This window comes from Neolamprologus brichardi, chromosome 23 (assembly GCF_056152115.1).
Source record: "Neolamprologus brichardi isolate AB-2024 chromosome 23, ASM5615211v1, whole genome shotgun sequence".
Classification (NCBI taxonomy): Eukaryota; Metazoa; Chordata; class Actinopteri; order Cichliformes; family Cichlidae; genus Neolamprologus; species Neolamprologus brichardi.
The window spans coordinates 41,068,640-41,210,690 of record NC_142125.1 but is presented as its reverse complement, the minus strand read 5'-3'; the positions used below and the strand labels follow the sequence as shown (position 1 = coordinate 41,210,690).

At 41.7% G+C, this 142,051-nt stretch overlaps 11 protein-coding genes across 16 annotated transcripts in view; 9 read left to right on the top strand and 2 right to left on the bottom strand.

The window, feature by feature from the left end:
* Nucleotides 1-1,810, top strand: part of LOC102784894 (thymosin beta-12) — a 2,622-nt gene extending 812 nt beyond the window's left edge. The window contains exons 2-3 of the mRNA XM_006808901.3: nucleotides 614-726; nucleotides 825-1,810. Of these exons, the coding sequence (XP_006808964.1) occupies nucleotides 627-726; nucleotides 825-856 (132 nt within the window). The 5' untranslated portion in view covers nucleotides 614-626 and the 3' untranslated portion in view covers nucleotides 857-1,810. The remainder of the gene's footprint in view (nucleotides 1-613; nucleotides 727-824) is intronic.
* Nucleotides 1,811-41,578: 39,768 nt separating this feature from the next.
* On the top strand, nucleotides 41,579-45,863 carry tceanc (transcription elongation factor A N-terminal and central domain containing). Of its 2 annotated transcripts, XM_087836289.1 has the most exons (3): nucleotides 41,579-41,650; nucleotides 41,798-42,815; nucleotides 45,828-45,863. In XM_087836289.1, the coding sequence occupies exon 2, from the start codon at nucleotides 41,803-41,805 to the stop codon at nucleotides 42,772-42,774; it is 972 nt and encodes a 323-aa protein (XP_087692415.1). In that variant the 5' UTR covers nucleotides 41,579-41,650; nucleotides 41,798-41,802; the 3' UTR covers nucleotides 42,775-42,815; nucleotides 45,828-45,863. The 2 variants fall into 2 exon arrangements, with proteins under 2 accessions (XP_087692415.1, XP_006808965.2); XM_006808902.3 differs by lacking the exon at nucleotides 45,828-45,863 and having other exon boundaries at nucleotides 41,798-45,281.
* A 34-nt stretch (nucleotides 45,864-45,897) lies between these two features.
* LOC102785673 (ras-related protein Rab-9A-like) lies at nucleotides 45,898-53,078 on the top strand. The gene is made up of 2 exons (XM_006808904.3): nucleotides 45,898-46,015; nucleotides 51,335-53,078. The coding sequence occupies exon 2, from the start codon at nucleotides 51,414-51,416 to the stop codon at nucleotides 52,023-52,025; it is 612 nt and encodes a 203-aa protein (XP_006808967.1). The 5' UTR covers nucleotides 45,898-46,015; nucleotides 51,335-51,413; the 3' UTR covers nucleotides 52,026-53,078.
* A 1,103-nt stretch (nucleotides 53,079-54,181) lies between these two features.
* Nucleotides 54,182-101,361, bottom strand: LOC102785959 (neuronal membrane glycoprotein M6-b-like). 2 transcript variants are annotated; one of them, XM_006808906.3, is made up of 7 exons: nucleotides 101,250-101,361; nucleotides 64,120-64,306; nucleotides 61,144-61,303; nucleotides 60,448-60,616; nucleotides 58,365-58,438; nucleotides 58,211-58,276; nucleotides 54,182-57,567 (listed from the first exon to the last, which is right to left on the bottom strand). In XM_006808906.3, the coding sequence occupies exons 1-7, from the start codon at nucleotides 101,251-101,253 to the stop codon at nucleotides 57,415-57,417; spliced, it is 813 nt and encodes a 270-aa protein (XP_006808969.1). In that variant the 5' UTR covers nucleotides 101,254-101,361; the 3' UTR covers nucleotides 54,182-57,414. The 2 variants fall into 2 exon arrangements, with proteins under 2 accessions (XP_006808969.1, XP_006808968.1); XM_006808905.3 differs by lacking the exon at nucleotides 101,250-101,361 and adding an exon at nucleotides 83,353-83,531.
* A 2,279-nt stretch (nucleotides 101,362-103,640) lies between these two features.
* Nucleotides 103,641-105,855, bottom strand: gemin8 (gem (nuclear organelle) associated protein 8). Of its 2 annotated transcripts, none has more exons than XM_087836039.1 (4): nucleotides 105,784-105,855; nucleotides 105,459-105,521; nucleotides 104,919-105,258; nucleotides 103,641-104,786 (listed from the first exon to the last, which is right to left on the bottom strand). In XM_087836039.1, exons 2-4 carry the CDS (start codon nucleotides 105,459-105,461, stop codon nucleotides 104,527-104,529), a joined length of 603 nt encoding a protein of 200 aa, XP_087692165.1. In that variant the 5' UTR covers nucleotides 105,462-105,521; nucleotides 105,784-105,855; the 3' UTR covers nucleotides 103,641-104,526. The 2 variants fall into 2 exon arrangements, with proteins under 2 accessions (XP_087692165.1, XP_087692164.1); XM_087836038.1 differs by having other exon boundaries at nucleotides 103,642-104,786; nucleotides 104,919-105,261.
* Nucleotides 105,856-112,412: 6,557 nt separating this feature from the next.
* On the top strand, nucleotides 112,413-115,146 carry LOC148096474 (uncharacterized). Its single transcript, XM_087836405.1, has 5 exons — nucleotides 112,413-112,476; nucleotides 112,640-112,948; nucleotides 113,037-113,154; nucleotides 113,428-113,461; nucleotides 114,940-115,146. The coding sequence occupies exons 1-5, from the start codon at nucleotides 112,413-112,415 to the stop codon at nucleotides 115,144-115,146; spliced, it is 732 nt and encodes a 243-aa protein (XP_087692531.1).
* Nucleotides 115,147-116,840: 1,694 nt separating this feature from the next.
* On the top strand, nucleotides 116,841-118,094 carry LOC148096473 (uncharacterized). The gene is made up of 5 exons (XM_087836743.1): nucleotides 116,841-116,910; nucleotides 116,997-117,305; nucleotides 117,388-117,511; nucleotides 117,664-117,718; nucleotides 117,854-118,094. Exons 1-5 carry the CDS (start codon nucleotides 116,847-116,849, stop codon nucleotides 118,046-118,048), a joined length of 747 nt encoding a protein of 248 aa, XP_087692869.1. The 5' UTR covers nucleotides 116,841-116,846; the 3' UTR covers nucleotides 118,049-118,094.
* A 1,105-nt stretch (nucleotides 118,095-119,199) lies between these two features.
* Nucleotides 119,200-121,498, top strand: LOC148096472 (uncharacterized). The gene is made up of 5 exons (XM_087836404.1): nucleotides 119,200-119,275; nucleotides 119,476-119,796; nucleotides 120,106-120,250; nucleotides 120,351-120,408; nucleotides 121,358-121,498. The coding sequence occupies exons 1-5, from the start codon at nucleotides 119,215-119,217 to the stop codon at nucleotides 121,496-121,498; spliced, it is 726 nt and encodes a 241-aa protein (XP_087692530.1). The 5' UTR covers nucleotides 119,200-119,214.
* A 4,215-nt stretch (nucleotides 121,499-125,713) lies between these two features.
* On the top strand, nucleotides 125,714-127,289 carry LOC148096471 (uncharacterized). Of its 3 annotated transcripts, none has more exons than XM_087836763.1 (5): nucleotides 125,729-125,789; nucleotides 125,995-126,315; nucleotides 126,643-126,769; nucleotides 127,071-127,119; nucleotides 127,192-127,289. In XM_087836763.1, the coding sequence occupies exons 1-5, from the start codon at nucleotides 125,729-125,731 to the stop codon at nucleotides 127,255-127,257; spliced, it is 624 nt and encodes a 207-aa protein (XP_087692889.1). In that variant the 3' UTR covers nucleotides 127,258-127,289. The 3 variants fall into 3 exon arrangements, with proteins under 3 accessions (XP_087692890.1, XP_087692889.1, XP_087692888.1); XM_087836762.1 differs by having other exon boundaries at nucleotides 126,625-126,769; XM_087836764.1 differs by having other exon boundaries at nucleotides 125,714-125,789; nucleotides 126,625-126,769; nucleotides 127,071-127,289.
* Nucleotides 127,290-132,212: 4,923 nt separating this feature from the next.
* LOC148096470 (uncharacterized) lies at nucleotides 132,213-133,657 on the top strand. The gene is made up of 5 exons (XM_087836403.1): nucleotides 132,213-132,270; nucleotides 132,455-132,775; nucleotides 133,061-133,196; nucleotides 133,430-133,475; nucleotides 133,559-133,657. Exons 1-5 carry the CDS (start codon nucleotides 132,213-132,215, stop codon nucleotides 133,655-133,657), a joined length of 660 nt encoding a protein of 219 aa, XP_087692529.1.
* A 3,059-nt stretch (nucleotides 133,658-136,716) lies between these two features.
* LOC102798029 (uncharacterized) lies at nucleotides 136,717-140,533 on the top strand. The gene is made up of 5 exons (XM_087836402.1): nucleotides 136,717-136,813; nucleotides 137,996-138,316; nucleotides 138,618-138,756; nucleotides 139,093-139,162; nucleotides 139,247-140,533. The coding sequence occupies exons 1-5, from the start codon at nucleotides 136,717-136,719 to the stop codon at nucleotides 139,337-139,339; spliced, it is 720 nt and encodes a 239-aa protein (XP_087692528.1). The 3' UTR covers nucleotides 139,340-140,533.
* Nucleotides 140,534-142,051: the final 1,518 nt, after the last annotated feature.

Below are 142,051 nucleotides of genomic sequence, written 5' to 3'. Positions count from 1 at the left end.
TAGAATATTACAGTTTTTATTCACTCAGCGTCATATTTTAAATAATGCGCACAAGTTGACTCCCCCCCCCCCCCCCCCCCCTTTTTTTTTTTTTTTCTCCCCCTCATATTTCTCCTCGCTGTGCCCAGCATGGGAACTCCTATTGTTATGTAAATGCGCGCTGAACGCCTTGGACGGGCTTTGTCTTCCCCCCTCCCTGTGTGCAACATCCCGGTGTGTGTGTGCACTTTGTGTGCGTGTGTTGGGTAACGGGATGGATGGCAGGCAGTCAAATCAGGCAGGGCTGAGCCGCAGGCGAACAAAAGAAGGCGGACTCATCGGCGGCACATTCGAGGGAAAAAGTAGTCTGCGGTTGCGCAGTCAACTTCATCTCGAGCCGTCGATTTCTGGTGGCTGAGATTTTTAGGCAACGCCCTTCGACTGATTAAAAATGTCAGCTTGGTCCACATGCTCGGTGCTTTCTGCCCTCTCCAGAAATCAAATAAAAGTCATTGACATGTCAGATTTGATGCGCCGTGTTTATTTAGTGTTTTGTTTTTTGTTGCACAGCTTTGCGTGGTGAGGCGGGAGGAATATTAATAATCATCTCCCTGGTTGTTCCATCTTTTCTCAGACTAACTGCAACAATGAGCGACAAGCCCGACCTTGCAGAGGTGGAGAAGTTCGACAAGTCCAAGCTGAAGAAGACAGAGACGCAGGAGAAGAATCCCCTGCCTACGAAAGAAAGTTGGTGTCCTCGTTTCTTCTGGATTCCTCTTTTTTTGCACGATTCTTGTCGTATCATTCCTTACCCCTCCTTCTTTCCTCTCTCCTCTCCTTCACAGCCATCGAACAGGAGAAGCAAGCGACGTCGTGAAGCCCCCGCCTCCCGTCATGCACTGTACACCCCTCACCCCTCCTCCTGCATTGCCTTGTTTTCAGTCACTTCTTTTTAGCTGTATAACTCTGTAACCGAAATTATGAAACGATAACCAAGCTGCACAGCCTGTGGATGGATGATGCCTTCGCCAGAGCGCCCACCCCGACCCCCACCCCTTTACTACTGTCACCTTTAACCACCGTCATGCTCGTCCTTCCGCCAGGGAAGAGATGAGGAAGATTTCTGAGGCAGAGAGGGAAGGGAGGGGACTGCAGAAGATGGTCGGTGAATGTGCACGTCTGTCCTTTTAACACCGCCTTGACCACCAAGATCGACGTGCAGTGTCAAGAGGGCGAGAGGCCTGAGGGATGGGGCGTGGCCTGCGTCCCAGGAAGCTCATCACCGTCTCACCAAAACCCACCAACCACCACCCAACTTTCTGTGTGGCTGCTTTTGCGCCAAAGCTGAGGCGTCAAGCTTTTTTTGGTTTTGTTTTTGTTGTTTTCTAATTTTCGGAAATGCACAACTTCGTCTGTACGCTGGCCAAAATGTACCCCCCCTCCCCACAACCTGGAAAAAGAAACTGATACTGTTGTTTCAGTGTTTTTCTTTTTTTTTTCTTTTGTATGTACACAAGGATTTAAGAAAGTGTAACGGATGCCATCTAGATTCTGGGAGATGCGGTGAAAATGTAACGTGCTTTGGCCCTTTTTCGTTTGTTTTGTGGAGTGATTCAGGACGGCTTCTGTGTCGTCTCTGAATCGTTTCAAATGAGAGAAAAGGAAAGAAATGATTCTGCCAATCGATTCCATGTGTTTGCTTTGAACCGTAGAGCGAAATTCTTTTGGAGTTTTGTATATTCCCAGCAGTCATGTTACTCTGCCACAAACCATTACCAGAAATGGAAAGAAAAAGCAGTGAAATGTTGTAATAAAAAAATTTGTTACTAAAGAGGTGTGCTGCGAGAGTCTTTATCTGCACATTTAAATGTCCCCCACCCTGCATGCTCTATCACAATCCTCACACTTGAAGGTACAGTTAGCAGGAATGTAAATTGGCTCCAGCTTACAGTTCAAGTCTTAGTCTACCCTACTTTCCACACTACCTCACTCTTACCTTCCTATAGGCTTACTTAACGGATGAGGCACCATTGAAAGGCTTAAACGTCTTCCACGGCAGGGATTTACCAGCACAGGAGATGAGGGTTTTTATTTTTTAAATGTTGTGTATGTGTCGAGGTGGCGGAAGGGAAATGAAAGTTGTTAAACCACCTGCCATGAATCTTTCCTCTAGAGGAAACTGTGAACACCAGTGTCAGCTCGAATTACACTTGAAAAGCCTGAGCTGTGGAGCAAATAATCTCAAGTTCAGGAAGTAGACTGGACCAGCTGAACTGATTGTGTAGGGCACTCTAACAGCTACAGGTCTGATTTGATGCAGCATGAACGTGCTATACTGAATGAAAGGGGAGAATATAACAAGTTAGCTATTAGCTGGGTTGGTGAGCGGTGGCTTATTGGGACAGGATGGCCGTGACCCAGCAGGAGATTTGCTCAGCCCTTCACCCTAAACTGCATTAATCCTAATTTAGCCACCGCCTACGCAGCCTTACTGTTATTACCATGACATCCGTAAGGCTTCCCGTCAGCAGCATGCATGCAGAGAACCTGCTGCATTTGTAAAGGTGGACATAATTCACGAGAGACCTTTTATTCAGGCTCTGGAGGAGCAGAGCCCTCATTGGCTTGCTTAGCACGGGCGTAGCGATGAATGCCTGAACTATCAGCTAATGAATTCTGCAAGTAAGTCAGATGAGTCTTTGCTGCAGGACTGACTCTGTGTATTTCCCCGGGGTGGGGGCTCGCAATCACTAAAGACAAATGCAAAGAGGAGACATCATCATCATCGTCAGAGTTTGCCTCTTCTCAGCCGAAGACGGGCTTGATCTCGGTCCACATAACAGTCCGAAGGTCTTACGTGCTAGTGTAAGTGGATTAGTGTTAAGTCAGAGGCTGTTAATAAGGTATTAATCTGCATTGAGGAGGAGGGGTAGTGGCTACGGCGGGGAGAGCGGGCCCGGTCTTCACTCGGATGGGATTACAGCCGCCTGCGGTTCAACAGCACGCTGTGCGCCTCCACTCGGGCCTGCATCAGGACCCCCAGAGAAAGTGACGGAGAATCGGGGTGGAGTCGCTGCTGTCTAGGAAAGAAGGGGAAAGGGGAGATTTGAGGGGAGGGGTGCGTCAGATGTGTCAGCACTGTGAGCTCGTTGGGAACCTATGGGTGTCCTGCCTGGTAACCCATGGCAACAGCTGCTGCTGAGTCACGTCCTGGGGGTTGGGCGGTTGGATGCTTGTTGTCCTCGCGGAGAGCTTTTCTCCCTGGCACGCACTCGACATCAAACCTGTCCTCCTGGCGTGTTTTCAACACTTGGGAGATTATGAGCGCGTCGGGTTCTGCTGCGCCGGTTCTGTTCAGACGTTTCAACCATCTGGCCTTGCAGCACGGTGACTCAAACTAAAGGCATGTCTTTGAAACTGGCCTAATTAACAGAGCGAAGTGATTGATTAACGGCTGCTCAGTGGACGTGCTCTATAGTTGCATCTCTATTAGCAGGCTGCTCGTCCCTCTACACTTAGCAGTAACTAATGGACACACGGTTACTGGATGTGACTTGTCTGTGGCCACAAATAGGGCGGCAGTTTTTAAACAGCTGGATGGATTGCATGTAAATTTGCACAAGACGTTAACAGTCCTCAGTTAAGGCGGGAGAGCCTTAATGGACCAACCATTGCAATAGCATGCAGGAAGAGATAACGGTCTATAAGTCACAGGTCTGTCGGCCAGAAATCTGTGCTTCATATCCTGTTCAGAGCATTTTGTTTTGCACTTTGTTTTTACTTTCACTTTAACTTGCTGGTTAAATGAAGACCCCACAAATTTCACTAAAGGTCATTATACACAGCGTGCTGCCAAAGAGCAATGCAAGACTCACAATTTTTCCGATCTGAACTTGTCGTGTGACGTGTACGCACACAAAACGTGTTGTGCTTTATGGAAAATTCATCCTTAAAAAAACACACTGAAAAAATATACAGTTGACATCAAGCAGTGACGAGCTGGTCCAAGAGACGTTCTGGATTCATGCAATTCTCAGCAGCAGACAGCACACAGGGAGAACTTCATACATGATCCAGGAGCTGGCTTTCCTACATATTTCAGGATGTCATTGGAAACAATGGGGAGTGACACCAATCACAGACAAGATGCGAGAGGCAAGGCTCTGATGGTACGGCCATGTTGTCCGTAGCGATAAAAATTCCATCGCAAAGACAGCCCAGCAATTAGATCTGGATGGAAACAGGCCACAAGGAAGACCAAAAAAGCGCTGGATGGACCGAATCAAGGATGATATGAAGGCTGTGAATGTTAAACCAGAAGACGCCCTTGATAGGAAGAAGTGGAGGAAGGCATGCAAGATAGCGGACCCTGCGTCGCAGGATATAAACCGCTAGGAAGAAGAAGAAGTGGGGCAGTTTGAACCACATCGGAGGAGGCAGAGAAATGATTTCAGAGAGCTGATTGACCCAGAGCAGCATTTAGTTGTGTGTCTGGAGTAAAATAGGATTATTTTGGTATACACTCAGTACTGGTACCCATTTTACGCTACAGCACCTGTTGCCTGATGCAGTGGTCTGATTGGTCGGGTCTATTTATTTGCACATAAAAATACAGCTTGATCCAAAAAACCCACAAATACTCAAATTCGTCCAGTGAAATCACACGGTCAGTACGAGTGGCTGCATTAAGACTAGTTGAGTCAGAAAACTAATTTTAATATAATATTGGTGCCCCCCCCCCCCCCCCCCCCAAAAACATAAAAATTGTGCATCGTGTGGTTTAAAAGATTTTCCCTTCACAACATTGCACGTTGAAAACTGATGCCGTTCTAAGCGAGATGGCGCGAGGTCATTTACAAGCATCTGCATGTGGCAAATTGAGTAAAAGCTGTCTCAACACGCTGTACAGTGGCACCAACTCTCATCAGCGAGACACCAACAGCTTTGACAAAACATCGATATTTGGCATCCTGGAAATGAGTTTACGTTCCCTGTTATGACACCAGCATCTGCTGCACAGCAAGATGAGCTCTTATTCCCCCAAAATCCAGATCCAATGTCCCCCATAGCAGGTAACAAAGAAACAAAGAGCCACGTATTACTGCAGCACCTTCACCGAGATCTGCAGGTACAGGTCGGTTTTCCACTGAGCCGACTGAGTCAAACACTGGGTCTGCTGTGGATTTCCATGGCAACTACCCACCCAGGAGCTACATATTCTGTTGCTAGTGGGGCGAGTTGTGCCTGCAGTGGCTCTCACGTTAACACCTGATTGTTATCATTAATAATATCTGCTGTCTTCAGCTGTTACTGCTGCGGAGGGGGCTGAACAGGAAAAACACACATGTGAGCGTCATGATTATGGTTTCCTGTCCAAAGCGTATCTCTGTCATTGTTGTGTGCTGGCTTTACCTCCAGAAGTAAAAACACATACATGAAGACAATGGCTAATATAGAGCATGTGTTCCTTCTCTGCTTCTGCGACTTAAAGCTCACTGAATGCAATCACTCCCCACAGCATGTGGTGGTGTTGAGGCTACCAGGCTAGCTCATAGTATGTGACTCCAGAGAGTAATCTAATACAGCTAGCAAAGTGCCCGGGGACTCCCACATGGTCATATGGATGAAACTAAAGCCGATGGAATCCTGAAAACAAATGAGAAGAATATGAAAACTTTATTGATTTATTTGATTTTCTGGCCGTGCTCGTAACAGTAAACCAAACGACACAGCATTCACACATGAAATCAAATGAGACTTTATTTTCTTAGCTGGTTATAATGTGGAGAAAATGTCCTTAAATTAGCGATCTGCAGGGAGGCGACAGAATTACTCTTGTGATGATGTTTTTATGAGACAATGAGTGCTGGATTTTGTTACCCAGTAAAACAAATCACCAAATGGGATGATGATACGTGGCTTTGTCTGGACGATGCACTAATGGTCAACTTAATATTTTATTAATAAAGATTAGACTAGGAAAATGGTTTCTTTTTTTAAAAGGGCTTCTTGCATTTTTCATAGCGGGGTGGGCGTGGTCTACTGTGGGATGTTTTGTCATCAAGGGCTGCACATTTACAACCCAACATGGCTCAACCACAGAAATTAAGAAGAAATCAAAGAAAAAAGAAGTGTTATTGATAGGAACAAAGAGATGTACATGACACCGTCCTGCACTGCTATGCTGCAATTTTGAATGCACGGTAACAATCGATGTAAAATCAAAAACACTGCATGCTCGTTGGCTAACAAATTATGAATGAAACGTTGTTCGCCAGTGAGGACCATGATAATCCTGGAACTAGAGATGAGGCCCATAATATCATCAGGAAGCTTTTTACTGAGCACACAGAGTAAGAGAGCCGAGGGCTGTATCCCAATTCAGGGTCTGCAGCCTTAAAGGCCGCATTTTAAGGCCGATTACGTCACAGCGACGCGACGAAGGCTGTCCCAATTCAAAGGCTGCTCGAAATGCAGTGGTTTTAAAGCCTTTACTTGAAAATATACGCCGTTCAATAGCTGAGCTTAATCTTACAGAGAATGATCAAAGCTCATGTAGAAACAAACAAACAAATGAACAAAAGATTTTCTCCTTCATTTCTGTCAAACAAAGCTGTATGAAACGTTTCCAGCTGTTAGTATCATGGTTACTAGGCAACCTGGGCAGCGCAACGGAGGCTAGACCGTCCCATTTCACAAGCCTCGCACTTCCGGCCTTAGTGGTCTTTAAGTACACGGCCCTTGAGGATCGTTGAGGCTGCGTACTTTAAGGCTGCAGACCCTGAATTGGGATACAGCCAAGGACCTTTTCCTCATAGGCTTTCTTTACAACCAGAAGTAACCAGAGGAGTCGCCCTCTGTTGGCCAATAAAAAGAATGCAGGTGTGAGGTACGTCTGTGGTGGCTTCGTCAGTCTTTAAGCTCTCTCTATGCAATGGTAATATTTCTGTTTGGGCCTTGGTAGATAAAACAGGCTTTTCTCTGTTAGGCCCCAGTGACACAGGCTTAGAAACTAGCTTGGCAACCATTTGGCAACCGGTGGTTGTTTATTCTCTGACTGGTTGGTGAGTGGTCACTAACAGTGGTTGTGAAAGCATTGCTAGGGACTGGTCAGTGACTCCCCCAGTAACCACCAGTTGTTAGAGAAAAGTCTGTATTCCATGACCAGTTGGCAAGTGTTTGCTGGAGGTTGTTAGATTAGTCATAAAGAGGTGTATAGTGCTGCACCTCCTTGTGATTTCTTTTGATGCCTGCAGATTGGACGCCAGTAGTTTGCATGCATTCTGGAAACACTCGCAAACTAGCCAAGCAGAAGCAAAACTGTGAAAAGTGCCACGCAAACTGGAAGACGGGGAGCATTTGCCTTCAGCCGGGCACCATTTAAAATGCGTCAGTTGCGATGATAATGCATGTTTACTTTGATGGTAAATGCCCCGTGTTTCTGGTTTCACTATGGCTTGGCAAGAAGTGGCGAGTGATTTGCAGAAAAGTTGACAAACTACAGCAGAACAAAGGAATCACAAGGAGGTTTTTGGTACTGCACCATCTTTGTGACTGATTGTACCTACTGACAGCCAGGCACAACTGTCAAAATGGTCACTGAATACACATTTTTCCTCTAGCCCTTAGCTGTCCAAGATATCAGCTTAGAACATAACAACATACGTAGCTCCTCACTAGGAAAACCGTGCTACTGGAAATGTAATCAGGTTTTGTTTTTGTCCGTATGAGGAGGCTGTGTTGGGGTATCGTGCTGGAAGGTGCTTTTTCGTCGACACTGCAGTGATTAGTGGACTCCATTTTTAAGGTAGTGATAGTTGGCACAGTTTACTGTTTCAGTAAACTGTGCAGCTCAGCGGAAGAGAGAAACTAAGGCAGGGCACACCCTTCAGATTTTCCTGGAAAATTAACCCCGAGTCTGTGACTAGAAATCAGTTTACAGACATTTTTAAGGAACAGAGTGCTCAGATGGTCTGTTCTGTCTGTGCTACTCCCGAAAGTTACTCCTATACAAGGACGCCTACATAAAATGTTCTTTTGAAATATTTCAAGCAGGCGTCAAAACCTTTTTTTTTTTTTTTTTTTTTTTACCAGTCATGTCCTCTTTGTGCAATGTGTTTACAGATAAGTGATGTTCTGCATCCGGGTTTATAGGAAAGCAGGAACTAACTTTTTTATAGCATTTTTCTGAACAAAGACACAGAGTGTTGTAAAAAAAAAGTCTAGTAAAACACACATGACACTGTAAAAAGAGCACACATGTTCTCTTCCCCATAAAGCCAGAGTTAGCGCTTTTGTTGCACAAAATCATAATTACATCAGAGCCCATGGATTGGTAACAGACCGTTAAACAGTTGTACTTCACCCTAATTACACCATCACACTGATGCATAAAAGCACAGCCACACTGAGTGGGCGTGGGCCCATATTACAGAGTGCAGCAGGCAGCTCTGCCTGTCTATAGCTTGGGTTGATTATTCCAGACATGCTCTATTAGCCTGGCCCCAGGTGGGGCCTCGATCAATGGTGTCTAAATGATGTTGACGCTCTCCATTGCTTGTGAATGCATTAGCCCTAGCATTGTAGAGAATCAATGTGGCTGCACAGGCAGTGGAGCTCAGTGCAGCACATCAGAGTGTCAAACTGACTCACTGTGACTTTATGAGGCCCTCCTGTAAATATCATTTCTCATGTGACAACCACAAGTGAGTGTGAATAAAAGCTGGTCCTGCAGGTTACATATAGCCGTGCATGCATGTGTGAGTGCATGCATGTGTGAGTGCATGCATGTGTGAGTGCATGCATGCGACGAACACATGATCGCATGATGAGATGTGTTGGTGAGTCACCTTGGTGCACTTGTGAAGTGTAAACAGGGAGAAGCTCTCAGCGACTGCTCTCCTGAGGGCTTACACAGTGCGACAGCCGTGACATTTCCTCAGAGCGCAGAGGCTGCGCCTGCCACGCTGCAGACGCAACACTTCCTCCCTCGCCACGGGCACAGATCTGGGGCACTCTCTGCATCTCCTCTTCCTCCTCCCTGAAGCAGACACCTGACACTTTTGGTTTCTCTTTTGCAAAAGAGCACAGAGAAATGTTCTGCATTTGATAACTGTGACTCGGTCACAAAATTTTCAATTTACATAAAAATGTTGCAATTTTTACTGTCTCTAACTTTTTAAACCTAAGGAATGCATTTGCAGCAAAAGGGCACATCTGAAATAATCCCTGAACCCTGATGAAATTTGAAACGACACCGACCGTGGCACCCTGAGACTCTCCGAGGCCAAGCTCATCGCTAGGAGAATGTTGATCATCAGCGTTAATTACCCTCTTAATCCCAGAAGAGATCTGCTTAATTACTGGCCCTTTGCAACTAACAAGCTTTACATGTCATGCCCTTATTTGGGTTTTATTAATCAGCAAGAGACCAACATGAAGCAGCACAGCACAGGAGGCTCAGGAAACCACCTTTCGAAGAAAGAAAGCATCTGCCTGGCTTCACATGCAGACTGTACACAAGCTTTGGAGCTTGATGGCTGTTGCTGAAATCAAATATTCCTTAAGGGTGAAAAAGAACAAGTTTGTGCAACCATGTTTGAAGACAAACATGTTTTATACATGAGCGAACAGCTATTCCTGCCAGTATGATGAGTCACAGAAAAAAGGGGAAATGATGGGAACGACAGCAATCATTTTTACCCAACATTATTACTGGTATTTGTGCAGGACTCCCTGCTGACCACCACATATGTGATCCATCTGTGTACAAGGGTTGATTGCAAAATTGTGTCACTTTTAGTGCAACTATTTTTAGAGCTTTTCTAGAAGTACTATCCTGACCACTTGTGTCCTCTACGATACTTGTTGGATGCATAGGATGTATAAACCAGTGTGATATGACTCAGTGCTTAGTCAAGCCTCAAGATGAGCATTTTATACTTTGCCAGCTGGTGTTTTGAAATCAGATGTGTTGCGGGAAAGGCGGATAAGGTTCCTAAAAGATTGACAGTACACACATTCACAAAGTTTACACAAAATAACCCAACAGTAACCAGACTTTAAATCATATTTGTAGAAATCAGAAGTTTTCAAAAGCTTGGCAAAAAAGGTTCGTCTTCAGCTTAAGATAAGATCACTAAATCTTCTTGGATCTGGAAACCATCTTTCATACTTTCTACGGTTGGATCTCTCCTCTGTGAAATTAGCAACCCTCCACCTTTAGTCAGCCTCAGTCTTAGGGGTTTGCACCAGAAACCACCTTTTAATTACTTGGTCACCCATAATTAGCATAAAATGATGGCGGCTTGTCTGCAAACATTCAACATTTAGTCTCTGAGTGGTAGTGAAACTGGAAAAAGTGCAAAGCAAACCAGAAACAGAGAAGTAAATGTAAATGTGCCTTTGCACTCCAGCTAACATGTTAAAAAAAGTGCAGGTTTCACTACAACTTGGAGAGTAGTTGGCAAGTGTTTGCAGACAAGTTGCCATCTTCCATGCAAACTACAGGTGACTGTGGCAGCCTGTTAGCAACCAAAACAAGTAGGTTTTCAGTACTAATTTCAACTTGCCACCACTGTGAACCACTTGCCAACTAGCTGGAGAATGCACATTTGTCTCTTGTGACCAGTAGTTGCCCAGTGTAACTGGGCCCTTGTTCACGTTACTCTACAACACCACACGTCCACAATAATGGCCAAGTTAATGTCATGTGATTAACGGTGTGTGATTCCAAAACCTAAACACACCCAGACGCCTTTTGCAACCAAAGAAATGCCCCCTGCTGGCCATTAAGAAGAATGCAGCCTTAAGGCACTAACGCACAGGTGTCGAACTCCAGGCCTCGAGGGCCGGTGTCCTGCAGGTTTTATGTGTGTCCTTGATCCAACACAGCTGATTCAAATGGGTAAATGACCTCCTCAACATGTCCTGAAGTTCTCCAGAGGCCTGATAATGAACTCATCATGTGATTCAGGTGTGTTGACCCAAGGTGAGATCTGAAACCTGCACGACACCGGCCCTCGAGGCCTGGAGTTCAACACCCCTGCACTAACGCATTGGCTCCATTTTAAAGACAAGTGTGCACTTTATCCATCTTTTATGTGGTCTCTGGTTCGATCTCTTCTGTGAGTGTTACAAGGACTAAAATCTAGCAAGTGCGACTAACGCCAAGTAAAGTGTTGGTGTAGCCAACAAACCCATGTGCCAGCACACCTGAAACCAGCTAGGGCTTTTGATTTTTATCTGTAGATGTTTGACTTGGAAGTCTTTTGTTGCCTTGAGCCATTATCTTAAGACCCAGATAAGCCTTGGAAAAAAAAGAGAGAGCGATTAGATAAGTTTCCTCAAGCACTGCCACCTGTGTACGCCTCCACCTAAAACATCTGGAGATCAAACCTATTTATTGTTAAATTCTTCTCTCGCTCCAGCTGAGCATGATGCTGAAATGCCCGAGGACTCCGTTTTCAGCCCACAGTGTTTGTGTGGCACAAATGCTGATTGGTGATTCAGTTTTAGAAAGGCACGCTGCAGCTTTTCACACTGTCCTGACTCAAACTGTGGGCGACTGAATAAAGCTACTCTTCTCCTGCTGTAATTAAGAGAAGTTCCTGGGCTTTTGCCTCATGCTGCCACTTACACATTAAACCTGGCATGAATGGTATCTCTCAGTAGAGGTGCCAGTGTTGGTCAATGTGTGCCCGTGTTATCAGGGTGGGGCTGCACTGATAATTTAATCTGTCTGGGCCTGTGTGTGTGTCTCGTTCAATCTTGCAACAGTACATCTCAGTTGTTCTTGCCTGAAGGAACGTTTATTATTGTGCACATGAGTACAGGAGAGGGATGAATAATATGCCGTTCATTAACTTTGTTTTGACGCTTCAAGGTTTATGGCATGCTCATATTGCTCTCCTCGACATAGCATTCAAGACGGCCTAACCCACTTCAAGGCGTCTCTCAGGCCTCCTCCGGGTGTTACATCATATGGAGCGTGTGACATGAGACTTGCAGAGTTGCTCAAACAATGTTGCTCAAAGGCTGTATTGTGCAACACCCAGCCAGGGTCTGAAATTCACACAAACGATCGATCTCAATATGTTTTAATCGAGGGCTCTCTCACGCAGACTCTGATTGAATCTCAGGGTGATAGCACCAGCTCCACACCTCTAATCCACTTAACGTATCTTGCAGTTGCTTGTCACAGTGTTTCGTTTTTATTTCCCTTTCTGAGGTCATTTAAGTGGTGATAACAGCTGCTGGTATTGCAGTGAGTCACTCTGGGCCAAGGTCGCCATTAAGCCGTGTCAACAACAGCAAGGCCCAGCATACTTGACGTACAAGGTAAGACAACAAGGAAGCTGGAGCCCTGCCATCATCCAAGAGAGTGCAAATCCAAAGATTAGCCCAGGTGTAAAAACTAATATTTATGGCTTGATGGTTGAAAGATATGTTCTCGTGACGTTCATAATCTTTTAATGCAAGTGTCAGATTACATTATGATTTAAATTGCCATTTATTTTGTTTTGAAATATCTAACTAAAACCCCGGCTGTGTATCAATCTCCACTGAAAATAGCTCCTAAAAGATTCTTTGTTTACTGCTGTTTGACTGACGGCCAGTGTTTCAGAGGCGGTTTCAGCTTTTTTCGTTTTTGTTTTGTCAATGCCAAACGATATATCTGTATTCATAAACAGCCACCAGCTAACATAGGAACATAAATATGACATAGGACATATTAAAAGAGTGAGATGAGAAAAGAAAACAATTATTTGTTTGAAAAAATAACCGCAGAGAGTAAAACTTGTTCCATGTTTTGTGAATCTGAGGTCAGCTTCTTTTCCCGTCAACCACTGTCAAGGACGCCGACACAGACGCAGGCTACACAAAACCTACCAGCTTCTGCGGCATCTAAGGAATTTTGATGCCGCAGCACACCACATGTTGTTTTGTCTAAACGAGGTCAACGCTCATGCTGGCAAAACACAATTGTTATTGCTAACAAATAGGTTAGTGAACATAGCCCATTGTCGCCTCCCCTGTGAGGATAATGTTAACATCTGAAACCTCAAGAACTAAATAAATAGTTTGTGCCTTGAGGGAGAAAACAGTGTGGTTTCCTAAGACATTAGAAACAAATCTCCAGGATTGGTGCCTGACCTTTGACCCCTGCTTTGGTTCCCAACATGGATCAACTGAGTATGAGATTCATTATCATTTCAGCAGTTTACAAAACTGGATTTTGTACGTCAACCAAACCCGCAGGCCGGCTTGCAGCCAAGATGTGCACAACTTCCTTGGCCTCCTGAATGTCCCAGCATGCCTTTCAGCGTGTGGTTGAATAAGGTCTTTTGTGTGTCTGAAAAGAGAAGTTTGGCTACACTTCCTTTCAGTAATGACTTGTGCTCACTGCTTTTAGTTGGAAAGTTTCAGAGTAAGTTAATGTGATATATGAAACTGTACAAAAAAAAGTTTCACCAATTTAAAATGTCAAAATTTATTTAAAGCAGAAGTTTATACCATTTTCACATGTTGTAGTCATGCCATATGAACTAAAAAAACAACCCTTCCCTACTCATGTCATGTTTAAATACGTTCAGCAGACAGACAGCTGATCATTTCTACATTTCTATGAACTCTTTCAGGCATCCATGTTTAAACTATTGTGCTAATTCAGCTATTTATCCAATGTTTAGCTGCTAACATCAATTTAGCAACCAATTCCACTGACTTATGTTGAGCTAACAGTTTTATTTTTACTGTTTGCTAACAATGTCAGCTGTTAAATCCTATTTTAAGATGTTAACACAAACTATTACCTGACAGTTTATCACTTTTCATTAATCATTTTCACTATCCATTGTAGTTCAACTCTTTGTTATGTTTAGCAAATAGTTCTGTTCATACTGTTAGTAATAACTTCATGTATTAGCCATAAATTAGCAAGTTATGGTCAGGTTAACAACAGAAGATGACACGTGGCACTGTTTCATTTCATTAACAAAAATTAAACCAAAATGCAAATGCAGTCATATGAAAAGCTAAGTGCACCCTTAATGCTACCATAAGAGTTAAGATGGGAAGTTGCAACCAGATATTGCCAATGAAGTGAAATTGATCAACTCATCAGCAGGTGTGAAGACCTTTACAGTTTTGGTAGTTCATGGTAACACAATGCCAAAGAGGCAAGACTTGAGGATCAGCGTTATGGAAGCATCTGTTTGAAGGGTTATAAGGGCATTTTCAAATAATTTGAAGTAAACCATTCTACAGTCAGCAAGATTATTCACAAGTAGAAAGGATTCAAGACAGTTACCATTCTTTCCTTGAGTGGACCCCAAGGTCAGACCATGCAGTGCTCAGAGAAACTGCAAAACCCCAAAGAACATCTCTGACTCTACACGACTCATTTAGCATGTTATATGTCAAATTTCATGACAGTAAAGTTGGAAAAAGACTGAGCAAATATGGACTGTTTGGCAGAGTTTCCAGGAGAAAGCCTCTTCTGACTAAAAAGAACATGGCAGCATGGCATATGTCTGCAAAGCTCCATCTGAACAAAACCTCTGGAACAACGTCCTTTGGACAGATGAGACCAAAGTGGAGATGTTTGGCTGTAAAACATAGCACCACATTTGCACCACCACAAACACATATAACTGTGAGCACAGTGGTGGAGGCATGATGACTTGGGGTTGTTTTGCAGCCACAGGCCCTTGGCGCCTTGCAGTTATTGAGCAGACCATGAGCTACTCTGTATACCAGAGTATTCAAGAGTCAAATGTAAGGCCAGCTGACAGCTAAAGGTTGGTCCAAACTGGGTGATGCAACAGGACAATGATCCTAAGCACAGCAACAAACCTGCAAAAAAACTGCTGAAAAAGAAAAAAACCAATGTGCTGCAATGGGCTAGTCAAATTCCAGACCTCAGTCCAGTTAAAATATTGTGGTAGGACCAAAGAAAGATGGGCCAAAGGTCCACAATGATGTGAGAGACTTCATGTTTTTGCTGCTAAAGGAGCATCTAGAACAGACTTGGCCAACTCCAGGCCTCGAGGGCCGGTGTCCTTCAGGTTTTAGATCTTACCCTGGATCTATACACCTGAATCAAATGATTAGCTCATTACCAGGCTTCTGAAGAACTTCAAGACATGTTGAGGAGGTAATTTTGGCCATTTAAATCAGCTGCGATGGATCAAGGACACATCTAAAACCTGCAGGACACGGGCCCTCGAGGCCTGGGTTTATACACCACTGATCTAGAAGCTACAGAATAATGGGACGACTTAGTTATGAAGAATTATTGACACACTAATAGATTTTCAAAACATTTTATATCAGTGGATATGCCAGTCTACCATTGTGTCCCAATCCCATGTGGTTTGAGTCACACTGTCAAAATCTTGCAGCCTGTCTGTTTAATCTTCACTGCAAACTATTAAATATATCTCACCTAATGGGTTTAACTAGAGAGCTTTAGTGCTCCTCTCATTAGAGCCTGTTGTGAAAATGAAATCAATCTAAACAAAGGGGTAACTAATATGGAAACTGATGGTTGGGGAAATGACTGTATTCTCTCTTTCACTTCTGATACAAAATGCTGCTTGTAAACTCTAGGAACCAGGGAGGAAACAATGGACATTTAAGGTCATCTATTTTTTGCTGTTTTATCACAATAAAAACTGCAGACTACAGTCAAACCTCTTTTATTGTCAGATAAAGTAGCTCCAGTCACAGACTTAGCAGACTGAGTCACTGATATCGTGCAAGCAATGTAGGTCAACATCCAATCAATAAAGATAATGACACTTATTTACTTACAGTGTGTACGTCATAATCTCAATCATAAAAATACAGCCAGTTACTGTTGTTGAGGCCTGGGAGATTATATCTCTGTTTGTGTGCACAAACCAACACGTCAGTGTTGTCCTCATGCTTACAACAAAAGTTCAAAGTATGAGAGCTGTTCGTGTGGAGCGGTGAAGTGTTCTGTTATGTTGAGTTTTGCAGGTTCCCTCTCGACCCACTGGAGTACCTGTGCTGGTGCTTCTGCACAAGGAAGTCAAGGAGCTGATTGCTCTTCCTGTTTTTGGGTTCAAGGCTTGGACCAGGCAGCACTCTTTTCTGCCAAGTTTCCACCAAAGGTGAGGCCACATTGTTCTGAGGTCTGAATTAGTGAATTATAAAGGTTTATGGCCAGAACACTTGTTTATAGTAGCAGATATTTCCAATGAAAACAAGTCATTAGGCACAACTTGAAAACAAACAATGAGCCATGAAGGGGCTCGTAAGGATCTCTGATTTTTGGGGTACTGCTTCGAAATCTAAATCGCCCAAAATGCTTGCTTTAAAGATTTTAGCTGTTGTTGGGTGAATAGAATCCCAGATGCTTGAGTGCCCCTTGGTTTTAGCAGGGATAAACAGCTGGCCCCCGTGTCTTTGTTGTCCGTTCAAGCCCCCTCCTTGCATTCAGACGTGTGCCTGCACCCCCCTCCGTCCACTCCACCTCCAACGTCGTAAGTTCGACTGGACCCCTGCCCAGACGAGCACCGACTCACCCTCTTTGTCTGCAGATCTGGCGCATGAGCGGCTCTGGCAACTGGCACGGTGGGCCGAGTTCCAAACGCCACCCACGCCCCTATTGTTCCCCGTGCCCTTTTTTTTACCCCCTAAAAAAGTCCCTGCTCTCAAGCGTAGGCATGCCGCCAAGACGGGTACAACAACAATCATGGCGTCAGTGCTCATGTGTAATGCGTGCGCTGCGACTGCCTCATTTGGCACAGCAGCATTGTTGTTACAACAAATTATTCGAACATCTTGAAACCAATGAGATCCCCGTTTGCAACATTATTGAACAAATGAAACATGACATCTTTTTTTTTAAGTGTTCAAAGGCTAAAAGCCTGTTTACACTATGTTTAAACTCACTATATGACACAAAATAGTGCACACATATAACCAAAACCACAACCACATGATGCAAAAAAAAGCATAAAAAAATCCCTGGGGAAAGCCACATTTCACCACAAACAACAAGATCTAATGAGGCCTCAAATGTCAACCAAATGTCTGCAATTGTGCAACCCCACAACAACATTCCTCTCCAGAAACATTATGATAAGAGCTGAAATTTGTTCTTTTTTTCCCTTTTAACTGTAGCATGGATGAATACAGGCAATAAAAAGTGGTACACCACTTGTGCGAAGAGGTGAGAAAACACAGATATCGCCTCGTCTTCGGCAATTGCTCTCATCAGAATGTAAATGTTTAGATTGGCAGGAGAAAGCTGAGGTTTCACCCCCCCCCCCCCCATCAGATTAGCATTCCGATGGAGTTCGGACCTCGCTGGATGAAGGCGGGGAGAAAACTGATGTGGGCTGGGAGGGAATGTCAGCTGTGAGCTCGAGCGCCCCCGCCATGCCAGGCTAATGAATTCATGAGCAAGACAAATGGTGGTCTGATAACATTTACCCCAGAGGCTCGCTTTTCTTGGATATTTAATTTAACCAAAGCACCCGATTGAAGCTTGAGTATATCCCTAACTCAGGGATGTATATGTAAAATCGAACGGACCATTGCAGCCAAAACAATCACTAGTGGGAGCCAGTGCAGTGAATCCCCACTCAATCCACACTTTGTTTTTATTTGATTAAGACGGAGCATTTCTCCACCCCGTGGCATTGTTATGAACATTGCTTGGCCCTCGGCTCCAATGAGAAATTTGAGACAAAGCACAAGTGGATCAACGTGAGAGATGGAGAGAAAGCTCGGTGGGGGCGTGTTGAAAGAGGTCTGCCACAATCCCCAAAGAATCCTCTTCTCCTTGTACATCCACCCTCCCCCAGCTTCTCCTCCTCAGAGGTCAGCACGGGGTTGCTTCCCAGAAACAAGCCCACCCTCAATCTCTCTGTCTTTCCCTTACAAATCCACCCAAACACAAGAGCGCTCGTAGCCACGAGGGCAGCAAAAACTGTGCGCCTGATGTAGCTGGATGGTTTACACACAGCTAAGGAATGTTTCAACTGTGTGTGAGGAGTGATACGTGTCATCTGCAGTGTGTACGGTTGAGGTTCTGTGCGAATTTGTGTGAGGTCCTGTCATCCTTTTTGTTACGGTACACAAAACAAAGCTCACTGTCAGATTGCTTACCTGTGTTGGGAAGTTGGTTGTTGGTGTGACTCAAACAACCGCATTTCTGAATAGTTTTCATTGTCAGAGTTGGTGCTCTTGTAAGCTGTTACAAACAAGCAGACGATGCTTGTTGTGGTGTTGAAAGCTTTGTGATAGCTTACAGGATTACTGCAGCTGGTAAACTAACTGCTAACTGAGCAGACTGGAGTAACACCATTTCGCTAGTCACAATAGCTCTCCGGGTCTTTTTGTATTTTGTCTGTAGAAATGTTTTGTTCTTACTCAATATTGTTTCACTGAAGAGGAAACAAAAGCTAGTTAGCTAGCTAGTGCTAGCTAATTAGCTTAATTGTGACCGCAATTCTGATCATTCATTTTCTTTTGTTTTACCTCATTTTGACTTCAGTAAATTCATCTGTTTTAAGCCAAAATAGGACACTGGTAGTTCTTTAATATAGTATTCAAATATTGCTTTAGCTCTCATATTTTCTGGGTGCCTGCTACTATGTGCTATTTCTAGCTAGTTTCTAGCTAGGTAGCACCTTTGACCAGCAATAAACGGTTACAACCTCATAACAATTTAAAGTTTTAGAAAAAAATTTATATGGCAGGTGTAAATATGGAGAATTAGTCAAAAGCTTCTTTGTATACATCATTGACTTTCCTCCACAGTGTTGTTACTACCATAAAGCCAAAAGAGCGGTAGGGGTTAGGGTTCATGTGAATTTGTAGCCACTTTTTTCAGATTACTCTAACATCATTTATATGAGCAGCAAATTCAGTGTTAATTGCACATTTTTCCATTTACATTCAAATGTTTGCAAAAGTTCCTAGACTGCAATTGGTGCTGAAGCGATCCCAGAAGCTTCAATTTTCTGGATCATGTGCCAAGTGAATTATTTCCATTCACTCGCCATATTTGTGGTCAATTTTGGTTCTCCTTCCATGATGACTGCGTGATTGGTTCTCTGAAAAGTCAACATTGTGTGATGGGTAGCTAGTAGACAACAGGGTTCATTTACTTCTCCAAACTCACAAAAGTGAACCTTGATATTTAAAAAAGTGCCAATATATAACTGATTATAACAATTACACTGAAGCAAGCTGATGATCCTATCGAATTCTGATGTTTAAAACACTGAAATAACTGGACCTTTCAGCTATGTGCAGGTAGATATTAACACTCCTTTTAAAAAAGATTTAATTAAAAAAAAAGCCAGTGCAGAGAAACCTTTAGTGAAATGTTGAGCATGGACAGTTTTTCACTGATTACAGTTTGGTATTGCTTCCAGTTGCTTTGTAACATTAATATGGTTTAAATCCTGTGCCTATTACAAAAAGCTCTGCACTGTTTTAGCTTCTGTTTGTGTGGTAAAGTTACAAATTGTATTTGGATCATTTTTGATTGTTCTTGAAACAACACTCTGATCTTGGGATGTTGAAATGCACCTCTGTTTTTGGATGTAAATGACCTGGGGGCAGATTTCAGTTGCATTCTGGCAGATGAAAAACAAATGTGAGCCAGCTATGGTTCAGATGGGCTTTCGGATAAAATATGAGTTTCTAGCCATGGGAGGATTGAGCTTAAACAGGATCATCTCCAATGATCTTAGGTCAACTCTTCATTGTGGCTGATGGTAAACTGAGCATGAAAGCACAGTGACTCTCTGCAGACCCTACGTGAACATCTGTATCGGATCTACCTGTGTAATCTATTGTAGGACAGTATTGTACTGCTAATACTTACCGATGCAGCCTGTAGGCAAAGCTAGGCTCTTGAAGTAATTACCTTCCATTTTCAGTTTTCAAGTACCTAAAATGAATAGACTTAATGCAAACATAGTGGTGTTATCAGTGTAACTATGCAGAACAAGGACTTTGCTAACTTTTGAGTCATGAAAAGGAAACAGTGATAGCTTGATAGGTTTGGTGACATTGTGGGACTCAGTGCAAGAGTAGTTTTAAAGTTCCGCACTAAAAGCGCAATGAGATTAGACCGTGTTGAAATCAAACATCAAGTTTCCCTGACATTGCAAGGTCTGTCAACTCTCCAGCTACTGATATGGAAACAATAGGGGAACTGGCAGCCTCTTGCATTCCTGCATCCACCAGACAAGTGGCCTAATAGACAGCTCATAGCCATGCGAAACAAATCTATTTTCACATTGATGGGAACAGCTCTGCTAAATGGACTCCTGCTTTTTGTACTTCTGTGTCATATCAGGGCTTGCCCGGGCTCGGCAGCGGGAGCACCCAGTTGCCAGAGGGTTGAAATGCTTTAGCTGGATTGCGAGGCCGGGCTTGGTGCCGATAAATAGGACAACTAGTGCTCCTAGCTACAGTAATGCTGCACATTGGGAGGCTCTCTGCACAGCTATGGCTTAACTTTTTTTCCCTGTTTCCCCTGAATAGAAAAACATGCTGATACATGTTCCTAACAGCATACAGAGCTTAGGATGCTTTTACGGCTAAGAAGATTTTTCATGTTGGCTTAAGCATAGTGTTTTCATACAAATTGAGTCACTGGAAGCTAGCCTTGGCCTTTAAAGCCAAACAATGCAGAATTTGTTGTATTGCATCATTTTGATGATATGATATAATTGTGTTTTGGCTGCGAAGTATAGGAAAGTAAATCTAGCCACATATTTATTGCTAAATGAGCAAAATCAAGAAGAAGAGTGCGTCTTAACTGGCACTACTCCACCGGCACCCACCAGCCTGTCAAAGAAAACACACTGAAACTCAGACACACTAATCCTCTCTGACAAGATGCTGATCAGATAGAGCAGACTGCAGCCAGATACTTCAGACGAGACATGCAGGCCCTGTCAGGCTCATGCAGTGCATGTATGTGTGTGTGTGTTTGACTTCAGGCTGGATGTTATGTAACTCATGACTGACAGACAGAAAGAAACACAGTCACACAGATTGGGTTTGAGGTACCCCAGGGCAATAGAGTCCAGGTTTTCTGCTTCCTGCAGAGCTGACATGGCTTTCCTACATTTTAAGCATTTATTTGACACCCTCACAGATTGAAATGTTGGCGGAATAACGGGCACGGGTCCCGGCAAGGACACTGAAAAAAGAGATGAAAAAACATTCGTTTTTATTGAAGTAGCAATAAAATGACTGAAGTTAAAACTGAACTTGCAGTTAAAGTCTTAGAAAATACACTTCTCTATTTTATTTTTGAGAAGTACAGCCTGCAATTAGCCAGTCTGCTTCTGGTAAGCTAAAGTAATACATTTACAAGCATCTAAAGCTTACATTTTCTATCCAGTTAATCAGTACAGATGCTAAATATATGCAGGAATTCAGGCTAACTGTTTCCTGTGTGTGTGAATGGGTGGATGACTGGTTGTGTAAAGCGCTTTGGGGTGCTTAGGGACCAGTAAAAGCGTGTTGGAAGATGTATATCTGTGTGGGTTCTTTCCAAGCTTCTCAGACAGAAAGGAAAGGCCTTCAAAATAAAAGCTGTTCCTTACTGCTGAAACTAACATGTTTTAAAAATGTCGGCTTTTACTTTGAAGTCAGGTGTTCTTAGTTTCAGGGTTGGTCGGTCACAGTTTCACTTAGCAAGTGCCGTATTTTTCGGACCATAAGGCGCACTGTCGATGAACGGGTCTGTTTTCATACATAAGGTGCACCAGACTATAGGGCGCATTAAGTGAAACAAAACAGTCAGATAAGTCAAACTTTACTCAACTCATTCTTCTAGCTTCCTCCACTTCTGCACTATCCCTATGTTGTTGCAGTATATTAATGACTAACCTCATATTATGGATGGATTAGCTCAGTTGTTCTCCTGATTGAAGTTTGGTCCGTTTACAAAAAAATGCTAAAAAGTTAGCATTTATCCTCCAGCTTCACTGTGTTTATGTTATGCTAACATAGCTGTGTCGCTAGCGATCAGGTAACACATCATTATCAGTGTTGCCAACTTAGCGACTTTGTCGCTATATTTAGCGAGTTTTCAGACCCCCTAGCGACTTTTTTTCTAAAAAAAGTCGCTAAAAAAAGACGTGAAAGCGCATATCGCTTTTACTCTCAACAAGCAGCGGGTGCTGTAACGCAGTCAGTTCTTCTTTTACTCTTATGCTGTTTTGTGGATCACAATGTTTAAAACTACTTATAAACACACACACACAGAGTAACTCCACCAGAGTGCCTATTTCGGGTCACTTTTGCCGGTCCAAGCCCGGGTAAAGGAGCAGGGTTGGAATTGTGACATTAAAAAACAATAATTGCTAAAATAAATTAGTAGTTCTAAATAAATTCTAAATGCATTTAGGACGTTTTTTGCTCACTTTATGTCTCTTCCACGATGTTATTTCTCTCTCCAACAACATAGGTTACAATTACATTAGCATGACCAATTATGCAAATTAGGTGATGACGTCATTTAGCGACTTCTAGCGACTTTTAGGACAGCCAATAGCGATTTTCCTTACTAAGGAGTTGGCAACACTGATCATTATATACCAGCTAGCCCAACTTCAGTAATGTTACAAAAGTCACTGCTGTTTAGTTAAGTGATAGCAGAGCTGTACGTTTGAATTTTCTCAGAAATCTCTCAGTCAGAACACTCTATATCATGTTTAGGTGGAAACCAGCGAGCTAACTTCCTGCTAACTTCTAACTCTGTTAAATTGAATAAATTCTGTTTTCATGGATGCCTGGATGCTAAACTTAATTGTTACACCTGGTAAAGCAGCAACACTGCTGTGTTCGTTTGACTTTGGGACCTGAAGCAGACGCAGTTTAAGACCCGGATCACTCCACGAGGCTCCTGACTACGGTAGCTGTAATGCTCTGACAATCCATCAAGCGGTGCGGCTACGTAGCTTACCAAAGTCGTACTAAAGCATTTTTTGACAGATTTGTGAGCGCCGTGTACCACAAAAAATTGGTTCGAGGTCAGTAAGAACAACCAGAATTCATACATAAGGCACAAATTATAAGGTGCACTGTTTTGAGAAAATTAAAGGATTTTAAGTGCACCTTATAGTCTGAAAAATACGGTACCTGGCAAGTGTTTGCTGCCAAGTTGGTGTCCGCTGTACAAACTACAGGTGACCACAGCAAACTGCTAGCAGTCAAAGTAATTGCAGGTTGTTGGTTTTTAGTGCAGCATTTATCTTTTTATCTTTTATTTATCTTTAGTGCAGCTCATATCTCTGTTTGAGATTAATTTTAATGACAGCAAGCAAGAACCTACCAACCAGTCAGGGAATATTAATTTTTTACCAGCAGTTGTTGCAAACCAGTCTCTAGGCCTGTGTTACTGAGACCTAAAGTAACCCACTAAGGTACTGGAACTAAGGACTGGAAATAAATAACCTGGTTCTTCTAAAAGATAATTATGGAGGCTCTGTATTTCAGTTTGCATGAGCTTTGCATTTGATTGATTCAGAGTAAAAAAATGCTTTATATTTATACACATGCTCTTTAGCTGCGCTTCACTTAAACCTATGTTTAAGTCCACCACTTCAGGTCTTGTCTTGTTAAGTCAGTACTCTCCAAAAGCCCCATTTCTTTTAATGTGTCAACTTTTGGAAGCCTCCTGAAGGTCTGTGCTGTCTGTACTTTATGTACGTGTTTTCCCTGTAGCAGAAAGAAATAGAGAAAAAGCTGATGTCAGCTACAAAACAATTTAAAATCTGCAAGTGAAACAGGCAAAATCTGTGGTACCTTCTGAACTGTAATAACACATTTTTTTTTACTTTGAAGTGCAATAGTCTTTGAAGTAGAGTGCTGTCTCGACAATCAGTAAGGAAGTTTATATATGGTTAATATGAAGAGCTGCAGTATTTTTATCTACTTCCTGTTTTTAAATATGCAGTCTGTAATTAACAGCAAATTAAAGCGGTAAAACCCATTATTAGGTCTGTTTGTTCCTGAAAGAAGAGACAAACCTCACCCTGTAATTCATTGTCTGCGTGTCCTAAACACGAGTTTTCCATTGAAACAACTTGTCTGGTCACTTTTGAAGTCATGCTACAGTATGTGCAGCATTTATAGCCTTCATTCTGCATTCATTCAGCAGGTTATAGCACTGTACTATCAAGTCTGACAAACGGTTGAAATCTGTAATAAAACATGAGTGCCACGAGTGGGAGTGGACAAACCTATGAGGAATTGAAAACTTGTGGTTATAGCACAAATGTAAAGGTCACGGGAAAGCGGATCTCCTCGCAGACAAAAGGCGAACAACTTGTTTTCATGGGAACTGGAGTAGCAGTGGGTACGCTGTGTTTTGTTTGCTGGGTCTAGAGTACAGTTACAAAACCACTATGTAAACTTCCTCTAAATCACATTGATATTGTGATGTGGTTTGGGTTTGTGCTAAATGGGCGAGAACCATTTTAGGATGTTTCTCGAGATCCTATTTTGGTGACTTTTCAGCTTAAGATATAAAAAAAACCCCCACTTATTCATATTATGGATGCAAAGTTATTTCTCATTCCTGCTGTTGATAATGTTTAAAAATCTGTGTTTGTGTTCCCATCCTCAGCAACTTCCCCTCAGTTATGAGAGTTTTGATCCAAGGATTACAGCTCATCTCTGTCAGGCAACTGCATCAGCCAGCGACAGCCTTTTTAATAAACATACAAAGGAAGAAGAGCAGGACTGACTTCACAACATTAGCAGATTGCAGACTTAAATAACACTCCCCTCCATTTATCAACACCACGTTGTCATGGAGATATTCACCAGGGCCAAAAGCGAGCAGATGGCTCGAGAAATCGATGGCTGAGACTCAAACGAGCTGATCCGCTGATTTGCTTCAGACCCAGGGGGAGAGTGTTTGGGCTCGCTCTCAGCTTGTGTTTGTGCCGCCCGTGTGTGGGTGTGTGTCTTTGCAGTGCGAGCTGGGGTCAAACGTGTACAGGCCTGCCACAATCACCCAGAGCATGAGATTATTGTCTTTTACCTCTACTTTTGGCTGACATTTCAGATATTTCCACTAAGGGTGCTTGGAATGAGACGTTCCCAACATGAAATCAGCACTATACACATTTAATGGTTGTTTAAACCTGAAGAAATATATATATATTTGCTTTTAAAAGTTATTTTTAATGACAAATGTGAATACTTGGCTCTTTATGTTGCGTCTGGCAGTTAGCTGGGGAGACCTATCCATGCTTTCAGCCATGCCTGTAGGGCAGGGTCACATGATGGCTGGGCTTTACAGCCTAGTCTTATTCAATCACCACAACATGAGCCATGAGAGATAGAAAGCTAACCCCAGCTAAATGTTTATATAATACCTCATTGTGGAAGAGCTGCCAGCGACTGAGCAAAACATTAGCAGGCCTTTCTAGCATCTTTGTTTTGTCTGCAAGCTAGCTGGCTTATCAGCTCCCTCTTAACAAGTAATATACAAAGTGAAGCACAATGGTCTCTCAAATATTGTAAACACGGGGCTAAAATTAATTCAAATGGAGGAAATCACTGTTTTTCACCTGCCTGCCAGAGGCCCAAATGATAAATTACTCAGTTTGACTAAATTCAAGCGTCCAGTTGGAGACAACCAAGTAAACAAGCAATCATCTTCACCTGAAATGGCTTTTTAATGTCTTTAGTCATGTCCTTATGCAATATGTAATCCTGTCCCAAGTGTTCATTAGTAACTTTGTTCCGTTTATGCTCTTACCTGCAAACACTATTTTTAAAGCTTTTATTTTGAAAAATACAGTGCCTTTTGCAGCACAAATACAAGTATTATTATCAATGGAGTTCAGAGAGAGGGCGAAAACAGTCGGTCAGACAGACAGTCTGCCCTTAATGCAACTTTCCAATATTACCCATAATCCACCGGGATGTATCTGTGCAGGCCAGTCCAGTTATCGTGCTCAGAAGCAGCCAATCAGACCTCATCTTATGTAATCCTTGCATTCATCTAGCAGCACAGCGAAGGCTGACAAATTGTGGAGGAGAGGTGTGCATGTGGGTGCGTGCGCGTGCACACACACACACACACACACACACACACACACGCACACACACACATGCACGCACACACGCACACACACACATGCACGCACACACTCAGTCCAGACCAGAGTAATTTGAACATTCCTCCTCCGCGAGCCAGCGTCTCCTGCTGCACATTCCTCAGACATTAGACTGAGCCGCTGCAGCAGATGGGAATTACTGTAACCGCTTCTGTTCCACTTATGTCATCACACACATCGTACGTGAATTAAGAGTGAAGTATAAATTACCGCATGTTTGGGATGTTTTGAATGACGATGGCGTTTTGTTGATGCTGTGAGGCAGTAATGTGCGCTGCATGGCGAGGAATGTGGAAAGTAAAACTGCTCTTTATTATATAGCCGGGGGGATTATGGCAGTAAAATTGTTTAATGGATTATTCTGGCCGCAGCAAAACTGAAGCCCATTTTCCAGCATGCACTCACTCCCTGCTCTAAATCTTTGAATGTTTACATGCTAACAGCAGAGGCACAGCTATCCTGTGGCTTATTTTCCTACATGTTCATTAAAGTTGTGCACGGCCACATGTACAAATAAAAAACATGAAAAAGATAAGATAAGTTGCACAGTTTCACCTGCAGCTCTCTTCACCAATAGGAGGTTGGGTTTAGGTGCAATTAAGTCAAACCTTGTGCTAGTTAAACTCTTAAAGCCTAACTTGTTGTATCTCAGCCTATAATTTACAAAGACGGAGGCAGCTTTTAAATGTGGGGCTTTTATCTTAGACACTGTTATGCCTGCTCCTGTGGTATTCAGCTGATGACTCTCCCCCAAGATTCTGTCTCTTCTTTCCTTTTCTTTTAGCACTGGACGGAAATGTTGGAAAGCCAGCTTGTGCTAGCTGAAGTGACTCAACCCCGTGCCCTCTGAACCATCACCCGCCTCCTCTCCTGTCTTCCCTCTGCTCCTTCACTGCCAGTTATTCTTGTTTCCCGTCTGTACAGTGTTAACACACCCGTGGCGGGAAAAGCCATTGTCTTATTGGGGGAGGAAGGGGCACTGTTGGCCAGCCAGCCAACAAGAAGACCCCCCGCTGCGACAGCTGCCGTGCTGTTCCACTGATCTGTGGGCATTCCTGCTCATTAGCAGTCTTTGTTGTTCATTTTGTGCGTGTCTGTGTGAGTGTGTGTGTGTGAGTGCGCACAAAGCTGGGTGATGAATTGACTGTGGCAGGTAAAGTAAGAGGCGCAGGATGAATATGCATTAGACTTCCCAGAAAGCCAGAAAATATCCCATCGCTGGGACTGAAAACAAACTTCACAGCAGGTGTGCCGAGCACAGAGCTCTGATTAAGTCCTAACAGTCTGAACTCTCGCTCTTTGTGACCACACCTGAGCTCAGGAGGTCACTTCTCATGTTTTTGTGACGTGGGCGTTGAAAAACGAGCTCTCTCCTTTTGTGCGTTGTGCACAGATTTGTCGTTCTTACCTCATGTTTTCACTTTTGTGCCAAGTGCCAGCGTGCAGCCTTATTTGGACACGAACGAACACGCTCCCATTTTCAGGAATTTTCTTAATGCGTCCCTTCTTCTGTGGTAATCGATGCCATGATAAGACGTACTTCTGGCTCAGAATCTCAGGGGACAAAGAAAGAGGAAGAAACAAAGCTCACCGAAAACCAAGCAATGCTAAATATACGCTTATCTTCCTCACTGTTTGCAGAAAGGAGGAACCTCCATTAAGACTCTCTGCGTGTTTTTAGTGAAACGCTTTCATCCTTCACACATTTTTAATGTGAAAACCGCAGGTGAGGGTATGACTGCAATATTTACAGCACCCTGGTGCTGGGTGGCAGGAATGAATTAAAGGTAAAAGGAAAACAGGTACGCGCGCTGCAGCAAATTATCCTCCTCAGTCTCAGCTGGTTGTTGGATTTTAAAGCAAGCATTGAGGGTTTTCAAGCATGAGCTCACCTCTAAAGAATGTGGGCTGCCCCTTCCTCTGTTACACTGAGACCAGCCAGATAACCTGCCCGTTACAAGGACAATATGCTACCACATCAAGAGGGACTTTTTCTCTCTCTACCACACATCCCTGAGCTGAGGAACCTTTGTATTTGGTACAGAGAGCAGCCATTGTTTGAGGAATGTGGGAGGGATGATGTGTTTATTAAGGCGAGGATATGAGCCCTGAAGAGTCCTCCAACAGCGTGCAACTTTCTGTGGTCGTCAAAATGGAAATGCCAACAACAGGAAACTCGTTTCCCAGTCTGTTTGTTATGATAAGGTTATCTGTTATCAGACTGCATATGGTGCTTAATGTCTGCAGTTTCTCTCTAATATGTCGGCCTGTTTTTTTGTCACTGTTTTTTGGTGGAGGTGGTTTCAGTACTGTATAAACACGCCTGACATGGAGCTGACTCAGCTGGTCATAGATCATACTTAGTGACCTTTGGGACAAACATTATTAACAGTTTATAGCTACAGTAAGAGCACCGAGCCAGGTGAAATATATACTTAGGAAGTCGCCAACATTTATCTAAATACACTGGAAAGAAGCTCCCCTGTTAAATTACACTAAAGTATTAGCAGCTGGCTTTGCAAGCTAACAAGGGCCCAACTATGGACAAGCACTGCAAACTAGCTGAGGTTATAAAAGGTGGAGCATGGCTGGTTCATGTAACAAACGTGTGCCTTTAAAAAGAAACCATGAATAAAAAACAAACATCTGATACTTTAGTGCGCCTACCGTCATCTGATAACGTCTCTTTCTATAAAAACATGTATTTTACTTTGCTTCACACAACATATGTTTGCAGTATAATGCTTATATGTTATGTTCCCATAGAAACACTGTATTATACTGTCTACAGCAACAACATTTACAGCATTTTCTCACAGTGCGTCTAAATAATTTTACCACAGGTGTTATTTCAGGCATAGAAGGAAGCGTCCCACAACAATAACACCTCATCGCTAATGACGAATAAAGGTTGCCTTATGGTCAAGCTAGCTAGTTCATGCAAGGCATTATTTCAATTCAATTTTATTTATATAGCGCCAAATCACAACAAAAGTCGCCTCAAGGCGCTTCATAGATACAGAGAAAAACCCAACAATCATATGACCCCCTATGAGCAGCACTTTGGTGACAGTGGGAAAGAAAAACTCCCTTTTAACAGGAAGAAACCTCCAGCAGAACCAGGCTCAGGGAGGGGCGGCCATCTGCTGCGACCGGTTGGGGTGAGAGAAGGAAGACAGGAGCTGTCATTATCTGACAGCATGTGAAAGCACAAATATTTAAAGGTGTTGTGAACGTGGAGTAAGATGCACCTGCAGCTGAACAGAAATCCCACTTTGGCAGGTGTTTCTTTTCTGTGCTGACTTTTTGTGAACTTAGTTTCGGTTTATTTGAACATGCATCATCGTCTTCTTCTCGTCTCTCCTTAAGTTTAAACTTGTTTGTCTTATTTGTGTTGTGACTGATATCTTAGCGTTTTGGCAGATATGAGCTCCATGCGTCTTAAGTTATTTATATGTTTTTAATTCGCAAAAGAAGAACAAACTTTAACACTTGTCACTTTTTTGTTTTGCAGGTTGAGACTCTGATGAAACTGATGCATAACCATGTGGAACGTCCCTGTCTTTGTGAATTCTGATAACAGGGAGGAAGAGGACGGTGAAGAGTTTCTGAATGAGAACTGAGAGCGACCTTTCTCCTTCTCGAAACCTTCTGCACTTCTGCATTTGCCCTCGCCAAGGAGGAAGTGGGAGCGCTGACTTCCTGCTGCTAACACAGGTGGGCGGGGATAAGGGGGGGGGGGGGGGGGGGCAGACCCTACTTCATCATGGGTCCCTTTACCCAGAATCCACCGCGTGGATTCAAGCAGCAGAAAGGCAGGAAGTGTGACCCGGGCTTGATAACAGCGGGGGCAGCTATTTCTGAAAACGGCGAGCACAGAGCAGACAAGGAGGTGTCTGTTCTGCTTCCTGTTGGTTGTTTTGTCAGATGTGAGCGGCTGAATGTGTCTTTATGTGTCAAAATGAACTGTTTGTGCTCCGAGGTCACCGCACTCAGTGACAGACAGAGAAACCTCTACATGGGCACCGACATGAGTTTGCATGGCAGATTTTGCACTTCTCTTTTTTCTTCACATTAACACATTTTAGCCGCAACGCTGAAGCAGAGGAAGAGCAGCTACGGTAGCGATGAGTCCTGCCTTTGTTGCAAAGACTTCAGGCTTCAAAATGGCGGCCTTGATAACCTCCAGATATTGTTATTCTGCGTTCACGCTGTGCTTTAAAGGCTGCTGCTGACTCCAGATCAGTCTTTGATAAAAACCTGATGTGGAATTTTGGCCTTCGCCGCCCTCTTTCCTTCCTCCGCCCCCCCCCCCCCCCCCCCCCCTTTCCTGGGATGCCAAATAAGGCCGGGTTGCCACATCTGCTGAAACTCGAGGGCTGCTTTGTAGCTGCCTTTCAGAGTCTCCACATGAGACCGAAAGAATGAGACAAAGGGGAAAAAAAGTTTGGTGTTTGTGCGTTTGCCCTGCTGACTTGATCGCGTTCTTTTACAATGAGAGCCATGACATCATCTGGTTTCTCCCTCTCCTCTATCGTTCCCTCGTTTAAATTCTCCTGCACTTTTTTATGCTTTCATATGTTCACTGTTATGTAAGCCTGTCGAGGCAGCCAGGGTGAAATTGCGAACCTTTTTTTTGCCTTGTGCAGACAACATTTCCCCTTTCCACCCTGGCCACAGCTGCTGTGTTTCACGGACTGTCAGTGCGCACAATTAACCCAACAGTCTCCACATGTCTTTTCTTGAGCTTATGCGACGAAATAAGATGGCCTAAAATGGTCATTTAGCAAGTCTCCAGAGCTGATAAGTGCCTGGATTTAAAGAGGTTATAAGATAGTTTGATCTGTAGAAGGAAGTTGAGGCTGGCGTGAAGATTGAAGGACTGCATCTTGCTGCTTTGATAGACTTTTGTGCGGAGACACGCCTGTGAGACAACACTGAGACAAAATGTACATTTTCTGTCACGATGCAACAGTGGTGGTGTCAGCAAAAATGAATAAGCTGTGTTATTCCTCCCTGCTTGCAACTATTTCCACCTGATTTTAGTAAAACAAGCCCGGGCTGGATATCTATACACCATCTTCCTGTCAAGCGTTACTTCCTCAAAGCTGTGTGTGACTGTGTGTGCGTGTTTTTTTACTCTAAAGTTCCCCTTTTGGAATGAGAGAAGCGCCGCGTGTTGCCTCAATGCGAGGAAGTGAGACGCAATGTTGTGGTTTACCTCAGCTCAACCAAGTAGCTCAGCACTCAGTTCAAAGCCAAGGAGATTAAAAGGAGCGTGACCTGCACTCTGTCTTCAGATGTCCCCTCCTCCCCCTGCTCGGTGTGTTATTGTACCAGTCTCATTTCATCCCCTGATTTTTATCTGCAGACAAGAGTCGCCTCCTCCGTTTGACACGTCTTCATATCACACTACACATTCCACACCTTCAGCAGTGCAGAGGTTAACTATTCGTAGAACTGGAGACACGACTTTCAGACAGGCAGTCGTCAAATGCGTGAGTCGGAGGAGTCCAGATTTAAGGGTGTGTGCTCACACTGCTCATGTTTGGAGAGGTTTGTTTGACCTGTGCACAGCAAGCCTTTACGCCTTTATCTTCAATTTGGTGAAACGCACTCTGGGCTCTTGACTAGAATTAAAGTGGCTGAACCTGAAATTTGAGGTTAAAAAATGCCATTATCTGTCTGAACTAAAAGTACAGTCCTGACTGGATTTGCTTGGTGCTTTCAAATATACAGGCATGAACACAGCAAAATTGTGCTGATGTCATTAGGTATCTTCAAGCTCACATGAATTTCCCATAAAGTTTCCAGTTTCATCACGTGTGGATGAATGTTCATTACCTCTGGAAGTTGCGTGTGAATGCCTTTGGTGACTTTTTTAACATTATGAACACGTATCATGACGGTTTTCTGCTAAACCAAAACAAGGAGTTTTAGGCTACGTCCACACGTACACGGGTATTTTTGAAAACGGAGATTTTCTGTTTTCGTTTAAAAAAATAATCCCGTCCACACGTAAAGGCAGAAATGAAGGAAAACGCTGCTAGGAACATGCCAAAGCAGCAGGTGGCGCTATATTCCTAACCGTGTAGAAATGTTGGCCAATCAGAAGTCTAGAAGCCTCGGTGGGAAAAAGTAAACAAAGCTGGGGCATAGAAGCAGAACTGAGTCGTATGTGTGGAGGGACAGTAACTGTGTGTATATGTAAGCGTTTAAACACTGCAGAGAGAACAATTAACAGTAACAGTATTGTAGAAATTCATTTCACCGAAACAATAACGTGGCGCACAGTGTGACGTCAAAAAAGGCGCTCACCTTTGACGCTGCGTTTTCTGCGTTTTCTCCGTTTTTCTCATCCACACGTAAATGCAAAAACGGAGTTTTCAAAAATATCCACCCTGGCCAGAATTTTTAAAAATCTCTGTTTTCAGTGACTGAAAACGCCGTTTACGTGTGGACGAAAGGTGCAAACGCATAGAAAAATCTGCGTCCCGGGTACGTGTGGACGTGGCCTTAGTTCCTGAAAGTAACCAAGCAGCAGGTGACTAAGAGTCCACATGGTACATGAGTCAAGGTTCAACGAGTCAGAACAGGTATCATCACGGTTTTCTGCTAAACCAAAACAAGGAGTTTTAGTTCCTGAATCTAACCAAGCAGCGGGTGACTACGAGTCAAGGTTCAACGAGTCGGTCTTACTCTTTGGTAAGACTGGTTTTGCATATCTGGTGTTACCTGATCCAGTCTTATCACAAAAAACATCTAAGAAGTTGTCCATTTAGATACCTAGCAGATGATTGGCTGAACCATGCGTCTGTCACCATCTAAGCCTTAAATGTTAGATTATTCCTTATCTTTGTAATAAGAGCTCACCTTCAAAAAAAAAAAAAAAATCCTAGCAACATAAAACATGAACTGCAGCCTTATTGGCCAGTAGTTCCTTGTAGACTGCTGATTGGTCCAAACTCACTGTGGTTTGGCAAATGTGTAGGTTGGCGTCTAGCAACATGGATTTCCTTGCAACCGTGATCTTATAAATACTGTGTTAATTCCACAATGTTTAACCCCCCCCGTTTGTTTTCAGCGTCCGTTATTGCTGCAGTCGGTACATCAAAGATATCCAAACTTTGCTAACATTACAGTCATGTGACTCTTAGCAGCCTTGGCCCTAATTAGGTCACACAAAAGGACGATGATCCCAAGCAGAGCTGCAAAGATACAACAGAATGTCTGAAAAAGAAAAGAATCAAGGAATTGCAACAACCCAAACTTCAGACCTCAAGTAGAATGAAATGCTGTGGGACCTGAAAAGAGCTGTGCAGAAACAAATGCCTGCAAACCTCAATCAACTGAAGCAACGCTGTAAAGAACCATAACCCTGAGCCTCCACAGCGATGCGAGAGGCCGATAAAGTCATACAGAAAAAGAGTTACTGCGGCTAAAATTGGCCGTGCGGCCTTTTGAATTTAGAGATGCGTTTCATGTTCGGTGACCACAGTCACGTCTGCAGCTAACACGAGCTACTAGTCCTTAGTACTTAGTTAGTCTGTTTGACTAAATATTAAAAGTAATGAAATGAGTAAAGGTGCGTTTACTGCTTTCATGTTAACCGTTTTTTTCTCTACGTAGACTGACGGCGTTGTGTTAACAGCTGCTTACTTATATTGTGTTGTTGTATGATAATGAAAGCGAAGTCCAACAACACAATGATTTTTCAATGTTTTTATTTTTGTTCAATCAGAACTGTAGGTGTGATTCCACTGCTTATAACACCTTTTCTATTCACAGCTTTCTCTCATCTCGAATAAAACAGTTTGTGTTTGTTGTGTGTCTGTGTGCATACATACATGTGTGTGTGTGTGTGTCTGTACATCCCCTTACTGATTAGCGGCGATGACTCCTGCACTCCGTTGGCTGCTGTTGTATATAACACATGACCAATCAGCAATCTGTAAGAGCATGCATGCGTGTTTGTGTGTGTGAACACAAATGCATGAACTCAAAATGTGTGTGCTTGTGCCCAGGCACAGTCTCACAAGCACACCTCATCCCACTCTTTTCTACCTTCAGCTTTCCATACTCTGTCACACTGCAGCTCCCGATCGTGCCTCCATCAGACAGCTGGAGTGGAGGACAGGCGCCGCGAGGAGGATGTAAGAGGGGAGGGGAGGAATGTATTTGGTAAATCTGCAAGGGGGTTTTTGGGGGGTGGTGGTGGTGGTGGGGGCAGCAAGGTGAAGGAGAAAGAAAAGCAAAAAGAGAGGAAAAGGGAAAGGTAAAAGAAAGTTAAGGGGTTAAGAAGTGTCCTGTCCACACACACCGCAGGGCTATGAATCTTAACTGTGGGATATCAGGAATTCAGGCTCAATCACCCAACGGAAATCACCAGAGAAGGGAGGGGGAGGGGAGGGGAGGGGGAGGGGGAGGGGGAGGCAGGCTAAAAATGTAAAAAAAGAAGGACTGAACGTGCACTCTCTGTCCTTTCCTTTTTGAAAAACAATAAATCAGTTTGACTGTTACGTGTATCCCCTACCTTGTGTTAACCTTTCCCCCCTAAAAGCTAAAAGTGCGGAATGGATGAATCATTAATCTCTTGCGGGAACTTTGTCATGTTAAAAAGTAACAGAGCTATCTCGGGACATTTATATTCCGAGGAGTTTCTACCAAAGCTGGTCCCTGAAACAGCTCGATATGTCCGGCCTCTGCTTCATGTCAGGGTGAAAGAAGATATTATGGCTCACACCAGACAAAGGCCTTCTGTTGTTCCACTCACACACAAGGCAGCGCCCTTCCAGATAAAGGCACTTTCAGCTGTTATCGTTCATGTACTTTGTCACACCTTTTTAAATGTTGTTTACAAAGAGATGTTTAACTGTGTGTGGGGGGGCGGTTATGTGCGGCTTTACATTTTATGAGAAAGTGAAAAATCTTTGTGAGAGATTCCCGAGCACTCTGATGTGTGTGCGTGATGATTTGCAAAATTGCTGCAGAAGTCAACGAATCAGAGCAGAAATAATTAGCACTGTCAACCTTTTCCAGCATTATTTAATGTTATTTTTCATAGGAAACGTTTATACACACAGTGGGCCGGAGCCAACCTCGTGTGATATTTATATCTAATGACACATTTATATAAATCAAATTAAATTAATGGGAAATTCAAAGCAGAATAAGGAACCCTCCCGTTGTCGCAGCAGGAGGCTGGCCCTCCCCGAGTCCTACTGTTCAAAGAGAGTTCTTCCTTCCCACTGTTGCCATCTGCTCGCTCATAGGGGGTTGTCTGATTGTTGTTTTTTTCTGTATTACTGTAGGGTCTATACCTTAAAATATGAAGTGGTTTGAGGGGACTGCTGTTAAAATTGAATTGAAAAAATATTTCAAACAAAAAAACACTGAAATGTAGACACGAAGGGCTTGTAAATGGCAGCAAATATTATGTAAAGTCGCCTGATTTCAGTGCCAGTGCCCGTCAGCTGATGGTTTTGCGTTACACTTGGCCATCCTATTACTTAATCATATATAGGGCGTGTGGTTTAAGCAAGTATTAGCAGGTTTCTGCTACACTGCAAACCACTTTGCAACCCACTTCCACCCCATTTCCTTACTGTCTGCTGCCACTAATGGCTGCCCTTTTCTTTGGGCTCTTGCTCCGTCTCTTGTTGCCCTAAGATGTCCAAATATGAGCACAGAACAACAAATGCTAAAAATAAACCACCAGCAGCACAAGTGAAATTTATTTTAAAATGCTATATAAAGTAAACTATTCTGCCAGCTGTGTGAGAACAAGGTTAAGGGCGATGTTAGCAACACTAGATGCTTATTTGTGATTGTTGGTGGGCTTCAGAAGTGACACAGGCGAGCTTAGTTGAGACCTTTATGAGCATTTTTTCACGAGTCACCAAAATTGTATTTGTTGGGCAGAGAAGTTTGGTTTCTTTTCTCTGCTCAGTTGCAGTTGGACGTCATGTGGTTACCGTGAGTAACATGTGTCATCATCTATCAGACATACTTGCTCTGAATCCCTCAGACTCGTCTTTTGGTGTGTGTCTTAAATTTGAGTGTAATTGATGTCACACGCAGCTGAACCAAAGCAAAGAGCAGGACCTCACACCTGTGCACACTTTGAGCCTCAGACCTCCGCTGTGATCACGTTACAAACGTCCAGTGGATGCTGCACAACTGTGAGCAACGTGGGGAGGATGTGGTTATTCGTAACCCGGGCCCACCGGCTGGTGGATTTCCCATAAGGCAGAGCATGCGTCCAGTTGGTGTGTGTGTGTGGGAGAGAGAGGAAGGGGGCGTTCATGGGAAAACAAATGTGATGAATCAATGTGGATAATTATTTGTACAGGGGAGGAAACATATGGTTGAACCCTCAGAGGATCAGAAAAGCAAAATCAATGCTAAAATGTTCTCTTTGGTACAAAGGGTTCACAGAGGCAGTTATACAAAAGGAAACAATTTAATGAAACTATTTCAGAGTGCACAGTTTGAGCCCCCAAGTTTGCTTTGAACTGCTATCAAGTGCAGCGTCACATCCCAAGAGACGCTATGAAACTGAGTTGCTTAAAAAAGTACGTTGCACAGCTTCAGTTTCACCATAATCAAGAAAAGGGTTCGAGTGAGTCTCGTGATTCTGCTTTGACTCTGCTGTTGAGCAAAGCACAAACAAGTCTCAATCGTCTGCACTTCCTCATCGCTTCTGATAAAACAGAGGGTTTTTTTCTTAATCAAATGGGAAAAATATTACGATCAGCAAGAGAAGACACAGCAACTGTGCTCTTAGCGGTTTCATGTTTGGGGAGGCTCATTTCCTGCCTCGGGGTTTGCAGGACTCCAAATAAGCACAAGCTAAAAAAAACAACACTTTGTCTATACTTTGCCTCTTTATAACATTTATTAACCCCCCCCCCCCCCCCTTACTCCTGCCCCTCCCACACACACACACACAAACAGAAGAACAAAAAAAAATCTTTGCAGCGCTTCAGACAAAACAGAATGAACCCTGAAGGCAAAGAGAAAACAAACAGAATCCAGTCCAGTCATCAGTGATTACCCTCAAGGTAATGATGGATGGGAAGGGTATGATGGGTAGGGTACTGCCAGACACACACACACACACACACACACACACGACCTGTCAAGAGCATTAAGCATGGATACAAAATGAGAGTTGACTTTGCTCTCACAGCATAAACCCCACAGTCTCTGTCGCTGTGCTTTCACAGAGAGATCACATAAATAAATAAAACACATCATTTTCATCATATTTAATAACATCTGAAAGGCAAAGCACTCTAATTATAGAGCATTACATGATAAGACTCGTTTCACTTTAAACAAATAGGTAACAATAAATATGCTGCTGTTTTTTTTCCCTTTGGAATGTCAAAAATGGGAAGAAAACACAAAAACATTTCCTCTTCCTCCACCGAAAAGTCCGATCAGACTTCTGCCAAGACAAAGCAAATATGCGTAGCTCTTCCTGTTTTCTCTCACCCTGTTAAGAACAAGGTTTATCATTGACACTAGCTCAGCAGCATGTGACTGACGATTTCTTATAGCACCTTTTCACTTTGCTGTGTGTCACACATGCACTTGGCAGCGTTGGGAGTATTTGCAGGTCGTGGTTGCGGGTGCAGGGACTTACCATGTGTCATGAATGTCTGACCATGAAAAAGCTGATCACTCTAACAAGAAGGCCTCGCTCCTCCTCAGAGTTTCTCAAGCTCAGGGCGGGGTGGTGTGTGCACGTATGTGTGTGTGCTCATGCGTACGCGCCATCTAGAAGGCGGGGACAACAAGAGCAGGATGTGATACAGCAGGACTCCACTTCCTCATAGGGCTCAAACCAGCGCAGTGCAGAGAGCGCCACCTCTCGGCGCTCGGCTGTCACGGCAGCTGCGTGCTGGTAAAATTCCATTCCCACTGATAAGAAAGTGCACAAGTGCAAGCAGGCCGCACTGAAATGACTCGATAAGATGCAAGGTGTCTTGTGACTCTTGTGATGGAAATCAGTCGCATGTGTTTGAGGGTTCAACATTTAGCAGGTTTAATGTATTTAACCACAGAAAGAGGAGTTTTACACGTGTTCACTGATGGCTCAGCCGGACCCCACCCATATCAATCCACACCTCGGAGGGGGTCAACACTCAGGATCCTTCTGCTTGCGTAAAAGGTTTTAGTTCACAAAATGCACTTAACAAAAGAAAGCTCGCTCACAGAACCTCGAATATCCCGCACAGCACATTTCCTCACACGCTCAAAGAAAACTCCTCAAGCCAGAGAAGAAAAGTTCAACATCAACGCTGCTAAAAGCCTCCTGGAAGCTTTAGCTTCCATTTGGGGTTTTAAAAGCAGCTCTTTGAACTTGAGAACCAGAAGCTTTTATGCGAAGAGACGCCAAATCAATTTTCCCTTGAGGCCTGCACCGCTATCGGCACCAGCTGCGTGCATCTTGAAAGCACATTTTAATGTAAGATCAGGAGGGTGATGTCACACCAGCAGTTGCATAATGGCGCCCTGCTCGTCTAATTACATTTCATCTGGGCTTTTGTGTGTGAATCATAACATATACGATTTGGCAGGACTATTAAAAGTGCTTCAGTGAATAAAAAGCTCATTTTGATATAAAGGCAGCTCGTGGTTTCTGTTTATCTCTAATTTATGAATGCAATTCACAGTCAAAGCAGTCTTTACAACTTCTGCCACTGCAGCTATCGCCACATCTGTTGAAACCAGCACCTCAGATGTGAAAATAATACTTCCTACATGGGCAGAAAATACATATATTCTCAAGTAACTTATAAACGGACTGTACAAAAATATTTGTCCTTATAAGTAAGATTTTGAAAATGTAGAGGGTTTTATGATTTGTTTCTTGTGTAAAGGAAGTCCTCTTGACATTGTTTATTTTTATGCTTACCTTTAGCCTTATGTTGCAAGATAAGTCGCTATAATCTACTCTACAATATCCCCCACACCATTACACCATTACACCACCAACTGGTTATACAAGCCTGCATGACCCATGCAGGCTTGTATAACCAGTTGGAGTTATTTACTCCAAATGTGTACTACTATCTGAATGTTGCGTTAGAAATTGAGACAAACCAATCAACGTTTTTTCAATCTTCTAATGTCCAATTTTGGTGAGCGTTTGTAAATCGTAGCCTCGGCGACCCTGGGTTGGTCTTCTGTTACTTCAAGGTTTGATGTGTTGTGCATTCAGATCCTTGCTGATGGCTGAGGTCAGAATGACCAGACTGCTTTGACCTGATCGAAAGGTAACAGTAACTAAAATAATAATAATAATGGATTGGATTTATATAGCGCTTTACAACGCCACTATTCACTCTCACATACTGGTGGAGGCTACAGTTGTAGGCACAGCTGCCCTGGGGCAGACTGACAGAGGCGAGGCTGCCATATTGCGCCATCGGCCCCTCTGGCCACCACCAGTAGGCAGTAGGTGAAGTGTCTTGCCCAAGGTGTCTGTGAAGGTTCTCAGTCATCCAGGTCATCGTAGTCAAAGGAGCTTGTCTTGCCAAGGACACAACGACCAGGACAGAGAGCCCGGGAATCGAACCGGTTACAGATGCGCTTCCCAACCCCCTGAGCCACGGTCGCCCTCGACCACTCATTACAACCATCTCAGCATGTCTGAATGTAAAGGTAAAAGAAAAGGCTACAGCAGCAGCAGACCACACCCGGCGCCACTCCTGCCAGCTAAGAACAGAAAACTGAGTCTAAGATTTTCACAAGTTCACCAAACGTTTCTGCTCCAGCGTTTAGAATTTAGCATAAACAACATCCAGCCTCAGTTCAGGCTGCTGGTGTGACGGTGTCGGGGATATTTTCTTGGCATGCCTTTCGACCCTTGAGTACCAACTGACCCTTATTGAAACACCACAGTCTACTTGAGTGTTGCTGCTGACCATGTTCATGCTGTCATGACCACAGTGTACCATCGTCTGCTGGCTGCTTCCAGGATTAAACACTGTGTCACAAATATCCTTCACAGTCATGGGATCCCAGCGCAATGCAGCACCAATGAGATGTGGTTAAACAGAAGATTCACATCATGGAGCCATGTGTAGCCAACAAATGGATGATGCTATCATGTCGATATGGATCAAAAACTCTAAGGAATGTTTCCAGCAGCTTGTTGAATCTGTGCAACACAGAACTGAAGCCAAAAGAGGGTCCAAACCAGCACTAGCAATGAGTTTACATTTGGTCTTCTTTGCTCACCATAGAAATGAAAAGCACTAACTCCTTTTCGTTATATTATTTTAGTAGTTAGTATGAGTGTGTTCGGGTGAGTCAGTGCTGCATGTTTGGAAACAAAAACTGATGATGAATGTGCCGTGCTGTTGGGAAAAAGGGAATAAAGCAGCAAAATAGGCAAACTGTCTAAAAAACAAACACAGACTAAATCAGCCTCCCTCATCACTCCATGAATCCCTAAAGGTATCATTGAATTGTTTTGTCAATATTCAGATATGCTCCCATTCAGACAACATCCAATTAATACATAATCAACCTTTCAGCCATGCAATTAAGCTGCATTTTTCTCTCATTCACGTCACCGTCGATGGTGTGATTACATCAAACTATGTTCCAGGTTTCCACGAAATACTAACAACTACCTGCGAACTGATACGTCCGCTGGAACCTTTCTAGTCTTAGCTCCACAACCATGAATTATCCTAAACACTAAATCATCTTCTTCCATCACAACATGTAATTGCAGCACAGCTGAAAGACTTGCCTCATCTTGTCCACTGAATTCCTGTCTGCAGGTCATTTGGCTGCTTGGATTTGAGGATTACACGTTTCTGCACGCCGAACCAAATATCTTTCATCTCGATCTCAGGAGCTGAAAAGAAGGAACACAAGGCTATAATAATAGCCATTAATGCAACGCACGTTTGAAATCGAACACTTTGTCTGGACAACACCCTCAGCTCCTCGTGTGGTTTAGCGCACGTTCATCCACTTTTGTTATTGTGGGAAAAACAGGAAAGAGGCGTTAAAATAGACAGAAGTTTGGCCATGGGAGTAACCTGCAAAATCCAAAAGCACACACCTAAATCCTCACATAAAGCACTAATCCCACAGTACAGTTTAGATAAATCACAGACTGACAGCACAGCTGGAAGGCTCTGCTGGGATACTTTCAGATTAAACAGGCTCAGTGTACTCAAAGGATGATTCGGGGATTCAGGGTCACTTTCACTGCAAAGAGGTTTCATTTGTAATATTGCATTAATCCCTGTTTTTAGGGAAAAAAGATTGCATAGATACATATATATATATACATATAGTTCCATTTTAAGAAACTGATGGGAAACTACCTGCACTACCCTCATGAACACATTGACTTTGTGAGGCTACAGCTCCATCTAGAGGTGAATGCTGGCATTTTTCTCCCGTGAAGACACATTCAACATGGCTGCTCCCATGTAGACGTTTGCTAGGTTCACTGTTAGCAGGAAGAAACTGCAAACCATGAAGGAGCTCAGGTAAACACGTGCAAAAGTCTATTTTAATGTGTTTCTAACTGCTGTGCTTTCAGGAGAGCACTGCTTCGTTCTGCAGTGAGGGGCAAACATCCCCACATTAAGAAAAAAAACATTCATTGTTTCATCTTTGCTTTTGTGTCTTTGCAGCCACAATGGATCCAAAGGAGATGCTCCGCTGTGCTCTTCAGATAGAGAAATTCAGTGCAGACAGAAGCTATGGGAACATCATGACCCTCCTTGGTGACCTCCAGAAGTCTCACGTCACAGCGGAACAGCTGGAAACAACGGACATCGTCAAAGTGCTCTACAGGCTCCTGAAAACCTGCGCTGATGACAGCGTGAAGAAGACAGTCAAGAGCTTGCTGTCCAAGTGGAAGAGACAGTACACGAAGGACAGGCAAGGGGTGAAGTGCACAGAGGAGCGTGAGGATCCTGAGCTCCCTGCTGGTGTTTCTTTACCAAAAGAGGCCGTGGGTGGTGCGGTTGTTGCCCAAACATGTGATGGTGGAGAGGGGAATGCTGCAGGAGAACAGTCGTCTATGCAGGCTAAACCTGGACCCAAAGCTCATACTTCTGCTTCATCTCCAGATAACGTGAGGACCAAATGCGTGCAGCTCCTCCTTGCTGCCCTCTGCCCCTCTGCCCCCGATCAGCACAAGGCTGCTGAGTTGGCACGAGACATCGAGCGGCACGTCCACGAACTTCATAAACACAACCAGGTCAAATATAAAGCCTGTGTGAGGAGCAAGGTGGCCAACTTGAGGAATCCCAAAAGCGGCCACCTGCATCGGGGCCTCCTGAGCGGCTCCCTGTCCCCCGAGGCCTTCGCCCGCATGTCTGCGGAGGATATGGCCAGCGCAGAGCTGCGGCAGCTGAGGGAGGAGTACTCCTCCCAGGGCGTGAGTGAGAGGCAGCTTCCTCAAGGGATAGAGGGGACGCGGACGGAGAAGATTCGCTGCAAAAGATGCGGGGGGTCGGACTGTAGGGTGACGCAGGTGTCCAGAGGGGTTCTGTTCTTGCCTGCGTGGGTGAGGCAGGGCGGCCCAGACGAGGATGCAATGACCTTTGTGACCTGCAGCCGGTGTGGCCAGCAGTGGTACCACAGCAGCTGGGTCTGCCTCTGAATCCACATGGATAACATACATGACTCAGCAGCTAAGAGCAGGTTAACTGATAATGAAGATAACAGATTTTTAACAGTCGTGCTGTGTAGAACTTTCATTAATGATTTACTTTCTTATTTTCGACATCTATGGAGTTAAAAATGTTCATAAATCTGGAACATGACCTTCTTAGAGTCTTAGCTCAGATACTCAGTGTTGCTAGTTTTGAAATAATACATTTTCTTTACACATTTACATAATACATTGACTTAAACTGCCATTGTTGCAGATGAATCACCAGCCATTTAGTTGATTGGTTGTTTCAGCTGTTCCGCCCACTGTAAATTTGCACTTGTTTGAGTTGGTTTTCCAAGTTTCACCCCTAGTACATCATTTGGTATTATAAAGGCTTTCCTGTGACCAGTTACATGATTTGAGTGTTATAAACTCAGCTCTGAAACAGGAGGATTGGTCACATGGGATGCAGAGTGAAAACTTTCCTGATGAAGTGCATACTTGTGGTTTAAACCAGATTTTTCCCACAGGATTTGTGCTTTGTCTTTCATGAAGTGACCACTAAAACCCACAGCTGAAAGCCTAAACTGTATCTTTACTGGCTGAAATGCCAAGTCATTGCAGTCTCCGACTGAAACCATGGGTTTTCAAGAAGTAGCTGTCGTCATCTTCTTCCCGCTGAATCGTTTCCTGTGTCTCCACTCTCTGTAATAGCCCTTCATTTTATTTCTACTTACAGTAGCTCATTGAACTGCTTTTACCGGCCGCTCTCTCTTACGTTACTGATCTAAAGATCCATTAATGCCTCGACCACTGGCGGGGAATTCTTTAAAACATGCCTCTGCTCTACAATATCCCATTCATTTGTGGCAAACTGAATCCAGCAGATGAGACATGTGACCCCTGAAGTACTCTGAGCATGTGAGCCATTAATCTGCCCTTCCCAGCAGCCGGAGGGGCGGATATCCCATGGTGCTCCAGCCAGCGTGGCACAATGACTCACATACACGTCACTGTGATGTCACACGAAGCAGTCTTTATGTGTGTGTGAAGATATTACAGAGAAAATCACTTATTTTTATCCTCAGCTGTTCTTCCTGCGTCATTATCTATGTCACGTCCTGGCCCACTGCAGCTTTTCTGATCTTTGCAGCAGACTCATTCCAGGATGGCCGAAGGTAAAATGGCCAAATATGAAAAAACAAACAAACCATATCTTTCCAGTAAGTGTTTGGTGTCTCAACACTGGTGCATTTGTCTGTAATCCATCTCCTCTGACGTGCTCCTTATCTTTTTAGTTGATAAGCAGCATTTTAGTGACGTGGTCTGTCACATTGATGCTCTGCAGCCACATACAGCTGTGGTGAGAAGCTTACATCTGCTCATCAAGGGCATGACTGTGATGCTAGTTTTGGGCTTTTAATGGTTTTTTTGAGCTGTTTTGTTTTAAGGGTGGAACGATTGTACAGAATCCATTTTTAATTACTCTAAAGAACAGTCATTTTAATATTTGAATAGGTGGTGCTGCAGGTTCTACAATGCCCATTAGCTCCTCATTAGGGATTATGATTGGGTACAGCAGGGACTTTATCTTTGCAGCATAAAAAGGGTTTGTTTGACAGCTCTCATTGGACTGACTCAGATTACTCAGAACAATTGGAAAATTCAAGGAACTCACTGAAGAGACCTGTAGATTTACATAAGTTGGAGTGGCAGCTGTTGGCGAGATAGTTAGGACTGCTGTCTTGTAGCAAGAAGGACTTGGGTTTGAATCAACCATTTTTCTGTGTAGAGTTTGCATGTTCTCCCCAAGTCTGCTTGGATTCTCTCTGGTTACTCCGGCTTCCTCCCACAGTCCAGTTAGTGGGGTTAGGTTAACTGATGAGTCTAAATTGCACGTGAGTGTGAATGTGAGTGTGAATGGTTGTCTGTCTCTCTGTGTTAGCCCTGCGACAGACTGGCAGCCTGTCCAGGGTGTACCCCGCCTCTATCCTATGGTAACTGGGATAGGTTTCAGCCCTCCTGGTTCTCTGAATTGGTTAAAAGGAAGGAAGGAAGAGAATAGATGGAAGTTGGGAAGGTCTCTTGGAGCCATTTCTAAGCAACTGCAGATTCCATAATTGTCAGTTCAAACAATTGTACAGATGTGTGACCATTGGAAGAAGAACCAGAATGTCAGATGAAATTGGTTAGGATATTCCAGAACAGCCCAGGAACCACCAAGGCTTAAGCCTGAAATGGACTGGAAAGTCCTGGAACACCAGTGTCACTGTCCAAGGTAAAGTGAGTTCTCTCCCCTGGTCCAAAGTTGACACTTTTAAGGTCAAATGAAATTTAACAGGTGCTCACATGGACAAGCCCAATGCCGATGATGTATGTTTTGGTGGTGGTAGCATCATGTTCTAGGGCTGATTGGCTGCCAGTGGTTCTGTATACAGCACAAGGTGGATGCAATAATGAAGAAGGAGGATTACCTCCAAATTCTTCACGTTAACCTCAAATTGGAACTTGGACACTGTTTCAGCAGGACAATAATCCCAAACACACATCAAGTTTATCAACTTTCGCTTTGAAATCGATCTTAGGTCTTCTCAAAGTCCTGACCTCAGTCCTAAAAATGTGTGGACTATGACCTTGCTGTGCAAGGAAACCAACCAATTTAAATGGACTCCACTCCTCTGGGAAGAATTATTAATGAAAAGCATGTGGTTGAAGTACAACTTGCAAAGCAACAACCAAATATGAGTGTGTGTGTTTATACATTTGAGCCTGTGTGGATTAGAGAAAATCCAAAATAAATTTGAATCTTAATATAATTCAATAAAACTGTGAAATCTTTGATCTTGTTATACTTTCTGTCATTTTCTGGCTTATTCTGGAACACTTTGGAGGATCGCAGTGTCTATTTCAAACCTACACACACACACACACACACACACACACACACACACACACACACACACACGAACAGCAGGTTATATTGCCAACTGTATATTTCACTTTCATTTCTTCACAGTGAGAAACTCACATTATTCTGTGGATGCGTCGGTTTGATCCAGGAACGCGCCTGGTGACGGGAGGCGTGACAGCCCCTGCCGGGTCATATGAGCGTCATCCGCAGCTGCGGGGCCAGAGAGCAGCGGCAGGGACACCGCAGCGCCATGTCACCGGCTATCAGCAGCGGCCCATCGGGAAAAACGGGAGGAATTTAACCGCTAGAATCCAGCACCGATTGGCACATCGACAGGTACGCTTACCGAAAGGCGAAAATACCAACTTTCTGTGGGTTTAATTGGATTAGGAAAGTCGCGAATGTGCAACTACCAGCGCGCCCATTATCGGACAGCAACAGTTTTAAGAGAAGCTTCCATTATCGGACAAGCTCAGACTTCTCTTTAAAAGGATTTGTCTCCAGATTTTGACGTCGACTAAATACGCGTAACAATAATAACATTGTCATACGTCATGTGCGCTGATTCTGCAGTGATGAACACCTAATTTGAAAGCAAACTTAGAGTTTATGGCTATGTTTCATCGAGGTGTTTCCTTTAACTGTTTTAATGCTGTTTTGTCAGCAAGTGGTACAAATGACCATTATTCATAATAATAATAATAATAATAATAATAATAATAATAATAATAATAATAATAATAGTAAAAAGAAACTATGAAAAACATAAGCGTTACTCGAGGTTTCCTGCGTGTCCGAAAATGGATCTAGTGCGTGTTTGCCAGCTGGAAACCCCCCAAATGCTGACTCTGTGCTGTCATTATAATGTAGTAACTTATAGTGCAAACCTTCCTGTGCCTCTCACGGCGACGTTTACAGCCTCCACACAGCCAGCTTTCTGAGAGGGCTTAACTGGTATCACATGTGGCTGCAGCTGTTTCAGCTCTTCGTGTTGTTTACGGATAAGAAATACTGTCAATCATTAGCTCTCCCTCAGCTGAGGTGTGTCACCTGAACGGCCTGTGCTGCCGTGACTCACGGCTGATGATTACCCTGCTGACTGAGCATAATGGCTGCTGCTTTGATTTGAAGATGCAGGATACAAGGTTGTTTTATTTTGAAGGCTCAGAAGTGCAACATTTGGAGGAAACGCACATTTTATGGAGGAAAAATAAAGACAGACACACACAGACACACACAGACGCATAGCAGCCCTCTCTTCAAATTGTATCTTGCTGAATGAAGCACATGACTCTTGAGTGAGTGACTGTGTGTGTGTGTGTGTGTGTGTGTGGGTGGGTTCTTTCCCGTTTCTTTTTTCTGCTGCATTGCTGCTTTTAGATCTGTCACAGGTTCTTTGAGCAGCTCTGTGCTTAAAGTTTAATTAATTAAGACATTATTTGCCCCACTTTGGTCCTTCAGCGTGTTTTTCACCGCTGTTGACTCTGTAACTCAAACTTTCCTATGGAGCGGTGGGTTTAGTCCGATCTTCCCCTAAACTGTTGCAGGCAGCACGTGATTTTTACATGTAGGACATATTATATAACAGTGCTCAGAAACGTGTCTGAGCAATAACTTAAAGTCACAGTCGTGGTTATTTAGAGCCGTTAGCAAGCACCGTCACCTGGAAGCAGCATCACGGACATGTGGAACAGCCATGTGGGCTGTTTTGGTTCCTTTACTCCCCCCCCCTGCGTGGAGAAGGCAGAAGTCATGATAGACTTTGTAGTGAAGTGAAACTGAGCGTTAAACCAGTGAAAACCACCCACTTTTTCCACTTTATGTGTCTCACGTGTGCTTTATGAAATCTTAAATGTTTCTCTTTGCTCCTTCCTCCTCTGCTGTTGTTCCCTGTTGTGTTCATGCCGCCTTTTCTGTGTCTCTGTAGTCTCTGCAGTGGTTGAACGACCACATTTGTTCTCTTGACAGTCAAAGGATCAAAATCCTGCAAAAAACTACAAATGATAATTAGTGTACAATGGTAGCATTGTAAAAAGGTTTTGAGGGCAGAGACTGTGTTACGCTGAAGGAGTGGTTCAGCCACTGAAACCCACTGCATGCATGACATCAAACATAGAACATAAGGATTGGTACCTGTGTGTAATGCGGCGGTGCAGTCTCACCGTGGCTGTGATAGATGAGGTGATCGTGTTCGTGTAACAAAGCCGTTAGAGTGCCCACGTTTGCCTCAGAGATGATCCTGAAGACTGTCATCCTGAAGGTGCATGAAAAGTATGCCAGTGTGTGGGACAGGATTACATTTGCACTTAAATCCTCATTAGGCTGTTTTTGTTCTTTGCCGCTGAGCCTTCGTGGGTTAAACTTGGCCACTTCACAATCTGCGACTCTCTGTCTGTCTCACAGGCAGCTGAAGTGATCGGTGTGCAGACGTAACGGCGAGGAAAACTCTCTTGTGAATGACTCAGCAGTCCTGTGATCATGTCCATGTGATGTTTAGCAGGGGTCATTTCATGCACAACATATTGCACATGGTATAGTAGCAAGTGTGTTTGTTGCATAGAGTAATGAGGGGGCTGTGGCGCTTTAATAGGATTAGCTAGTCTACTGACTTGAATCAGATGTTCACGTGGTCCAAGTTGGAAATCATGCAAATAATACTTGAAGGCCACAAAAGAACTTGGAGAAGTTTTATTGATCCATTTTCTTCCACTTCTCCAATTAAGGGTTGTGGTTGAGTCTGCTCCAGCTGTGAGACGCAGCAGGTTGTCAGTCTGTCACAGATCTAACCACTGTCATGATCATATCCACACCTACAGCCAGTTTAGAGTCACCAGTTAGTCTAACGTGATTGTTTTTGGACTGTGGGAGGAAGCCACAGTACTGAGAGTGAACCCACACAGAAAGGCCACAGATGATGGATATGAACCCAGGACCTTCCTTTGTTGTGACCGTGCAACCCCACAGTTCATCTGATCTCAAAGCATTTGTAAAGCAACGTGTCAATGTGTGGAAAATTCTCATACAAAAAAAAAAGAAAGTAAATTTGACAAATTTTCCTTCTCCTTTGGTTCAGCTGCTGTTTCCAGCTCACATGTGCATCGATTTATCGACGATATTCCCTTATTTGCGGGATTGATAGTGTTGAATCCAACAGCAATGCACACCCCAGGGTTCGGCTTTCTCTTTAGTAATTTATGAGTAACCCAAGTTTTTTTTTAGTGTTTAATATATTTATTATTTTCACAATGAAATACAAAAATACAAAGCCTCAAATAAAAGTAAAAGAGGGGAAAAAAATTATAATAAAAAAAAAAAAAAAAAAAAAAAACCCACCCTAACAAACAACACCCCTGTTCACTGTCAAGTAATCAAAAGTTTAAAAGGAAAAACTTACAATCAGTGCAAAATAACACCAGCCAAGGTATACAGAATAAGAAGAAAGAAAAAAAACATAAGCAAACAAATATAATTACAAGTAGATAAATAAATAAAGGTCATTCCTGAACCTGTGTAGATGGTTGTTTTTTTGTGTGAGATTCACCTTTTGTTCTTAAATAATTGAACTGCAAGTTTATTTCCTTGATTATTTAAAGAACTCTTGATTAGAAAGCTGTAAAAGGTCAGTGCCTGTTAGCATTTTTCACATATGACTTCTTTTACATCTAAATTTCACAAAACCCGAATCTATGGTGGGCAGCCAATCAGAACAAGAGAACACAGAAGATGAACTGAGAGGCTGCTCCAAGCCCCTACATCAGATAAATGAGGATTATTCTGAACGCTGAAATCATGCAAAGCTACTTTAGTAGAATCCAAGAATAAAAATATGAAATAATTTCAATAGTTCCTGTTTAAACATAAATTGTGCAGCTTAAAATGGGAATTAATGTCACTGGGAGTACACTAACTGGAAGTGTTATTGTTGTGGAGCAGACAACCACACCCTGCAGGTAGCCTAATCCTTCCTCATTCTCATGCTTCCTCATAATTCTTACCTTTATTTACTTTTTAGCTGAATGGCTACTTGAACACAATGTTTCTGAAGCACATTCAATAACATACTTTTGTACCTATGACCTTAAATGAAGGTATTTTGCCTCCGCCTGCTGTTGGAGCTACATTGTGTACCCCACATTTGCACATATATACTGGTAGAGTACTAATACTGCAGTGCAGAGCAGAACTAATTAGTCTGTTTGTCTCATTTTTATATCATTGTGCAGTGCTGTGAAAGTTTCTCTAGGCAGCGTTTTACTGAATTGATGCAAACATGCATGTGATTACCAGGGTTTTAATAGTTTTGCAATTTTCATTAGTTTTTATTTTATTTAGTTTTGACTTCAGATTTTCAATTTTATATCAGTTTTAATTAGTTTTTACCAATTGTTTGCTAGTTTAGTTTAGTTTTTTTTTTTTTTGAAAATCCTTAGTTTCAGTTTAGTTTTGATTAGTTTCAGTTATAGTTTTAGTTGTGTTTGCAATAATTAAGTGTAACAAAATCCCAGTTTCATCATATCAGTCATTCTGCTCATCCTTGGGTATGTTGCTATTCCAGCTACCATACTGCACGCTGGACAGGTCGCCTGTCTGTCGCAGGGCTAACACGCAGAGACAGACAACTCACATTCCCACCTATGGGTTCTTTAAATAGATAAATAAATAAAGGCAGATGAACAACCATTGATACCAGGCAACTATAAAATGTATATCTTGGCCCCAATGAGACTATTAACTCTCGCAGCACCGGGTGTTCGTAATTTTGGTTCAAGTGAATTGATAAACTTTTTGAAGGTAATTGACTCACACAGTTGTGTAGATATCCCCGTCCTGTTGTCTCGGGATGCATCACGCTGCCTTGCCTGGGGTTAGCTTCTGTTTTCTGGGGATGAGGGTTGAGTGTGCTCCCTTACCTTCTCAAGCTAAGCTAGGTTAGCCTTCTTGTGTGAGCTTTTCAAGTGCACTTTAAGGTTTGTGGGATTTTTTCCCTTTAGAAATGTCCCTCATAATTTGTCTGTTTCTACTACAAGACACTTGCTTTATCCAAAACACAGTCATATTCAAAGTAATCCCAAATTGGACTCTGGCTCCCGACTTTTCCTGACATGATTCTGCGCGTGGACGGAGCAGCAACACAGACGACTCGACTAACGTACTGCCACCTGCTGGCATAATGAGACACAGCAAGAAAAAAATCTGGAAACTAAACTTCATTTTCACCCTTGACTCTTGTATGACACGCACACATCAATGAAAACTAAACACATTTTTGCTATAAATTCAGTTAATTTTAGTTAGTTTTGTGAACACTCATTCCAGTTTTAGTTAGTTTTCCTTTTTTTGTTTTTATTTTTATTTCCGTTAACGAAAATGTTTTTTCACTTCTAGTTTTCGTTATTTCGTTAGTTTTCGTTAACGATAATAACCTTGGTGATTACAGTAGATGAGGCACAAACTGAGCATGTGCAATTCCAACCAGCTTGAGGGTGAATATTTGGTATGACCACCTTCATTCATCATGTTACCATGAACATTTGGAACTTAAGTAAAATAAATAAGTAAATAAGTAAAATAAAATCTGTTTTTATTTTCTTTTGTTTGAACATTTCCATATTTAAAACTATTCTTTGAGTTGATTGTGACTTTTTTCCTCTGCAGGTCAAACTGCTTCCTTCATCGTTCAGCCGTCCCGCGCGGTCTCCCTGCTCAGAGTAGCCAGTCCAAAGCACCAGGCTTCATGATGTCCAAATCCGCTCTCGTAAAGGTGATCCTTCTGGGTGACGGTGGCGTGGGCAAATCGTCACTCATGAACCGATACGTCACCAACAAGTTCGACTCGCACCTCTTCCACACCATAGGCGTGGAGTTCCTGAACAAAGAGCTGGAGGTGGACGGGCGCCGCGTCACCCTGCAGATCTGGGACACGGCGGGTCAGGAGCGTTTCCGCAGCCTCCGCACGCCGTTCTTCCGCGGCTCCGACTGCTGCCTGCTCACCTTCAGCCTGGACGACGGACAGAGTTTCCAAAACCTGGCGAACTGGAAGAAGGAGTTTACTTACTATGCTGACATAAAGGACCCCGACAGCTTCCCCTTTGTGGTGCTGGGAAACAAACTGGATATTCCTGAGCGTCAGGTGTCTGGGGAGGACGCTCGAAAGTGGTGTCGCGAAAACGGCGGACACCCGTACTTTGAGACAAGCGCCAAGGATGCTACGAATGTAGCGTCGGCCTTTGAGGAGGCAGTGCGTCGCATTCAGATGACAGATGACAGAGATGGTCACCTCATCAGCACTGACACCAACACGGTGGACTTGCAGAGGAAGAGTCGGGCTCAGAACAGCTGCTGCTGAGCTCAGCCGTCAGTGTGTGACAGGAAGTGAGCGAGCAGGAGATCATGTGACACTCCTGCAGAGGGCACACAGGGAGTGTGTTTTCTGCAGAAAATGGGAACTGGTGGTGGCTCAGCAGCTCCTCCACAACACAGCCTGTGACGTCCACGGCTGGAGTCTTGATGCAAATCAGCAGTTTTGTGCAGTTATTCATGATTTTTACAGGTTATGATCTCGGTTACATTCAGTCCCTCACAGAAACAAATTGAATCATTAACATTTTTCATTTGGATGTTTCGATTTATAAATTGTGAATAACTCAAATGGGTTTTCAAGCTAAATCATGTCACCTCTATACCACTAAACACAGGATTTCCACCAGTTGGTGTTTCAGACTCGCTGATGGTTTTCATGTCACTGATGGAGCTGCGTCTGGAAGCCACAGAAAGTCCTTTAAGATTGTTTTTGCACACTGAAGCAGATGCTGCGCTCGATATGAAGGAGTAAAACTTAAGCTACAAAATGGCTTTTACAGCAGTTTAATACTAAATATCCTTAAACAGACCTGCGAGTCAGATGCATACCTCTCAGAAAACAACCTAAATTTAAAGCTAGTAATGTTTTTGCCTTAGAAACACACGACACACCTTCTTTTCCATCTATATAAACACATAAATGGATGTAAACTAAATTATATTATTTTCTATTTTGGCAGCATAATAATGCCAATAATGCCTAGCTGGAGTTAATGTTTTGTGTTTATTAGTATTTATTCATCAACTGTTGTAATGCTTAAATTACTGTAATTATGGTTAAAGGAGTGTTTTTTAAACTGATAATAAAACAGAACCCAAAACTGGAGAAACACCTGTTATCTGTGCGGTTCACTTGTGTTGCAGTACCATTGTAATCCACAAGGTGGTGCCCCCGTGTCAGAAAATGGTGAGATCGTTCCAGCGTCACACTATTCTTTTTGAAGAGGAGGAGGTCCTGTATGTTTGCATTAGACCTCAGATGTGTTAGAAATTAGGCTGAATGTTAGGAGAGCTCTTCTTGGACTCTAAATAATATTCATTAAATAATAAAAAATGTTTTGCAGCAATTTTGTTAGAACAGGAGTGAAAACACCCGTGTGGGCAGACTGAGTTTGTGTGGCGTCTTTCGGTTTCTTTATAGTCTGAAACTGTAGGTGTTCAGTAGTTTCACAGCTCAAATATTTAGAACCACATGCTTGCCTGAAAAAAAATTATCATATCTGCTAATTTCCTTTGGCATCCTGAGAAAGAAACATCTACTTTTCTCTCCCCGTGACACAGAAGGTGGCAGCAGCATACAATTATCTCAGCTGGAATTACCTGTGATTTCAGAAATGACTTGTTCTTTTTGTCCTGCAAAGCTGCCAAGCTCATGAGTCATGTAGGATTTTTATACTCTTGATACAACTTCAAAGATTCAACTAATCTAACGTTTTAATTTGATGTATGCATTTGCTAGAATAATAGACAAACAGGTGTTACTAATGCTATTTGGCACAGAGTCTTAATTAATGTAATTATTAACGCTTGTGTTTATCTACTATTTTAGATCAAAAAGGCTACTATGCAAATGATTGTTTTAATTAGAGCTAAAATGTTTAGTTAGATCACTATTGAAGCTTCTTCATGCCACTTGAAAAATAAATAAATAGATAAAATGTATTTATTTACCAGGCAGCCAAGTCAAAATTTCAGGATACTGACTTAAAATTTTGAGATGATCTGATTATTTATCCATTGGAACAGCCAGTGAACAGAAGATTAATTTCTATGCCAAGGCACGATCCGAAGAGGAAGTATTAAGTGTTCAATGCCATTTGTTTGCCATCACGATAACACAAAAAATACCAAGATGAACTTGGAGAGTTTAAATGATCAGTAAAAATGATTAAATCCCAAATGAATCCAGATTACTCTTTAAAAATAACAAAATAGCGTAACGACGTTAAGAGAATATGCTCATGTGTGCCCTTTTTCCTTCAACAAGCTTTTTATTTAGAGAAATGTTTGATATTTAAGCTGAAGTCTTGCATTTTGTTCCCATTACTGTACAAAAATGCACTCCAAGTGCTATTCTGCTGTGTTTTTTTGTTCTTTTTACACATTTTTGATTCAAATCACCAGTTGGAGCCTTAAGAGAAGTCTCTTATCTATACTTTCACTTTAATTTTTTAAATAAGTGTCCATAAAAATCACAAGGAAGAGGCGGGAGGCAACGATGTCACGATAATAAAAAATATCGGTTTTACTAGAGAAGGTTACAAAAATCATCACTATATAGGAGTCATAGAACTATTTCCAACTTAAAAAATAAAACCATAATGAAACACCTACAGGGACTACAATGCCATCAAAGTACAATGGAGTTTTCTTTAGAAAAGAGTGGGTGGAAGGGGAGGAAGGAAGGGGGCAAACACCGCCTACCATAGTTGTCATTACAATTGACTACACATCACCTGAAAAACTGCAAAGACACAGTCATGTCTCCTTCATGCAAATAACAAGGAAACAACAACACCCTGACACGCATCGTCTTATAGGAAATTGAAGTTTGCCTTTACATCGACCTGGCGGCAAAGCACGTATATTTATCAAACATAACACACATGGCAATATAGTCCTTTTTTATACAGAATAGACAGCTGCACACATGGACGATACTGACATGCTTCATCTCATCAAAGTTCAAAAAATTGTTTTTTTCAGTGTTTTTTGAGGGTGAACTAACCAGTAATGACTGATATAGAATATAGTTCATGATTATTAAACAATATCTGGTTATAAAATTAATGTCTGAAAATTCCTGACTTGTTTTATTCAGTGTAAACATCCAAAAACAGTCTCTGTGGCTCATTTGAGAGGCATGACGTATAAAAAAAGGAAATAAAATAGGAGAAATGAAGAAAAGAGTGACTCCCCCTCATGTCTCGAGTCACTCACTTGGTCGGCCGTCGAACAAAAATAAGCACAGACATGTTCCATAAAATAATTAGTACTAATTTACAAGAAGAACTCAGCTGCCTAAAACTGATAAAACATTAAAAATCAATTTCCACTATATTTTTTTTGTCACATTTTAAAATGTATACGTCACAAGCACCTCAATCCATCATATCATGTGACTGCACTTTATCCCTCTCACGACATATCATTTAAGATGTTACATTACAATTATTATATCAAATGCAGAACTAGTATCTGAGTGCTAAACACATATCTCAAAGGGTACATTTACATATATTTGTGGAAAACAAATTGCATGGCAAATCACTGATTGTGTTCTCATTGGTTTGGGAATGGAGCTATTTCATGTTTTTAGGGTCATTCGGCTATTTACAGGTGAACTTTCTCAAAAGAAGAAAAGAAAAGTTTTTACTGTATAATTCACACAGGACTGCAGTCTGGAGAAGAGTTTAACTGGTGATGTTTTAGGAAAAGTACACAACTGGTGGAAAATCAGACTTGGTTTAATACCTGAGGTGTGTGTCTGTTTTTTAAGACCCGGACAGATTTATCTTTGATTTCTGCTGCGGCTGGTGGTGAGTGTAGCAAAACCCCATTTTGGTCTTCAAAAGAGCAGTTTCATATTCAGAAGTATGCTAATATGTTTTCTTGCCAAGAGCTAGATGAGTAGATCCATACCACCTTTGTCAGTAAATAAACATCAAGCACTAAAATGCGTAAGAAAGTACTAAAATGATGTACTTCTTTACTTGCACTTGCTGTTTTGAATGCATAACTGCATTAATACTAAAAAGTATGGCTACAGGAAGTGTGTAAGGCTGAACTTCTCACTTTTAATAATGGCCACCATCTTGTAGCGGAAAAATAACAGAAAAAGAGGAACCAGCAAACATTAGCCAAGAACTGGAAAAAGAAGGCCCTTCAATTAATTATTAGCCCAAAAGTGGTAACGGAGCACCCATCAAACAATTTTTAGCTATGAACTGGAAAAGGAGGGCTTTACAAACAATGTTTCAGCCAGCAGGCCCTACCAGTGCTAGTTAGCTAGCTAGCTAGCTAGCTAACAGCAGCAGATATCTTTCTTCAGCTGCTTGCATTAGTGTTTTTGTGTTTGTTTTTGGATTGATTTTTGCATTTTATATTACTTAATCATCTTCATTGTAGAGTGAATTAGGTTAATATTTGGTCGGCGTCTCAACAAAAAGGAATGTTCACAAAATATGTTAGCTAGCGCAACAATCGATCCAACGCTACAACTGTTGTTTCTGTAGGTGCATGACTTGCTGAAACAAATCAAAATTCATACACTACATGATTATGTACACTGTGTACTACACTGAAGTGAAACATCTTAAATCAGACTCAATACCAGTCTTTGTGTTTCCAGTCTTTATGCTAACTGTAGCGCTATGATGAAGCTTTTTACAAATCATACAGACAACTTTTAATCATTTCCTCTAATCCTTGACCTGAAAGCAAATGAGCGTATTCCTCGAAGCTTTTCCTTGCTTCAAAGGTTGCTACCTCTCCGGTCTTAAATAAACTGTGAGTGCCTTGATGAGTAAATAAACTCTTATCATGTAAATGCATAATAATCCTTGAGATACCACATGACTTGACATAATTTTAGGTATTTCCATGAGAGAAGGGATTGGAGTGGTTCATGTTTTTTAAGGGATTTTCATTGTCCCTTTTTTTTCTTTATTTAATAGTGCAACAACGAGCATTAGCAAAAGAAGTTAAAGATGGAAAGAAAAGTAAAGGAGAAAAACCTATGAGCGCAAAAACATAAAGAAGAAAAAAGATCATAATAGTATCTGGCATACTTTTCAGAGAGTATTAAAAAAAACAACAACATTCGTACACATTCGCACAATATATTCATATTCATATATATATGCATATAAAACACCAAAAAAACAGAGGAAGTTGATCACTGCCTGGCTTTTTATGGTCGATGCAGGCAGTGAACAATGTTTATCTTTTTTAGGCTGTTAGGAGCTGTGTGTCGAGAGGCTGTGTTGGCTCAGGGCGCGAGGCCATCACAGCCGGGCCACGTTCACGAGTCGCCGCCCAAAAGCACGAGGGAAGAGACGCTTCTGAACTGATGTACTGTACCTGAGCTCGACCCCGCGGGCGAGCTCTCCCATTCTGAAAGCATCCGCCTCCATCTGGGCCTGCCACTTCTCCTGACTTTCTATTCTCTTCCCCTCAGAGGTGAGGACGTACCCACAACCCTTAATGAACACTGCAGAAGGGAAGAGGATGGAGAATCAGGAGGTTTTGGGACTATCAAACATGACCGAGGTGGTTTGTTTTAACGGAGGGAAAGGGTGGGTGTTAGTTGTTGCAAGGGGATGGGGGTTGTGGTGTGGAGAGAAGACGGATGGTGGTGTTGGGCTCTCTTGTCCTTATGAGTAGGAGGACGAGTTCTGGCCCTCCTTGGAGCGTGCCTCAGCCTCCAGATCCTGGTCATCCTTGGTCTTGATGTCCTGGTAATCGTGCGTGGAGGCGGCGCTCTTCAGATAGGCCCAGTTGGCCCCCAAAATCATCAGGTAGTGGATCTGAAGAGATACAAGATTTTTTCTTCATGTTCAAGCACAGGAACTAACTCCATACTACTACTACTTCTATTATTACATGCATTCAAAATGTGCTCAAAAACCTCTGCGTGCATGTTTTCGGTATGTCCTGTTACATCCTGTTTTACATCTGTGTGCCAAATCCCCAAGTGTCTGATCCCACACTACTGATATTTGCCCACTGAAGTTTAGCGATGTCTAAATGTAGAAAACATCCAAATATATTAATAGAAACCAACCTGAGAACAATGAAAATGTTCCAGAGCAACATTACTGTACAAGCCAGTTTTCCTCTGTGACTTTTTTCTAGCATGTCTTTCCACCTTTTGTAACACATCAAAGTATACAGAGCTTCCAGCTGACCCTGTGCCAACATCTGGAGTACTGCTTAATGCTTTTTTTGAGCATCTCCATCTCCCTGGACTCAAAACAAAAAAGCCCGCCTCCGCAGCAGAGTAAAACACTGACCCTTGGTGAGCCCATGCACAGAGGCGGGCTGCAGAAACCCATAGAAGGACATATGTGAGAGGCGGAGAGGTTGCCGTGGAAACAGATAATCATGCCATAGCAACATGCATATTTTGAGCGGCACACTACCGCATCGGTGGGATCATGAGGAGCTTACCAGTGCGATGACGGTGGCTCCGGCGCCGGCTAACGCAACGATGTAGAGGTGGTAGGACAAGTAGAACTGCGGGGAGAAAGAGAAGCTAGGTTAGTGAAGGGAGGAAAGGCGAGCGAGGGAATAAGGAAAAAAACAGAGGTCAGCATCCTCTCACCTCACTGGTGTTACAAATCTCTCCCAGCGTGGCTCCGCAAGCTTTTCCTGGCGTGGCATTATAGGGAATAACACCTGCGGGATCAGAGAGATGAAACGTCACAGGACTGAGACAAGAAGCTTTTTCCTCCCCAGAGACTGTGTGATATGATTGAAGGCATTATGCATTAGGCGCAGATAAAGATTAAAGGAAACAGGGCTGCTGCTGGAAAAATGTGGGTCATTGTGAATCCCTTTTTCCTTTCTTTCTTTTTACTGTAGAATCACTTTAGGGGATTGCTGCTATAGGCTGCTATTTGTAAAAAACAAACTGTGCGCAGTTGCTTGTTTTAGCTTCTAAAACCTTTCCTCAATCACTCATCAGCTGGAGCTCCAAAACTGCTGACAATAATTTGAGTAATTGGGGTTAATATTTCACACGCCGTGCTAGTGCAGCACCGCAGCCAATGAAGCATATGTGATCCTCATCCTACTTTGTAAGCGAGCCAGCTGTTTTTCAAATGTGGGTCACGTACTGTACGTTGGGCCATCAGACTGATGACCACATACGCAATCACAGGGGAGTGTTGCTGTGCTGTAACACTGCTTTGAGGTGGATTTTCATAGAGATCCAGTCACGCTCTCAATAATCTAAATGTATTCGTTTGACCTCTTCGTGCATAGACAATGACATTTAAAGTGGTTGGAGATGAATAGGTGGCGTTTATAAGGAGGGGAAAGCCTGAAAAAATGTTCCAGAGTTTTCCGCCTGCAGGTAACGCCTGTGTGGAAATGAGAGCGGCACCGGGATGTTTTTCCTATTTTGTTGCAGACTTTTTAAAGTTAGCCAGAATATTTCTTGATCAGGGGAATTTCTCCTGAACTTTAAAGACAAGTACCATGACAGATTTTATATTTTTTAAGACATCTTTTGAAGATGGTTTTAAAGTGAACTGAATAGCATGAAAGCAGGTTTCGTCATCTAAATCTTTGGTCTGGTCTGCACTGTGCAGCAATGCCACTATTCTATTACATTTTATACAGCACTTTAAAATATTTTGTACAGATTTTCACAACCTATGATTTTCAAGCGTTGCACATCTTCTTGGATGTTTCCATACATACTATACTGTACATAGTAAACAGATACAGTGTATACATGTATATTTTTCATTGTGAGGTTGGCCATTTGTCTCAGGAAGAACCACTGTGTATACATTGTCAATATGTGGTTTTACATTTGATTCGAAAAAAGAATAAAATAAGCCTAATAGGTTTAGCAGGAGGCAGTTTAGCTTTGTTATTCCTAATTTACATATAGCACATTTGAATAAACAAGCTCTCCTTCAGGCTGCATGTAGCCCTGCATACGAGCTAACATGAGCTAACATGAGCTAACATGAGCTAACATGAGTTTGGAGCAACAAGAAATCGTTGTTGAGTTACAAACGACACGTCATCTGCACATATTTTTTGCAAACTGTTTATAACCAAGTAATGGAGGGCCACCTGTCTGGCAGGTACTACTCCTGCACAAACTGTGATGAAAATGTGTCAGCTGTGATAACATAAGGTGGGCAGAACTAGGAGCTACAGGAAAAATATAAAGGGCAGACTGGCCTTGTTGGCTGGAGAAGGAGGCAAGAAACAATGCTAGGGAACTGCAAAGCCTTACAGCAATGACTATTAGAATAAAAACCAGGCTTTCAAAGATTTACTGGTGCTAAGTGATGGATTTATTTTGACAGGCTGCATCGTTTCAAAAACAACTATTAAATTGACAGATTTCCCATCGTCAGTATCTGAACATTTATTATTGTTCCAGTGCTAATTTATGTAAGATATTTTAGCCTCTCAATACTAATGTTTATCCTTTATAGGGAAAAACTATGATATTAGTACGGAAAGATACAAAATATCTCATAAAAGAGAATCATGAGCTAGCCTATACCTAGCTAGCCAACCTAGCTCAAATTGGCTAATGTCAGCCAATTTCACTTATAAAATCTACGTATGCCACACATGTACGGTTCATTCAATCACCGAAAGAATGCATCAGACATAAACTTAACTAATACAGTTCACGTCATTTCTAAGTTACTGACCGTACTGCCTGACATCCACACAGATGGAGTCAGGAGAGGTGATGTTAGCATAGGGAGATTTCATGGTAGCACAGGTATTCCACATGTTAAAGAAGAGGAAAACCGGGATCGCCGTGAAGCCGAAGATGGCAAGGAAGGCCAGGAAGAGGATGTAGGTCAGGAACATGAACTGAGGAGAGGAGACAAGTGGAAATAAAGAGAAAAAAATTGTGATTTTATAAAAAAGAATATTTTTTAAAGGCTGAGATTGTTTATACGGACACAAATCAGAGGCAAATCAGGGTTTACGCTAATGTTAGCCGACATCTGCAGCAATTAGAGTAATCAGGGTAGAAAGGACAAACAGTGCCAGAGTTACCCTGAAGGCTCAAGTGGGATTTTAAGCATTTGTGTATGTGCAAGTATTTGTTTATATCTGTCTTCGTCATGCGCATGTGCTCATAAACGTGTAAATGCGTGTGACTGGGTCTCTGAAATACTTTTAAGATGACCCTTATTCAGGCATGTAAAGCATACTGAAGGACCGTTTTCCATTTGTTGTTTTAAGCCACTAAACTACTTTAAGCAGGAACGTTTTAAAATACACATCAAAGTCATTAAGTCTCATTTGGAGGCTTTAATTTGAAGTGTAACTGGGTCAGTGGGTGTGATGATTTGCAGCTGCTTATGTGTGCGTGTATTTGTGTGTTCACATACGAAGGCGGTGATGCAGCGTCCACAGACGGTGGTCTTGAAGTCACTCTGCAGCTCCTTCTTGATGGCGCTGGTGGTGTAAAAGCCCTCAGCCAACAGGACGATGGCGTAGACAAAGAAGAAGGAGCCAATGCCATAGATGATGTACTGAAAAATCTGAATCCTGAACAAAAACAGAGGCAAAGCAAGGAATTAGCTTTAAACATCAAGGTTATATGAACCTGCACCAATTAAACCCTAAGCTAATGTTTTATGCTGGTTAATGTTAGCTCGTGTAAGCTAAAACCCTTTTTATTTTATGTTTCATTTAACTACTTTTACCTTTTTTTAAAGAGATAAAGATCAAGATTATATTGTATTATATTGACTATCGTTGGGTAACCTTAGATAATGGTACCATTAGCTCATGGTGGTTAATCTTAGCTAATGTTAGATGCAGTTTTTGTGGCTAAAGTTGGTTAACGTTAGACGTTCGTGATAAGTAATTTAAATTTTACTTAAAATGTAGCATTTTAGGACAAAGGGATGTGATACAGAGCTGGATTAACTGGTCAGGAAGCTTTGTCGTGCTTAAAATTTTCTATCAGTCTGTCTTTTTCCTGACTAAATCATTGTAATAACTCAGGTTATGTTCTGAGTTTCAGTTTAAAATAGATTCAGATCACACAGTTTCACTGATTCTACTATCCACAACATGTTTTAAGTATAATATAAATTCTCTACTGTAGGATATGTGCAGCTTCAGAATAAAGCTGAAGTGTAATGTTACAGCATTACAGCAACGGCATTTGAATGCAGCTGGTGATGCAGACAATATATATATGTTTTAATACTTGGTTCTAATCTCTTGCTAAGTCTTTTCTCCACTGCTGGAACTGAAGCTAGAATATTAGATTAAAAAACGGATTAGGGTATTTATTTTCAAAAACACCTATTCAGGCAACTTAGAGAGATTTCTTTTGTTAGACTACGGGACAGTTTAATGTTTATATTTAAAGTTTCACAGCTCTAACGTGCAGCCATCACGTAAGAAGGAAACAGCAGCGTTAAAATACATGAACTTAAGTTAAAATGTTTATTTTAACACTCTGCACTAAATCCCAAGATTACGATAGATAAAGATCGAAATATGAATTTGTCTTTCTTTCTTTTTTATGTTCCTTATAAATGTTAATCACCACTTTATCATCTCTGAGTGGACTAGACAGAACTCATAGGGATGACTTTGTCAGCATGAAGAGTCAGATGACACATGAAACACCCCTCTTATGTGTACAAGTAGAGAACATGAAGCAGAAACGATGGCTTAACAGATGTTGATAACCATCGTACTGGAATCTGTTTTCTCTGACTAGGGTTTTGAACTTTATGATGATATGTAGACTATAGTGAAAGCTAATCAAAGACAGTTTTATCCACTAACTTATGGTTTATGAGAGCTTTTGTTATATATCGGATTATTTTTTTAACATGTTTAAACCAAAATACTAGGGGGATTTGTTAGAGGTTTCTTTTGTGGGGCACATTGATGAGAGTTGTTCGCCATATTGGACAAAATACAACTGCTGGTTGCTGGGGAAAGGTTTGCATTCTCTGACTAGCTGCTGTTTGATTATCGGAGGCTGTAATTGGGAGAAATCCATCACAAAGAGTGTGCTGCACCAAAAAACCTCCTTGTTGCTACAGATTACTGCAACTGCATGTAGTTTGCATGAAAGACGGTGGCTGTTATGGCCCTCTGCAACCCCTACTCAACTCAACTTGTGGCAGTGCAAGATTCTCTGGGTGTTTCCAAGGCATAAATGTCTATTATCTACACCTGACAAGGTGTGAATAAAAACTTGCCTGAGGTTGGCTTAGGGTAGATGCCACTTTTTGTCTTCATGCTATTTGGGCTGTTAATTTTACTGAGATGAGTCAATATTTAAAAACAAAAAACAAAATATAGTCTCCTCTTTAAGTTGCTGCTTTTGAGCTGGGTCACTTGTCTGCAAACAATTGCCAACTAGTAGTCGAGTGGTAGTGAAGCGAGACTTCGCACTCCAGGCTGAAGCCAACACATTACAAAAGGCCCAACTTTTACTTTGAAAAGAATGGTCTGCCTTTTTGCTTTGTGTCATAGGCTTTACAGTTTCATGATCACTCAGTGAATTAGTTGGCAAGTGTTTGCAGACGGGTCATTTTCAACATAAACTCTGGGTGATCACAGCTAAAGGTAATCACGAGGAGGTTTTTGGTTTTTGCACCTCTTTGTGACCAATTTCACCTCGTGGCTGCGAGCAACCTGTAGCAAATATTTATGGAATTAACTTTTTCTTCCTCTTTCTTAGTTTATGTCATGTGGTTAGCAGTCATATAACTGCAAAACCTGAATAAATGAAAACAGAACTATACGGTCCATCGACTCATTTTCTTTGCTGATTATCCAGATCAGCATTGTGGGCCTAACTTAAATTATTATTATTATTCTGAATACCTGACATTACAGAGTGTATAAACACCCCATGATCTTAGTTTTCATTTATATTTATGTCAGGATCCATTTTAAAAATAATCACCGAAAAATATATTTCAGTCCTGTGGGAGAAGATTAGGGCCAAAAAAGGGGGTTGGGGCTGGATTTTTGTTTTCCAGATTTTAATCTCAGATCCCTTTTTTCCCTTTCAGTGGCCCTAATCCTCTTCCATACATTTCTAACCTTGACCTTTTAAGTAATAATTTTCTGACTGTTTCTAATATTCCCAGTTTACCAGTTTATGGCACACAATGTGGCGGGTTCAGCAGATGCAATCATTGCAAGCATAATATCAGTAAATTCTGGTCATACCAGTTTTTAAGTAAAAGAAGGGGAGTGAGTGAAATACAGTGACAGGACTTATCCGTGTCTAATCTTTTCCATAAGTGACATGTGATAAAATCATAAGTAAGAGAACGCCTTAGTGATGAACTACACTTGGATTAGAAACTCAGTGGACTTACACCACAGTGAGGGTGGCGTGGTCGCTAGATACCCTGGAGAAGTGATTCTCCAGCATGGTCAGAGTCCCAGTCAGCGCTACGTGGCCACATCCGCAGAACAGAGCCACACCTATGAAGCAGAGGATGGTGGCCACCAGCGAGGCATAGGGCACCCCGCCCAGACACTTGATGCAGCACTCGAAGCATCCTATAGGGGGAGACAAAGAGAGCCTGATCCATAGGTGTTCTTTTGCATTTAGCTGCTAGAAAGCTTCAAAGACAGAAAGCTTTAAGGAAGGATGCAAGAGCAAACAGGTCAGATTTGAAAGCACACACATGGCAAAATTGCAATTCAAATGTATGATTTTAACGATAGCAACGAGAGCTGACTGTGGCAACGTGACATCTCACATAGAGACTTGTTCGCCTCTGCTGATGACACTCAGCGCAACACTCGACGGGCCTTTTTGTCCACCGCTCTTTGATTTTTACTCAGGCAGAAACCTGCATGGATGTTTGCACTGCTGGGGCTGAATCAAGCGTGCACGCTTCAAGGGCTTTATGCTCATCTTTCAGAGCAGAACACCTCTTCATGTCGGGCATGTCGAGCGGCTGATCATGGCATCTTTCGCAGTAAGAGTGTGTTCACTTTAAGCTCAGTCGGGTGTGCTGAATATTACATGTAAGCTGTGCTACTGTACATGCTGTACATGCTCAAACTACTCAGTTTTTTTCTTTGTTATGACCAACTTGCAAGATTAACTCATGACCTAATCTACATGAGTTTAAAATAAATTCCTATGAGCTACGTTATTTTTGTAGACCACAATGATTACAACACATTTGGAGTTCTTACGCTTTAAGTATTTGGGATTTCTATGCAACAAAAAACTGACAAATCGGACGTTTTCTTAGGGGAGGCGGAAAACGACTGAGATTTTTCTGTGCCCGTGTGCATATTTTCCAGCTTTCTGCAGCTGATTTTGCCTTTTTCAGAAGTCAAAAGAGAGTGGTGAATAATTTAAAATTATCCCTTGTGCACGAGCAGTTTCCACACAGTGATGATGATGAATTAGTAAATTTGTTTTCCATTAACCGCAGCAGTGTATGAGGCTTCCTGCATGAGTTATGGGCTTGGGAGATACAGGTGCTGCAAACACTGTGCATCCTGCTGCCTCTGCTCCCTCTCACAATCAAGAGGATAAGGACTGATGATGAAGAGGGCAAATAAAACTCTGTGTTGAGCTCGAGAGTTCGAATCTTAATAACTCCTCGAATAAACCATGAAGTTACTCAGGAAAAAAGACAAAATGAAATGTCTTGTGCGTGCCACTTTGCTGTTTCCATGACAACCCGCTCCAACCGGAAGCTTTGAAGCATCATAATTTTATTTTCAGAAGTTTGTTCAATTCAGACAATTCTGTATGTGAAACCTTGGAAATGTGATTTATCACATTATGCGTGTTTCAGATCCTGCACATGAAGGTCTGCAGAGATCGGACGATCTATAGCTGACAGCCTCTGCTACTAAAGTTGATAGCGAGCATTAGAGAATAACAGCCTTCATGCTAGTCACAGCTCTTTAATGCATCTGACAGTTGATTCTATCAGAACATGAAATTCACTTCAACATCCACACAAGCCGGCGCTAAGACTCTCTGACAGCTTCTATCAACGTCAAGCTCAATCAATAGACTCTGACAGGTGATGACACGAGGTGATATTCTCCCACACAAAGCAATTAAACCGCACACTTGAATGCGTGCATACGCAGAAACACACAAGGCCATCTCAAGGTTGGCTGGAAGGGAAGAAAATTTCACCAAAATGCAACAAGAGTGTCATTTTATAGTGAAAAAACCTTCTCTGCCACTACACGGTTGAGAGCATGGTAGGGTTGTAAGCTTGTGGACTCGTTATTGATGAGCTTAAAGGAGCAGATTGGATTTCAGCCTCCCCGGGGGAAAGAATCATCAATAAAATTACTGCTGGGAGAAAATATACTCCACCATGCTGAAGCTAAATGTGGCGATTATTACCTTTTAAATGTAGTTATCACATTATATGCTCCCATTTAATTAAGCCACTTATATAATAAGCTAATTAACTTATAAATAACTTGACAAAGTAAAAACAACAATAGCACTTTGCTTCCTGAAATAGACCAGGGATTAGCCTTGACTTCCACGACCTGAATACTATAAATTGTGTTTTATTCATCCATGCTAGTGGTGCAGCCAGATGGTAATGCTTATCTTTTGGATTTTAATTTGTTCCAGACTTAAATTATTTAAGAACAGAGTGGATGATGCTAACCGATGTGACATATTCTGATGACTACTGGTGATCCCTTATATGCTTTCTTCACACCAAATCTTACTTGATTAATGCTTTAGTTGATAACCAAATGCCTTCAAAGCTAACATTTTAGCTTCCTCAGATTTCTTCAGAGTTTAGTTCTAAACCAAAACCAAAAGTTGACCTGCTTACACACTACACTGTGACTACTGTAAATGTTATAATTTCAACCAGCCAGGCTTCAGTATGTTAGCGTAGTTTGCTGTTGTTAGTATTGATTATTAGCAAAGATTAGCGTGTTAGCATGCTAATCTTTGCTAAACACGCTAAACCGCTAGGGAAAAAGTATTCCTGCTGAACACGGGATTGTCACTATAGCACATTGACATGAGGATTTGTGTTTTCAGCTGATAAAGCAAACTTTCACTACCAGAAACATGATTTGTTCTATGCACAAGTATAAAAATGTGCACTTCCTGTCACTGTTACAGTTTAAAAGGAATTTTTCTTCTTGCGGAATTTAGAGTAAAATCTTAACTGTAGAAATTAATAAAGGAAAGGCTTGCAAGCATCATTTTTAATGTTAACTGTTACATATCTCTCTGTTATTGAAGGGTTATTGAAGCACCTTTAGGCAACTGTTTTTATGATATAAATAAAATTAAATTGAATTTAATTACATATCCTTACATATACGTAATGACAAAAGATGTTTAGTGTGACTTTTATTCCACCCCTTGAATAATTATAAAAAAGATTATATACATACATATATTTTCACAATTTCATAAACAGCATTACTTTACAAAGCTTACACACATTTTTAAACAACTTCTGAAATAGATTTTATGCACAGCAGTCACACAGTTTTTTGTTTTTCACTGATCTAAAAAGAAATGTTCACTCTGGCCGATGCCCATGTCCCTCTTTAAAAGCTGAGACTCTACATCTGCGTGAACATAACTGAACCATAAGTCTAAGATGCAACTGCTCCCCTCCAAAGAGTGTTGCTGTTGATGAAGACTCTACGTTGCATAACGCAGCGGAGCCTCGTTGCGTAATAGATCCAAATCCTATTAATGTTAATGAAGAAAATGGGCTGATGGAGAAGTGCAGCTGATAAGGCTGGATGGCTCTAAACTCCTGAGCCCAGAAGCAGGCCAGGCCTCAGGGGGCCTGCAATGGAGTCAGTGGTCGATACAATGACAACCAGGAGGTTTAAAAGCTGCTCTCGACTGACACTTCATCCTGCTATAAAATGTCTGTGTCAACAGCCAATTTAGTGTGCAAGTCTTCTGACCTTTCTTTCTTTTTCTTTAATTTGGAAAAGAGAATAAAACCAAAAGAGATGTGATAACCCTGCTTTTCAAATGCAAATCAAGAACTTCCGGGAGATATTATCGTCCAGGTCTATTCATGGATGTGACCGAGGAGACTTTGTTCATTTAAGGCAAATCCTGAGATTGCGTGATTGGATTTTAAGGCTTATATTCTGCTGTTAACTCTGTATTTTCCTTGGCTCCATGCAGCTTCATGGATGAATTCATAGGTTTCTTTAAACACTGGTCAGGCCGCTTCTTCCGGTCTGCCTCTGGCTATGACTGTTTGTCAGCCTCAGTTTAAAACTGCGCTAATGGGAAACAGACAGGCCAGAGTGGTCAGCTCTAGCCAGCCCTAATGGAAATCAATGGGCTATTCATTAGAGTAGAATTTAGGTGAAACACCGAGGCTGGCCCATCTCTCTTGTTTTATAGCTCGCTGCATCTATCTCTGCTCTTCGACTGAAATATGACTGCACGCCCATGCAGCACTTACAGTGAGCCAGCTGGAGTTAATCGCTGAGACAATATGTTACGCTCCCGCTATGATGCTGCATCATATATCACCTCAACAATCTCACACCAAGGACGACGCATCAGGTTGTGGGGACATTTCACGGGCTGTCTGTGAAGGTGCCCCACCAATAAGAACAAAAGACTTTCTGCTAATATTGTCAAACAACAGAGCAGCAAATAATATGACAGTCAAAGCTGCAACTGAGGATTAACATCCCCCTACTGTTAAAAAGCTTGTTTTCCTTCCAAATGAGCTGCTTCGGCCTACAGTGCAAAACTATACATTTGTGGCTGCTGGTAAGAGTTAAGAGAAAGGATGATAACAGACGCCTGCTCTTTTTGCTTTCTGCACAGAGCGAAGGCTAAAGACACGGGGATAGAATAAAAGAGTTGAAGGCAGCATAAAGTCAGGAGTTTCAGGAAAAAAAAGGAAAAGGGTGAATGGAGATGAAGTGCGGGGACAAGATGGATAAAAGCAAGCAGAGGAACAAAGGGATGAGAGAAGGAGGTGAAGAAAGGGAACGCGAGTGAGAAACAACAGAGAGAAGAATGAGAAAGAGTAAGTGAAAAGCAGTTCTTGGCCCCAGGGCCGCAAATGGCAGTTGCCATAGCAACGTGTTACCCGCGACCCAGTTCAGCGGCAGCGTAGTCCTTAGCAGCCGCTGCGCTCTTCTCACACGTACACTCAGAGTGATGTAGCCTGAATCAAAACCCAGAGATCGGTGCTTTAATGGAAGTCAAAACAAAAATAGCAACCAGCTGCAGGACGTTAAAGCAACTGAAGCTATAACACAGGAAATACGGAGGGAGGGCAATCTGGTTTACTCTAAAGTCACTTTTTGGGAACTGGGTCAAACAGAAATTGCAGTATTGGGCAAGTAAGAATAGTATACTGTTAGTACATGCCACAAAAAGTCACACAGACTGCTGATGTGGAAGTATTGTGCCCCACTCACACATGTTATAACTTATAACTATTATAACTACTGACCATGATAAGCTTTCATGGTCTGAAGTTACACCTTTCATTAAGTGATGCAGGAAATTCAGCTAACAGATGCTTCACCAGGAACTAGTTAAAGCTTAGTTTTCTGAAGTGGACGTACATGAGATGCTCGTCTATATTCATGTGTATTAATGACAGTGAGTGACTGCTGGCAAGCCCCCAGTTTAGAAAAGCATGAGCTGCAGCAGTAGATGTGCAGCCTTATAGAGTATTTTACGATTTTGAATATTTTCACAGTTTTGCAGTCTCTTATGAAGGGAAACTGAAGCCATTATGTTCTCCAAAGATGTCTCTGACCAAAACAGCGCCTTTTCTCCAACAAATCATGGGAGTTGACAGTCAGCTGCTACATCTGTTTGTGTTACAGCGGGACATTAATGTGGATTCATTCCAACTATTTCACTATTTCATCCTTAAATTGGATACTTGTGAGGTAAAAGTGCCTCTATCATCACAAAAAGCTTGAAAACTGGTGATGTAAAAACTTCCACTACCCACCATTTGCCTACTGTCAGTGTAAAGCAATGCAAATATTTTAAAAGTGGCATACAGTCCAAAGTGGGGCACACCCACCACCATCAACTGCAGCTAACACAGCAATCAACAGGAGGTTTCTGGTGCAGCACCAACAATAACCAGCAAAGAGTTGCCAACTGGTAATACACCAAGAGTGCACATTTTCCCCAAGGAACCGCAGGTTATGAGGGTTTCACCAGCTGGTCTCTAGGCCTGTGTGGCTGAGGCCTTAAATATTTAACAACAGTAGCATTTCTTCATCCTCATTTCATCCTTTCTGAACAGTTAGCCTTGTTTTAGAACCAAAGCCTTATTTTTTTCATCAAATTCAAACCCAAGTCTGATTGGACAAGAGAGCCTTTGAGGCTCTTTGACTGGATAAATGAGGCCTGGCACGCAGTAGATGTGGTTGGAGACAGAAGCTGTCACAGATTGCTGACATCTTTTGTGATTACGCTCCGCTTCCTGTCAATCACCTGACACCCACGACACAAAATGAAGAGAAATAATCCCTCAAATACACTTCGCATTATAAACTTTGTCACATTTTGTAGCATTTGGTTTTAATAACAGACATCTAAGTAGATATGAAGGGAAAAATAACTGAGGTCGATATATCATTGTTTTCTAGTTAATATTGCCTTGATTTATGCACTATATTTCTCTGGCTACATCGATTTCTGTGCTTCTATAAATCAGATTTAAATATAAACTGAGAGTAAAGGCGTCCTGATAGTTAATGATTTGCCATAAACCTAGTGGCACAGCATGATTATCGCCAACTGTGAGTGCGCACAGTGCATCTGCCAGGAATAACAGCGTTATTAAAGCTTTGTGAATATTTCAGCGGCCGATCTGGCCACTGCCTGAGGCTCCATTCAAATTTAGAAGTGTTGTATTCATTATGGGGCAATTTCCTCACAGTGCATTATGGGTAGATTCCCACAAGAGAGAAGAGAGTGGGAAAGGTGTGGGAAAGTGAAGGAAGAAAAAAGAGATGGGAGGGGGGGATGGATGACTGCGCCTCCTCTGGTGGAGATGAAAAAAAAAGCCCCATCTGCTCAATGGCTGCAGACTCGCGGCACAGCAACGCACAAACCCGTAACTACAGCTTGGGAGATTTCCATTGTTCCACTTTGTGGAGAGGGATAAAATGTTCTTCAGAGCTTCTTCAAAACTGCAAAAGAGAACATCAAAAGCGCAGCATTACGAAGCCAAGAAAACGAGATTGTTCAATTTGCTTTTTCTCTGTATTTTCTTTAACCAGTTTTTTCCACCAACATTATTCACTAAATCTGGGAACACGGCTACATCACCGCAACAAAAAAGAAACAGTTGGATAATCAGCCTGGTTGTAAGGAAGCCAACAGCTAGGCCAGATTATGCACATTGGCACAAAGTTGCAAACGCTGATTGGTTGCAACCATTGTGATGTGCCAGTAATGTTCTGGGTAAACATTTTAATAATTCTGACTATAAAATGTTAGAAAAAAATTACCGTGAGAAATTCCTGGAGCCCAGACAGTTTTCTACAAAGGTCAAAGGTCTACACAACAGCAGCAATGTCTACCTGTGATTGAATCGAGCACAGTGCTGGGTGTAGGCCATTTTGTCTGAAGCCATTTAAGTGGTTATGCAGATAAAAATGTTAAAAAGCAGAATTTAGGGTATATTTCTTGCACTTTTAGCAACTGGACTGATCAAAAAGACAGCAGATGATAATCTGTCATGGTCCTGAATCTAAAGATAATCAGTATACTGTGGTGTAGATGCAAATAGAAGCCAAAACAATTACTCACTGCAATTAATTTTAATCAAATTTGACTAATATACTATAAACAGGACTATCTGCATTCTCTCATCTCTGTAATAAAAAAATAATTATCTCACGGATTATCTGGCAGGTTATTAGCACATGCACAGATTCGTCAGATCCGTCTTCTGCAGACCGTTCTGTGCAGCAAACAACATGAGAATACTCTTTTTGTTTTCTTTTCTTTCAATTTTCTCCTCATTTTGCCTCCATCTGTCACTGATCTTACAACGACACTTTGAAGTTGTTTTCGGTCGCTTTTCAGAACTATAAGAAACAAAACAGCACATAATAGTTTACCCGCAAAAAGCTTGTAATTTGGTCAAAACGTTTCACTTATTGCTCAAAAGAAAACATTTGTTTCCGTGAACAGATCAGTGTCAAAACCTTGACAAATGTACCATCCTGTCAGTGCAACAGAGTTTAAGTAGTGTGGTGGTTAGAGCCACTGCCAAAGCAAAGAGGTCCTGGTTTCAACCCCAGGCTGGCCTGGGCTCTCCGTGTTGAGGTTGCATGTTCTCTCTGTGCTTTTGTGGGCACAAATCCTCTGGCTTCCTCCCACAGTCCAAAAACATGTGTGGGTAACGTGGTGTTTCTAAATTGGGTGAGCATAAATGTCTGTCAGACTGGCAACCCGTCTTTCCACCCCTTGACAGCTGGGGTGGACTCCAGCTCCCCTGCAGCTCTGAACTGGAAAATCGATGGATAGGGCTTTTCTGATGAGGGGTTTCGTCTTAAACTCTAACAGCAAGAAGTTACACATTACCTGTGTGTGGCAGAGCAACTATTAGACATCTTTCATTTTTGTTTTTTTTTCCTTTCAGCATCCCAATGACTCACATCAGGTCATGTTTGCAGAAAAACAAAATATGCAACTGGCTTAATCATTGTGCGTTAATGGACTTACCCAGAAGACGTCTGAGTATGTTCAACTGAGAAGGACATGAACTTTCATGTGTGGAAAGTGTGGACTGCTCAAAAGCATTTGCATTTAGTTCAAAGGAATGATAAGTTCCTGATGTTGGAGATAGTTTCTGATCTTTTGATTTCTGTTCTGAGGGATGTACCAGCTTGAAGCTGATTAAAAGGACGTGCTGTTTTTTCTTTTGCTGTTTTATTTCCCACGGTACATAACTGACCCAAATCTTCTGTTTGTGAGAAACCCTTGGCTGATTTTGCAGAATTACGAAGGGCCACAGGGTCAGCATCTGTCCTGGCGTAACTGAGCTTGATGGAGCGTGCGACGCTCAAATCCCGTTCTCGGCACTCCGCTGTGTGATCAATACTTTTTTATCCCGCTGATCTGTGCCGTGTTCATTCCCCTGCAAAGCTCCCTCGTTCAGCAGTCAATCTGAGCTAAACGCTGCCAGCTGGGAGAGAGAGAGAGAAGCAAGTCCCAAGACACACATAGCAAACACACTTACCCATGTTAAAATAAATTCTACAGAAAAGCCTACACAGATGGGGCGCACATGAGAGCGGATGCTCACACAGATGTAGAGCAAAACACACAAACTGTCGAAATCAGCTTGTTGCCAGTTTGCATCCAAAACACCACCGTTGACACTGACGCTTCCAAAAAGATGACACGCCAAGAACAAAAATAATGAGCAACATGAAGTTTAGGACCCCTGATTCATCTTCAGGCAGTCACGTCATTTGGAGCGTTTCATCGCACAATATGATGAAAGAACACTGTATTCCTCTGGGGCTATTTGGCATAATGAGGCGAGTGCAATTAACATGCACAGCACTAAAGGAGTTCATTTAAAAGCACCTGCCTTAAGCGTGCAGTGACACGATTTAAAGCCTGATGGCAGATAGTTCACTGACCTCATACCCAGTGTGAAAACTACTTAAACCGCCCTCCATTGTCTCCTATCGTCTCGTATTCAGAGGCGGGGTCACCTGTCCTGAGCCACCGTCTGCTGGCTCGGTGGAGCGCAGTCAACGCTAATACTTTGAGTCTTGTTCCACCAAAATGTAAAATGGCCCCTCTGGCCAGAAGTGCGGTGCCATTGGAGTGAATGGCTCAGCGGTTACGCAACCAACTTGGCTAATGTCACTTTCCCTGAGACGTCAAAGAAGTCAGTGGCCCTCCCCTGGCCCGTTCGCCTCTCCTCCAACTCGCCCTCCTCCCCCTCGATGTGATCATGAAGATTCACTTTTCAGCCGCCTCAGGGACTCTCTGCACGTTAAGTCTGTGTGTGTGGCACAAAGGCACCACTGAGCATGAACTTTAAAATATGAGCTACGAGTCTCATTTACTATAACACAAAAGCACGTTCTGCGGTGGCTGACTTCACACAGTTACATCTCTTATACATATAAAAAGATCTTAAAAGGCTACGAGATGAATCGTGCATAAAAAAGCAGGACTGAGACTCTTGCCTGAAATCGAGCCACAGAATGACCTACACGTAACTCCGGCGAGTCACTTGTTGATGTCAGCTGTGGCTAATGATCACAAGCGCTAATCGGCGTCAGGATTTTTATTAGGTATGGATGAGAGAAGCAGATTGGACATCAGTGGGTGATGGACGGGGGCCAGAGGAGGTTGGCATCACTCAGGAACAAGACATGCTGCGCCAACCTGCCACTTGCTGCTATTCATATACTCACTGCAGTCTGGGATTCAAACATAGATGCCGTGTTGGAGGGTGATGTGTTCAGATTACAGTTTTTTTGCACTAGCAGGGGTATTAGTTTCCAAATTCTAGCAATCTGTTGCTTCTTGCTAGGGCAACACAGTTATAGACATCAGCGGTTTGGGTGTAATTTTGTTTTTAATTTAGTCCTCAGTCAGAATGTTAGAATTAGTGGATAATGTTGGTTAATGTTGGCATGATTGTGAGGCTAATGCGAGCTAAGAAGTCCGTCTTCCACAGTACGAAGTAGCTAGCTGTCTTAGAAAGGCCTGCACCTGCGCTAATATTTACACACCACTTTGCATTCATTCATTCATTATAATTAATCTGTGGTTCTCTTTCACAGTGTGTCGTTTGACCCCTCATCTCAAACCAATTGTACCAGATGGCTGCCACTCACTGATTCAAGTGTTTGCTCATAGAGGGTCGTCTGATTGTTGGGGTTTTCTATCTATTATTGTAGGATCTTTACTTTAAAATATAAAGCGCCTTGAAGCAACTGTTGTTCTGATTTGGTGCTGTATAACTAAAATTGAACTGAATTGGTGTTTGTGGAAGAACTGGCCCTAGTAGGACCTCATCCAGGGAAGTTCTGGGGGATAACAAGGTATTTAATGCGAGGTAGGTAGCGTACTTTAGAGTGAGAAGAAAAGCTAAGAATGGTAGGGTGTATACTGTTAAACATCACCATGAAAAACATAATATTCATGATGCAGTCGGAACAACAAAAACCAGTGCAACCATGATGATGATAGTAATGAATTTTAGGGGTTTCCGTACAGGTTTTTGGGGCAACGAATTTAACTGTGACTCCCAAGCCTAACAGATCTCCTGCCTTTTGCCCCCATATCAGGGGGCGTTGGGGCTTAAGAGGTTAACTGTGACTCCCAAGATCCATTTTAGGAAGCAAACATGGCATTTACTTAAACGACCAGTTTACAGAACAGTTGCAGACAAACTGTCTGATGACCAATTTTATATGACACCCAAGGGAGGACGGCTCCATGCTTGTTTATGCCAAATTCTGATCCTACCATCTGAATGCTGCAGCAAAATCTGAAAGTCATCAGACCAGCCAACATTTTTCCAAACATCTGTTTTTAGGAGTGACACCCAGTGTGGTCTTCTGCTGCTGTAGACCAAAATTGTGCATTTAAAAATGAAATGCTCTTCTGCATGCCTTGGTTGTAACAAGTGGCTATTTGAGTTACCTAATGCCTTCCAATCAGCTTGAAGCAGTCTGGCCATTGCCCTCTGACCTCTGGCATCAACAAGACATTTTCATCCAGAAACCTGCTGTTCACTGGATATTTTCTCTTTTTCTGGCCATAAAACCCAGAGAGGTTTTGTGGGAAAATCTCACCAGATCAGCAGTTTCTGAAATACTCAGACCAGCCTGTCTGGCACCAACCACGTTCAAAGACACATAAATCACCTTCCCCCAAGTGCTAACTTCATAGTCATGTTAACTGTTTCTGAATGCATTAACTTGCTTTCATATGATTAGCTGAATGAAATTATGGCACATTCTGAAGTTTAGTTTAGTCATTTTGGGCAAATTTACACGCTGATGTAGAAAAATCTCCTAAATCATCTACCTGATGTCCATATTTTAATAATTAAAAAGACTGGACCTGCCACTGTAAGTCACACAATAAAAACTAAGCTGAAATGAGTTAACCCACTCCAGAAACCAAGTGAAATTAAACTAACAATATTAAAACTCTGTTGACATGTTGTACAACACCATGCTTTCTTTTTAAAACTCCTTTGTGACGCAGCAAATACAAAGATTCCTTTTAAGGTGAGAAACAAAAGGCTCTTTTAAAGGGAGTTTCCTCGGTGCAGCTTTCATGCAGACAATAAATAGCAAGGCACTCTAACACGACATAGTCCTTGTTTTGTGTGTACACACAGAGATCAGAGCCAAATAAAAAAATGCGACCACAGTGCAGGGACCGAGAGTAAGAGCACAATGGTGCACCACACGGTCTCGCCCACATGTGTGTACAAAAATAGAGCTTTTCCTTTAGTGCAAGCGAAGCACTGACACAGACATTCCCCTCAACCACTCCTGGTCATTGACACGTAAACAAATACAAGCGCACACACGGACACACACACACATATCCAGATGGAGGCTGACAGCATGCTTTGGGCAAATGGCTTCAAATGAGGAACACATGAGCCTCTCTCTGTGTGACGGCTTTCACATGCTCCCACAACCTCACACACCTCCGGGGCGGGAGGAGGATAGGCGAAGGGTGTGTGCGCATTAGTGTGAATGTGGGAATGAGAGAGAGGGAAAAGGACAAGACAAAGAGGAGAAAAGAGAAGAAGCAGAGGAGAGAAGCAGAAAAAAAAGAAAAACGTGGCACTTAATGACAAATTAATCGGTGGGAACAGTGAAGATGCCAGAGCACATGGGGTCAGATTTGTCAGAGGGATTTTGAAAGCATGTAAAGACAGAACCACAAGTGTAGTTTGTGTTTTGCACAGAAAAAAAAAAAGATTTTCCTTTAGTTTTGCTGATTCCTTGCATGCAACATTGACCTGATAGCATAGCAAATCACCGGCTACATAAAAAATGCATGTAAAATCATCCATTTATGGACATTTTGAAGCCTCAACTTTGGCATCTTTGACTATCTTAGGAGGATCTGACTGAGAAACCAAGCACACAGGACGCTTCTGTGACAGAATCACACGGTAGCCAGATCTGAAAGCAAATGCTGCGATATTGTCTATTTGACTAAAATGGGACCATATTTTCATGTGTCGCCAAATACAGAGTTTAAACTGGTGATAGAGATCATAACCCCATAAGGAACATTCCTGCTGTGACATTAAATCAAGTGAGAAAACGAGTCATTTTCCCATGCACTTCTATTCTTTTTTTGCAACCAGAGGAGTCGCCCCCTGCTGGCCATTAGAAAGAATTAAGGTTTAAGGCACTAGCAAATAAGATTTCACTTTTTAAAAGACAAACTATACTTCTTAAGTTTTTCCTATTTGTCTTTGATGCTTATCTATATAAATAAATATAGTCTTGAATCACTATTAATGTAACTTGTTCTTGTTTTAACCCTGTAAAGCCTGAACTATAAAATAAACTTGCGCGTTTACTGAACTTTCTGACAAATTTAAAGTCATACTGATGATGTAGGGGTCTCAAAAATTCATATTAAATATGATGCAGTTGGTGTTACAGGTTCATATAATATTTTTGGCATTGATGAACAAACAGATTAAAAGTTCACAAGGACATAACTACATATAGTTGATGTGTGGGAGCTTTTTTCTTTTTGGTTTGCCATAAAAAGAAAGCGAAGGGAGTAAAAGCTTTAGTGAGAGGAGGCTGTTTGTAACAAAGTCAAGTAGGAGACCGATTCCAGCACAGGCGAGTCTGTGCATTCGAGTAGACGTGGGTGTGTGAGAGAAAGAGCGAGGTTTGCATTTGGCCGGACTGTTAGGTGTCAGCTCCCAGTTTAACGGTGACTGAATCACTGTGTCAAAGCACTGATAAAGGAAGCAGCACCTGGAAGCATGGCTTACACCAACACATGTCTCAAAAAATATTCATATCAATGTAACTTTGGTATATCGTGACCTGAACTTTATCTAATTTCTACTTTGCAAGAGAGAAAAATATTGGGAAGCTCCACAAAGCCGCTGAAGATAAATGCGTGTAGGCCGAGTGATGAATTTACCAGTTTCCTGCCCTGAAGACAAATATAAGAGCTGAATAATGAGTGGCTTTCTGCTAAATCTTACTCCTTCACAAGTGTGGAGAGGAAGCTTCTTAAGATTTATGTGTATGTGTGGGTGTGTGTGTGTGTGTGTGTGTGGCAGCAGAGCTTTGATTTGGTCTGTAAAGTGGATTACAAGGCAGAAAAAGACTGAACACAGGCGGCATGCTCCTTCAAAAAAGGAGCAAAAATCTCCATTGGACGTATATTTACTTGGCAAATAAATCCTCTGTTAGTGCTTTATAGCTACACATAAAAAAAAGAGAGGTCAAGAGAGGAGCCCGAACTTTTTAATATGACATTAAAGATTAGCTTGATTGAGATGTAGTAAAGAAAGCTGGGGAGAGAAACTACACCGATATTCACGAGAAGCACAAACCAAATGTCAGCAGGGAGAACAGCCCCGCCCCGCTCCTCACCGCCGCCTCACCTGATTGAGGATCATCAAACAGAGGTTGGCCTTTAAATTCAAGGTGTCAGCCTGGGCTCAGCTGGACTGTAGCACTGAAGCTTTTTTTCTCCAGTGACCCCTGTCTGCCCCCCTCCAAAGAAAATATACACGTATAAGGCCAGGATGTCATCACACCTCACAGTGGTTATTTTCCTCTTTGTGCAACCTTGCTGTCACTTTATGAATAAAACTGAAGCATATTTTCAGATTGTTATTTTTGTGATGTAAAAATGTGTTAAAAATGAGCAAATTGGCATTACTGGCACTGCCTTTACTTGGTGCCGGATCCATACAAAAGATTTGCAGTATCACACAGCAGCACTAACGGCTACTAAGTCTCTGATTGGATGCCCGGTCGATGGTCTTAGAAACCAGTTCTTACTGCATCCTGGATGCAACTCTCTACCTGCAGCAGGGCTCGCTTAGAGTGACTTTTCAGCTCAAAGACGACTCCTAGAGCAGAAAGAAAAGTAGTTATGGTGGCTCTGGAGTCTGTGGACCATGGGGCGAGAGATTCTCTAGGAAACATGTGACAGGAAGGGCCAGGACTGGTTGTTTAGCGGAAACAGAACTTTCAAAATAAGAGTGAAAGGATTGAAGTGAATTGATTTGATTTAAAATAAAAAATATATATTTTTTTCTAAAATGAGCTGTCAAATCTGGATAGATTCTCGCTGGCCTGGATTCTAGACAAGAAAAGGAGCTTTTTGAAATTCACAAAGACATGCCGACCCTTCAGTCTGCTTTAGCGCGAGAGTCTTGTAAGATTCAGAATTTTTAAATGCAGATGCGGGTAAGACAGCAGAAAGCAAAAAAAAATCAAAAACAAACAGCCTGATTAAGAGGAGCTCGCTTTGTGCTTCAGAAGCTGCAGCAGCAGCTCTGCCCTTCCATGCAGAAAATTCGACTAAACCTGTATCCTTCCAGACAATGATGTAATCTCTTACGGTTCTGATCTGAACATCATAACCAAAGACGGCGAGCCGGCACTGGGTTATGTAAGAGCAGGCCTGCGCGCACACACAAGCAGGGGAGGGAAGGACGGTGTGTGTGTGTGTGTGTGTGTGTGTGTGTGTGTGTGTGTGTGTGTGTGTGTGTGTGTGTGTGTGTGTGAACAGGCCAAGCATTTACAACAAAGGGCAGGACAGAAGCAGCAAGTTGAAATGCGCTCAGGGGCACTTTCAAGCGCTTAAAGCCGCTTCAGGGAGTCACATTAAAGGTAAAAAAAAAATGTTTTTAAAAAAGAGATGCTTGCTTTCGCTAATCAAACTGTCTCAGCCTAATGAAATCTGATATAATTGCACCTCAGAGAGCATAGATGATGTCTTGTTATCTGAGCTCAGAGCACCTCATCGCACAAACGCACAGATTAGAGATTATAGGAAGCAATCAAGCAAAAGGATCAATCCGAACCCACCAAAACACCACCCGCCACCCACCCCCTGATTATAAACCACGTCTGTGTTCTGTGTTCATTTTCCAGTTTGTAATTACTCTCAGCGAAATGTCACACAGAGACCCTGCAGACAGACACAATGAAGGTTCAATTAAGAACATAGGGAAAATGTAGCTAATGGAAGCAAGTAATGTGAAGAGAAATAATCCAAAGTATGTGCTAAAATATCAAACTTATGACTCAGTTCACTTATAATATTCTAAGAATAACCAAAACTAGACACACCATGAAAGCCAGCTGCTTCACTGTTTCCTGTCTTCATGCTAAACGCTAACTGACAGACTTGACTTTGGCAAGATAGTTAAAAAAAATCTAACTACACATCCTCTAAAGTACAGAAGTTTTGAGCAGGAAACTCAAAATATTTACATTATGGACAGATTTTTCAATTGTAATGTTTTCACTTTGTCTCTCTTTGTCGCAAAAAGGATCCTAAAGACATGCATACTGTATATAAAAGATGGACTTTGGTTAGCATAGTTTTGGAACGGATGAGAAATGGGTGGGTTTAACTCAGGCTCAGAAGGATGCTGTGTGCTCATTCAATAGTAACTTGTCAGTCACAATGTAGAACCCACTCAAACATATCCTTCTTGGTCATCTCTTTGGACAGAAATAAGGGGCTAATTTAAAAAATTAGCATTATGCTGTATTCAATAAAACTTTAAATTAGTGCTTGAGCCCATAAACTCATGAGAAAAAAATTTCCTGAGGTCACAGATCAAGGCAACAAACGGCAGTTTCTCTTTTGGCTTTTATACAATTGGAATTCCATCGGAGCCGCCCTCTGCTGGCCGTTAGAGAGAATGCAGGTTTAAGACACTTCGTAAATCCGTCTTTTATGTACAGGTGGAAACGCCTGCTATAATAAGAACTATCACAAAGATGCTGTTCGAGCTATTTGGCGGGAGCTGGCTGTCTCCATTGGGGTGGAGGCCCCCATTGCTTTTGCAGTGTATTCTATTAGGTAGCACTTAGCATTCATTTAGATTTTCACGAAATGTGTCCATGACATTGATGTTACAATGAAAAAAGTGTAAGCCTCTACAAAGAGAAAGAACTCTATTTTTTATTGCTCTTGCTACAATTTCCTGTTACCCACGGTGCCACAATGGATGTAACCGCAATCAGCTGACATAAGCAGTTCTTTAATCAGTCGTTTAAAACTAAACACGAAGAATCCGCTGCAGAAATAGGAACTCAAGCATCACAATTTAAGCACAAATCCTGCCTTGAGCCTCCGACTGTGACACCAAGCATCTGGGATTGTTTAAGTGTTTACTCCAAACTTCGTACATGTGCTTCCTGATTCAGAAATGCTGGCACACACGGACACAAGCGCCTTACACGACAGCGCTCGCCTTGTTGCCCCAACTTTAAGTCTTCAGCTTCTTAAGGGATGCTACAAGCTTATGGTCACATTCCAGATGTCAAAGGCACACACAAATGATTACACCAACAAATAGGCCATCCTCCAATCTGGTCTATTTTGGGCCACTGGTGTAGGTGGACTTGGTTGCGCAACATCACACCTGGAGCACAGCAGCCGAGGCTGCAGAACTGGGAGAAAGCAGCTGTGTTATAATTTTGCTAATTCAGAAAATAGTCATTAATGAATTCAAGGGCTCAATCGATAGCTATAAATATGGCTCTCTATCTTTAGAGGCCTTTAAGGAGGCTTCGCCCACTCTCTCAGCTGAAGTCACACAAAAGGCTCTCATTGGACATGGACGTGCGCGTGACAGGATGCCTTGGGAGAAGATGATGTAATATCTTTTTGAAACATCACTGTTGAGGGACACCCCACTCTTTTGAACTTTACATCACAGACAAACGGTGACCCAGCAATATCACCGAGACAGGACCAAGGAATAAAATAGAGTTCCAGCAAAACCACATAAACTTACTGACAGAGGATGTGCTTCTAGTTTAATTTCTAACTAGGAATAAAGATTTCCTTCCAAACTTACCGAATCCAATCTAATACTAAAAGTACAAATGTCAATATTTGCTTCCAATCTAGTCATTTATAGCCTGTTTTATACATGCTGCAGAAATACATTTATGTTTTCAAGCATAAACACTTAATTTTAAGATGGGTTCACACACAACTGTGAATGCAATCTGCAGAAGACGCTGCATGGCGCTGTGAGGTGAGTGTCTGTGCAAAGCCCTCCGGGCGTATGCACTCTGACTTGGTGTCACCTATCCTCCTCTCTAAGGAGGCCTAAGGGCAGGATGTCTGATCAGCTGAAACACAACCCTTCCCCAGGTGTAAACATAAAGAAAGGTGTTTATCTTTAAAACACCCATCACTGACTAAATTACGACTTACACCTCAGACTGTTTGTGCTGCACATTCACATTTTAGTAAGTCTATAATCACCACGGCCTGTTTTCAGCTGCCCCCAAACTGCAGGATGTGATTTTTACTACCAGGCCACAACGAAAACAAATCAGTCACATCCACTCTGTATGGACGTCGAGTCCTCCGACGCACAAAGAAACGCCTACACAGAGTCAGTATGAGCAACAGTTTGAGCACGATTTTGAGGGAAAAATATAAATTGCTTGCTTGTGTTTGACAGGTGACAGGCTGTTTGCACATTTGCGCCTGTAAATTAATTCCATGTGTATGTAAAGGTCTAAATGTATTTTAACCACTGATGGTGTGACATACATTGTTGCATTTTCATTGTATTATATAAAAACGAGCATGGCGCAGGGGTCCAAATCGGCATGCGTGCATCACACAGAGGCTCTGTTTCGAGTGCGCCTGGGTTCTAAATGATGGACGCGACCATCTTTTTGCGCCAACAGGATCATTGATTGTTTCGTAGCCTCCAGTTCGTCTAATAAAAGCTGATTTTTTAAATTATTTTTTTAAACAACAACAAATAAGAATCTCTTCTTTATTCGATTAATCGCGCTCCTGACAGTTCAGCCCTTATGGAGACCGCCGATAACAATCAAAGCGGCTGCGGCGGGAGGATCCACCTGGCGGAAAACAATAATGCAGCCGTGCACGGCGCGCGGCCCCGTTATCAGCCGCTCATTAGGCAGGAATGAGCTCACGATCGTGCAGCAACGCAAAAGCAAATTGGCATTAATGCATGCTCCATAAAACCAGAACGAGCAACCTTCCCGAGCGCATCAAGCCGCCCACCCCCTCATTGTCTCCCCCCTGCATCCGTCTCCCCCCCCACGCACACACATTCTTTGAAATCGCAAACCAAGACGTTAAATTGCGCTCGAAACCGCGCGAAATAATCTCGATCACCATATTCCCACGTCGCCAAATCGCCCTCAAATAGGTGTGAGGCCACAGAACAAAAAAAGCCACGCTATTGTGTCGCGCGCAAGCGAGAAAGCCATTGCAAGTAGGTTAAACCCGCTCGCGCTGGCGCAGACGCAAATGTCTCCAAAGACAGGGGGGAAAAAATGCCAAAAACGCGCAAATGCCAGCTGCGGATTGAGCGTACCTTTGCTCTCCTGCCCCTCGTCCTGAGTCTCCTCTGCGTTGGACTCCATGGCAGGCTTTGTCCCGTCCATTATTTTAGGGGAATATAGTCTCCTTGCAGGCTACTTGCACTTGTACCTTACAGTGTGTGGATGATGGAGCCTATCCTGGTGACTGGATGCTCTCTCTCTCTCTCTCTCTCTCCGTCTCTCTCTCTCTCTCTCGTACACACCCTCCCTCTCTCTCTCCCGCTATCTCTCCTTCTCTCTGTTTAAGCTCGCCACCGTCTCTCTGTCTAAATCAACAATTCAGTTTCGAAATGCAAATGCACACGCATCGGTGTTACAGAATAATGCCCCCAAAATAATGGCTGCCGACTCCCTTTTTGGCGCCCAAAATCATCCTGATGATGCAAATTACTCTCTAAATATATTTTGGTGATATATCATTGCAAAAAAAATTAATAATAATAATAAAATCCTGTCAGACTGTTTCATCGGTGGATTCCTGTGATTTTGATTTGTTTTATTGTTTGCTTGGATAAGGACAAAATGTGCAGGTGATTTCAATATGCAAACTCACGAGTAACCATGCAACCACAACCACACACACACACACACACACACCGCCCCCTCTCCATCTGGTGAGCTAAGAGAGAAACAGAGAATGAGGGAGGGAAGGATGGAAAGAGGCAGAAAGAGGAAGGGAGGGAGGGAAGAGGGGAAAAGAGGGAGATGCTGTAACAGAGTGTAACTGTGTGAAATAAAAGCGAGCAAGAACCTGAGCAGGAAGGCTGGGAAAGGGGGTAGTGGCTGATTTTCAGCTTTCTCTCACATTGAACATCAGTTATTTTAACACTTCTGAGCAACCAGTCAGCTCTCATTAACTGCCAGCACGCTCGGTTGTGTGTTGCATAATGGTTATGTTTCATTCAAAATCAATCTCTTGCTTTCCTCTTGTGTTTAAGTAGCTTCAATTAAACCCATTTGAGCTCTGACCGAACCATCTTTGACCAATTAGAGCTTCCGAACTGGTACAGCGACACGTTCACCTCTGCATTTCACTGCTGATTAGTTGTTCCCACAATCTAATGGAAAACCGACCAAGGTGGGTCCTTGAATCCCAGAGAAATGCCTACAAAGTGGGGGTGTTTATGCAAAGTGGGGGTTGAGGGAGTGTGTTGTGCAGTTTTCATCATTCACCCCATTTTCTAATAATAAACACGTCCCCAAACAATGGGACACCATCTGTCCCGAATCCTCTTAAATAAGATTTTAATTTGAGCCCACGCGTCCCTGTTTTAGACAAAGCTCAGCTCACAAAAACAGTTTAGGAAATCCCTCCTCACCCCACCCACCCCACCCCAACAGCCCCTGATGTTTTCATCTAACAAAACATCAGACGCCAGAATGGCTGACGTGACATATATGACATTTAGTGGGTCCATTCACCCTGAGGGTTGAAATTAACACCCTGCCCTGCACCATATGCTGGTGAATCCAAGAGGGTCTCCAATCACACCGACTTTTTGACATTTGAATGGCTCTAAGCACCACGAGGAAACCTGAGCCTGCTGCATAAATGAATGACCACCCAACGAGACACCACGAAAACATGTAGGAGTCAAGGGAGTTTGCTAAGAAGTATTATTCCCTTTAATGACAGCACACTTCAGCACCGGGGCCAGATGATTAGTTGAGCTTCTACCATACGAAAACATGTAGTTATCATAGAGCATAATTATTTCTTTGTGTGGTCCACAAAAAAAAAAAAAAAATCCACAGTGATACAAAGGCTGTGAATAGCTCCCATGATGATTCATCTGGGTTTTTAATTAACAAGTTAATCATTATAATTTCATGAAGGAAACTGTTCTGCTCGAGAACCTGAAACAGCAAATGTTTACATTGTTGCTTAAAAAGTGAGAGAAAATGAATGGATGCAGCTTTAAAAGGGAATTTAGACACAGAAATACAAAATAAAAAAAAAAATCAGCAAAAAACTTTTTAAATGAAAGGAAATTCCATTTTAGTAAATATTTTTTTAAACTATGAGCTGAATTACAATTTTTGCATTTACGCAAACATCCATAAAAAAAACGGATCAAGTATTGGCTGAAAATTATTACAATGTAGCAAAAAAAAAATCCACCTTAATGACCATCAAGTGATTATTTATAAATACATTTTTGCATTTATTGTCCACTAAGCACTGATAGTTTGAGGCTAAAGTCATCATGTTGTTAAAACAAAGCTTTTCCCACTGAAGTAAGTAGAAACAGGATCAGCAACAACCTTGGGAAATGTATCCAAATACCTCAACATGAAGCTTTTTTCTAAACAAATTTCCCTCTGGACACATAATGTGAAATTACTGGGCTGCTATGCTTAAGTTGGCCATTTATATCCACTGTCAAATTAACCAAATGACTTCAGTTTAAGTTTGGGGATTATTCCTTTTCACGTAGCTGTACTAGTTGCCGAGCACTACGGTCTATGCAGTTGTGTAGTCCATATAGAACAATGAGAGCTCATACAATGTGGATATTGAGTAATCAGTAAATGGTATAATTCTGTTTTGTAGTTAATTTGATCTGTAGCAAAACACAGTCATGCATTGGGACAAAAAAAGAAAAAAAATGGAAGAAAAATGGAAGAAATGAAAAGGACAGAGTCACACAAACTCAAACTGTCAGTTAGCAGGCTGGAAGGGTGAGCTTCAAGTCCCATTTTTCTCTCAGAACCCCCATAATCCCTTGCTGGGTCACACAGATTAAGGACTTGTCCACAAGATGAGATACAGTGCTTCCTGGCACTCTTCACGATCACCCTGCCACACACATGCACATGTGCACGATGTTAAAAACACACACACATACACACACAACATGCAGTTTGGCGTTCCAGAGACGGCAAAAAGTCAGAGTCCTCATAATTCCTACCAAGTAAGGCGCAACAAAACTGTTTTCTTTATGGTGGAATTCCAAGCAGGATTTCTTAAGACAGAGTTCTTCCAAACTTCTCTTACTTCATCTCACAGATTATTGTGTAACATTATTAAGTGTGTGAGTCACAGAATGAGCCAAAACCTTCACAAATGCAGCTAAAATCTGTTGGTGGTTCTACAGCATGAATTCATTGTTCAGACATTTCACTAAAACAACAAATTGGGGAGATTAGCAAAGTCAGCAGGATCTGAAGAATGAATATTTGTACCAAATTACATGGTAATTCACTTAAAATGAAAGGAAAAGGGTGCACCAACTGTGCCATGTTGCCATCCTTAGAGTCGTGCTCCTTTGTACTGAACTGACACATCAAAGGGATGCATGCTGTGTTTGTGTGTTTGGGGTGGCATTCAGGTATAGAACTGTGCCTCTGTGTGTTATTGTGAAACGATTAACAACAGAGTGAGACCAGGACTGTAGTTTGGACCCTAAACAGTGTGCTTGTTTGTGTGGGCATGCAGGGAAATGTCAGTGACGCCAGTAAATATTTAAAATGTAAACTTTTGAAGCCCGTGCTCAGAAGTGACCCATGCAACAGCTGATTTTGGAAAATATCTAACATCTAGGTCATTTTAAAGTAGTTGTTAAGCTTGAAAAAAAAAAGCCTCTGTGCTTCTGCAGCACTGCAGAAACTTTCTTATCTGCCTCCACAACTCTCTTAGTCCATTAAAGGCAAAGGCATGAGTGCCTGTCGACTGCCTGTCTTCCCTCATTAGAACGACACAGAAGTGGCGCTCAAATTGGGTCGTACTACAGTAACGAGCGCACTGCAGCTCCTTCGTGGGAGCAGATGTGGAGCTAATGTTGAATAAAAGAAGGAAGAAAAGGAGAACGCCGGGGCCTATGAGCGCCTCAGCAACGATAGCCGTGAGTAGCTTCAAACGGACTTCAATCTAAATATTTCTACACCATCGTGATACTCTGGAGGTGGTCACATCCTCTTTATCAGCGCAGTCTCGTCTCAGAGTGATACAGGCTCTGCTGTTTCCATGGAGATGGGAAACACTGCCGGCAGGCTGCAGTGATTGAGATCTTTTAGTGATCCTATCAGTTCCTAGAAAACTTCTCATGTGGCTGTGGCTCGATGTCCCATCAGCCAAAACTTAAAATCTAATCAAGGAGATAACCATGACATGAAACTTCTCAGTGTGCTATCAGTGAAACCGTTTCTGCTCCCACGACCAGCTCAGCCGAAGCTGTTGTTGACATGCAGCCAGTGTATTGAACGCTTCCTGTTGTTGTGAGGAAGAATCATCTTGTGCACTGTTAGAGTGCGTGTAAATAAATAAGCAAGTCGTCTAGCGTGAATGGAAGCAATCACCCACAAGACGCTTCGCATCTTCTGAGTGCACATCTGTAAGTGCAGCAGGAAGCACACTTAACCACATTTATGGAGATGACTGAAATCTTTTTACAACTACATGATGGATTTGAACTTTCCCAAAGATGTTCATGATCCCCAGAGGATAACTCCTATTGACTTCAGCAAGCTTTGTTTTTTCATCAGTAAAGGTTAAAATATCAATACAGTCTAAATATCAGGGGAGCAATTTGATGATTGTGAGTGAAATTTCTCAACAACTGCTGGATTCACTCTAAATTTCCCCGTTAGGAGAAATGTTAATAACTTTCATTCAGCGTCATTGACAGGTCAGTGTTTTTTAATTTACACTGTACTTTAGTTACACTAAATATCAGCTATATCTTGTGTTTATTCATCATCTTGCTTTCCATTAGCATGTTAATTCGGAATTAGCATTTGGCGCACACCACTTCTGTGTTGTGAGCTAACAGAGACATTAGCATAGCTGCACAACAGTTTAAATGCAAGTTGTTAAGATTTAAGCTGTATCCACGCAGGAAGTGATCAATCATCACTCGTCACATTGAAACTCAGGGCTGCCAACCTTTTATCAAATAAGGGACACTCTGGTGTGCCAGGAGTACGATGCACAGCTAGCTGGGCATAGTGTAAATATGCACAGTATGTTCATATTCTTATAATAAAAATGCAGTAAAATGTTGGTATTCAGTTCAACCTCATCTAAAACAATAAAGACAGTAAATAATCACAGGGGCATTTCCTTTGAAAATTAAGCAAAAAAGAAAAAAGTATAATACTGTAAATGGGTGCTTCAATTAGTAAACGAGTTTATCATGCTATGCAGACCAAAGAGCAACTTACTGGTATGAATCATGTATTACTCCTCACATCTGGTGCGCTTGACTGTCACTGACGGTCGTAGATGGACGCCGGCAATCGTCTGACACAATTACATCTGTTAGACAGGAAGTGGCACTGCAGGTAATGGTCAATATACGAGACATTTAAGGTAGAATAAGGGACGGACCAATTTTGCTCATTATACGGGATGGCCCGGCTAAAACAGGACAGTTGGCAACCCTAAGATTGGTCGCTATTGATAAGTTGCCTAGATAATCTTTTCACTCGCTGTGCCCACGTCCTCATTTTAGGTTTGACAGCGCTTTGGTAGATAGAGGTGAAAGGCTTAAACATGAATTGCAGTTTAAAGAAGGCCTGTCTTATCTTAGAAGCCCCAGGGCAGCTGTGGCTACAACTGTAGCTTGCCTCCACCAGTGTGTGAATGTGAGAGTGAATGGGTGGATGACTGGACGTGTAAAGCGCTTTGGGGTCCCTAGGCGGGACTAGTAAAAGCGCTGTACAAATACAGGCCATTTACCATTTACCATTTATCTTATTTTACATGTACAGCACTTTGGTCAACAGTTGTTGTTTTAAATGTGCTATATAAATAAATATAACTATTTTTTTTTTGTCTGAGTCACCGATTGTGACTGACCTTCTGGAACAAAATGACTGTGTGTGCATCAGAAGTTGTTGTCTGCCCATGACCTTTTCAAAACCCAGAAACTATACTAAGGGTCATTAAACCACACCTTTACTGATATATACTGAGGTCACAACTGTCATTGAGGGTACAGGGAGTTTGTCTTCATGTAGAAAAGACTTAAAAGGGTCTTGACCTTACTATGTCAAGTGCCTTGAGATGATTTATGCTATGATTTGCTGCAAAATAAATACATGTGAACTGTTGCATCACTTTGTCAAAAGACCAATGCAAACTAATTGCAGGATGAATGTACAGTGACAGAGAGCACTAAAGTTCAAATGCCTGTTATTGTTTCCATAATCTGCTCCTTTGTCTTGTGTGTCGCTCAGTCTCACTACAGGCATCGCGTTGACCTTTTAACAGTCTTCCTGACACGCTGTTCAACACCATTAAGCATCTGTTTTGTTGAGCTATGAAGCCATGAGCTCCGATCCCAGAGGATGACCTCACGATGACCTGCAGTATCTGTTGGTCCGTGCCTAGAGAAATCAGTTGTGCGCCACTCAGAGCTATTTGTGCCTGTCTTTGTCTAATGCAACTTCTATGTCAGTGAGAATGATCCTTCAGGAGAAACAGTATACGGAGAATTAAAGGTGGGCCGTTTCTTCTGCTTTGCAGTTGTGTCGACTTTTTTGGTTGCACGGATAGTTTCAGTTTGACACATACCTATTTTATAATAACTGTTGTTACAAAATTGAGTGATGGCAAAAAGTTTAGCTGAAATGATGACACAGTTATTAGTAGCCTGTAGCTACAGCTAAGTGATGTACGTAGCTACCATGCCAACCAAGTAAGCTTATAGGAACAAACTTCTGGGCATGACAGGGTGGAGTATAAAATACCAGAATTGAACAGTTTCAGTTCAGCTTGAATTATGCAACAAAAACAAACCAACCATATTTGTCCAGAGAGACAGCCCCACCAGTTCAGTGACAGATGGCCCCGCCTCCCTGAGTCTGGCTCTGCTGGAGGTTTCTTCCTGTTAATAGGGAGTTTTTCCTCCCCACTGTTACCAAGTGCTTGCTCATGGGTTAGGGTTTTTTCTCTCTGTTATTGTAAGGTTTTAATCTTACAATACAAACTGCTTTGACATGAGTTGAACTGAACTGAAGTAAGTGGCTGCCAATCAAAGAAACCATGCCACTAACTTTTAGAATATGAAGAAGGATTTAATTATTCAGACCAAAGCTATTTTTGTACCAAGCTGCAAACATGGTTATGTCTCTTGAATAGTTGTGCATTTTAATATCAGAGTTGATGGGAAATTGAATCACTCAAGTAGCCATTAGAGGAACTACAGTTTATGGCACTTCTGTCTTCATTTTCAGCCCTGGCAGCATGGTGGCACGGTGGTTAGCACTGTTACAGCAACAATGTTCTGGGTTTCTGACTGCGTCTTTCTGTGTGGAGTTCGTATGTTCTCCCTGTGTTTGTCAAGGTTCTCTCCGGGTACTCTGGCTTCCTCCAACAGTCCAAAGACATGCAATTAGTGGGGTCAGGTTAACTGGTGATTCTGAAGTGCCCATAGGTGTAAATATAAGTCTGAATGGTTGTCTGTTTCTGGCAACCCCGCCTCTCGCTCTATGATAGCTTGGATAGGCTGCAGCCTTCTGCGATGCTGAATTGGATAAAGGAAAGAGAATGGATGGATGTATATTACTGTTGCAACCAAAGCAATCACCTTAAAGTTTTCAAAATCTAACTTCCAAGGTAAATAGAAAGCATCGATGAAGTTACTTTTTGTAAACTTTACTTATTGGGCTCATGAATCAAATTGTATTGTGTACTCGTTCTTCTTTCCACAGCTTGCTTGTTTCACCCCACAATAACCAGTCTCACACACACACTGGAGCACTGATTTTTCTTTACATTACTCACCCAGACTGGTTGAATCCAATGTGGCCATATAAGGACAGAGCGGGTGACTGTCGGCCAAATTCAGAGCCAGTGATTGGGTGTGACTTGTCCTGCCTCCTGCATGCGCTAATGTGTCTGAATCTCCTGCTGCTAAATGCGAGAAAGGGCAACCGCAGAGTCTGACTCTGCAGACACTGTCCAGAGCTCATGTGTGACAGCAGCTGATGTTTGGGTGTTTGCCTCCATTAGTCAAATATAAGAGCTGTATCACTAATGCTGAAAACAGGCCATCACTTAAGCGAGCAAAAACATGCAAAGACTGGTACAAACACTAACGCGCGCACACACAAACATTGTCTCAGCGACGGCTTTATGAGCCTCCCGCTGTCGCTTTAGTCTAATCCTTGCTTTTTTAATGGGCTTTTGGCTTCCCCTAAAAGGAAAACCTTTGCCAGAGAGTGAGGCTGAAGTTCTGCACCTTGCTCATCTCTAACCTGAGACAATCCTTTTAATTTATCAGTAGAAACAATGTGCCTTTGTGACTTATCGGGCTTTATTCATCTGCGTGTGTGTGTCTGCTGGTGTGTGCATGTACGTCCAGATCTGGTCTCTTAATCTGTGGTGGTTATGATGACCCAGTTTCGCCTCCGCCCTCTGCCGTCGGTCGCCAAGGAGACACTTCCCTCTCATTCCTGAACCAAAACGTCGGATGCTGACAAAGGTTAATCTACCTTGAATGCACACACACACATGCACACACACTCAACTCTAAAGATGTCAACACAAATACAAACATTTCATTCAGGCCAGTGTTTTTGTGGATTTTTAAAGGAATGTTCCAAACAAATGGGATTTCTTTCCATGTTCCTGTCCGCTCCATCTCTAGCTCCGCTCCACACTTGAAACAGGCACACGGGCAACTTTAATGCAAATTCATGCAAACTAATCCCATCATGCTTCGTCATCGTCCATGCTGCCTGAAACGCCTGCACTTCTGTGTGCTCTGATTTCTCCCTGCGATTGTGATTTCTTAGTCTGAATTGCAACACAACAGAGCGCTGAAGCTTCTGTTTCAGCCTGTCATCTCATCCTCATCCTCACACTCACTCACACGATCACAATGCTTGACCGAACGCCCACCCTCTCCTGCACAGAAATAAAATCTAACTGGGGGAGCATCTCCCATACATTTCATCTTATTTACAATATCTGACTCCTGTCACTACGCATGGGTTAACCTACACACACCTAGAGACACACATACACTCACACACACGCGTCTACACGCCCATCCCCCCAGGGCACCCTCCGCTCAGCAATTTATCAGACGAGCCACTAATCCTGCTGGCCCAGATTTGGTCCACAGTCTGCTCCACATGATGTTACGTTGTCATCCAAACAACTGCGCGCACACCCAGCGTCGACCTCAACCACGCACAAACAAACATACATATATATATATACACACCCCCACCCCACTTCAGACTGCCTGCCTGCATCATATGACCCCCCTCCCCCCCTCCTTCAAGAGTCATGTGACTCCGGGGCTGCTGCACCTGTGACCTACTGTACAGAACTGCAGCACACACTGGCAGCAATGTGGGATAAGAGATGCTTCCCATCCACAGTGTGCAGGCGCGCCATGAGTCACTGTGTGGAGGAAATGCAAAGCAGGGTGGGATCATCATCTTCTTCACCATCATCATCACTGCAGAGGTGGGGGAACAGCAGGGGAGGGAGGCGAGGTGAAGCAGAATGGCATCCCCTGCTGTCTGTGGGTCACGTGTATGTATTTTTATGTACTGTCTATTTCTTGCCCGAGTGGGCTCATGAGATCTGACGTGTGACTGTTTGCATGTGCCGGGATTTGAAACGACGCCCGCCTCGCAGCTTTGTGCATCAGTGCGTTGTCAAGGCAACAGGTCCTCTCAACGCCGACTGATTCCGACACATAAAAAGTGGCTGTTGAGCTGAGTTTAAGGAGCCTGAATATGAAAGCAAGTGTGAGGGCTGTGTTTACATGTTGGCCTCAGTCAAGGCCGAATCAGCGGGGCGGGTACTAAGCAACAGCTTTCAAAACATTAAAACACACTGTACAAAGAGTAAGATGCCTTCAAACAATAGCAAAATCAATAAAAAGCGTAGTAAGAGCGAAAAACAAATACTACTAGTTCATTTCTTACATTGTTATGGGCAAAATAATGATCGTTTTTAAGACCGTTACTGATATTTGGTGATTCAAAAATCTCCAAAGGCTTATATTTTTTCCTTTTAGACGATTTATTATTATATAATTTAATTATTTATTATTATTTATTATATTTATTTATTTAAACATGAACAGATTTCCCAAACATTTGTTATCTGTAACTATTTAGGAGTTTTTAAAGTTACAGTGTGTAAAATCTCATCACTAGATGCCAGTAGATTGAAGACTGTCAAGACAACTGAATTCAGTTTTCTTACCTATTTCAGTTCTATCCCAGCTATGGAGGCTGCAGTAGGACACGTTTTAATCAGCCAAGTGAAGACCGTTCACAATAAGGGCTGCAGCTGATCCATCCATTTATTTTCACTTATCCAGGGACGGGTCACGGGTGCAGCAGCCTAAGTAGAGAAGCCCAGGCCTCCCTCTCCCCGGCCACGTCCTCCAGCTCGTCTGAGGGAACACCAAGGCATTCCCAGACCTCTCCGGTGTGTCCTGGGTCTGCCCTCTCAGTGGGTCATGCCTGGAACACCTCACCCAGAACGCACCCAAACCACCTCAACTGGCTCCTTTCGATGTGGAGGAGTAGCTGCTCTATTCTGAGACCCTCCCTGATGGCTAAACTCCTCACCCCATCTCTAAGGGAGAGGCCAGCCACCCTTCGGAGAAAGCTCATTTCTGCTGCTTGTATGCACAATTTCATTCTTTTGGTCACTACCCAGAGCTCATTACCATAGGTGAGGGCAGAGACATAGACCGGTGAATCAAGAGCTTTGCTTTTACACTCAGCTCTCTCTCTCCTTCAGAAAAAGGCACACACTATATTTGAACATAAAGACAAGACAAAATGAGAGCTCTATAGTGAAAATGAATACAAACAAGTAATTCTAGATTATCTTCTTTTCACAACCACTGGAAGTCAGAATCTCTTGTAAAATGAAAAAGATTCAAGTCGTGTGTTCATAGGGGTAGAGTTAAATTCTTTCTTCTTGGTAATGAGCAGTCTGGAGTTAGAACAAGGTAATAATGGCCTCTCATGTGCTTTCCTCTCTTTTGAGATGTTAAAGGTTGTCAGATAAACACAAACCACTGTACAGCTAGTTTACTAAACGCACTTCAAAGTGAGAGTGGGCCACTTAATCTGTTGGAATCAGGCTCAACACGTTAAACAGTGAAACTGATCGAATCTTAAAAGGAATAGAAAACACTTAAAAGTCATTACAAAGCAGAGACCATCTCTCTCATACTCAGCAGGGAAACTCGGAGGCCATGAATCATGAGGAGTATAAACCATTCAGCTGTTTGTGAGCTCAGTGAGTGTGATTGCACAGCTGGAGCTCCGATCAAGCACTGCACGATTCAATGAGCAAATCTTTTTGAGGAACTAATTCTCGTCATTCAGGAGACTGTAAAGAAGCGCTTTGTGCATAGTTGCCATGGAGGCTTACAAACAGGTATTTATTAACTCTCAGCAAACCACGTCAACTGTTGTTGTCTTTCTCGAGCTCCACGTGTGATCATCAACAGTCCACCATGCTCTCGGCACCAATCCTCTCACCAGCCCCACCGTACCTCGTCAAAGTTCAGCTTTAAAAACTGAGGTCTGCGTTGCTCCAGTCAGTTTAAATCGAACCTCCTCCGAGAGTTTCAAGAGGGAGCGATGTTGTTTTAGGTAGTTGCAGGAGTTAAAAGCATACGAGCTTTTCACCTAACTGTTACAAGCGTCTTCCTTGACTCTCTTGACTGAACAAAAACGACACAATCCTGAGAACAACATGCCACAGGGAATAACGGCACAATAGAAAGGTGCTCGGAGAGGTGTGACTGGCACTACAATGTTAGGACTTTCCTCACAGTATGACAGAAACGCATTGCTACAATAGGTTGCAATAAAATCTGTGACCACACTTACGGCTGTCTTATCCACAGAGTAATTTTGTTGAACAAACACAATGTAAAATGAACTTTACTTGTTTCAGTTCATTCAGAAATTAACATTCAATTTTTTTTTGCCAAGCACATTTTCTTTAATGATTAACTATCGGAATGAATAAAGCTTTCCTTTTTTAAATATATTTCAGTTGCAGTTTACTCAAAATTATTGCTTCATGAATCATTTTTCAACACTGCAAAAAAAACAAAGAAGTAATAAAAACATAATATTTTTTCCCCCCAACTTTGGTTTATTATTTCACAAATTTTGACTTGCTATCTTAAACGTCTTAAGAAATCAGTCAAAATTAACAAAAAAAAAAAAAAAAAGAGTTATTAAGTTGAAACTTTGAGTTAATAACTCAAAATTGTGACTCACAGATCACAAATTTTCTTGTTCCAGTGGTGGAAACCAGCTTCCATAGTTCGAGGAAGCTGGACTACAAGGAGCAAACCTATGCAGACACAGGAAGCATTCTGCTGTTTCTGAACAGGCACTGCAGCCCTGAAGTTTTCTAGACATCATCCAACACAGGTGCAAATGAGAATGCAAATATCCAGCATCGGTAGATCAGATCAGTCGCTTTGACCTGCTAGCTTCCAAGTGCAAATGTGATGTTGGATTGTGCTGATGTGCAAACAACACTGGGCACCATATGCAAGTGGGAACCATGTGAGCAGCTTCCTGTGCGCTTAACTAAGGCATTTCCAGCTGAGGCGTTTCCAGTAGCGCGACTACATCTGAAGTGGACTATTTCTTGAGTACACATGCACAGCTGAAAATCTGGGAACCCATCAGCTACTCTGCTGACTTAGCCTTTGGGCGTCACGGACAATTTTACGGGACTTCTTGTGCATTCAGCAAACTACAGTCTTTGGAGATTCCCATATCTGTGCACCAGCCATTGTTTACAAGAGTATATTAAAAAAAGGAAAGCTAAATGACTATCAGGTGGTCACCCTGCTTTTCTCCATGCAAAAGATTGTTTACCTGCACGCAACTAAAGCCTGCTGAAATGATTGGTGCAGATTTGATGCATTTACATATAGTAACTGTTTATAGAGATTACATAGTTGGTTACTTTATACAGTTTTCTACACAAGCATACCATGCAGTGACTTCATATTTGCAAAGTTAATAAACAGAGATTAAAAAACAAGTATTTGTGGTCTGTTTTGGGGCACAGTCAAGCTGTCATAATGACAGCAGTGCTTTAGTCTAAGTGTCAGTACTCTGCTGTTCTAATCAGCTCAGTGGATCGGTCCACTTTTCTCCCTTTTTGCCAGCTCAGTGATCATTTATTCCTTCAGAATAAAACAGTCCTTAAAAATCTGAAGCCTTTGAAGTCTGTCTGCTCGACGGCTGTGGTGCTCAGTATCCATTCTGCAGATCAGCGCCGAGCAAAATCCACAGGAGAGGATGGAAGAGGACACGAGTTTCCACGCGCAGTCGAGCAGAGACGAACTGCAGCGAAAAAAAAAAAAAGAGCACAAAGAGCAGATTCACGAAGGGGGACGCGGAGGGGAGGAGGGGTGGTGGTGGAAAGAATAATGATGAAGACAATGAGCAGGGGGATGATGAGAGGAGCAGATGCAGATGAAAGATGGGATGATGATGCTGACGATGATGGGACTAAAGTAGCAGTTTGGGGGGAAATAACAGGCAAAACTGGAGAGCTGAAAGTAGAGAAGTTTACAACGGCTGCCTGTAGAAAAATGGCTCCTGTTCTCCATTGCAGTAAATCATGTCATTTGGCTACATCCTGTCTGTTCTCAACTTCTCACCAGCCTAAAGGAGATAAACAGGCCTGCTGGCTTATTGGAAACAGATGTTATGAATGGGAGAGAGAAAAGCAAAGAAAGAGAGAGGGGGAGATCCAGACGTGGAGGGAATAGGCAGAGAAGTAAGAGGTAGAAACACTTTGAATAAGTGGCCTAATGAGATCAACTTGAACGCTGCTGGTTTCAGGTCAGCCAAACAGACGAAACTGCTAGTTTAACAAAAACATGAAACATGCGTCTCTTCACTTTTTCTGAAATCTGTTTCTCCTCTGTGCACGACAGTGAAAAAAAATGACACGTGAGCGTGAGCACTAGTCCAGACTGCGCCTTGTCCTCGGTTTGTTTTTTCTTTTCATGCCATGAAGAAGAAGTGTTAGCATGTCAACAGCTATCCCTCTGCACCCATGAATTAATACTGTATACTATAAATACACTGCTTGGTATATAACCTCTGTTCAATATCACAGAGCTCAGTTTGTCTTCTTCCTAAAGCAAAGGACCCTAGACTTCAAATATACCAACCTTAGCATGAGGTACATGGGGCTTGGAGCTAAATGTGGAAAAATGTTGCCGTTAATTTCAGCATATTTCACTTGACAAACGGCGCCCCATAGAGGTAAGCTGCATTAGATTAGAGAAAATGTTCATTTTGATTTTAGATAATTCTAAATGTCTACAGCAACTATAAGTTGGGACTAACCAGTATTGGTGCCATAGTTTTTTGGTGTCAATTTCTAGCAAAAAAATTACAATATGTATATCTTGGCATACATTATGTAGATGTTTCACTTTAGAAACATAAATCTTTGCACACATTATATATAATGTAAATATGCAAATCTGTTGATTGTTTAAATGCTTGTCCACTTTGAAGCCTCTTGATTCTGTGTCTCACAAAAAAGCAGGTTGTCCTCCCAAGCAAATATAATAGAGCAGCATCGTTTATTTACAAGGTTTTTGCCTTAAGCCCCACGCCCCCGGTACTGGGGGAAAAAGGAGGAGATCACGTTAATCACGGGGGGAGAAAGACATGTGTGGTATCCACAGAAACCTCTGAATCTCAGCTAAAATGTCATAAAAACAATTTACACACCGAAAACAAGCCACGATTAAACGAGCAGTCACATAAATGTGCAGAAGGCCGCTAAACAAACAAAACCGAACACGAAATTTGCTGCGCCAAAAATTGGTCCACCCCAAGGATTGGGTCCCCCGACACAAACAGAGTAACATAGTGTACGCTGTTAAGTGCCAGGATTTATACATTGGGGAAACCAAACAACCTCTGGTGAAGCGGATGGCACAACACAGAAGAGCCACCTCATCAGGCCAGGACTCTGCAGTCTATTTACACCTACAGGCCAGTGGACACTCGTTCAATGATGAGGATGTAACATCCTGGACAGGGAGGAGCGCTGGTTTGAGGGCGGAGTCAAAGAGGCGATTTATGTGAAAAGGGAAAGACCATCTCTGAATCGAGGAGGGGGCCTAAGGGTCCATCTTTCACCATCTTACAATGCTGTGATTGCAGCCATTCCCCAACTGTCTGTGAATGGTACTCATGGTCTTTGATCAGTGGGTTTTGGTCAGCAGTTGTTGATCAATGGTCATGAGAATTTGCATATTAATGATCAAGGAATTGACCTCCCAGCCCATTGTCCCTTCAGTGGGCTGGTTTCAGTCATTATGCAAATGTACTGTTCATAAGATTTGGGGAAACCTGCAGTCAGCTGAGACTGAAGAAGTCACTTGGATGAGTAACGAAACGTTTCTCCCACAAAACGCTACGTCCAGATGAACAGAATCAACTTTTGGAGACGAACAAGAAATTCTTCAGACTTCATGTAACCGGCTAGCCGGTAGCCACGTGATTATCAGCAGTTACCACGCCTACCTACCCGCATGGGAGCCGTTTTCCGTCAACAACCTCCATTGTAGACCCACCCATAGACACGTGACTGGACAGACGTCACATGCAGTAAACTTGGGCCTACGTGGGTTTTGGCAATGCAACGTCTGATTGGTTGAAGTGACGTGAACGTGGCAATGTTACTGTGATCCTATTGGCTCAAACGATTAAAAAGAGGTGTCAATCATGCAAATTGACCAAAAGAAACCAAAGTTACAGCCCCTCAGAGAATTAAAGGCTCCATGCGCACGGCAGAAGAGGGCCAATACCATGTAAATGTGTGGTTAATTCTTCAAAGATGTATATATATATATATATATATATATATATATATATATATATATTTTTTTTTTTTTTAAAAACGCTTTTTTAGGCCTGTTAATAAAATTCATTAATTTTTGCTCTTTAAGACCTAAAAATTCAACTGGCTTGGTGTCAAATTGTGTGCCAAAATTGGACATTTGTGTACAACGTCTGGATATTCATGTATTGAGAGTGCTGTACAGAAACATAAATCTTTGCACAGATGATGTTTATATCTTGGTTACTGAATTTCTGGAATGAAATGTGAACTGAGGCATATTTTTAAAGGGGTTATATGCTAAAAATTAAAAAAAAATAGGTGAGGATAAAATCGACTTACTTTTTCTGTGTTCCAGTCTCAGTAACTTTGACACAGTAATATCTGCTTCAATATTTACACCTCTGATAAAATTTTATAAGTGTTAGCTTTGTTTTGATACCAAGATTGTAACCACAGAGTTTGTAATTGCAGAGAAATAATCAATTGCATTTTCGAGCAGGAAGCTCAGAAACACCTTTGGGGCTGAAGAGGTTAAATCTGCATTTTTAAAAATTGTAAGTGAAATCTAAATGCAGTATTTACAACGTCAGGCAACAGGACATTGTAAATTTAGCTAAGCCTCTTATTCATTCTGACCTTGGAAAAGTTGGATTTAAACTCTTTGCTGCTCACACATGGAACACGGTACAACACATATGACACTGCGTTGTCTGATTTATTCAATTGTATGTTTTTGCACACAGGTCTGTATTAAAAACGAGGTCTCAATGAGAAAATCAGTTTAAATACAAGAATTATTAATAATAACAATAATAATAATAATAATTCAATTTTCCAAACCAATAAGGTAAGGACCCATAATTTGGTCAACGGTGATGCCTCTCTGCTGCATGTGCTGCGAGAAGTAAAGTTGGTGCCCCTGCTGGACCAAGTATGCAACAACATCATTTCTAAATTATTTTTCTTCATTGTTTTCAGCTAGAAAACAAAACTAAATAGTGTACATGGCATTAGTAATACAACTATGGTGGCCATTTATATCAGTTCTTCCAATTTATGAGTCAAGAGGAGAACATCAAACTGTCTTTGCACAACTACTTACAAAGATATTTCCCTTCCCACTGTTTAAATAAAACCCCTTAATTCTGAATAATTCTTGTATTTCTTTATTTCTCTTCTCATTTCCTGTGCCATACTTTCCGTTTCCTGTTGAAAACTAAGCAAATCTTAATCTCAATGAGATTGCCAATCTGATTTGAGCTAATAAAAGAACGACGAGTGTGCAAAAACCCTGGAACAAGCATCCACCTCTACGCAACAACTGTCTTCCGTGTCCAGCCCGTTTAATCCACAGCGGGGAGCGGATCACTCCCTCTTAATCCAATCAACATCAACTCTCACATGAGTAGATAAGGTGGGGAGAGGTAACCGCTGTGTGCTAGCCGAGAGCCAAGGAATGCCACATTTTTACCTTGCAACAGGAGAAATGCATCACGTGATTCGGCGAGGATGGGATTTTTGTACATTTTGAACTTTTATAAAACATCTTAAAAAAGATCTGGAACATGTATCCGGATTATTGGAAGGAAAATTAGTCTAAATCTAAAATGAAATCTACATCCACCGTCTCTCTAAAGGTGTAAAAGCTTTAATTCATGCCCTTTCCACTTACACGCGTGCACCACTGCCAAGACGCCAACAGCGTCTTCTGATGGCACAGTGTGACATCAATCAGCAGATACACGACCGCGCAGGAGAGCGCGGGCACGTTGATTTGAAACCATAACTGCCTAATGAGCGTCAGAAGAGTGATCGTGTGACAAAAGGCTGCAAAGATATTCAGAGTGAAACGGTGAAAGTTAACAGACCGAGGCTTCAAAGTGATAATCAGACATGCAAATAAGAATCCATCACACCGACAACACGCAGCTCAACACGGCCAGGACAGATCTCTGCAGCATCCTTACGAAATGAACCCGCTCCTCTGTGCAAGAGTTGAAATGCAAAATAAGCAAAAACAGCAAAAATGTAGAAACACAGTTCGCCTACCCATGTTTTCAGCTGTTGTGGAAGCTGGTCCGGACACTGTAAGTGACTGTAAGGTGATGTCCACAGGTTGTCTGGAGAGGTCGGGAAGGAGAGGGGAGGGGGGAGGCAGAATGAAAACAACTGCACGTCCCGTTCTGGAATCAGAGGGAGGAGGGGGTGGGTGGGGGTGGCGTGTGACGTCACCCCCGGGGTTAGAAACGGATGAGGCTTCATTAATCCAAACGCACAAGATCTGGTCAGTTCTTCGTGCCTATTTATAAGACAGACGTCCACTTTAACAAAGCACAGCCCAGCTTTAACTCATTTAAATCTGTTTTACATTTGTTTGTTCGCTCATTGAATATTTATGTATTCATTTTTTCTTTTTAAATAGCTTATTATTTATTTATTTATTCACTGGCAATAAATAAATAAATAATTCATGAAAAATTTCTTTGTTTTTTGCTCATAAAATGATCATATCATCACATCATCATGTCATTTACTTTTCCTGTGACGCCCATAATCACTGACTCATGAGTCATAATAACAATTTTGAATATACAACTTATATGAAAAATATTTCTGAAAAATATTTACATTTTCCATCCATCCATTCGCTTCCGCTTATCCTTTTCAGGGTCGCGGGGGGCGCTGGAGCCTATCCCAGCTGTCATAGGGCGAGAGGCGGGGTACACCCTGGACAGGTCGCCAGTCTGTCGCAGGGCCAACACACAGGGACAGACAACCATTCACACTCACATTCACTCACACATTCACACCTAGTGACAATTTGGATTATCCAATTAACCTATCCCCACAAGCTGCATGTCTTTGGACGGTGGGAGGAAGCCGGAGTACCCGGAGGGAACCCACGCAAACACGGGGAGAACATGCAAACTCCACACAGAAAGACCTGATGGTGGAATTGAACTCAGGACCTTCTTGCTGTGCAGCAAAAAAATATTTGCATTTTTCAATATTTATTTGTCAATAAAAATAGTATATTTTAACATAAGCTTGTTTTTATTTATAGTTTTCATTTTTAATTGAATAATGTTTTTTTTTAACTGAATAGATTTAATCACCCGATGTTCTCTAATGTGTTCCTGTGACTTTCATAATCATAATGAATTGCAGACAACAAACATGTTACATTGTCTTATAACATGTTTTTTAAATCATGTATCTATTTATTGATAAATGTGAATTTTAAAAGTAATTTGCATTTATTGACTCTATTTACTGGCTAATTAGTTAATTAGTTGGTTAAAACAACAAGTGCAAGTCATTCCAATGTGTCACCACTTTACAAAGACCTGGACGAAGAACCAAACCTTCATCTTTAGGAAATTGGCTACGAGGTTTAGAAGCAACCCAACCCCAACCAAGATACAAGCAACTGCTCCAAAACCAGCATCTTTATGCTCAAATAAAATTTGCAGTTGCCCACGTAGACGAGCCAAACACCATCTGGAGAAAAGTTTTATAGTTGAGGTGTTTGGCCACAGTTTGGAGCAGTAAAGATGAAGCTTTCCAACCTCAGAACAGTGTATCAGCTGTCATCATGCTCTGGGGCTGTATTGCTGCTACTGGTACTTCTTTAGCACAAAGTCTACCCCCATATTCTCCAACTTCACCTTAAATCAACAGTTAGATGGTTTCAAATGTGGACACAGTTTGGTGTTCCAACAGGACAATGATCCCAAATATACATCAAAACTGGTTTTGGAACGGAAAAGCAGGCTAACATTGAACTCCGAAAAGACCTGAAAGCCTCAACCTCAAGCATTCTGAAAATTTGAGGACTATGTTTAAAGGTTGGGTCCATGCTGGGAAACTAAACAAATTAAATGAAGTCTACCAATTCAACGAAGAAGACTGGTCAAATATTTAGTTTTTCTATATTTAAATTTAAATTTTATTTATATAGCACTAAATCACAACATTAGTCGCTCAAGGTGCTTAAAAGCTCTTTAGAAGCTCACTGAGGGGAAAAAAGTATCCAGTATTTCACAAAAAGATTAGAGAAAAGCCCAACAAGTAAGAACTTTAGTTTCTCTCGTCTCCGCTCCCGTTAATCTCGCGACCCATCCGATTTATCTCATGACCCCGCAGAGGGGAATCAGAGGACTGAAATACCAAACATCCCTTCTGAGCAGCTGAATACAGAGTGCTGAAAGTGCTAGCATCAGAGTTTCATTTCCTTTTTTTTTTTTGAAGTAAGAAAAACACAAAATGCCTGCATTTTTTTTAGTGTCAACACTTAATAATTAAATCATTACATTTAATGAAAAATAAAACTGCATTTGCATCCACTACCCCAAAAATTCAGAAATAAATCTTCCAAGTCTGACGCTAAAAGCTTTAATTTATGTTGAGTAAATAAAAATTCAAATTAAACAAAAGTCCTACCAACTTGAATTACACAGTTTTATTTCTGAGTACAGAAATGTGCTGAAGAGCAGTTATATAATCGGATTTCCATCTCACAGCGATGCCACTAAAAATTACTACAGGCAAAGGAAGTTTCATGTGGACAGAAAACACTTTATTACAAACAGAAATCATATAAAATACACATCCTCCCGTTTAAAAAAAAAACCAGAGCAGCTTGGTGCAAACACAAACAAGATAAAACAGAATAGTCAGCACCCCCCTCCCCCAGAGAACTCACACGAGTGGCTTTGAAGCCAGTGAAATGTCAGAATCGGAGAACCGCACTTTAGAAGTAACAACAAATCACTCTTGTTGTGTAGGCAGAGGCAGCCATGCAGGAACACAGGGAGGGGAGGGAGGGGGGAGGACGTGGGGCTGACAATGTTTTTCGTGGTTAAACTAAGTTGACAGGCATAAGAGGAGCTACTGCAGCATGAAACGTCACCGAGCCAGAGGGTAAACAAAAAGAGATTAGGAGGAAACACAGGCGCAGCTGTTTGAATACATTTGCATCACCTGTGGTGCAAATTTACTGTAACTCTGACCCTCAGCTCACGCTGCTTCTCACTTTTTAGCGCCGAACCAACAGGATGTTTTGGGGGACTAAGTGCTGGTGTTTCATGCCATAAATTAAAAACGCAGTATGCAGTAGGGTAAACCTCGTGTTTCGCGTACTGCCACAGCCAGAGGTTTTTAATTTGGAGCAGCAGCCGACAGGTCAGGGATGTTCGTGTTTGGCCGAGCAGAAGTTTTGTTTTCTTCCTTGAAATAACTTCAAACTTCCTAAACTTAGTTCTACATCAGCAGCTCGCAGAGGGATCAGAGCACGGATCTTCTCCAGATCAAACTGTTTACGGCGTCATAGCTTCAGCGGGATCACGGGCCAGTACTTGGGCTGCTTCAGGTCACAGTTTCTTTCGAAATTGAGTTGCATCGCCGCCTCCATGGCCATGATCTTGGCCGCATCCCCGCCGTACAGCTTCTTCATCTCGGCCGTGCGTCTTTCGCCGGGTCGCTCCAAGGGAGGGGCGGCGCTGCTCCGCAACGAGAAGCTGTGTAGGTCCTGATCGGCCGGCACGTAGCTGCCCTGCTGCTCCGCCTCCATCTGCTGCTGCTTCTCTGCAAGAACGACAACACAGACCATTTTTGGACACATACCAGACAGGCTCCTCACCTTAGACTAAACATCTGGAGAGGCTGCGCTTTTAAAAATTGACCTTTTAAAGCACCTGCTCCCCTCTGTTTACTTACTGAGCTCCTCCCTGTGTCGCTCAGTCTGGGCGAAGTACTGCCGGAGCTCCTCGCTGATCTCCATGTTGCTCACATCGCACTCAATCTCGCTTTCCGAGCTACTTTCCTCTGCTTCGTCCTCCTCGTCTTCGCTGTTGCTCTCTGCAGAGCTCCAGTCAGCATAGCGAGGCCGGTCACCGGGCACCTCCTCCTGGTAGCAACAGGGGCCGTAGGCAGCCTCCAAGGCCTTTCTGTAGGCGCGCCTGTGCCTCTGATGCCACGCCATGGCCTGCTGATAGTGCTGCCAGTATCGGCTGTACACCGGGCTGGAAAACCGGGACATCACAGTGCTTATGTCCTCCTGCTGATGAGAAAGATGAGCAAAGGTCTTCTCAGCTTGATCATTTCCCCAAGAAAATGCCCTCTCTGAGTGATCGCAGTGATTAGCATGCAAGAACATGAGCTAAAGAGTGCTCCTGAAAAAGCCTCGTTTGTCAGTTGAGGGTACAATAAGGGGCGTGATCCTACAAAATAAAAGCATTTCTATCTCAGTTTACTCACCATGACTGCAGACAGCTGCAACCTCTGAGATGTTCCTTTGTTAATGTTTCGTTATCGGTAAACCTGCAATTTATGAACAAAGTGGTTTACGAAGGCAAACCAGCCAACAGAGAGTAAAGTAAACACCGCAGGTGTTTGAGAAACTCTCAAAAACACATTGCGGGTTAGCGAGGCGCGTGCTGACATTTGGCAAACAAAAATGGACGCTACGTACGTCACTTTTCACCCAGCCACACGCCAACAACACACTCCGACTTTTCACATCATTAATGTGTCAGTGTAAGCGTTTTGACCCGATAAATGCCTCACATTATCAAACTCTTACCTCTGTGGAGCCAGCTAGTTTAGCATCTCGTCTTACTTCCTCGGAGAAAATTTCCCAGCAGCCTTTGAGTCCCTGCACAATAACTGCTGGCTATTTGGCGCCACCCAGTGGATCCTGTGCGAACATGCACCCACGTTCAACAGTTGGACGTCGCACGTGACAATAAAAACGCCGCTGCACGTTACATTTATTGGTGAATTTATTCATTCTTTCCTTTTTATACTAGTAAAACGGTACGTTTAGTTTATTTCGCTGGCTTTGAGTTATTAGCTTAAATGAGAGACACTCGCTTTGCTGTTTTTTTTTTAATTACACATTTATTCATCTAATACAATTGCAAAATCTCACTACAACATAGTGAAACTCTAAGGTGTTTTGTCATGAAGTAAATAAGGCAAGTAAAAGAGGTTTTTATTTGTTTTTGTTGATGTCATTTGTGCACTTGCCTAAAGTATGGTATTGCCCTTATTCTCGTCCCTCATCTAAAAGCTGTTTGCAGACCATGCCAGGCCTTAGGGACCGCCCCACATTTAACGCTTCTTTTATGCTTCAGCAGGTGCAGTGTGAAGGCCAAATCTACTTGAAGACAGTGCTTGTTGTCAGATGGAGGAAGTGTTGCTTGTGCTATTGTTGGTCTACCAGCCAGAGTTCTAACATGCAAAGTTATGAAATGAAACTGAGTGTTAACAACAATGCCCGCTACAGCCACTGTACTTTCAGGTTTCTCCATCCCTCATAAACTCCACTTATACTTCTTTCCCTATTCTGGCCAACTTGTCAACCAATCAGCATCTGACTTGCAGATCATCCATGTACAGCGACATGCAATTGGGAGACAGGTGGGTGAAAACACCTTTGAACAGAAATGCAAATGCCGATGAACAATGTTGACTATATAGTGTCTGTTCTTGCTCATAATACATCTGGCACAAACATTATTGTGACGTACTGTGCTGGACTGAAATAAAATGACCCAGCAGATGGTGCAGTTTTAAAACGGTTCACTGAAACTTATTCTGCTGCTTTTTTCCTTTTTCCTTTTTTTGTTTTCAGCCACAAAGACACACATCTTGTGTGACACATATCTTGTGTGTCTTTGTGCATGCATGTGACCCATTAAACTAGTAGCATTAAATTGTCAGTCTCTTAAAATCCTTCCATTCTCTTCTGCTTATCCTTATCAGGGTCTCAGGGTCTCAGCCTATCCCAGCTGCCACAGGTCGAGAAGCAGGGTACACTCTGCACTGACTGCCAGCCTGATGCAAAAAGATGGACAACCATTCGCACCTATGGGTTATTTAGAATCAACAATTCAACTAACCCCACTAAGTGCATGTCTGTGGACTGACAGAAACCCACTCAAACATGGAGAGAACATGCACTCCACACAGAAAGGCCCCCATATTTTACGTTCTACTATAAATATAACACATACACAATAAATACACATTTATAGATCTTTTCTGTGCTCTTGGGGGGCTCCGACCTGCTTATCAGTTTTCTTATGCGTCGGGGCCAGCTATGTTCACTAGGGACACACTTGAAATTCATCCAGTTAAAGTACACTGTTGTCGCGGCCATATTGAGACAGAGGTCTTGCATGAAAGCGTGGCGTTATAAGCTGTCAGCCTGCAGATGCAACTCATGTATTCAGCAAGCGAGCAAAATCCAAGGTGTTGCACATGATTTTTGATGGTGGTTAGTGGGGCTATTTAACATGTGAGTCCATCAGGATTGACTTTGGGGCTGCCGCTAGATAGACCAGTGTCTGCACTGGTACTGAATTATATGTAAGGACGTTTTGTGTGATTGTGCGGTTACAAAAGGACAAAATAGGCATTTATTATTTTTTCAAAGCGATAATAAATATTTTTCATTCTTCTGTAAATTGCTTTTATTTTGAAAAGCAGTATTACGCACACTGAATTTATTTATGTGACTAGATGCTGCCTTTTAATTCACATTATGCACAAGGACATGCTGTTGCATGCACGCAGGCAGAGCAGCAATGCACCAAGTTAATTTTTTCATGAATTCATGAACTTTGCAATCAATAATGACTCAAGCAGTAACATACAGTGTCTTGCAAAAGTATTCGGCCCCCTTGAACTTTTCCACATTTTGTCACATTACAGCCACAAACATGGATCAATGTTATTGGAATTCCAGGTGAAAGACCAACACAAAGTGGTGAACACGTGAGAAATGGAACAAAAATCATACATGATTCCAAACATTTTTTACAAATAAATAACTGCAAAGTGGGGTGTGCGTAATTATTCAGCCCCTGAGTCAATACTTTGTAGAACCAGCTTTTGCTGCAGTTCCAGCTGCCAGTCTTTTAGGGTATGTCTCTACCAGCTTTGCACATCTACAGACTGAAATCTTGGCCCATTTTTCTTTGCAGAACAGCTCCAGCTCAGTCAGATTAGATGGACAGCGTTTGTGAACAGCAGTTTTCAGATCTTGGCACTCCACTTCTCACGTGTGCACCAATTTGTGTTGGTCTTTCACGTGGAATTCCAATAAAATTGATTCATGTTTTTGGCTGTAATGTGACAAAATGTGGAACAGTTCATACACATATCTATTTATTTATTAGAAAGAGTTTAATTTTCTATTTTTGTCAATAGTTAGATTTGCTTTCCTCACATTTCTTTTCACTGAATGAATCAGGATATAATTTCGTTGTGCTTTTGGCTTAATGACAATAAAAGATTCTGATTCTGATTTAAAATGTAATAACCGGTTTGGAGTAATTTGAATGAACTTAAATATGATTTGCAAATGAAGATTTTATCGCAGAGTTGTAGAAATGCCACACGTGACCTTATACAAGCGAGGACGCTGTCATATTTGAGTAAGGGGGTGTAAAAGCCGAAGAGAGTGTTTGAGTGCTGCTGAGATGTCTGACTGTATAACTGGGTCATGCATTGGCTTCAGGCTTCAAAGCTTTCAGAGGAAATGCAAAAAGACAGATGTGTCTTTTCAGTGTTGTTCACATGGACGTGTTAACAGAACAAGCAAAAAGAATAATAAGTACTTCATTTTCTATTTCGGTGGTTCTGGATATCATCAAATATGTTGTCAACGCCTCCTTAAATATCACCCCATGCTGCTGACTGAGTGATAATACCTCGTGAATCGCACAGAAGAGGATTAGTAGTTTGGATTATTATTTTATCATTCAGCAACTGGATTAATTTCATTGCCTCATCCCCAAAGTGTGAAAAGTGGACACAATTAATGAGAACTTAATTGTGTCCACTGATGCATGATTTATGTTCCGATATCTGTAGTGTTTGTAATCTCAACGGAACAATTTGGGGGTCATATCTGCGGCAGGTCTCAGAGATAATTGTTTATGTGTCACCCACAACAATATATAGAACAAGGGTGAAGCTGGTCAGGCAGCATCTGTTATACTTGATTTTGAGCTTTGCTTTCTCCCCTTTTTTCTTTTTTGGTTGCATAGCTCAGATGAAAAAGAAAAGCCATTATCAGACAGCGATCTAACCAGCATCACTAACAAACAAGAGCAAACGCACAAAGACGAGGCCACAAAAACCCACGACTGAAACTATGAGAGGCTCCTGAAGCTGTGGTTTTTTTCTTTTTTTGCTTTCTTCCTATGAAGTTCTTGTAAGCTTCGTATGTTTTGGAGTATTACCGCCCCCTCCTTATGTGCACATAGCCTTGCCTCTGCTAAAGCATCTTGCATCTTGGAACAATGGACTATCACTGTCACTGTCTGTGTAGGAGGGGGTCTGTTGCATCCTGTTAAAAAGGCTCACGACTTGTTTGCTTTCAGCTGATGGTGCAGCTGTTATGATGCAAACACCTCCATCAAAACATCTGTTGTAACCTGACCATTATTCACTGCGAGCCTTATAGTCCATGCTGCTCTGTTTTTATTAGGTACATGTGTTCAACTGCTCATTTATGCAAGCACCTAATCAGCAAATAACATTACAGCAGCTTGACGCATTTAGGCATGTAGACATGATCAAGATGACCTGCTGAAGCTCACACTGAGCATCAAAATTGGCATGATTGTTGGTGTCAGATTGGTTGGTCTGAGGATTTTAAAAAACTGTTGATTTACTGAGATTTTCCCACACAGTGATCTCTACAGAGAATAGTGCAAGCGAGGAAATATCCAACACGTTCTCACTCCCAAAGCGTAACATTTTACGCTAGGTGACAAATCGTCAACATATTATGTTTTCGGCTACCCACCACGTTCCTGAATGATGACCGCGGAAAAATGAGGAAAAATGAGAACCCTATGGACTCAATCGCTCTTTTTCTTCAAATCGCTTAGAAACACGCTATTTAACATCATTAAAGCCATGGTTAAGGTCAGAAAAAAGGTTATGGTTAGGGCTAGGGATAAGGTTAGGTTTAGGGCTGGAATACAGGGCTGGAACGTCTATTACCGCGGGAGCGTCATTGCACTGGATTTCAGCCATAACCCGCCGCATACCATAAGAACGCTGAAGGTCTCCTTTCGCGTCCCTCAGGAAAACGTGACAAAAAGTCGGCATGTTACGCCTCGGGAGTGAGAACGGGCTGAAATATCAGGTGAGAGGGAGTTCTCTGGGTGGAAAAAGGCCTTTCTGATACCACAGGTCAGGGGAGCATGACTGCTATAAGCTGAAGGCTGGAGTCACTCAAATAACCAATCATTACAATCAAAGTAGGCAGAAGAGCATCTCTGAATGCACAGCACATTGGGCCACAGCAGCAGAAGAGCACACTGGGTAGCACTCCTGTTAGCTAAGCGCAGAAAACTAAGGTTACAACACACCAAAGTCAGACAGTAGAAAACAGGTAAAACTTAAAATAAACAACATGAAACAACATTCAAAGATTTATTACCGCCCATACTGTAAGAGCACTGGACAGTCACATGTCTGTATGATTATGGAGGGAGTTTTCTAATGTTTGACCCTAAACACTGCTTCTGTCTCCGAAGCCTGCATGCTTCGCTCAGGAGCAACATCTGTCCCCACACAGCCACTTTGACTTTAATGTCCTTCTTTCTGTAATACATGTAGCGTTGCATTAACACAATCATGTATATGATTCTGTTTATTAATAGTAGCTGAAAACAGAAAGCTAACATGCATTACTGTGATGTTTTGACCTAGTTTCATTTGACCATATCATTCAGCTATATCACCACATGCACATTTACCGCAGTGACAACCTTTCTGATCTATACTGAAGACAACAGCCGCTCTGTGTCTTTGCTTGTTCGGTCTGGTGTCTAATTTTACATTTCTGTCTGTTTACCTGTCTCTCTGTCGCAGTTTCAGTTTTCAACTGTCTGCTTGTAGCTGAGGATGTTTTAATGCAACTTTCATACAAGATTAGAGGTCTGGATTTGGACCGGGTCATTGCGACACCTCATTCTTTACTTTCTGTTGTAGTTGTGCTTGGGATCATTGTCCTGTTAGATGACTCAGTTTGAGCGAGGCTTTAGCTGTCAGACTGGTGGCCTCACATTCGACTCTAGTATACTTTGGTGCACAGCAGAGTTCAAGGTCAACCCAAGGTAATGTTCCCAGGTCGTGTGCCTGCAACAAGCCCAAGTCATCACCCCCCCATCACCGTGCTGACAGTTGATATGAGGTGTTTGTGGTGATATGCTTGTTTAATTTTAGCCGAACGTGGTGCTGTGCATTATGACCAAACATCTCCACTTTGATCTTTGTTCCAGATGTCTTGTGGTTTGCTGAGATGCAAGTTTGCAAAGCTAACCCATGCTGCTCTGCTCTTTGTAAAGAGGGGCTTGTTTTAAGGAAACACTTCCAATCAAGCCGTACTCGCTGTCTTTTTCTTTCACGAACTTTAACGTTTAACGTGATAATTGAGGCCTGTAGCGTCTGAGATGTAACACTTTTTGTCACAGACCTCATGAGAACATAATGTATTAAAACACACCTGAATGCTCCAGACCAGCAAAGTCCCCTTTTATAGAGGCTCTCACACGTGCTGATGATCAATTGATGATTAGCAGCATCTCGCTGCCATCTCTGACAATCATATAGAAGCAGTAAGGGTGCGTTGAGTGTTTGTTAAAGAGATCATGACACGGTGTAACAGGTCACGTGTGGGTTACACATTTGGTTGACTCAGCTAAGTTCCAGGAGGAAGCACAGATCCCTCTGGGACTACATCAACAATCCCATGTAAAAGGCTGGCAAAACAAACCCGCAGAGCTTTCCGCTGTGACTAAACGTGGCTGTTAGTGTTCATCTGAGACTTAAAAAATATTTTTTAAAGGTGTAAAGTGTTATTATGATACATTATTATATCCTTATATCTAAAACCTTTGATGTGAAAGCCTCTGTAGAGCATAAACACTGTGACCAATGTGCTTTAGCACTAATGTTGTGATTAAAATGAGGACCCTCCAGTTTAGTCATTGGCTGAATGTTACTTGACAATTAGAAGCAGTTGCTTGTTGCGCTTCCCTGTCTCGGCACTTCTACCTTGACTCCACTTCTACTTGATACTTTTTCTCTTGTGGTTTGATCATTAGTGTGTCAAAGGATTGCATTCTGCATGTTTCGTATTCTTCTGGGTATAACGTCTTGATTTGTTTGGACATTGCTGCAGTTATGGACCAGAGGGCTTTGTGGTTTGCTCTGTTTCTGCCTCTGTCTTTGAGCTTTGACACTGAAGGTACTGTATGATTACACACATCCAATCAGTTTTAAAGTCTTGTAGAATAACAGCAGAATATAGCACTGACCTATTGTTCTTAAAGTAGTCTTTAACCCCTTTTTTCGAGACAGTTGGCGCAATTAGGCCAAACAGATCTTCATTACATCTTCTTTAATTGCAGAGACGATCATGAGAACCATTGGGGAACAAAACGATGTCACTCCACTTTGCCCCAAGTCTAGAGTGGATTACATTTGGATAGTGTGCACGATAAAGACAAAAGGGAACAGGGCAAAAGGCTGTCGTCTGCAGTATCGACGTGGACGGGGCTTTGAGAACGAGTGCGACTCCAGGTTCAGGCTGGTAAAAGAAAACCGAGTCATGTTTCTCCAGATGATTAATTTAACAGCAGAGGATAGTGGGAAGTCCACCTGTGAGTGTTCCCGTAGCGATGGGACAGATATTATCCATCTCCTTATCTCGGCTGAAGGTGCGTGTTGTCTAAAGTCTGGTTTTACAGTGGTTTCTACTCTATTTTTCTACATTTTCTAACTTTTTCTTTTGTGATTCTTTTCTAGAAGCTCACACTTCTCCAGTGAGGCAGCTGATGTCTACCACTGTGATTTGTATTTGTACTGGAATTGTCATTGTAGTCGGAGTTGTCCTCGGATTTATCCTGAGGCAAAATCACTGCAGGTGAAAATTTGTTTCTTGTACTTTAAATTTAAGCAGTTTGTGTTTACAACACGCAGAGTAACTGTAACTTAAACAAGTGGACAATCAGTAATCAAACAATTTTAGTTAGTAAAGATGATTTAATTGTGCATGTCAACATTTAGAGATTAGAGATTAGAGAGAACATTAGACACTAATTTCAATCAAACTGTATGTAACTGAACCTGTAATAGATTTAGGATTGCCTCATCTGTTTCACTTAAGCATGGCTCTAACTGTCACTTTTGTTCACAGATACCCTACAAGGAAAGAGCCACCTGTATCAATAGTAAGTGAATCCTCTTGTTCTTTATTCTGTTGTTCTGCGTTCAAAAAAAAAATCCAATTTATTGTGTTCATTCCTACAAACTATACATTTAGAAATCTAGCTAGCCCTCTTATCCAATGCAACATAAAAAACTTGGAGAGATGCATAAATTCTGTATAAGTTAGAAAGGTTGAGAAATGAAACCACTTGAAAATCCTCTCATGTAGTTGGCAGCTGGCACGTCACCATGTGCACATGTCACTGCAGCAGTGCACTTGTTATTCAGAGAGAAGGTGTAACAAACCGATAAAACCTCACGATTGTTGCTTAGAGGATCAACTAAAAATGTTCGACACTCTCAAAAACCTTGCCTGTGACAGTTATGCTGCCAGTGTTTAGAGCATAATGCTTTGGAGGAGCCCACTTAAGACAAACAAGGATGTCTTTTAAAGGATGCACATCTTAGAGACAGAGAACTGAGAGTCAAAGGGATTTTTCTTTCCTTTCAGGGTCAGTAGTGAGAGAGAAAGACCAGGGGGACTTTGGTAAAGCGAACAGCTCAGACTTTCAGTATGATTCAGGTTTCACAACAACACTTGTAGCAGGCCATGAAACTTTTTTAATTATGTGGAAACCTTTATTTACCTTTAAAATGCTCGAAATGTCACGATTTGGCTTAAAGTCAGACACAAACCCGAGTACGGAGCAGAACAAAAGCTTCACTGTGAGGCTGATGGTAATGTCCCTATAAATGCTACGAAAGGAAGAATCACCAAGAAGTACAAAACTCCAGAAACTAACAGGGCGTGAAGAGGCCGAGGAAAACTCATAAGAGACACAGCGAGGAAACGGACAGTCAAGTGCAAAATGAACAGAGACCGAGCACTCGGTGATTACAATAGAATAACAAGGGAATAAAAACTGTCAGTTTTCCATTCAAGTCACTGACCCTGAACACTTGTTTGAATCTAAATCAAGCTTAACTTTTAGACCAAAATGATGTGGAGATGTTAAATCTGATAGTCACCTTAATACATAATAAATATAAAGCAAGCTCTTATTGGTTGAGCTGCAGTCTGTGTTCCCTGCAGCTCAGGCCACCGAGATACTCGCTCAGCAAACACAAATGGGGTCACGCCTGCATGCAGGTCAAAGGTGACAGTCTTCAATTTGGATTTAAGCTGATGATACTCTTTGCAATCACTTCCCAAATCCCACCTTTATGCTAGCTTTAATCTGGCAGAAGCAGAAGAAAGTTGGGAAGCAGCCATTATTGCTCATGTAACATCTGCTTGCAATGAAGCTGGCCAAAGCCCACAGAGAGAGGGTAAACCTCAGCAGCAGCATCACAGGTCTCCTGATCACAGCCCGAGTGCATAAGCTCACAGTGTAAACTATTATGTGACCTTGTGTTTTTAAAGTGAGTCACTGGCTGCCAAATATATATGGAAAGTTTGTTTATGAGCACAAAAACCTTACACATTTGGATGTTTTTACAGGGTAAAATCGATTATGATGCTACATACACGAGCCTTTACCGGGAGTCAGATGAGTTCTACCAGACTGTGCGACGTCAGGCTTACAACAGCGAGGAGGCGACAGATAGAGATACCGCCATCGCTACGGTGACCGCCCAGCTGAAACAGGAAATAGACAAACGAAAGAGAGATCAAAGTTTTGACATATATCAGAATATATCTTTGTAAGAAACAACGATTTCTTTTCTGTTTTTTTCTTTTTGTTACAGATGTGTTCATATCTTCAGCTAGTTTTTCGTTAAACTAAACAATGGAAGAAAACCACAGAGCAAGCTTTATATCATTAAATCATTATTTCTTGTGCTATGTGCCTCTAGGCCCTCATTCTCAATGCAATAAGATATGAGATCTGCTTTTAGGGTTTTATATTCATTCAAATTAAAAGCAGCTGTTTTTAACTTTTTACACTGCTGCGTGTGAGTTGTGTTGTTGTGGCCAGTGTCAGATGTTTCTCCCACACATATGCACGTGTTTACAAAAAAACAAAATCACCAAACGTCGACCACAAACTAAATTGACCACAGACGTCTTATACGAAACTTAAATAAGAGCCGACATGACACGTTTTTGCATTCATGCATCTGAAAGTGAGAACTGGGAAGTTGAAGTTTACCCATCAGCCTTTGTGAAAAAGAGAGTTTCACAGGACTCCTCTGCACTCCTACGCACCACCATCAAATAGTTTGTAGAAACACTTCTAGCTGAAATAACTAAGTAATCATTTTCTGTATCGGTTGTATTTTTACAGTGTTGCTTAAGTTCATTGATGTGTGGGGACTTTCTTTTAGGCCTTAAGGTCCCACCGCTGCATTTAAGTTGAGCTTAGGTCTAGATTTGTGGTGTGCTTGGGATTATTTTCCTGTTGCATGACCCAGTTTGGGCCAAGCTTTAACTGTTGTACAGACAGCCTCACATTTGACTGTAGAATACTTTGGTACAGAAGGGTCGATTCAGAGTGCCACGGTCCTGTGGCTGCAAAACAAGTGCAAAACATCACTCCTCCCACACCGTGCTTGACAGTTGGTGTGAGGTGTTTGTGCTGGTTAGCTTTGCAACTTTGCTACCAAAGTTGCAGGTGCACTGCCATCTTCTTTTCTCCTGGCAAGCTTTCCAAACAAGCCATACTTGTTCAGTCTTTTTCTAACTGTGCTGTCATGAACTTTAATATTTAACATGTTAACCGGGTTTTTACATTTTTCGCACGATCTGAACTTGAGGTGAATTTCTTGAGAGGATTGTGGCAGAGTATCAGCACAAACCTGAATGATCCCGACCTGAAAACTGTCAAAGCATCTAAGATAAGAGATAAGATAAGATAAAACTTTATTAATCCCTCAGGTGGGTTCCTCTGGGAAATTTGGTTTCCAAAAAAGCACAGCACCGACAGAAGTTACAGAGTTACAGAATATTATATATATATATATATATATACATATATAAATACAAAGACATATATAGATAAAATATACAAAGGGGATAAATAGAATAAATAGGAATAAAAATAAAAATAAAAATACAAGTGAATTGCACATTTCAAGTAAGTATCTGTTTTTATATAAGTGCTCACACTTTATTTATTAGAGTGCATTTGATCAGCAGTACGTGACTGCTAACCTGTCCCATGGAGAAAGCAACAGTGTGTTCAGTTTTTTCACAGGTCTGTGTAGGGTGCTGTGAAAGCCTTTTAATTCACATCACTGTGTATGAGACTTATAGGAACTGATGATGTATTTTAACAGGAAAGTAGAAGCAGTCAGGTTCACTTCTGTTTCAATCCACGTCACATCAGGTCACGTACAGGTTACCGTACCTTAACACAGAGTATTAACAGAACAGCAGGTAGACTTGAGTTGAATCTCTTAGGCTCTATGGACGGATGGAGGCGTGGATGGCTCATTCTTCTGCCGCTGTGTGTGTGCGCTGACAGCAGAGGTACGGCACTAAACCTGTTTTACGATAGAAAACTCTACTCTTTGTACTGATGTTGGTAAAATGTTAATTTTGTCCTTTTCACTCAGTGACTGTTGTGAAAACCACTGGAAAAGGGCCAGACATCACTCCAGTGTGCACCAGTCAGAACTTGACTTTGGTTTTAGTGAAATGTTGGCTCAGCACAGAGAGACACACAGGGGAAACCTGCTGCCAGCTATACAGACTACAGCAGCCATTAAAGTGCGGCTGTGACTCCAGGTTCACGCTGATAGACGTGAATCACACTGTGTTTCTCCACCTGACCAGTTTAACAGCAGCAGACAGTGGCAACTACACCTGCGAATGCTCATATGAAAGAGAAACTCAGGTTTTAAGTGTTAATATCACAGTGGAACGTAAGCTTGTTTGGTCTTTTTTTTATATTTTTCCAGATAATGTTGATCGTCTCTGATTTATTTTTTTTGCGTCAATGTTCAGTAGAGGACGACACGTTTTCTGGCATGAAGTTCATGGCAACAGTCATCATCATCTCTGCTGTTGCTACGCTCATCATTGTGGTTGGGATAACGTGTTGTGTCACCCTGAGGAGAAATCCTGCCAGGTGAAAACTGTTTAACTTGTAAAACACTTCATGATTTGAAAATGTCAGATTTTTTTTAGCTTCTTTGAAAGCAGCATGAAGAGATGCCCACATTAGCAGGTTTGAGGTATTTAATGCTCACCCTGTAAACTCTGATGTTTTTATTCTAACAGAGAAAACCAACCAGGACCATCTAACTTAACCAGATCTGAAACTCTGCAGACTTTGGTGAGTTTGACGTAGTTCTGTTTCACACTTCTCAAAATGCTTAGGGTCATGTGACAGCATGTCTATTTTCAAACAGCACTGTAATTAAATATTATAATAAATATTAAATATGTTTAAATCTGAAATGTTGTTTAGGATGAAGTGGACCCCTACATGAGCCTTCAACACCCGACCACTGATGTCTACCAAACTATCTCGTCAGGTCGCCCTCAGCATGATGCTAACTCCAGTCCAGCTACCTGTGATGTCACAGTGATGTACATTAATACTCAGGGAATAGAAGGAAAAGAGTTACATGTTGATTATGCAATCTATGAAACTATCAAGTAAGATGGAAGTTTTCAATATCTACTTAGTATAAAGGTGCAGATAATATCTGTTTATAATGTCTGTAAAGTAAAGACAGATATAGGTTGTACAGAAAATGGGTCCGATAGACTAACATGTCAATCAGAGGGTAGAAAATGTGCTTAGAGGCCTTTTTTGCACCTAAGCTGTGGGACTCTCTGCCGTTGTCTTTACTGTCTAGACTCTACTGACTCCTTTAAAAAGCAGCTGAAGACATTTTTATACAAACGGGCTTTTAATTAATTTTAACTTGTATGTCCGATCTTATTGTGAAGCACTTTGTGTTTTTTATCTGTGAAATGTGCTATATAAATAAATTTTACTTACTTACTTATTTTTTTTGCATTTTATGTAATTCTGTGTGAAACCATCAACTCCACAACTGTGAATCTCAGACAAATCTATATTATTATATTGCTTCATGTCTGTTTGTTTGATTAAAATCACAATTAATAAATACAGAATTTCTAATAAAGTATTTTTAATCCCAAATCAATCACCTCATCCACACAGCTGCATCTCACAGACCAGAGGATTGTAAAGCACCACAAACTACCAGAGGCTGTACATGTGTCGGGTTTGACATGCGTGTGCATTAATCCTCTGTTGTTGCTTTGAAATGTTTTACAAAGATCAAGATGTGCCCCGCTGGGGTGGGTTTTAAAGTGACCTGAAAGACACTTGAAAATAGGTAGATCTTCAAATTGAATTTAAAAAAAAGGAAGAGGAAAACTTTATAAAAGAGGGAAGACTGTTCCAGAGATGGAGAAAGGTGTCTCACTTTTAGATGTTACGTGGGAGTGTGGAACCATTAGAGGACTGCAGGGTTTGAGTGGATTTGGCTGACAGATGTAATGTGAGTGTTATTTGGTAACACATCAGTTACATGTAATATTTACATTTCTTGGCGTTTGGTTTTCCTTCAACTTTTTTGCTTCATGAATTATAATTTTAACTTAACAATAATGGGTGAGGCTACATTAGAATCTATAAAAGTACTTCCTGCTTTGACAGCCGCTCAGTCCTCTGAACTTGGGTAGCTGCAGATAAATGCAAAGGGGTGTATCTGAGTTCCACCCTGCAGTACAGTAGAGTACAGTGTACACAACCAGCAGCAGTTAAAGAGTTGTTTAGATGTATTGACCAGTATGGGTAGATGGAAACTGTGGTTTGCTCTGCTTCTGCTGCCGTTCTGTACAGGCACAAAAGGTATTGTGCACGAGTTACTTTTATTTCTAAAGGATTGCTTATGTAGAGCGTTTTGATGTTGAACGGTTAATATATGTTGGTTTTGAGAGGGAGAATATTTACCAATAAATGTTTTATTTATTTATTTATTTTAATACAGGAAGTGCTAACTTAGCAGCTTCATTTCATACTGAACTGACTTTTATTTGTTTGTACTGCAGCTGTCCAGGAGCACCGTGTGAAAACCATTAGTAAAGAACCAGATGTCACTCCACTGTGCACCAATGAAACAACACAAGTTATCCTGCTGATCGTGTGTAAGATTCAAACAGAGAGGAGCAGAGGAGAAAACTGTAGTCTGATGTATCGACATGGACACGACTTTGAGCATGAATGTGACTCCAGGTTCACACTGATGACAGAAAATCAGACTGTGTTTCTCCACCTGACACATTTAACAGCAGAGGACGGCGGGAACTACACCTGTGAGTGTGTACAGACTGGAGGATCAAAGAAGCTTCATCTCAGTGTAACTGTGGAAGGTAAACTGTGGATTTATTTAATAACTTTTATGATTTACACTTTATGTATTTCTCTGTGAATTTTCTGCAGTGGTAACATTGTAATAATAATGATCACTGACATGTCTGCTGTAATTGTCAAAGAAATGAAACGGCTTTATTTAACGAAAAATGTGAAGCAGTTAATCTGACCAAACCAATTATAAAACAATGTTCAGAATTTAAATATATGACAACACACTTAATACAAATTAATATTACATGACAGGCAAGAATGCGTCGCATCCTAATGTTCCCTTATAATTGATTAGAACCTGTTTTACTTTTCAGAGTTTTTAAATAATGTAGACGGAGTCAATACCACCACAAACAGTTCTGCAGAAGTAACTTTCTTCTACGCTGCAGCTGGATCAGCTGTATTCATCATCACATCTGGAGTTATTCTTGGACTGGTCTACAGCAAGAAATACAACACGTAAGAGATTTTTATAGCTCAAATAGTTAAAGGCTGTATAAATAGTATGAAATAGCAAATTTATAACCACCTTTTCTTTTTTAATTGTGTTGTTTCTCAGCAGAAAACATCAGGCACTAATAATCAGTCATGGAAACAACACATGGAAACTGTACACGGTAAAATGTTGAAATTGCCGAACTTTTCTCTGCTGTTCGTTTTACTTCAAAAATGTATTTTTTCATCTTTTCTTTTGCAGGAAGCAGAATACCGAGCCACACAGTGTCTTCATGCAAACGAAGAATGGCCTTTAATTACAATGACTTCTAAAATCAACACGCTTACTATTTATGTAAACGTTTGAAGAGACATGATTAGGGAACGTTATTATTGTTGTTATTGTTTTTATTATTATTATTATGTTGGTATGTTGTTGTTGTTGTTGTTAAGGTATTGCATTTAAAGAGATTTATTTTTAATATAACATGATGAATGGTTTTCTGGTGGATAAAAACTGAGGCAGGCTTGCTGCCGTTGTTACTTTGCTACCTGTTTCACTCACCTGTAGATGTTTGAGTAAATTTTGTTTTAATGTTTTACGTGATCATGTTGAATATTTCAAACATTAAAAGTACAGTTTGACTGTTTTACAAAGAAAGTTTTGTCCATAACAAAAATAAATTGTTGATCTTTTTCATGCCACAAAGTTTGTCTACTACCTGCAAAGCATTAGTGACCTTATGTTACTAATCGGAATATTTTAAAGGTTTCATTAAAAAGAGGCTCACCCAGACATCATCTGGAGGAACACTGATGTTTCACTCTTAAACAAATATTCATGTTTTGTTTAAGAGTGAAGTTTATGATTGATTCAAGCTGAGTGTTTCCCAGTAATTAATGAGTCATCACCTTGACCTTACACCATCTTCAGTCTTCCTGTGTCAAGCTCCTGTCCTTAAACACACACATAACTCTTTTTCACTGTTTGGCACTGAATGGCACTTTACATTTAGGCATCTAGCGAGTGCACTTATCCAGTTTTACCGTATATGCTAAAAAGTCTCCAATTCATTAGTAAACAGACTGCTCATACTCTTCTTGTCTACAGCCTCTGTGTTGGTCTTCCAGTTCAGCCTGCTGTCAGTGGTGCTTGCACTCCACCACCAAATCAACATCCTGTCCTATTATAGATGCCAGCCATGTAGCCATCGTCTTCCTTCTGAAGTCGATCACCAACTAATGGGTCTTTTTCACATTCAGGCCAGATGATTCCTCTGAGAACACACCGCAAAATCATACACTAGTGCTTTGTACTCCTCCACCTGCCCATCATTAATACATCTAAAGTGTGAGGCGCACACGCTGAGCAGGAGTGAAGACAGCACAGCCCCTGTGGAGCCTGAATGCTGTCTATTCTTATAGGCTGTGGCCTTTCTGTCAGGTAATCAGTAATCTGTGAGATAACAGACTAGTTTCCTGATATTTTCTGTAGTTTCTGTCTCAGAAACAGTGACTGGATTGTGTTAAATGAACTCGAGAAATCAAATATGATGCTCACTGTGTCAATTTACCCAATAACTCAAAAAATGTTTTATATTTTAGAGTCTTTAAAATAGCCACTCTTTGCTTTGACTACTGCTACACTCTTGGAATTCTCTCGATGAGCTTCGTGAGGTCGTCACCTGAAATGGTTTTCCAGCAGTATTGAAGGAGCTCCCAGAGATGCTGAGCACTTGTTGGTCATTTTGCCTTCACTCTGTGGTCCATCTCACCCCAAACCATCTCGACTGGGTTTAGGTCAGGCGACTCTGCAGGTGGGGGAGAGACATAGGAGAGGTGGAGAATAAACTTAACCTGGGTGTCTATTGTCTTGTGCAGTCTGGGAGATGATTGAATGTTAGGGTGGGTACAGTTTCCTCTGCGGTGGGGTCAGGTGGGCTGCTCCGGGTCCTGTGGGGCTGGGTGGTCCTGCTGCCATAGGCCCCGGTCTGGATGGGCCTGGGCTCCCTTGCCTTGGTGGGTGCCGAAGGACGGGGGTGCCTCTGTCAGTGCGCATCAGGGTGGCTGTGGCTTGCCATCACCAGTGTGTGAATGTGTGTGTGAATTGGTGAATGACTGGGTGTGTAAAGCGCTTTGGGGTCCTTAGGGACTAGTAAAGCGCCTTACAAATACAGGCCATTTACCATTTACTGGGGTCAGTGGGGGAGCTGGCCCCAGGGAGGGGCATCTAGCCCCTCCCTTCTTTTCCTCCCCATCCCCGGCTGCCTCCCTCTTCCTGCTCCAACACACCCACACAATTAGGGTCTTGGGGTGCGGGTGTGTCACCAGGGTGCAGGGGAGGCATCCCCCCCTCCCCCCTGTCCCCTTCTGGCCGCCTGTGCCTCAATTTTTTTCCACAACTTAGACATCCACATTACTCACACTCTCATAACACATACACATATACATATAGGGCCTTGAGGGTGGGCACATTAACGGCGTCCAGTAGACGGTCTGTGTATTCAACCCCACCTCTGGCGCCCCACCTCTCAATTTTAAATCCATGTAGACATTAAGGGTTCTCGGGAGGGGCCGTGCTAACACCTGCTGCTCTCTGGCAGCAGCACCATGCTCTCCCGTGTTTTAAATGCACCTTAGAACAACACGCAGCAACACTACACATGAGCGAGAGGAGGGAGGTTTGGGGTCTTCACACACCCCTGTTCTCTGCTGGCCATCGGGGTGGGGGGGCTGGGAGGAGGTGTTGGCCGTCCCATTGGGATCTGGGATGCGGGGCCTCCCTGCTGCTGCAGAGCCTGGGGCGGTCTGCTTGCCTCCACCGGGGGAAAGGGTAACATCTCCTGGGTCTAGGTGCCGTTTCCCCCTCTGGGGGCAGGGGTACCTGGACCCGGGGTATAGAGTATGTTTGGGGAGTGTGATTGTGTGTACATGTCCATGTATGTCTATCCCTACGTTGGGTGAGTGCTGAGTGTTTGTATATGTGTGCATGAGGGTAGGAATGCATGTTTGTATCTGTGTCTATATGTCAGGTCGGGTCTTACACTCCACCTCTCTGGGAGCTCCCAGGCCCTCCAAAGGCCTATCTCCCCTCACCACACTCCCTGCCGGTAACTGATGTCCTCAGGGGTCGGTGCGTTGGTGGTTCTTGGTGTCCTGGGCTGGGCACTCAGGTATGTACCAGCTCACTCCCGGTGACTACTTGGCGGGGCCTGGCGCCTGTTGCTCGGTCAAACCTCTTCTGGGGCGAAGGGGGCCCTCGGGCCTCCAGCCTCTGGGCCTGCGGCTCGGTTCACTCTGGCACAGCTGGCTGCCGGCAGAGCAGAAGATCTCAAATTTGGACTCATCAGACCAAAGCACAGATGTCTACCAGTAATATCTGGTCCTTGTGTTTCCTGGCCCAAACAAATCTCTTCTGCTTGTTGCTTTTCCTTAGTAGTAGTTTATTAGCAGCTATTTGATCATAAAGGCCTGATTCACACAGTGTCCTCTGAACAGTTGATATAGAGTTGTGTCTGCTACTGACTCTCTGTGCTGCATTTATCTGAGCTCTAATCTGAGGTGCTGATAACTTGCGATTTCTGAGGCTCGTGACTCAGATGAATTTATCCTCAGCAGCAGAGGCGACTCTTGGTCTTCCTTCCCCGGGCCGGTCCTCATGTGAACCAGTTTCATCGTAGTGCTTGATGGTTTTTGCTACTGCACTTGGAGACACTGTGATGGACCGAGCAGTAAAGGAAAGTCTGGCACAGGTCAAAGTCCAATTAATTAATTAATTAATTAATTTTAAATTTAACTAAAAAAACAAACCTGGTTAAATTATACAAATAAATAAATAAATTTGGGGCCCATATAAGAGGTCAAAGTAACAGAACTCTTCTCAAAAGCTGGCAACAACCAATACTACAGACTCAAACAAACTGACCTATCTAAATGAGACAAAAGCGAAATTTAAATAGTGGCCGATCAGCCCAGACGGACACAAAAAGGGGTACAACACAAAAACCTCGGTGAACCCACCATGACACCTCCCATGATCCAGAGTTGTGATATGATTTGCAGGTCTCCATGTACTGTACGCCCCTTTTACTGGGAGCAGCTGCTACTCAGGTCACTACGAAAACAAAAAAAGACTAAATCATACACATAACAGTGTAAACTAAAATGTGCAGACTTATTTTAGAATACAGTAATTTTATTAACCTGTAAACTAATTGCTATTTTTAAAGAAAGAAAAATATAAATGTAGCGTTATGTATAAGTCTGCTGTAGCACTGTGATGTTTGGTAGATATTACCACTATCTGTGCCTTTACCTGCAACCATCACAGACACATTCAAAGCAAGTAATGATGGACTGTCACTTCTCTTTACTTAGCTGATGATTTTTGCCATATTAAGAATTCTTACAGTTGTCAAAAAGGGCTGTGAGCTGTGTACCAACCTGACTTCTGCACAACACAACTGATGGTCCCAACCCCATTAAGAAGGCAAGAAATTCCACAAATGAGCCCTGACAAGGCACGCCTGTGAAAACCATATCAGGTGACTCCATCATGAAGCTTATTGAAAGAAGGACAAGGGTTTGCAGCGCTGTCAACAAAGCAACAAAGCCACTTTGACGAATCTAAAATATCAGACATATTTAGAGTTAATCATCATTTCTTTCTTTGCTACATAATTCCATACATCTCACTTCATATATTTGATGTCTTCACTGTTAATCTACAGTGTAGACAGTAGTTTAATTCAATCAATAAATCAATAAATGAGAAGGTGTGCTCAAACTGTTGACTGGCAGTGTAAATAAATTAATATCTCTGTCAACTCCATCAAAAACAATTTTTTGCATTTTATGTCATGCTCTATTTTGGTAAAATTGAAAACTGAAAATGTGTTAAATTATATCAAATTTAATTGACAAGTTTCTATTGCAAACTAATTTTTAACCCCGACTCAACCAATTTATACACAGACATGAGGTCTGAGTGGGAATCTTTCATATGCCTTTCAGGGCCTGGAAGATTTTATTTTTCAAACCCACTGTTTTCTTTATTCTTGACATTTTGTTATTGCTGCTTTGAAATGTTTGGTAAACATCAAGTTATTCCTGTTTTGCACTAATGTCTTCACACATATTTGTTCTCTTTGCTATAAAGTCGTTGCGTAGCTTCTAATTTGACTGCTATTTTATGACAGATGTCTTCCTTTGTGTAAGAGATGTGATGTGAGTGCTATTTGTTAACGCATCAATCACATATAATAGTTTCATTTATCAGTGTTTGATCTTCATTCAACATTTTTACCCATTTGTGACACAAATGGGTGAGGCTACATTTGAATCCATAAAAGCACTTCCTTCTTTGACTGCAGCACTAAAAGCTTTGACAGAGGTCTGCAGATAAATGCAAAGGGGTGTATCTGACTTCCACCCTGCAGTACAGTAGAGTACAGTGTACACAACCAGCAGCAGTTAAAGAGTTGTTTAGATGTATTGACCAGTATGGGTAGATGGAAACTGTGGTTTGCTCTGCTTCTGCTGCCGTTCTGTACAGGCACAAAAGGTATTGTGCACGAGTTACTTTTATTTCTAAAGGATCGCTTATGTAGAGCGTTTTGATGTTGAACGGTTAATATATGTTGGTTTTTAGAGGGAGAATATTACCTTTACCAATAAATGTTTTATTTATTTATTTATTTTAATACAGGAAGTGCTAACTTAGCAGCTTTAATTCATACTGAACTGACTTTTATTTGTTTGTACTGCAGCTGTCCAGGAGCACCGTGTGAAAACCATTAGTAAAGAACCAGATGTCACTCCACTGTGCACCAATGAAACAACACAAGTTATCCTGCTGATAGTGTGTAAGATTCAAACAGAGAGGAGCAGAGGAGAAAACTGTAGTCTGATGTATCGACATGGACACGACTTTGAGCATGAATGTGACTCCAGGTTCACACTGATGACAGAAAATCAGACTGTGTTTCTCCACCTGACACATTTAACAGCAGAGGACAGCGGGAACTACACCTGTGAGTGTACACAGACTGGAGGATCAAAGAAGCTTCATCTCAGTGTAACTGTGGAAGGTAAAGTGTGGATTTATTTAATAACTTTTATGATTTACACTTTATGTATTTCTCCGATTATTTTCTGCAGTGGTAACATTGTAATAATAGTGATCACTGACATGTCTGCTGTAATTGTCAAAGAAATGAAACGGCTTTATTTAACGAAAAATGTGAAGCAGTTAATCTGACCAAACCAATTATAAAACAATGTTCAGAATTTAAATATATGACAACACACTTAATACAAATTAATATTACATGACAGGCAAGAATGCGTCACATCCTAATGTTCCCTTATAATTGATTAGAACCTGTTTTACTTTTCAGAGTTTTTAAATAATGTAGACGGAGTCAATACCACCACAAACAGTTCTGCAGAAGTAACTTTCTTCTATGCTGCAGCTGGATCAGCTGTATTCATCATCACATCTGGAGTTGTTCTTGGACTGGTCTACAGCAAAAAATACAACAGGTAAGAGATTTTTGTTTCCCAGGCAGGGGAAAGACTCATTAGTAAAGCATTACAGCCATTTAAATATCATCCAATAAAAATTCTTTCACATAATATCTAATGAAATTTTCTTTTTAAAATCTTTAATACATTTAGTTTTTAGGAGAGGTGAGCTTCTATCATGCAAAGGCTCTTTTTTAAAAAAACGATCCATGCATATCTGACATAAATAAATATAACATAATGTATAAAACATTTGTTTCATCTGAGTGCCAAATACAGAATTTTCAATCCCCATGTTTTCATGTTATTTGTCCAACAGAAGGCGACATGTGCCTATAACCATCTTTGAAAACACAGAACTGTACACGGTAAAATGTTGCACGTTGAACAGCATTTTACTTTACTCTGGCTTCACTTTGACTTCGTGTTTTCTTTTGCAGCAAGCAGAACCGATTGAGCCATACGAAGTCTTCATGCAAACAGAGAATTTAATTTACGATCTCTAATATGTTAAAATTTAACATGCATACTATTTATTTAAATGTCCGAAGAGGGGTGATACACATCAAGGAGTAATGTATTGTTATTAATGTTATTATTATTATTTCCCAATACAAATTAAAGCAGAAGCTGCTGTATACAAATCAATGTTGCTTTGCTATCTGTTTTGTATGAGTACATGTCATTTTAATGTTTTAAAGTTCATGTTTAATGTTTCAAACTTTGAAATTAAAGCTGAAGTGTTTTAAAGCGTACTGTGTTGTATAACAGAATTAAACAATTGGTCTTTTGGACTTTTTAAAAATCACATATTCAGTTTGTCAAATACCTTCAATGCTGTGGTAGCATTACAGTAATAATCAAAAGTTTCTTAAAGTTTAATGTAAACTTTAAGAAACCGGATATCATCTTGACGCACTTTGAGATTTCACCGTGTGAAACAATAATCACCAGTGACACATGTAGAGGTTGTTGGTTTTTTGCAGGTGTAAATGAGTTGTCGCTTTGTCTGATCACCATCATCATGCTTCCTGTGTCAAGTTCCTGTCCTTACGCGCTCATTTGCACTTCAGTTACCTTCAACATGCAGATCATCACCTACAGACCCCCTGAGCACAAATGTTTGATGGCCCCTGGATTTTATTCTTCAGACTTTTTCCCCCTCTTCAACAATTAGCAATAGCATACATGCCATTACATAAATAAATACAGAAAAGCTCATAATGATAACAATTCAGGGTTGCAGGATGGTGAGTGGTCAGTCTGTCACAGGGTAAACACTGCATTAACCTGCTCATTCGTTATTCTTGTTTAAACTCTTAAAACTCAATACGAACACATTCATATTCTGGCATCTTGCGAGTGCTCTTATCCAAATTAACACGACAAACTGAGCCACATTAGAACTTACATGACATGACAAGTGACTCAGTTTGTCAGAGGATAGTGTGCCAATAATTTTTACATAGCATAAAATATTACAATTGCTTTAATATACTGAAGATGCTAAAAGCCCAAATGTCTCAACTCCATCAAACAAACAGGTTTTTAATACATTTATATATTTATGATATATTGATTTTAAGATTAAGGCGACTTGTGGGGATTGCAGAATACAATACAATGCTTTGAAGCCACATGATGGCCATATTGTGCTGTGGAGGAGATTACTAAAGACAAGCAAATGTGGCTTTTGAAGTAGCGCCTGTATGCATACGTTAAAGACACAGAGGTTTTTGTGGGTCAGGAGTGAGAGAGGCCGAGGGAGCTGTGGTGAAGCGATAAGCTCCGAGTTTCAGTATGACTCAGGTTTCCTGACAATACTTGGACTGGCCTGTGTGAACCAGTTTTGCAGTCTATACGTTAAGGCTTCAGAAACTACTATCATACACACTGCTGAAAAGAAGTTATTGCTTAGGGGTTTTTTTTAATAGCAGTTGAAATAATAGTAATAATATGCAACACACATGACAAGACCTCCACCTCCAATGTACAGGAAGTAAACTGGGAGGATACAAGTATAACAACTTCTGTTGGTAGCACCAGAGAGGCAACTTTCCATCCCCCAAAGGTTAGTCTCCATTGCAGATAATGAAACAACCAGGAGCCCTCCCTTGACCACTGCCACTTCCTTCTAAAATCAATCAACAACTACTGAGTCTTATGACCTAGATTTGTACTTAAAGTGGGCGGTTCACATGGTAAACAATGTCACAGGGAGTCCTGTGACCTCTAAGCGTACTGCAGTGTTGTAAATCTAACTGTTGTGTATACTGATGCCACATTAATTTTAACATCATGAAGGGAATTGCTTAAAATTGTAAGATTCCTGTCTAATCTGTTTCTCACCTCTCCTCCATCTGGCAAAAACCCAGTAACTGTGTTTTTGGTCTCCTTCTATGGTTAAGTTCATGAGAGGGAATGTGCCAAGTGTTGTACAGGGGAGGGGGTTAAAGAGTGTGTTGATTTTAAACGTTCACGGAACTGGAGCCCTTTCTAAATATACTGGTGTTAATGTTCCCAGTGTTAATATATTATCATTATATTTGAACGACAGCTTAAGCATTGCTATTAACTTATGTAATCCTTAATTGATATTTAATTGTTATTTCAAGGAGTGGGAGGAGCCACTGGCTATTTAGAATAGAATAGAATACAATTCAACTTTATTGTCATTGCACATGTCACAAGTACAAGGCAACGAAATGCAGTTTGCATCCATCCAGAAGTGCTTTAGTGATATAGATATATTACAATACATATTAGCAATAATATAGGTATATAGATATATTACAGAAATAAGTCTGTTATAGGTCTGAGGGTACAAAAATGGGTCTATTATGGGTTACAATGTACACGGCATGAAGGTATGTTATGAATATGCTATAAGTATGTACAGGCCGTAGTGGGTATAAAAGCTATGCACAGGCTATGAACAGGATATAAATATGAAACTATACAGAAATATGCAAGTTATAAACAGTTGTAAACAGCTGTAGAATTATAATTATCATATTGTTCAGAATTATTGTTTATACAGAATAATACAGTAGTGCAGTTAAGATAAGTAAAATAGCCTTTCTACAGAGGCTGTATAAAGTGTTAGTGGTTGTGTGTGTGTGTGTATGTTCAGTCTATGAGTTTAATGTGGGTCAGATGTCAGGAGGCAGAGTTCAGGAGTCTGACAGTTGTAGGGAAAAGCTGTTCTGGTACCTGGTGGTCTTAGTCCGGAGGCTCCTGTAGCGCCTCCCAGAGGGCAGGAGGGTGAAGAGTCCATGTGCTGGGCGACTGGGGTCTTTGATGATTTTCCCAGCCCTTTTCAGACACCGTTTCCTGTAGATGTCATTTATGACAGGAAGTGGTGCTCCGGCGATGCGCTGGGCAGTTTTCACAACCCTTTGCAACGGCTTCCGGTCCGAGGCAGTGGACTGGAAGGCGTGGTCCAGGGGGTTGGGAAGCGCATCTGTAACCGTTTCGATTCCCGGGCTTTCTGTCCTGATCGTTGTGTCCTTGGGCAAGACACTTCACCTACCGCCTACTGGTGTTGGCCAGAGGGGCCAATGGTGCAATATGGCAACCTCGCTTCTGCAGTCTTGCCCTACCCTATTCTGTTGGGAACAGGTCTCCCTATTGTATGATCTTATTGCGGAGAGGGAAACAAGTTTATGTGGTGTAGTCAGTAGGTCGAAGGCATCCATCCGTTCTCTTCCACTTGTCCTTGTCAGGGTTGCTGGGGGGCGACCCAGCTACCATAGGGCTAGAGTAGCCAGCCTGTCGCAGGGCCAACGCATAGAAACACACAACAATACACACTCACATTCACCACTGGGCAACTGAGAATTACCAATTACTACTCAGGACCTTCTTGCTACGAGTTAACAGTGCTAACTATTGTGCCACTGTGCTGCCCCATCTAAAGCAAGTAAGCTTAAAAATTGTGTTTTGCCATCAGTCTGGCAGTTGTGGTATTCTTCCCCGCTGTTAAAAAATCTTGTTCTGTGTGTGATGATGCTGTGTGAACTGTTGTGTCTAAGATTGTATGTACAATATTGTGTCTGAGCAGACAGTGAGCTGGATGGTGTGGGTTCCTGATAATTCCATCTGCTCTTTTTCAGCAGCGTTGTGTGTACAGAAAGTCCATTGAAGGAAGTTTTGTTCTTATGATCTTCTCCGCAGACTTTATGACTCTTTGCAGAGCCTTCCTCTCTGTCTGTGTGGTGTTCCCATACCAGATAGTAATGCCTGTGGTGAGGATGCTCTCTATCAGTCCTCTGTAGGCCTGGCGCTGGTTCATCAGAATCAGAATCCTTAATTGATCCCTAGGGGAAATTCTTTAAATGCTGGTTCTTCTTCATGCTGGTTTTCCTGAGCAGCCGAATGAAATAAAGCCTTTGCTGTGCTTTTTTCACTGTTGCTGTGGTGTTAAGAGTCCAGCTCAGGTCTGATGTAACCTGCAGTCCCAGGAATCTGTGGTCGTTGGCCCTTAGCACCGCCATCTCTTTGATGATAAGAGGCTGCAGGGGAGAGGAGGGGTGGGGGGGGGGGATTATTCCTGAAGTCCAGTATTAATTCCTTGGTCTTGTCCTTGTTGAGGATGAGGTTGTTTTCCTCGCCATAGACAAGAACGTTGTCTACCAGGGCTCTGTATCCAGACTCCTCCCCTTTGATGAGACCCAGGATGGTGGTTTCGTCAGCATATTTGATGACGATTGAGTTTTTCTGGGTGGAGACACAGTTGTAGGTGTACAGGGTGAAGAGTTTGGGGCTGAGACAGCAGCCCTGTGGAGATCCAGTGCTGACGGTGAGCTCAGCACACATGCATCCTCCCATTCTCACCACCTGTGGTCTGTCTGTCTGTCAAAAAGAATAGGACCCCAACTTCTTGGATGTGAAATAATTCACATAGACTGACATTTAAACTACTGTAGAGTATGTTTGTGCCTGGTTTGACTGGTTTGACTTATGATAAGGGTGGATTAATACCACACTGTTTTCTGGCAAAGACACACGCTCACAATGCAGATATGCATGGTGCAGTGAGGTGCATACAGCTTTCTTGCTCACAAAGGTGTGGGGTAGCCTACATATTTACTTGTATTTTGGCAGCATTTTGGGTGTGTGTTTGATGTTGTGTTGTGTTTGTTCGTAGGTAACGGAGCAATCATCTGTATTTGTTACATTTACTTTTAATTTCATTAAACAAGGTGTTGAAAGTAACCATAAAGAAATTCAAATAAATATGTTTGTTTGCATGTTTTCTTTTTTTTGATTTCTTCTTTCTTCCAGTTCGAACATAAAAAGCAGAAATATCAGCACTTCCTTCCTTGACTCACCTCTGTGACAGCTGGTGATCTGAGGTTTGGGTGTATGTGTGCAAAGCAGTGTGTATGTCTTTAACCCTGCAGTAGTACAGTGTACGCTTCAAGCAGCAGTTAACGGTTGTTTAGATGTCTTGACCAGTATGAGTAGATGGAAACTGTGGTTTGTTCTGCTGCTGACTTTCTGTACAGACAACAAAGGTATTGTGTAAGAACTAATTTTTTATTAAAATGTATAACTTTCATGTAAAGTTGTTTTTCTGCTGTTAATTTGTCTTGTCAAAGTTTTTAAAATGAACATATTAGCAGTTAATGTTGGTCATGTATTATAGATATACAGCAAATGATATTATTTAATAATGTTTTCTATTTGAACATATTTCAGCTGGTACGGAGATTCTTATGAAAATCATTGACAAACAACCAGATGTTACTCGGATATGCAGCAACGAAACGCTGAAGGTTATCTTGGTGACAGTGTGTAAGATCAGCACACAGAGGAGCAGAGGAGAAAACTGCAGTCTGCTGTATCGACATGGACAAAACTTTGAGCATGAATGTGACTCCAGGTTCACACTGATGAAAGAAACTCAGACTGTGTTTCTCCACCTGACAAATTTAACAGCAGAGGACAGTGGGAGCTACACCTGTGAGTGTGTACAGACTGGAGGAACATATAAGCTCCATCTCAATGTCACTGTGGAAGGTAAAGTGTGGATTTAACAACTTTTATAATTGTGAGTCACTTTTATTGATAACTAGTAACATAACAAGCAACAATGAAGCTGTGGACAGTGAGCTGTGCCCACATAAACTAGCAATTAAACCAAAAAATTTTTTGCTGTTAAGCAGTATAAAAGTTAAATTAAAAAACAACATAATGTAAAGAATATATTACACGACTCTATAGCAACAGAGGTTAATATCATGATTTTGATTTATAAATAACGTGTACCTATCGTACTTTTCTGATTTGTTTTTCTTTTTTTAGCCAAAGGAAGCCATGAAGTCACCACCAGACCAACAGAAACACCGTCTCTCTCTTTCTATGTTGTAATTGGAGTGCTTGTAGTTATCATCATATCTGGAGTCATCCTTGGATTTATTCATAGAAAGAAATGCCACAGGTAAGAGATTATTATAGCTCAGAGAGGTTAGATAATGGTTACAAATAAATGGCTACAAATTCTATCCCATATTATTTAAGGTTAAGTACGTTAATCTTAACTTGAGTTCTTAAAATCCATCTATACCTGACTTGTTTATGTATTTTGGTGCTTTTTATTTGTACATTAGTTTAAACAAACTGTTTCTATCTTAGTGCCAAGACAATTGAATGTGTGCGTACTTTCCCTCACAGACGACAGCAGGTGCCCACCAGTCATGAAAACACAGAACTGTACACGGTAAAATGTTTCACCTAGTGCACGTTTGTCTGCCGTTAATTTAGTTTTAAAAGTATTTTGTAATGACGTGTTTTCTTTTGCAGCGTGTGGAATACACTGAGCCGTCTGTCTTCATGCCAACAGAACGTGAGCTTCTTTTCATTTCTAAAGTCAACACATGTACCACTTATTTCAGTGTTTGAATAAAAATCCAAATTTAGGGATTTTTCTTAATAAGTTATTGAAATTGAAGAATTTGTATTTGTAATCTTTTTATGTAACATCTACCTCTATAGGATGCAGGTTTTTCTTGTCCATATCTGTGTTGCTTCACTTTACATTTCACTCATCTGTAGCTGTTTGAGGAAATATTTGTTTTGTACAGTTTGTTTTACAGGTCATGTTGAATGTTTAAAGACAAATAAAGGTTGGTTTTATCATGTGTGCGTGTGCTGCACCAGTAATGTGACGTGACAATAAAAGTGATTTGATTGATTACCATCCTCTGTAACAAAAATAAAATGAAAGTTTTAACATCACACAGTGAATTAGTGATTTTGCTTAATCTATAAACAACAATCTACAAACTATAGTGGCTTTATAACCAAATATTCTCAGAGTTTAGGGCAGAAAGCTGTTTGCTGTGACTTGTTGGGGAGTGAGGGGGAAAGGGAAAGGAAAGAAAAACTAGACCATAGAAAGACAGGACAGAACAGACGGTGGAAGAAAGAAGACAAAAATGTACTGACATGCTGCAGGGGTGAGTGGAGAAGTACACAGTATATTGCAACAACGCCCACAGTAGTCTGAGCCTATAGCAGCATTACTAAAAGATCACATCGTCCCTGCCCAAGTATAAGCTTCATGAAAAAGGAAAGTCTTGAGACTAGTCCTAAAAATAGAGTATATGTAATTTGCCTGTAGACTCAAAGCAGCCCTGCAGTGCCTCCAGTTCCTCTTCTGTCCACTGTGGATACAAGTTGTCATTTGAAAGGAGTAACTCACATTAGACTAGATTATGGTAATGCCTGTTAAGAAGAAGGGGATTGGACTGTATGTATTAGTATTTACATACAGCAGGCCTGGTAAGTGATATACTTTGTGCAAAAACTTTGCATCTGTTCAGTGAGATGTGGTTAAGATCACCAGTAATCGTAAAAACAGCGGATGCTGGGTTAGCAGGCGGTCTACAGTCCACAGTGATGTCACAATGTACCTCTGCACCACCTGATGTTTGAATGTAAACAGAAACAACAACAGCAGATGAGAATTCACTAAAATCAGTTTGTTAAAAAGACAATTTCACACTATCACTGTAAACCTTTAACAAAATACGGTTTCAAACTTTGTCCAAAAACCTCTCGTGTTTAACTGTTTTCCACTTTTTCTTTGGTCATTTTAGCCTTTTTGTCCAGGGTGAAGGGAGTATCTGCCATCAAACAAGAAGACAGCCGCATGTAGCTATGATGGTGTTTGCTAGTTCACCTTACATGCATTAATGTAATAACGTGGTTAGCCTACTCAACGTAAATTACACACGAACAACATTAAGCTACTCACGCAGAGAAGAACGGCTGCTGCTGCATCATCATCCTCATCATTTCTGCTACACTGGCAGGGCTAGGGGCCAGGACTCTCCTCTTCGGGTTTTTGGGGGATGTTGCTAACTCTGGGTCCGATAACAGGCACCACACCCGCAGTAGATGTGCTCGGTGTGAGGTCTCGCAGCAAGCTATCAAATACGGCGCATTTTTTGGCTTTTAAAAAAACGCTATGCATCGCCAGATGTTTCATCAGATTTGAGGTGTTACCTCCTTTGACAGCATCACAGTATCAGCTTAAAGCACTTGTTGCAGCTGCTGAGTTTGCATATTTTGCTGTGAAGTACAGCCAGACTTTGACCGCTTCGCCTTGGGCATTTTTAATCTGTAGCTCTGCTCTAAAAGAACGTACGTACCTGGACCCGCCTACTACGCTCGCAAAGGTAAAATGATTGGCTAGAATCTGAAGTGTGTGACACTTTGAGGAAAAAAAAAAGCACCGAAATGTGCGCTGCTTTTCGGTCTGGTTACTACTGTTTATGTCAGGATACCGGTGCCATAATGGTACCGGATACTGGTACCCATCCCTATTAAACAGTGTGCAGCAGTTTCTCTCAGCAGTAGCATTTTGATGTGATAAGTATGGCGTGGAAGTCTTTTGCTTCATTACATTATTTGCCTGGTTATCCTTTACCATAAACTCAGATACATTTAATCTGCCCATAGAGGGTATCAGACAGAAACTTCTCTGTAGTTTGCACTTGGTCGTTCTTATTTTTTGCACGGGAATAATCATGAGTGAATGATAATGCAAACCCATCTCTGGTCCTGCTAGGTCTGTGTGTGGCCCTGTGTGCACACCTCACATATAGGGCAGGTTTGTTTGTTACCTTTGATTGTCATATCATCAACAACATTTTCCTATTTTTGAATGTCATCATAATTATAGTGCCCTAGTATTACACGCTGTGTCTGCTTAACATATCAACCCTTACACTGGTCACTTGCTGTATGCAGGTAGTGCTGTCTGTTGTATTCATAGATGTGGAACTTTGGACCGTCTCTGTGCTGCATGGCGTCTTTCTCTTTGTTGAAAGTCACATCACCCAACTGGGAAGCAGCTGCTTTCACAGAAAAGATGTCCTGTAACTATAAGGGGACAGTGCGTGTTCACTGCACTCTAAGACTAAACTGCATTTTGTACAATGAGCCAACTTCACGCAGTGTGTCCTCAGCCCAGTATCACGACAAAACGTGTAATAGACACGAGACACGCCAGTCCACTGTGTCGTATCACACTTTGGAGAGGCAGAAGTTGCAATAAGTTGTAGTGAGCTGCAGTACCAGCAGAGGGCGATACTGTATTTGAAGCCAACATTAAAAAAATCATAGGAAAGTGTTTAAGACATTATTACACATTTACATGTAAATACATATTTGCTGCGTACCATCATTGCTTCTGCAGTGTACTTAATCATACCTACTTGCTCACTACCGACTGATTGGCTTTGAATATACTGTCTCCCTCTGCTGGTAATGCCACCTCTGCAGCATGCATGCCCATTTCAGGTTTTGAAGAGTCAAAGCGTGAAATAAACACCGATATCTTATTACTCCACGTGATATCGGTTTGGTGTCTTAGTCTGGAAACTTAATATTTTGGAACTTGGCATAATGATATGTAAACTTGCCTCTGTGTCTGCGATCAGACTGTTTTCTGAATGGAGCTTTGTATCCTTGTCACTTATCTGGACCTGGAAACCACAAGTGACATTGAGACTGAGGAGGTCAGGGACTGCTCTGACTTGAGAGCCTCTGGTATGAGGACCATGAGATGTACAAATGATAAAGTATTTAATTCAGTGATTAAGAGACATTGTTTTAACATCTATTTGTAATTTTTAATAGGATAAAGTCAATCAAGATGATGCATACACAATCCTTCATCAACCGTTCGTCTGTCTTTAGTGTGTTTTTGCAGAGTTGATACTGGTCCTTAACATATTTCAAAGTTCTTACATGTAGATTTACAACAAGCCATGTGTCAGATAAGGATGTTTAATAATTTATGTTATAATGAATACAATGCTCACATACAAGGTGTAACTACAGAGGAATCTATAAATAAATGAAAAAAGGGAATTTGCCTTCCGGCTGAAGCAAACGTGTTTCCATCTTATCTCTCGGTAGATTTTGAAATTGCGCAACACTGCAACCTTCTGGATACTGAAACTAGTAAATCACACATCAGTCAACAGTCAAGATAACATGATTAGGAAACTCAGATATTTCTAGGTAATGGGACAGTGAAGTCTATTTGTTCAAACATGAGATTCTTTCATGTATCTTCAAGTAGATTACTGATGCAGTATGACTTTGAAATGCTTGACAAAGGTCAAGGCACATGCTCGCAGATGCAAAATCTCAAAAGCTTTTGCGTTCATGTCTATCAGACATCACTATAAGAGTGATCATAAAGTCCTTTAAATGAACATGTATACGAGTGTTGCTATTTGTTTTCCTCAGCCAGAATATATTTTCTGTGTTTGTGCACCGGCTCTCTCTTCCAGCGCTCACATGAAAACAGAAGCGTCGTCAGCACTTCCTTCCTCCACACCAACACAGACCTCAGTGAAGGCTGAGAATCCGAGGCTCGGGTGTATAAACCCTTCGCCCTACAGTGATCTACAGTGTCAACTGTCAGCAGCAGTTACACTGTTATTTAGATGTTTTGACCAGTATGGATAAATGGAGACTCGGGTTTGCTCTGCTTCTGCTCCTCACTTCCTGTATGGACAACAAAGGTTTGCAAAACAGTTACTTTTATTACTACTTTTATTTATGTAGGATTGCTTATGCAGCGCATTGTTGTTGTTGTTTTACAGTTAATCTATGTTAGGTTTTATTACCTGTATTTACCAATAAATGTTGGTAATGTGCAAGTGGTAACTTAGCAACTGTATATCACACAGAACTGACTTCCAGTTTTACATATTTCAGCTGGTACGGAGCTTCTTATGAAAATCATTGACAAACAACCAGATGTCACTCAAATATGCAGCAACGAAACGCTGAAGGTTATCATGCTGATAGTGTGTAAGATCAGCACACAGAGGAGCAGAGGAGGAGAGTGCAGTCTGCTGTATCGACATGGACAAAACTTTTTTCATGGATGTGACTCCAGGTTCACACTGATGACAGAAAATCAGACTGTGTTTCTCCACCTGACACATTTAACACAGGAGGACAGCGGGAGCTACACCTGTGAGTGTGTACAGACTGGAGGAACATATAAGCTCCATCTCAATGTCACTGTGGAAGGTAAAGTGTGGATTTAATACCTTTTATAACCGAGCCTCACTTATTACTGTGGTTATTGATAACTGGCATCATATCAATCAACAAAGGTTTGTATGAAGCTGGGGTCACCTCACAACTGCCCACATATCTTAAAAAAAGCAATTAAATCAACACAATCTGCTGTTAAGCAGTATAAACAGTAAAATCAAAAATCACTTAATTTCAAGAACATATTACATGACACTATAGCAACTATAGCATGATGTTGCTTTATAATTAGCGAGCAGCTGTGGTGATTTTCTCATTTGTTTTTATTTTCTAGGCACTGAAAGCCATGAAGTCACCACCAGTCCTACAGAAATACATTTTTCTTTGTCTTTCTATGTTTTAATTGGAGTGCTTGTAGTCTTGATCATATCTGGAGTCATCCTTGGATTTATATACGTAGGAAAATGCAGCAGGTAAGAGATTATTTTAATGTCTGTGAAGGTTCTCAGTCAGTTCTCAGTATTATAATACGGTTAGGGAGTATAATCATATTATAATCATATTATATAATATTATATAATCATATTTACTGAGGCATTCACAACATCTCATGCAAACTCTCTCACATATTATTTAATGTAACATCTTACGCTGACGCTCATCTTATGGTCGATGTGTCTTTATTTTTGTAATTCTCCTGCACAAGCTCTTTATTTAAAATCCACATATATAAAAATAAATATTTTTATCTCAGTTCTAAGAAAATGCAGAAGTTTTGAAAAACATTTTTTTGGTAATTGTTTTCCCAGCAGAAGACGACAGGTGCCAATAACCAGTCCTGAAAGAATAACTGATCCTGGAAACACAGAAGCGTACATGGTAAAATGTTGCACTTACTGCATTTTTTACCTGCTTTTCATTGACTTAGAACTTTTTACTAACTGAGTGTGTTTTACTTTACAGGCAGCGGGAGAAATTGAGCCATACAGTATCTTCATCCAAACAGAAAATGGGCTTTATTCAACTTCTAAAATAAACTTAAATCATATTACTTGAAATACATTTGATGCAGCACTTTTATAATAAGTATCTATTTCCTAGTGAATAAACAGTGAAGCTGGACTTGCAATCTCCAAAGCAATGATGCTTTACTATTAGTTTCACTCATTGTTGCATTAGTAGAAGTACAGTTTATTTTAATCTTTTAAGAGGAATGTTTTATATCTGAAACTTAAATATCAAGTCACACTGTCTTGAGTGACAAAATAGACTTTTATACATATTCAGTTTGTTGATTTCAGAGCTGTAATAGCTTTATAGCAATATTTAGATCTTGACTGATGTTGGATGTTTAAGACTGATACTGATACCAATATTTAGTAATTTCAAACTCAGATATTTATTCTGGTGTTGTTGTCTTTGAGACACACAAAGATAAACAAATTTCCCAAACATTTTTTAAGGGTTATCTACATAAGATAATATCATAATGCAGTTTAAAACAAAATCCTGTTTTTTTTTATACTAACAGGTCCTGGATTACTCGTTTGTTCTCTGCCCAACTTTGTAGCCAACAGGGGATGGTTGAATGGTGTTTCTCCCGTCTCTACTTTTAAATTTTTTTTATTTATTAGTTAATATAAATACAATATATTGACTGATAGATTAGCTCAGCTGATATATCAGTTAATAAAAATAATGATAATCCAAAACCAAGTTATTATGTTAAACAGAGTCATGCAAAAAACATTTTTGAGCCATGGTGCGAGTTCACTACACTGAGATTTGTAACCCACTTTAAACCACTATGTGAAACAATAATTAGCATTTCCGCTTATCGTTAGCTAAGTATGGGTTGTTGAGTGTTTCAGGGCTTTTTCAGTTAATGAGCCGTAACTCTGACCTCACACCATCGTCGAGCTTCCTGTATCAACTTCCTCTTCTCACGGACAGATTTTGCTCTTTTGCACTTTACCAAAGTTCCCCACGCAGTTGGTTTTAAACAGGAACTCCCCAGCAACAACCACCAAACCTCTGTCCACAAGTGCATTTTCCAGGCTCTCTTCCTGGAATTTAATATATATGAAACTACTGAAAAGGCCGGCAGGAAAATATTGTGTGTGAAAGAAAAGGCCTTTAATGTTTCGTGAATTGTGCACGCATCTGTACATAACAGTTTGTTTTGTTGTTTTTTTGTCCTGTAATTTAAAGCAATTCAGCTGAAAAAGACCCTAATAAAATACCTCATGTTAGACGCAAAGTTATTCCTTTTCTTTTCTCTTTCTTTTTCTTTTGCCTGTCAACTGCAAACAATTTTAAAACAATAATATTAATTTCATTTCTCAGATTTGCACGTGGTGACCAAAGTTGCACATAGACTAAGCCTACATAAAACCTTTTATCCTTTAAGTCTGTTGAATGCCACCAGGGCTACAGGTGAAGTAAATAAAACTAAAGGGTTCATATCACATCTAATTATTAATTTAATTATAATCTATCTGATTCTCCTGTGTCTTGATGACAAAGCTTAGATACTTACATAATGTTACTTTACACATTTGGCATTTTTGAATGTTTTTTGTGTTGCCTCAATGTTTTGCATGTTTTGCATCTTTGTTTTTCTGGTCCTGTTGACTGAAGCACTTACAGACCACACACAGCGCTTTTTTATGGGCATTTTGTAGCATTTACTTGATGGAGCTTCAAAGAAAGTCAAGAGAGAGAGAGAGAGGGAGGGGAAATGGCACACAGGAAATGGCCCGGGGCATAGTCAAACACAGGTAACTGCCTGTCTCTGAGCATGTGGGTCACTGGTTCAACCCAATGAGCCACAGGGACACTTGTGCAGCACTTTGTACTCCTGCACAGCACAATCATACTGCTGATTTTAGAAACTGTGTTAGTTCCACTCTGCATTATGCATAATTTTTCTAATATTGTAGCTTGCTCCCTTTGTAAAATTAGCCACTTCGCTACCTTTTCCATGTGGACATGGTAGCACCTAGATTAACAAACCCTGGATTCATTTATGGCGTTTATAACCACCTTTAAGTGACCGCTTAGGCTGATTGTTGAAGTTAGAGAGAGAAGCCACATAACAGAAAGACGTCCTGGGTATGTTGAACTTGTTTCATGGTGCAATGTCTTACCGTCACGGTCCTGGCATAACTTACTGTATCAGTAATCTGAACACCATACCTCACTTTAACAACTTAACACAACATGTGCTTTACAATTTATAGATCAAAGTGTATCCACAAATGCACAGGAATCCATTAGTCGAGTGTTTTGACTAAACTAAAACTGAAGTATTTCACATTTTTATGATTCAGAATTTAACATTTTCATGGATTTGCACTCCTATATAGTGATGCTGTTATCCCCACAACAGCAATGGGAGTGCATTTTATTGAAAAGTTGAAATAAATATTTCTTTTCTGGAATTTTCATGCTCTGCAGAATCATTTAGTGGGCCACACTGGATGGGTCATGCACCACGGGTCAGAGATGGAAAATCAAGAAACTCAATCTTAAAATAAGGTTTGGCTTTTTTTTTTTTTTTTAAGATTTACTAGAGTCCAAATGAGTAAAAAAAGATACAAAAATACACTCAAAATAAGTCAAAATAACACAGGAAACAAAGCCGTGAACTCGGAAAAACATACGTGAAGAGAACAGGAGAAAAAGTGAGTGAACTGAAAACAGGAAAGAGGAGAAGGCAGAGTGAGGATACACAGCAGAGAGAAGCAAACACAGGTGAAGCCAATG

Bases quoted from the DNA above. Each gene is read 5' to 3' on its own strand.
- tceanc (XM_087836289.1), top strand. From the start codon at position 41,803: ATGGATCCAAAGGAGATGCTCCGCTGTGCTCTTCAGATAGAGAAATTC.
- LOC102785673 (XM_006808904.3), top strand. From the start codon at position 51,414: ATGATGTCCAAATCCGCTCTCGTAAAGGTGATCCTTCTGGGTGACGGT.
- LOC102785959 (XM_006808905.3), bottom strand. From the start codon at position 83,422: ATGGACGGGACAAAGCCTGCCATGGAGTCCAACGCAGAGGAGACTCAG. The intron at 64,307-83,352 runs GTACGCTCAATC...CTCCCCCTATAG, and splicing joins CGAGGGGCAGGAGAGCAAAG to GATGCTTCGAGTGCTGCATC. The intron at 58,439-60,447 runs GTCAGTAACTTA...CTGATCCCGCAG, and splicing joins TGTGGATGTCAGGCAGTACG to GTGTTATTCCCTATAATGCC.
- gemin8 (XM_087836038.1), bottom strand. The intron at 104,787-104,918 runs GTAAGTAAACAG...TCGTTCTTGCAG, and splicing joins GCGACACAGGGAGGAGCTCA to AGAAGCAGCAGCAGATGGAG.
- LOC148096474 (XM_087836405.1), top strand. From the start codon at position 112,413: ATGGACCAGAGGGCTTTGTGGTTTGCTCTGTTTCTGCCTCTGTCTTTG. The intron at 112,477-112,639 runs GTACTGTATGAT...CTTTAATTGCAG, and splicing joins TTTGAGCTTTGACACTGAAG to AGACGATCATGAGAACCATT. The intron at 113,462-114,939 runs GTAAGTGAATCC...ATGTTTTTACAG, and splicing joins AAGAGCCACCTGTATCAATA to GGTAAAATCGATTATGATGC.
- LOC148096473 (XM_087836743.1), top strand. From the start codon at position 116,847: ATGGACGGATGGAGGCGTGGATGGCTCATTCTTCTGCCGCTGTGTGTG. The intron at 116,911-116,996 runs GTACGGCACTAA...CTTTTCACTCAG, and splicing joins TGTGTGCGCTGACAGCAGAG to TGACTGTTGTGAAAACCACT. The intron at 117,306-117,387 runs GTAAGCTTGTTT...GTCAATGTTCAG, and splicing joins TGTTAATATCACAGTGGAAC to TAGAGGACGACACGTTTTCT.
- LOC148096472 (XM_087836404.1), top strand. From the start codon at position 119,215: ATGGGTAGATGGAAACTGTGGTTTGCTCTGCTTCTGCTGCCGTTCTGT. The intron at 119,276-119,475 runs GTATTGTGCACG...TTTGTACTGCAG, and splicing joins GTTCTGTACAGGCACAAAAG to CTGTCCAGGAGCACCGTGTG. The intron at 119,797-120,105 runs GTAAACTGTGGA...TTTACTTTTCAG, and splicing joins TCTCAGTGTAACTGTGGAAG to AGTTTTTAAATAATGTAGAC.
- LOC148096471 (XM_087836764.1), top strand. From the start codon at position 125,729: ATGGGTAGATGGAAACTGTGGTTTGCTCTGCTTCTGCTGCCGTTCTGT. The intron at 125,790-125,994 runs GTATTGTGCACG...TTTGTACTGCAG, and splicing joins GTTCTGTACAGGCACAAAAG to CTGTCCAGGAGCACCGTGTG. The intron at 126,770-127,070 runs GTAAGAGATTTT...TTTGTCCAACAG, and splicing joins TACAGCAAAAAATACAACAG to AAGGCGACATGTGCCTATAA.
- LOC148096470 (XM_087836403.1), top strand. From the start codon at position 132,213: ATGAGTAGATGGAAACTGTGGTTTGTTCTGCTGCTGACTTTCTGTACA. The intron at 132,271-132,454 runs GTATTGTGTAAG...AACATATTTCAG, and splicing joins TTTCTGTACAGACAACAAAG to CTGGTACGGAGATTCTTATG. The intron at 133,197-133,429 runs GTAAGAGATTAT...TTTCCCTCACAG, and splicing joins CATAGAAAGAAATGCCACAG to ACGACAGCAGGTGCCCACCA.
- LOC102798029 (XM_087836402.1), top strand. From the start codon at position 136,717: ATGGAGCTTTGTATCCTTGTCACTTATCTGGACCTGGAAACCACAAGT. The intron at 138,317-138,617 runs GTAAAGTGTGGA...TTTATTTTCTAG, and splicing joins TCTCAATGTCACTGTGGAAG to GCACTGAAAGCCATGAAGTC. The intron at 139,163-139,246 runs GTAAAATGTTGC...TTTACTTTACAG, and splicing joins GAAACACAGAAGCGTACATG to GCAGCGGGAGAAATTGAGCC.